Below are 120602 nucleotides of genomic sequence, written 5' to 3'. Positions count from 1 at the left end.
AATTTAGGTTCCAGCTGCAGTTATGAATTGATGGGAAGGAAGGATATATTGGTTTTTAGAATAGCCCCTTGCTGCCAAAGTAGCAAGCACTTCACTTTATCATGCTGATATCATATCTGACTGCTGTGGTTATCATGTGTGACATCTGGTGTAAATACTAGCATCATGTATATGGAATTCCAGTCCCTTGAAGTTGGTGGCAAATTTCCCATTAATTTTAATAGCGCCAAAATCTTACCCATGGATTTCATCACTGGGAATGAGCTCAGAATCTGAACATGCTCCAGTTCATCTTCGGGAATGAGTTCAGCGTTCGAACATACACACTGCAGCCAGGATGTGACATACTGTTTCTATAAAGCATATAATGGTCAATAGGGCACTTTTCAAATAAAAGGGAAATGACTGTGACATTTAAACAGTTTTTATTAAGCAATCTTGCTGTTGAGGGTTTCAAGACACTACTATTTTGTTGGGAGGATGGTTTCACATGGCATACAACATGAGTTGCATGTAAAGTCTGCTGTGGGGTTTGGACGGGTATGGTTAAAATGAATCAGTTTCTACAACTCACAGCACATAAGGCAGGAACAGGCCACAAAACTTAGATGAATTAGACCAAATCAAAAGATACAGTGGTTTTCATTGACAAATATAGGTCTACACCATTAGTTCCTGTCTGTTAGTTGCTTGAGTCTGTTCCTCAGGTACAGTATGGCTCAGCCAATGTCCTCTCCACCGCTCCACCTTGTTCACTGCTTAGTGTGCATGTCTTGATGGTGTTATGACTAATGGAGGGGCCTACATGCACCTATTCATATGCACATTCCAGCTTCCATGGCATAAGCGAAAAGCATTACCCTCCCCAGCTAATATCAATTGCTGCAAATGAAATGAAACCAATACCAATTACTGCAAATGAAAAGAAAAGAGACTATGAGCAGCTTCAGTTGCGAGGCGTTGGCAAGGTTGGCTCAGTGCAAACAACCTAGCAGAGCCAACGCAGCGCTCCTCACTGACCTTGCCACCTCCCCGTAAGCAGCAGTGACATGACCAACTTAAGTCCAGGTGAGTGCCAGCACCCCACTGTGCACCTGCTATTGCCAAAACACTGAGGGCACCGGGTTGAGGAAAGCTTATTTGCAACCTTACATTTTCAAGTTTTAAGTGCATAAGAGAAAACGGCTCATGAATTAGAAAAGTTTAAGGATGGCTATGAAAGCAGTTTTGGTCATATATAGATTAATAATGGCATCATTACTCCATTTGTTGTAGTTCAAAAATCATTACCATAGATCAATAGATTGTTTTCCCCACAGCAAATATTTGTACTCAATCCAGCACATGTGATGGGAGATCCTCCAAGTTTTCTCTGAGTTTCCTTTTATATTACTTGGCAGAACTTCTAATATTTATAGCTGACCATAGCGCAGTAGTGCAAATGTCTGCTTTTTCTTCATAACTGTAGTTACTTAGTTATGAGATAGTGTGAAGGTTGGACAAATAACCAAGAATCATTAACACTTGGCTCTGATGAAACTAGCAGTGGTGTAGTGTAGCACTTTTTTTTGACAATAAAAAGGGTCTTTCAAGGCAGTTCCCTTTTGTGTGCATATTTAGGTTGCTATCGTGTGTGTGTGTGTGTGTGTGTTGTGTGTGTGTGTGTGTGTGTGTATAATTGAACTCAATAGGACATATGTCTGAGCAGACATGCGTAGGGTTGTACTCAATCTCATTTATGTTGCAAGCTTTGTCTGAGGTTGCCTCCAGACTCACTATTTTGTGGGAAGGGCTCAAGTGCATACCAGAACTTTAGGTTTGCACAAAGTCAATTGGAGTGTTTTGTTGTCCTAGCACAACAAATCCACTTTTTAAAAAAAGTGTAGAATTTTTGCAGTTTAGAAAGTGACAGGGAAATGCATTTAAAAGTGTGGGATAAGCAAATGATTAATGGAAGACTTATAAACAACCCACAACCCAAGCAAGATGAATGCTAATTGTCTCCCAGCAAACAAATCAGAATGAATGCTCAGTAAAGACTGGACATAGTCTAACTATCGTGTAAGCAAATCCAGATAAATGCTGAATGAGCAGGTTGCCTGGACAAGTCCTTAAGAGTTCATTTCATTTAATCCTCACAGTACTCTTATTAAATACGTTAAGCTGATAAAGAATTACTGACCCAAAGTTACATGGTAAACTTCATGGTTAAACAAAAATCTGGACCCACTTCCTTGATCTACACCCAACAGTTTAGCCTCAATATCATGGTAGCTTTAATTTGTTAAAGGAGAATAAGGCAATAATCTTAATCCAGTTTCTACTGTTGAGCAGTCACATTTTTTCAGCCCTGATTTTCCAGCACAATATTTCATTTCTGGGGAAATCTGTCAATTAATATTTTATTTGTTAAAATGAAAGGCAATCATTAAAGGAGGGGGACTATTAATATGGAGAAATGAAATTCAAGTGTGATTCAGTACCCTATTTAAAGATGTATAGTTCAAATTAACCTGTAAATCAAATATATTGGAATCATTCTTAACATACTAATGTAACTGATCACCCATTAATTTACCTGTCCCCATTTTTTTAGTTGCTGTATTGTTAGTAACATCTCCATGAACATCAATCAATAAGTAAGCCTGTCACAATGAGTCATCACAGAAAAAACTGTAAGCAATTCCATAATTAATATATCTTAAGCATCCTTATACAGTGGGCATCACAAACAGCAGTAGGCAATATATTTCATCTGTGTATAATTCATCACTATTTAATAAGAGTAATCCCAAACAGCACTTCTTTTACATCAAAATATGCTGATAGCAACATTTGGCAATGAAAGTACAGTATGTGTTTTTGCCAAGGTCCCCCCTAAAACAATGGAATTTCTCTACTAAATAATGTTACCAAGAATTCAGATGTTATTATCAAGCGTGTTGTGACTGCGTAAATGTGCAGGACATGGTTAAGTGTCAAATCCCAGTAGGTATTGATGCGCCCTTAAGAAAATGCTCTTCAGGTCCCCCTCTCCAAGTATCTCCACCTCCTTCTCCTCACTGTTGCTGCTCTCCATTCATTTGTCCTGCTGTTTGGTGCCCAATATGCAGCTCCACCCAGAAGGTGAGGGAAAAGTGACTAGAGACTGCTGCTTCTCCTCCTCGCTTCTGCCACTGCTTACTCACTTGGAGGGGGAAAGGTAGCAAAAGTGACACTCATAAGGAGGTGGAGCAACATCAGGGGGCATTGACATTGTCAATGGGCCCACTGCTTGGCCTGTGGCAATAGTGGGGGACATTTGTGGGGGTGCAGGGGAAGTCACAATTTGCTCATATTTCATCTAGGAATTCAATTCCAATAAATAGTTTTATATGAACATTGAAAACTTTCAAAATGTGTATATTTTACTCATTATATTCAGATGCACGGCTTTTAACAACAGCAGATCTCTATGAAAGTTACATTGCATTTTCTAAGCAAGCTCTGAATTCTTAAATATTATTTCTAGCCATCATTTGCTTTCTGGGTGACAAAAACAACCACTGAACACCATTTGTCTTCTCAATTTCCTCCTTCTTCCAAGTTTTACAGTGGAAGCATTCTTGGAGGTCACAGTTAAAATGCACACAGAAATTCCTTGGGCTTGCAAAGAAAATATTTGATAAGCCTCGGGGTGCTGCTGTTTACAGAAGCTTCATCGACCACTATGGAAAGTTAAGAAGGACAAGAGTACCTCTGAGGGATTAACTTCTTTTATAACTTCTTCAATTTCACAATGTTTGCTATTGCTTCAAATATTGTTTCTAGGCTTCGGTTAATATTGAAATAGGGCTGGGGAATGTGAAATCTCTTTGCAGTTAGCATGCCATTTGAGCAATTTGACTAGAATTCCAATACCTTTGTTGAAAATGAATATGATGCCTGAGTATAAAATGAAATCCCAAGTCCCAAGTAGGGATGGATGAATCTGCCAATTCCTGTTTCTATCAGTTTTCTCACTTTTCCAATCTCACTTTTCTAGCAAAAGAGTAGAAATCGATGGCAGGGATGTAAGCAAGCTATTGAGCTTGGGGTTATTTTAAATCATTTGAATGCATGCATACAGAACAAAAGTTTCTCAGCATTTGAACATAGGAAAAAATAGATAGAAAGGGCTTAGATTTTTTTTTAAAAAAAATTGTTTGTACAACATTTCATTCTGTTTACTTGTTCTCTCTAACTGTTGTTTCATTCTGTGTAGTATGCAAACAACACCATCAACCATTTTTGATACGTATTTTAATTCTAGTGATTCTTACTATTTTCCTCCTGTTCCTACAATGCCCCCCCCCCCCCGGTATTCTAATGTTTATTATGGTTCTTGCGAAAAGTCTTTCATTACTCTTCTTTGGCTACAACACAGATTTTACAGGACATTTAATAGCTTGGGACAAAAGCAAATGTCTGCTTCGGTTAACAAGTGGGACAATTTGGAAACGATTCAGCTTCCTCCACAAAGCAGTCTTTAAAGTGGTTTATAAACATCCAGTGTCAGTCCAGCTTGTGTTACAAATTCATGCTTTGCATGAAATAATAAAATATTTTGGTCCCAGATTGTCATTCCACATTTCAAGTATGCATCATCTATCCACGGTTATGTGTATGGCTGCATTTAGCCCAGAGTTGCGCAAGCAACTTGTATTGACGTCCTTTTGACGTCCAGGATTCGAGAGAGAAAAAATCATTGTTTTTATAAAACTTCAATAATGTCAAACAAATTCTGAAGACTTGACTTGAATGCATCTGGTGCAAAGGACTGATAGTTATACAAAGAACTTGAATAAGAGAAATAGATGGATTTAAGAAACTGTGTAAGTCCATGAAGCACTTTTGCAATCTGCTTAAGGATTCACCAATGGAAAAAGACAGAGGGGGAAAGAGGTGGCCAAACTTTGTGGGACTTTATAGATAACCATAAGCCACTTAAGTGCTGCAAGAAAGGAAGTGGAATTCTGGTATGTACAGTGGTACCTCGGTTTACAAACACAATTGGTTCCGGAAATCTCTACTTAACCTGAAGCGTACTTAACCTGAAGCGAACTTTCCCATTGAAAGTAATGGAAAGTGGATTAATCCATTCCAGACAGGTCCGCGGAGTACTTAAACTGTAAATACTCAAACCGAGGTGTACTTAAACCGAGGTGTGACTGTATTAGAGCTACAGCATGTGTTACTCAGCTATGGGACTGCCACTAAATATAGTGGCTCGTTGATATTAAGTAATGAACAATTCCCTCCAGTATCCTTAATGGCTATAATCACCACTCATGGAGGACAGGGCTTCCCTTCGACTAGACAGAGCAGGCTTTTCCTTGAGGCAAAGTGAGGTGACACTGCCCAGCTGGACTGGCGAATGCTGGGGGGTTCAACAGCTGCCATACCCTGACTGCTCTTCCTAAGGTCCCCTGACCATTTCCCTCTGTTGGAAGGTGAGCTATGTAAGTCACATGGCATTACTGGCCATAAAACAACAGCAGCAGCAGCAGCAGCAGCAGCAGCAGCAACAACAACAACAACACCTCCATCTGGCTAGGTTTCCCCAGCCACTCTGGGTGGCTTACAGCATATCTAAAAACATAACAGAAACACCGAGCGTTTAAAACCTCCTGATACAGAGCTGCCTTCAAATGTCTTCTAAAAGTCGTGTAATTCTTTATCTCCTTGACATCTGAAGGGAGAGTATTCCAAAGGGAGGGCGCCACTACCGAAAATACCCTCTGCCTGGTTCCCTGTAACTTTGCTTCTCGTAGTGAGAGAACCAGCAGAAGACCCTCAGAGAAGGACCTCTGTGTCCTGGCTGAGCGATGGGGGGTGGAGACGCTCCTTCAGGTATACTGGGCCAAGGCCACAAATCAACTTGCTGCCTTAGGTGTGATAGAAGATGCTATCGCATCACCAGTGTTGAATAAAATTCAGCTGCTAGTTGTGCGAGTCAGCTTCTATTCGTGGAATAGGAATGGCCGTCCTCCTTTGCCTCAGGCTGCAAAATGTATTGGACAGGCCTGGGACAGAGCAAGGCAGCCTCCTCAGGCATCTGATTGTGGGTATCACAAGAAGAGAGCAAATTGCTAACTATTTGATTCATGATTATTGTATTTTTGTCTGCAAGGGAGAGGGAAGAGGTGCTTGGAGGATTTTCTGCCCCTGGGCACCATGAAATAAGGAAGGGGGGGAACAATGTTCTGCTACACCTGAGGCAGCAAAACTATTTTGGGTTAGCCCTGGTGATGGTAGGGATACATTTCTATTTCTTCTGCTATTGCTATTGAGTGCTCTTTTCTTTTCCATGACAAAAAATAATAAATAGATATGGGAAAGATTTATACCTATGGCTATTTGGGAATTAAGACGCTGTTATTATAAGGCACACCTCTTTCTCCTTTGGGTCATATATTATGTGTTGTAGGCCAATGGGTGTGTCATTCAGCCTCTCTCCGCACCCCTTCTTTTGAAGCAAAATGACTGGATTTCACTTTTCTTCTGCTTTTTAGAAGCTTGTAATGGGCGATTGAGAAAACAATAGAAAAAAACACAAATACCATCTGTTTCAAGCCTCCCTCGACTGCATTTTAATGAGTTTGGGGAGATGTTATTTCTGGGTCTTAAACATTCAGTCATGCTTCTTTTAAGAAATTGCTACTTAACAGGGCATTAAGTTATGCAATCTAGTTCAAATCCCCAAGCTTGAATGTTCAAGAACCATACATTGTATTTCTAAATATGGTAAGAGTCACTTAAAGATCGACGCTAGAAAACAATCCCATTTAATTAATTTTTTAAAATGGAGATTTTTCTACTGCCTCTCTAAGTAATGTCTGAAATACCTCTCAATGGCAGACATTATTATTAATAATATTTACTATTATTGTTAACAATAACACATTTCAAGATGAAATTAAGCCTTTTCTGTGTTGTAATATTAATTCAACTAATATATATTGATTTTTTTACACATGTGTCAAATGTACTCATTCACTATTTGCATATTTTAATGGGTTTTGTGTAATTTTGTTGTAATTAGATTTTTTTTTTATAAAAAAAAGAATGGTGATGGTTGATCACAACAGAGTTTGACGCAGAAACTAACTATGCTGGCAAATGTTCACAAACCCTCAAAAGAGTCTGATGGCCTCAGATCAGAGCCCCCAGCATCAGCAGAGAAGCACCGCTCCCATCAGCGCCAATTTTGTGCAAGATGGTGTCCCTTTTGTGTGAGATCTCACCCCAAATCGGCATGATCTTGCCCATAATGGGTGCCAATGGTGGTGGTGCTTCTCCACCAGCAGTGGATGTGGCAGGGCATGTAGCAGCAGTAGCAGCGGCGGCAGCAGCAGACAGGTGGTGGCAGGCGTGGTGACAGTGGCAGAGCAAGGCAGCACTTCCTGTGTTTCACATCAAGCGGCGAAATGGGATGCCCCAGCCCTGTCTCAAAATGTGCTCCTTAGCACAGCCACTGGCCAGCCTCCTGCAGCCCACCGCCAATGTGGGGTGGGGAGGCTGTGTACTTTTGTGGTCGTATGCTGCTTGTGGACTTTCTTTTGAGTTAAAAAACACACGCATACAGGCTACATATTAAACATAACAAGTAGACTCTCAGTCTTGGGATCACTGGTGCTGGAGTCTTTCATAGCATTGAGGAGGGCATGGGTAGCACATGCAATGTTCCTTTCCTTGCAGTGTTGTGGCTGCTTTGATGGTTACTTTATTCAAGTGTTCTCTTTAACTGTTTGAAAAGAAACCTCGATGCCAAAAAACGGTTTCTTCTCCTGCAAATGAAATAAGCAGAAACTCCCCTTTCAAAGAGGCCACAGGCATCTGCCTACAACCTTATTAAATCCTGCAACAGTACATATGTCTGAAAGGGTGTGTATATGTGTGTGTTTTATTAGTAAGCAGATTAATTTTTGACTATGCGACTCATCTTCTTTGGAGTTTGAAGCCTATAAACTTTGCTTCAAAAGCTTGCCATTCTGAAACGATCTCATTCATGAAATTGAACCTATTTGGCATTCATCATTACTCCTCCACATCGCACAGTGACCAAGAGAAGCCCTCAGCCAAAAACTTTGCAAGTGGCTGTGTCCATGTGGTCTGCACTACTGCAAAGGAATTTAAGAACAGTTAAGGAATTTGTCGTCTATTAATAAGAACGGGAAGCCAGCAATGGGTTAAATGGATTACTCGGCTGACAGGCTAACACTTCCCTTCATTTGGCCTTGGTGAGGTGAAATGGTGAGCTTCCATAAATCAGAGCATGAACAGTGATTTCCATAAAGGTCTCAACAAACGTGATGTAGCTGCTGTGAAAGATGCTAAAGCAGACTTTTGCTTTGGGGTAGATTTTGAACACCATGTCTTAAGTGTTTTTACTCAAGCTATAAGCCATATGTCTGCATGAGCTATTAACAATAAAGATGAGGCCAATAGCTCCTAAAGGTAAATGTTTAATTCATGGCACACACATGGATGTAGAACTCATGCTAATAGGAGGAGTGAAATATTAATAACTCTAGCAGACAGTTGCATTTGGCACAATTACATTTCCCCTTCTAAAGAAGACTCTGCCAGATTTTCCAGTGCACCAGTCCACATTCTCTTCCTGAAGCCAACATTTCCTCAAGAAGCATTGCAAATAGGCATGTTTTAAATTTAGATCTCACATAATTGCACCATTTTAGACTTGATAAGTGATATGTTTTGTTCAAGCCACTACTCCTCATCCCCTTTCCCAATCTAGTGCCAACCAGATGGTTTGGACAACAACTCCCATCATCCTCAGGGCAGTCTTCAGCAGATCGCGCGCCCTGGTGCTGAGGGGCGGAGATCGCTCCGCTGCCCGCCCCGCCCTCGCAGGGCGCAATTGGTTTCCGCGCGGCTTTGCTGCGCGGCGCCCTCCTTGCCAGGCCGGCGCCCAGCTTACCAGCCCCCCGCCGTGGTGCATTGGCCAGGCCGGCTGGGCCCCCAAACTACAAAAAAACACATTGATCCAAGGCACAGACCTTCTTAATTTTTACATAGGTAAAGGTAAAGGGACCCCTGACCATTAGGTCCAGTCGTGACTGACTCCAGGGTTGTGGCGCTCATCTTGCTTTACTGGCCGAGGGAGCCGGTGTACAGCTTCCAGGTCATGTGGCCAGCATGACAAAGCCGCTTCTGGCGAACCAGAGCAGCACACAGAAACGCCGTTTACCTTCCCGCCGGAGCGGTACCTATTTATCTACTTGCACTTTGACGTGCTTTCGAACTGCTAGGTTGGCAGGAGCTGGGACCAAGCAACGGGAGCTCGCTCACCCTGTCGCAGGGATTTGAACCGCCGACCTTCTGATCGGCAAGCCCTAGGCTCAGTGGTTTAACCCACAGCGCCACCTGCGTCCCTAATTTTTACATAAGTTGACCACAAAACCACCAAGAAGTCCCAGGATACATCTGTAAACAAAGAGCTGACTTATGTGTTGTTGGTGATTTTGAGGAGATCTCTTCAGGGTGGGGGCTGAGGATCCGAAAGCGTCCCCCATTCATGTTTTTGTGCTACTGGATTTCTGATTTTTATGGTTCAGTCAATGGAGACAGATGTAGTCTTGCTCTTGGTTTTTTAGGGGAGAGGGTAATCCTGGGGGAAAACTATGCAGTTTCAAAAAGATCCATTTACTGGAACCAACTTCTCTTTTTCTCTGGTATCGTACTTCTTTTTCTCACACATGGCCCCCTCTCCTTCTCTTTTTTTCTTCTCTTCCCCCCAACCTATCTTGGCTTTCCCTCCTATACAGTATATCCAGTCAATTCACTGTCTCTTTCTTTTTTCCAGTCCCATTGTTGCCTTTCAGTTATGTTTTTTTTTATTCTTAAAAGATTTTTTCATTAACACATGTTTCATAGTACAGAACAAACCTCTCCTCATCTTGTAGACGAGGCAAGGAAAGTCTAAAGTAAAAAAAAAAGGGAACCCAAACCATTAATCTGTCAGAACAACCCACCATGAAGTATCAAAATTAAGTCCACAATATTCATAGCAGCCAGAAAGTTTTGTATGCTGCTAGGAGAGGTCTTTGTATTTCATCTTTGTTTGCATAAACAGTAAAAGAGTGCCAATCTGCCACAAAAGAATCTTTATATTTCCTTCCTTAAGCCAGCCATAGATTATTTTTTAATTTTTTCACCAAACTGACTCACCAAACCATTTTATACCAATTAGGTAAAGTGGTGCTCTTTAGATCCTTCCAATATTGAGCAACAACTAGCTGGGCAACTGCAAGAAGATAGCCCATTGTTGTTTTGAAAAATGCTTAACAGGGGCAGCTCCAGAGATTTCAGTGCTTGCTGTCCAGTCATTTTAGCAATTTATCCAAAGACCAAAACTGCAACACATTTTTCACAAGCCCATTACATACACTGGAATGACCCTAGTTCCTAACATTTGCTCCACAATAGTCTCAAATTATATATCTTCATTTGAAACAATTTCATTGGTGTCATATGCCATTTTTGCTCATTTTCAAATGCTTGTCCCCTCATGTTACATTATCTCGATTTAAATGAGAACTTTAACAACATGGAATTTCAACAATTGTCTTAAATAAAAATATTCCGGCCTGACTTCCACATCCATTTCAGAGCCTTTGAAAAGACAATAGCAATGCCAAGAAGTAAATTATGAATACAATACACCACCCCCTCACCTTCACCTCCAGAGCTCATAAACAATAGCTGAAATGGCACGAGAACTCACAGGGCTTGCAGCTTAATATGCTCCTTTATGCCACCATGATAATAAAAATATTGTTCTGAGTTGGATGAAACCCTGAGCCCAGTGTGAGATCCTGCACCTGTAAGGGTAGAATGTATAAGAGGAAGCTGGCCAAACCACTTCCTTTGCCAGGCAATGCCTCTGATGATCTACCACAGGCCTCCCCAAACTTTGGCCCTCCAGATGTTTTGGACTACAATTCCCATCATCCCTGACCACTGGTCCTGTTAGCTAGGGATCATGGGAGTTGTAGGCCAAAACCTCTGGAGGGCCTCAGTTTGGGGATGCCTGAGCTACGTAGTTAGCTACCGCAATTTAACATATCCAACAAAGTTGCTCTATGCCATGGAAACAAATGGGTGGCTCTTTCCCTCACTCCCCTTACCAGGCTGGATGTCCTGTGATCCTAGATAGAAGAACAATAGTCAGAGTTGCTGGAGGATGGATGCTGTGAGTTGTAGAGACAAAAGTATGTCTTGCTCTGTGCTGGACTTTGGTGCTCCCCTGGAAACCTAATGGGGAAGCAATATCTAAGGGAGTGTTAATGCTGGGAGTCCGTACATCCTATGCTCAGGTTGTATATATGTGTAAATAAAACCATATATCTTCAAGATCCCACAGTCTCCACTGGTCTCCATTCCAAGGAAACCAAGCCCTGGAAAAGTATTGGCACCCTGGGAACACCATTTTCAATTATGGCTCTGACACCGTTAATACAGTGCCCAGGAAAGTATTATTTCCACACCATGAGAGCCATTGCTTTGCAGAAACTGATGGAAAACAGCTCTGAAGTGTGCCTTGTGTTTTCGTTTTTGAACAAGCTTTCTGCACCATGTTTTATTTTAAAAGTTTTCTGTTGGTGGAAGCAAGCAAGCTTCTGTAGCTTCAGACTGACTAGAGTTTTGTAGGGCATTGGTTCCAGCCAAAGAGCAATATAACTCGATTTTCCACAAACCATTTAAATCTGATTTTCATTGAACCAGTCAATCCACAGCTAGACCAAGAATCTGCCATGAGGTTGAAACAATATGATAAACAAAAAGTGGAACAAATGTTCACACTGTATAAGTAGTATACAAAAGTCATAATTAAATCTCTTGAGTTTAATGTTGCTGCACTTTTCAAAACAAACTTTTAAGAGAAAAAATCTGTTACTCGTAGATGACAGTACCTAAACTATTTTCTTTCTTGGGTTGATGGAATTTCCACAGGGGACTCTAAAATTGGTTTTTGAATTGCATATGTCTGTAAATAATCTGGAAGAACATCATTGATCAGAGAGTACTTTCAGCTTCAAAACAGCTTCCTTCAGTTTTATGTGGAGCATTAACAGTGTTCAAAAGTAATGTATCCCAGACAAAAAGTCACTTAATGTCACTTGTGAAAGCTGCTTAAAATCCCAAGCCATTGGCAACAAAGTATTGTTCAATTAAAACAGGATATTCTTATTTAATCTACTGCTTTCATTTCAGTTTGTTCTGAATTCAACAGCTGGGGAAAAGTCTAATTGAACTCAGCCTAAAGCTAGAATTCTTAACATGCTTATTTGGAACTGGAAGTAAATTCCATCAGCATTGGTGGAATTTATTTCTAAATGAATAGCTCTTAGCATATGGTATACTGTGTCTGCTTAACTGCAAGCAAGTACTCTTTGTTGATGTACGTAGTCAGTTGACTGATGGGCATTTCTCAGTAGCATAATGAGAGTGGTACCCATCACGTGCAAGGTATAGGTGAGATGCAAAATTGGCTGCTGCCGATGGAGTATAGACCTCACAAACCCTTTTGTGTATCTGTTTCTCCACTGTATTCTGTCTTTGTGCCATCTCATTGCCTTGGATTTGGCAATAGAGACTGCTGCCAACCAACTAAAACTGATCCACTCTTCTGTACCAAACATTTTGTGTCAGCTTGGAATGTCATTTGTGATTCAACACTTTGATTTTCTGGTGCAGTGGCTGATTGGAGTGAGCCGTAAATTTTTACATTATTCATTTTTAAAAATAAAATAAAGATATGCCATGAACTGTGTAAACTGAAAAACAAACAATCAATCTGTCACAAAATTCCTCTAAGGAACAATTACATATTTAATTGCTTGTTAATTCTCCATAACAAAGCAATTGAAGGATGGCAGGGGAAATATTTTTTAGAGCGACAACCTAAATGGAAATGCTAATTAATGCCAAAAGGTTTGGGGAAAGCTACTTTTATCTAACAAATGCCAGCCATTTTCAAAGCTGTAGAAGAAATTTGCTTCCAGCAAGTCAACGTATATTAAAGGATGAGTAACATATGTTTCCAAAATCACCAGAACTGAGGATAAAGCAAATAACATGATAGGAGGGGTGGTAAAAGAACACAACTCACTTGTCTTTTGGATGGGCTGCTTAATTTTGCATTTAATATGCCAAAGGGGCTGCTTAATTGTTTAGGCAAGTCTTCGGTTTCTTGTTAAGGATTTTAAGTTCAAAATCAGTAGCACAGCATGTGCTTTATATTGAGTTCATTTTAACAAAATTTGCTTCCAAATGTCCTGAGCTCCATCAATCCTGGCGCAAGGAAAATGTTTTAGGAATGGATACAGAAGGCTCATTTTAAAGTGCATGAAGCAATTTGGAGGAACATGACGTGGACTTCTCTGCTCCTTGCAGGAACTCTGAAATACTAATTTTCATATGCTTTTTTCTTTAATAGAACTGTTCCTGAGGAATCAGACCTGCCAAGAGATGTGGCAAATTGAGCAATGGAGTACGTGCCTAGGTTCTATGCTACACCTTAAACACCAACTCTTAGTATCCTAAAAAACAAACAAAAAAACTTCCTGGAATGTTTCCCATTTGCAAAAGGGAACCTGAAACAGCCAAGAAAAGGAAAGAATGGCAGCACAAGGACATTGGTGGCTTCAGGTAACCAGAAATGATCTCATATCTTCATGTTGTAGGAGAAGAAGATGAAGCAGCTATCCTCAAAGAGAGGTGATCTAAAAATGTTGAGGGAATGAGATGTGTGTGTGTGTGAGTGAGAGAGAGAGAGAGAGAGAGAGAGAGAGAGAGAGAGAGAGAGTGCACTGTCCTCAGCCAATGTGATCATAGCTTTTGTCCTTGGCATGCTACAATTTAGCCTTGCTCTCCAACAAGTGTATTCCCCTCTTCCCCTCTCCATTTCCTCCTCTTTGTCAGATGGCCAAGTGATCTAAAACTGTTTCCCTAACAGTTCAGTAAAATTGTGTGCATATGCATAACACACAGAGCAAATTGTTAAATTTTTCTTCTTCTTCTTGGGGGACAATACAACTCGACACACAAGGATTATTTTCACATTTACAGAGCTATTATGTAGAGAGTTATCAGGAACACTCCTGCAATATTAAATACTGTCAGGAATATTGGCTATAATGGATGACCTGAATATTATCGAGATTCCTTCTTCCTCCACTCAAAAAAAAGTAAATTGGAAAAGGATGCATTGTGTCTGCTGCTGCTCCTGGCCAAACCAAACATTGTTCATCAGGATAGATGCAGGGCTGCATATCAGGAGAGGCAATTAGAAAGCTCAAAGCAGTCGGTCAGCTTGGCAAGCATCCTTCTCATTACGCCAATTGCAAGCAGATCCCCAAAGGCTCCTTTGCAGTTGCTTTGCTCGGCAGTCCATGGGCAGCCAGTCCTGGTTCCAGTCCTGAGCTTTGGTCCTGGAACAGCTGTTATTGTGGGAGGCTCTCCAAGTGTCCCATTTACCACCCTTATAGTTGCTTACTGACCCCAATAAAACTGCTTGCTTTTTGCCTTGTGGTGCTGTCTTTGGGCAGGAACAATCACACTGGCAAGTGTTTCAGCCCCATGCATTTCTTCTGGGCGCAAACATGTAAACAGCGGACTGTGCCAGTGGCAAAAGAGGGTGCAGCAGTGAATGCAAATTTTACTTTTATTTGTTGTTTAATCGTTTAGTCGTGTCCGACTCTTCGTGACCCCATGGACCAGAGCACGCCAGGCACTCCTGTCTTCCACTGCCTCCTGCAGTTTGGTCAGACTCATTTTGGTAGCTCACAAAACGCATAAAGAATCTGTTCTATGTCTCATTATTGTAATGTATACCATTATTGTACTGTATGCCATAGTTATTCTTACACTTGGCTGGTATTTAATGTTTTGCAAATCCATTTGTGTGTATGTCACCCAGAGAGTAGGCAAGGCTATTTTTCTCATTTAAGTGGATAGCTTGTACTAATAACCTGGGAACAGGCCACATGGAACTTACTTCTTAGTGGACAGGTTTAGATCTCACTGTTTAATGTATCAGGTACCTTGATCCTATGAATCATTGTTGTTCTTGTCATCCACCTGTCTCAAGAGACAATGGAATATTCCTCCAGGGGTGAAGTCGAACCGCTGGAGAATCACAGTGCCTGCTGTGGCTGCAGAGACCAGTAACTCACAACTGCTGCCTCCCATGTTGTTTTTGCTGCATTAGCACAAAGTGGCCTCTCTGGGGCACAGGCCTAATCCTACGAATATTTGTTGTTGTATAGTCGTTTAGTCGTGTCCGACTCTTCGTGACCCCATGGACCAGAGCACGCCAGGCACTCCTGTCTTCCACTGCCTCCCGCAGTTTGGTCAAACTCATGTTCGTAGCTTCGAGAACACTGTCCAACCATCTCGTCCTCTGTTGTCCCCTTCTCCTAGTGCCCTCAGTCTTTCCCAGCATCAGGGTCTTTTCCAGGGAGTCTTCTCGCCTCATGAGGTGGCCAAAGTATTGGAGCCTCAGCTTCAGGATCTGTCCTTCCAGTGAGCACTCAGGGCTGATTTCCTTCAGAATGGATAGGTTTGATCTTCTTGCAGTCCATGGGACTCTCAAGAGTCTCCTCCAGCACCATAATTCAAAAGCATCAGTTCTTTGGTGATCAGCCTTCTTTATGGTCCAGCTCTCACTTCTATACATCACTACTGGGACTTTTATACTTTTACTTTTATACCATTGGTTAATTCCTAAATGCAGTCACAGCAAGATGCTTTCTGGGAGTTAAAGGACACATTTCAGCCAGACAGCAACACCCAGGAGGGGAAGACATTGGGTCATTGAAGGGTGTGGCTTGGGGAGAGTCCCAAAGGCTTGACATACGGCCTGGAAGTCCAAACTTAGCCACCATATGCACCCTAGATTATCTATCTACATGCATCCAAACATACCCTTTTTAAATACACCTGGATACCACAGTCTGTATACAGTGGTACCTTGGGTTAAGAACTTAATTCGTTCTGGAGGTCTGGTCTTAACCTGAAACTGTTCTTAACCTGAGGTACCACTTTAGCTACTGCGGCATCCCGCTGCTGCCGCAACGCCACCATTCTGTTCTCATCCTGAAGCAAAGTTCTTAACCCAAGGTACTATTTCTAGGTTAGGGGAGTCTGTAACCTGAAGCGTCTGTAACCCGCTGTATTTGGTTTGCTGAAAGCCTGAAAGGGTTTGCATTTTAAGGCCAGCTTGTATGCCCTTTTCCTTATCTTTTGACTTCAGAAGGAGTTACAAGGCTCTTCAAGCCCCCCAGTTGTACCAGGCGTAACTTTATCTGCAGTTGTCTCAAAATGACAGCAAAGAGAATGAAGTAATTGCACCCTTTGGTGTGCTTGAAAGGGTAGCCATGTCAAAGGAGGGCGTATGTAACAAAGCATAAGCCAAAAGAACAAATCTGGAGCAGCCTAGTAATTAAAATTATAAGATGTAAGCCCACAGTGTTAAATTTAAAATTTTAAATACTACAGGTTTGTCAGTTTCTCCTCACCTCCCTTCCCCCACTCTTTCTTTCTCTCTCTCTCTCTTTCTTTCTCTCTCTCTCTCTCTCTCTCTCTCTCTCTGCCTTCCCCCAAATGCATTGTTTTTCTTTCAGCTTTATAATCAGATTTAAACAAATACATCTCTCCGCTGGGAAAAGAACAATCTTTGGCCAGCTACAATCTGCACTTTGATAAACTGTGTATAAACGAACCCAGGAATAATACGAGCACTCTGGATTGAATTCCCATCTTAAATTAATCTGTTTAATAGAGTGAGTTCACTTTCAGGTCCCCCTGTCATTCAGAAAACTGCTAGTGGATACTATACAATATTAGCAAAATAACCAAATGTGATTTACAGCTTGGTGTTCAAACTGGGACAAGGTATAGTATTATTCTAAATGTAATGTTCCAACTGGGTGCACTTTGTCTTTAATGATGTATTTAGTTTTACTACGTAGAGGAGTATTTGGCAAAAAGGTTTTCTTTGGGTCTCCTCCTCCTCATATGTTTTCTGACACCACTGAAGCCTGGGATTATCTGTTATGCCTTCTGGAAAATGGAACCTTAGCAATTCAGCAACCAAAGAGCAAAAATGCAGCTCACCTTTACCAAGTCATCTTCTTGTTGTTGTAAAACTTGGTTTGATGTGAGCATTAAAAAACTCCTCTGTTTTAAGCAGAGGTTGGGTGGCCATCTGTCATGGATGCTTTACTAGACATTCCTGCATTGCAGGGGGTTGGACTAGATGATCCTCCGGGCCCCTTCTAACTCTACAGTTCTTTGATTCTATGAAATAAAATGTACATGCTCCAAGGCACCATTGAAGGGCCTTTGGTGCGGATCCTGTAAGGAAAGAGCTTGCAAAGTACTGACGATTTAATGCATCTGTTTAAATGACTGCTAGAGGGGAAACAATTGTCAATATGTTTCCTTCCCAAATTTGGGAATATGAAATATTCATCAAAATAGCTTAGATAAACATGTTCAAGATGCATTAGTAGATTACAATCCTGTGCATGAAGGCCTGGCCCCAGTTATTGGCCAGATGAGGCACTGGCCAAGACCCCCTGCTTTGCCACTATTCCCCATAAGGACTTGGCACTAACTTCCCTTGTATTCATTAATGGCCTGCTTTTCTATTTAAATAACAACAAAGGAGCCCATTTTTCTAAGGTATCCAGGTAATTAACAATAAATAAAATTGACAGGTCTTATTTTTTATTTTTTAAAGGTACTGCACACTTTCGGAAATAGACTGGAAAGTTGCTGAATTGCAACTTATTACCAAACTTAAAACCATGGAGAGACCTGGTCTGAATAGAGACATTGGATTCTTATCTCATTATACATGATAAAACTATTTTTAGCCATCTCACCCCTTGCTTTTTCCTGTAAGACCAATTGCAGTCGTTAACAGTCATCAACAGGTTTGCCACACCTATCAGCCAATCACCCATTCCCACCACCCTTCTGAGTAATACCCCCTCCCCTCTCACTATATATAAGGGTCTGGTGACTTCTGTTTCAGTGTATCTGAAGAAGTGTGCATGCACACGAGAGCTCATACCAATGACAAACTTAGTTGGTCTCTAAGGTGCTACTGGAAGGAATTTTTTTTATTTTGTTTTGAAATCATAGAAAACTTATTGGAATGCTTGTGCTAATATGTTAACTTTGGAGATTTCCATGCACAGGGCTATTTCAGGCAACAGCGACTATATGCAGATTCTATCATCACTGAAACTGAATGCACTAACTCTGTAGAGAAGAATCTGGAATACTGGATATTGTAGGAACAGAAGCTAAAAAGCTCAAGCATCTGTCTGGCAAACATGTCTATGTATCTTTTCTGTTGCCTTACACCTGCTGAAATGTGTCCACTGTGAGATGCCATATTGTCTACAAAGATGCAAAAGTTAAGGTAGGTTGGGGGGGGCTGATGTGAGAACTATACTGTACAGCCAATGTAGAGGAAAAGAGACAGTGGTTAGTGCCCTTTCTAACTTTTTCCAGAGAGACACAGATGTTTCTCTGTTGTCACAAACACAGCCAAGAGTCTTGTGCCTAAAAGACTACTAGATTTTATTTTGGCATAAACTTTGTGGACTTTAGGGTCACTTCCAGACTACAGTATTGTTATTTTATGGGCGGGGTTCAGTTGCACTCTGGTGAACTCATTAAAGTGGGTTTGTTGCAAGGAGTGAGGTTACAGGGAACCAGGCAGAGGGCCTTCTCGGTAGTGGTGCCTCCCTGTGGAACGCCCTCCCATCAGATGTCAAGGCAATAAGCACCTAACTTTTAAAAGACACCTGAAGGCAGCCCTGTTTAGGGAATTTTTTAAAGTTTAATGCTGTAGTGTGCTTTTAATATTCATTGGGAGCCGCCCAGAATGGCTGGGGAAACCCAGCCAGATGAGTGGGGTAGAAATAAATAAATAAATAAATAATAATAATAATAATAATAATAATTAATTTCACGGTTTTGTAGATGGAAAATCCAGATTCAAATTCTTCAAGACTTATTACAGGAAGCTTGCAGCGTGGTCCTGCACATGCAATTGTCTCTTGGCCCAAAACAATACTGTATAGACTAAGGTTTACTATGAGGCAAAACCATTGCTTTGAGTTCCTTGCAGGTCAATCCTTTGCTGCCTTTACAGCATTTAAGATCCAACTACAATTGATGGGATACAAATGCAAAAAAAAAAAAAATGTACCATACACGGTTGCAAATGTAACAACTGAGATATAAATGCAACAAATGTGGATAAAAATGTAACAACAAAAAAAACCCAAAATAAATGTGGGATAAAAAATGTAACAAAAAAACATAAATAAATGTGGGATACAAATGTAACAAAAACAAAAACAACTCTGGAAATCTCAGATAGTCGTCCCATGTTCAAAATCCCTGCTCAGATGTGAAGATGGCTTTGGGCTGTTCAATTTAGACCCTTCTTCTGTTGGCTTTATATACCAGCTTACATACATACGTTTATTTATTCTGCCATTACAGTTCAATCTGTGTACTTATACTGTATGCATCTAATGAAGTAGGCTGTGGCATTTGGAGGGGGGGGGGGAACAGTTTGCGTCTAAAAATATTTTATTGCTCTGGTGGCATCCAAGTTAGCATTTATGGCAAGAGTAACAGAGGAATCCCCTGTAGATTTAATCAGAAGTTAGTCCCACTGTTTTTTAAAGATAGTTTTACTCCCGTGTGTACAGTATTTTTATTTTCCTTTTTAAAAAATCACAACTGCCTTGTGAGGTAGGATAGGGTTGAGAAATTGTGATTTGTCCAACACAGCCAAGGGATGGTGAATCAGGCATCCTAACTCCTACAAAACACTGTTTATTCATGTTAGTAGCTGTGCTGCTCTCGTTCTGTGTGCTGCTCTGGTTCGCCAGAAGCGGCTTTGTCATGCTGGCCACATGAGCCGGCTCCCTCGGCAAGTAAAGCAAGATGAGCGCCGCAACCCCAGAGTCGGTCACGACTGGACCTAATGGTCAGGGGTCCCTTTACCTTTACCTAGCCTGTTAAGGGCTCCTCCAGAAAACATATCCAGTTGTCTCCCTCCAAAGTTTATCCTCACAACAACCCTGTGAGGCAGGCACTAGGCTGAGTGGGAACTGGAACCCTGGCCTCAAAGGCCCTAGGGCAACACTCTCTAACCATGATACCACCAGTGGCAGACCTACATTTTTGGAGCCCTGAAGCTTGAACTGTTTTGGGGGGCGCTTCGCAACCAGCAACGAGGTCTGGGTAACCACTACAGTATTATCTTCTTCAATGGAGTTGTTCAATGACAAATCACCACAATGTTTTCACAAAGATCAAGTCTGCTACAATATCCGATTTTGAACGAAATTGCTGTTCTGCACTGGATTATTTCACAGGTCAAAGTCACTAATGTGAGCAAAAAATTCCTATGCCATATAGTTTTTGAGTTATGGGAGGGGGGAATGAAACTTAGGGAAATCATCATAGAATGATTTAAGTCGCGCCACTCAACTTGGGTCTGCTAGACCCAAACTTTCAAAGCATTTTTAAAAGCACTGGAGCCCACGCTTTGCAGCAGGAAGGGCGGGCTCTCGTGCTGTCCCCCGGGCTCCCGAAAAGAGAAGCTGCTCGCTTTCTCCCTGCCCAAGATTCCCGGGATCCTTCGCTCGCCTCGCAGGAGTCGCGCGCTCTGCCTTCCCTTGCTCGCTCTCGGCAAAACTTTCAGCCAATCGGAGCGCCGCCTTTCTCGAGCCTCGGCAGAAGCCCCAGCCCAGCGGCGGAGACTTCGGGAGCGAGGAATCGGGGCGGGGGGGAAGAAGCAGGCCAGGCCCGGCCCGGCCCGGCGGGGGGGAGGGGAGGCAGGGGAGGGGAGAGCAAGGGAGGAGATCGAAGCAGCAAGGCTTCCCCGCCCGATCCCTTCTCTCTCTCCCCCCACCCCACCAACCAACCCGCTTCCCTTTGCAATGAAAGCCCCCCTGGATCCCTTTCCCCTGTTTAAGAGGCTACATTAGTAACTCCCCCCCCCCAATAGTACAAAATGCTGGGCATGTACGTGCCGGACAGGTTTGCCCTGAAGTCATCTAACATTCAAGACGGGATGGGGCTCTTTACGGCCCGGAGAGTAAAAAGGTGGGGTGATCCTTGCTGTTGCCCCATTAAGGTGAGGGATCGGCAGGACGGGTGGGGGAGAGGTCTTCCAGGCTTTTCCTGCAAGCTCTTCCTTTCTTCTTCAAACCTTCCCCCGCTGGATTCTCCCCAGAGAGCTTGCCACGTATTTCTCTCTCTCTCTCTCTCTCTCTCTCTCTCATCTCTCTCTCTCTCTCGCTCTCTCTCTCTCTCTCTCTCTCTCTCTCTCTCTCTCTCTCTCTCTCTTCTCTCTCTCTCTCTCTCTCTCTCTCTCTCTCTCTCTCTCTCTCTCTCTCTCCTTCTCTCTCTCTCTCTCTCTCTCTCTCTTCCACAGGCTTTAGACTTCAGCATTTGATCGCAACCCCCCTCTTCCTCTTGTGACACTCTTCTTTAATTCACATCCGTCTGACAACTTGTGGAAATTATTACATAAATGGCCTCAAAACTTTTGCTTTTTTAATCTATCTTTTGAGCAGCGCCTCCTGCGCCCATTGTTGTTCGATTGAGCTCTCCTTGGCGCAGTCTGAATCCCCCTCAGTTCGACAACAGCCGCATAAAAGAAGGAGCTGTGAGCTCAAATCCGATTCGCATCCAAAATAGATTTGCCTGGGGGCAGGGATTCAATTTGCATCTTGCAAATCCGTGACAGTCTTCGGTTCAAAGGAAGAGCCTGTGTACTGTATTTCAGTCCTTCACCTCAATGGCAAAGGGAACAACGAGAATAAATAAATAAAAGGTGCCTTTTCCAAGCCGCTCTCTTGAGCTAGTTTAGGTAGCCAAAGCTTGCCAAATTGTAGCAAACTGTTATTGTCCGTCTTTTCTGTAATTGCTCCTCTGTTTCCTGGTTTATGCTTTCTGGGCTGTAGCTCCGTATAGATCACCTGCCTTGCATGGACCCCGGTTCAGTTGCAGGCATGTCCAGGTAGAGTCAGAAAGCAGCTGCCAGTCAGTGTGGAGAATACTAAACAAGATTGACCAATGGACTTAGTATAAGGCAACTTCCCTGGTTCTTATAAACAAACCAAGCAGCTAATCAGTTTACATTAAATAATAGGATGGATGATTGACTTAGTGGATCATGTACCTGTGAGTACCATATTTGAGTTTATCAGGTAGCACGGCAGATAACATCATGTCCCCCCCCCGCATCCCCCCTATAATTAACAGCATGTACACTGAACAAAACTGACAGGCTACTTTCCTGAAGGTTGACAGCATTCCTATTGTCATGGCAAAGAATCACATGTGTGACCTTATGAGCCAATTCTCCACATATTTTTTTTTTTTGGGGGGGGGTAACCAATATGATCCAGGGGTTGGAGCAATTCCTCTATGAGGAAATGTTACAAAATCTGGGGCATTTTACGTTTTAGAAAAAAGGCAAGTAATTTGGGGGGTGGGGATGAGAGGTTTTTTTATCCTTCTCATAATACAAGAACCAGGGAATATCCAATAAAGTGGATGTGGATTTAAATCTATTTTTATTATTTTAACTTTTTGTATGTTTAAAAGTTTTGTAATTCCCCCTCCCACTTGATTTTCTTGTTTTATCCTTTTGTAAACTGCTTTGAGGTTGTTGCTGTTGTTATTTTACATTTGATTGGTATATAAATAAGTAAATAAAAATAAAATAAACCTGAAGAGTGGAAGATTCGAGACAGATAAAGGAAACACTTCTTCACACAATTAACTTCTGAAGGCATCGAATTTGATCCCTCGAGATGTACGTTAGTGATAGCCACCAACCTGGACTTTTAAAAATGGGGATTAGGCACATTCACTGATGTGGATAAGTCTATCAATGGCTACTAGTCATGATGGTGATACAGAACCTTTGGAATGAGTTTGCTACTGAATACCAGTTGTTGGGGATCATGAGTGGGAGAGAGCGCTGCTGTGCTCATGTCCTGCTTGCAGGCTACCCAACGGCACTTGTTTGGTCACTGTGAATAGAGAAATCTGGACTAGATTGACTTTTGGTCTGATCCAACTCTTATTCGGCTGTTAATTTGTATCATTAGGCAGTTAAAAATACAGTTGTTAAAATGACTTTGCATGATATTCAAGAAGTTTTACTCAGAGTAGACTTCTTTAAATTAATGGACCAAACAGTCATGTTCATGAATTTGAGTAAAACTTAGTTGGATACCACCCATTAGCCCTCTTCAGAGATTCAGGGTACCTGTCCCCCATATCTTGTTTTATTTTTTTTCAAATAGGGTATGGGAAGTTAACCTTTCTCGCCAGTTCTGATTTTCTGATTCAAAAAACATCTGGACATAGCATTTGTGCTGGAAGGCTTTTACCACTGGGGAATAAAGCAGCTTTTTGTGGGGTGCTAGGATTGATTTCCATTGGGGATGGGTGCTGGGGGAAGGGTATAAACCCTTAGATGAATCCTCTAAATCTGAGCCCCATGTAAATAATTTAAAGAAACGGTGGTGCAATCACACATTTCTGTAATAATATGTAGCTGACCCCAATAAAGTTGTGAAACTGAACATAGCGATACATTTTCCTAGAACAGAAGGAAGGGTTTGATGGCTTTGCTTTGCTTGTGTTTCCACTCCTTAGGGCGAAAAATTTGGACCCTTTGCAGGAGAGAAGCGAATGCCTCAGGAGCTGGATGAAGACACAGACTGCAGACTGATGTGGGAGGTGAGGACTGCAGGAATGGTTTGGCTCCTGGGGCTCTAGGGACTCAGTTGGTACATTGTTTTGCAAAAACAAAGAAGTCACACCCATATGATACATTTGAAGCACATGGTTCCCCCGCCCCAGGAACTGTAGGGACCCTTGACCATTAGGTCCAGTCGTGACTGACTCTGGGGTTGCAGCGCTTATCTCGCATTATTGGCCAAAGGAGCCGGCATACAGCTTCCAGGTTATGTGGCCAGCATGACTAAGCCGCTTCTGGCGAACGAGAGCAGCGCACGGAAACGCCGTTTACCTTCCCGCCGGAGTGGTACCTATTTATCTATTTGCACTTTGATGTGCTTTCAAACTGCTAGGTTGGCAGGAGCTGGGACCAAGCATTGGGAGCTCACCCCGTTGTGGGGATTCGAACCGCTGACCTTCTGATCAGAAAGCCCTAGGCACAGTGGTTTAACCCACAGCACCAAAAGAAAGAAGTCACACCCACATGATACATTTGAAGCACATGGTTCCCCTGCCCCAAGAATCCTGGGAACTGTATTATTATTATTATTATTATTATTATTATTATTATTATTATTATACCCTGCCCATCTGGCTGGGTTTCCCCAGCCATTGTGTGCGACTCCCAACAGAATATTAAAAACGTGACAAAACACCAGACATTAAAAACTTCCCTAAACAGGGCTGCCTTCAGATGTCTCCAAAAAGTCAGATAGTTGTTTATTTCCTTGACACCTGATAGAAGGGCGTTCCACAGGGTGGGCGCCACTACCAAGAAGGCCTTCTGCCTGGTTACCTGTAGCTTCACTTCTTGCAGTGAGGGAACCGCCAGAAGGCCCTCAGCGCTGGACCTCAGTGTCCAAGCAGAACGATGGAGTGGAGACGCTCCTTCAGGTATACTGGTCCGAGGCTGTTTAGGGCTTTAAAGGTCAGCACCAACACTTTGAATTGTGCTTGGAAATGGACTGGGAGCCAAATGTAGGTACAATGCCTAGCATGGGAATACAGTTCCCATGATTCTATGAGGGAAGTGATGTGCTTTAAATGTACTGTGCCACCGGAAGTCAGGTTCCGAGGCTGGGGAGTGTGCAGGACATCATGACATCACACCGCAATGTGATGCCATGACATCATGATGTGATGTGCACTGGATACCCATAACCTGGGACCCAAGTTGGCTCCCCTGTTCATTACGAAGATTCTTTTTGTCTAATTAAAGTGACCCAGAAGGACAATAATCTTCTAAATGCTGTAAATGGTTTCATATTAATTTGTTTGAGAGTGTGACAGTGTTTCAGTGACACATAGATGTTCTAACAGCAAACCATAAAATCAGGTTTTATATGGGTCTTTGACACTTTTTCTTAACTTTCCCCCTCTTTGACCTATTTTTGGAACCTTGCACAGATTCCTGCATACCACATTTTATGACTTCCTGAATGTTTGAACCCAAGCGGTTTACGTTTACAGACGCTGATCTGAATACAAGTGTTGTTGTGCATTATAAATCATGCTGTGAAGTGGCCTTGAGTTGCAAGCCTGTGGCTAGGGACACGTAAAGTAAAAAGCAGCTGTCCAGGATTACATAGATGGCCATTCAAGAAATTAGAAGGCAGCTTCAAGTTAGTGGCTGTTTCGCTGGAGCTCATATATTGACTATTATTAGTAGTAGCAGTATTAAGCACATTGCTGCACCCTCTAAACAGAGTTAAGATCACTCCAGTTTATGAGGAAATATTCTTTGTAGGTTACATAGAATCTGAAAGACCCCTAATGTAGTTCCCACCCATCATTTAGTGGGGTGGCTTTTTTGGGCAGGAGGGTGGATCAATTGTAAGAAACCTGCCCAAATTCGGACAGATTATTTTTACTTTTGTTATTTAAAAAATCCGGAAAGTATTGATCACCAGGCCCCCTTCCTGTAAGTACCCTCCATGAAGAACTGAGAAAGCCCTATGTTTTGTAATTGTTAGTGGGTGATAACCAGACCTGGAGGACAAGGACGATCCATTGGGGGTGGGGTATTGCGCCCCCAAATCACTGTGACTGGAGTGCAGCTGGAAAATAACTGACCAATTTAAATGCTAGACCTCTCAGTCAAATCAAAAGATCACCCCACCTCTCCACTCTCCTTTCCACCTCTTTCCAGTTGAATTCTGGGTGTTTTCCCTATCAACTTGGGGATCTTCCACACTTCTACTGGCCCTGCCACTTTCCCCTGGGAAATCCCACTGTTTACTGCTGAATCTGAGCAAGTATCAATCAGGTTTTCTCTGGATTAACAGTTGTTCCCGTTTAAATAATGAAATGAAATGAAATAATAATAATACCCCACCCATCTGTCTGGGTTTCTCCAGCCACTCTGGGTGGCTTACAGCATATTGTATATAAAAACATAGTAAAATATCAAGCTTTTGTTTTAAAGGATTTTCCAGGGGGAAACAACAGGCGAAAGACAAAACTGCTCTGGCACATGTCTAGAAAACAGGGGACAAGCAGAAAACAGCTCAGACCTGTGCTTTGGAGGCACCAGAAAAGCAGAAGTGTGGATGAGCCCTGTGTTTCATTTCTAAAAAGCCAGTCTGTGTGGGGTATCGGGATGGGGGGGGGTCATATATTTCACGCTATGGAAAAACTGAGGCAACTAAACTATTCAGAAGGTTGGGCGCTGCCTGATCTCCCTTGGCATCACCTGTTAATGGCACATTGTGGTAACGTGAAAGACTCCTCAAATCACTACGATTTGCCTCACAATTTGGGCTGCACACAGAGCTTATGCACACCCCTAGTATCTATGCTTAGCACTGTCAGGTATCAAAAGTACATACTCATTCATGTAAACAAATAAAATTCTGCTCATTGAAAAAGAGGATATCAGGTAGAAGGCTAGGCTGGGATTATTCTCCTTGACACTTTGGTAGGCAGGGAGATTTAGATGTGATGCAGCATTCCAGCATGTTTCCCCCCTCTTCATATTATGAAATGATACAGTGCCAGGAGGGCTTTATCAAGTGCTTTTTATAAACATGCAGTTCAGATCTTAGATCGAGCCCTTCAGAGCCTTTGTTGAGGCTAACTATAGCTCTTAGTAGACTTGGACCTTCAAAGCTCTGTTGATTTCATTAAGGCTTTGGGGATGTTCAGTGCATTTGGGATTACGGCCCATATCCTGTGGATGTGTGGTCTTATATGACAGATCTATTGCTTGATCTCAGATGAGACTAATATTCTTGGATGGCATCTTGAGGGAGCCCTGCTGGGAGGTTTGGTGTTTTGCTTTGTAAAAACAGTTCCTAAATGAAATATTTTGTGCTCATAGAGTGACAGTATTTGTAATCAAGTGACATCATTGCTCTGCCTGCAATGCTCTTGCAGCTGTCTGCTTTGGATGAAATTAGGCATCAATACACCCTCAGCTGATGGGCTTCTGAGCGTTGAAACAAATAACAGTATCCTCAATTCAGTTGCCAAATTAAGAACCATGGGATGAAGTAGTAGGGTATGCAAACATTTATTCTGTAAGCCACAGACCACTTGCTCTGAAGTTATCTCATTGAAGTAGCTTCGCTAAAGACCACATGACTAATGCAAACCAACACTGAGCTTGGCAGAACATTTATTGGGCTTTACCTCTCTGGATAAGCCCCCTAAAAGACCATTGAAAAATATTTGCCATCACCTACAATATTCTGCAGAGGACTGAAGGTCCCTCAATAATAAACAGCAATTAATCTCTATATATTCCTTTCTATTGATAGCATATGGATAAAGTATCCAAAGCGCTGGCCTGGTTCACACCTAACGCTAAACCATGTTTTATTAAACTATAGTTTGTTTCCTCATCTGAATCAACTTAACTGGGGTTTGTTTATTGCCAACAAACCAAAATTTGAAGCCGTGGTTTGTGGTTGGTTTGTGAACCTTGATTTGTTTTAACTATGGCCTGATGTTACAAACTATGGTTTGTTTGTGTCATGGTCCGGTCGGCGGGTGGTTGAAGCCCTGGCTGAGGACGTCAGGACCAGAGGCAAGATGGTGGTGTAGAAGCAGGAACAGATGCAGGGCTGAGGGTCCAGCAGCAGGCAGTCACAGGGTCAAGAAACAAGGCAGAGGTGAAGGTCTGGGAGTCAAGGAGCAAGGCAAGGGTTTAAGGGTCGAGGATCAAGGCATCGGTAAGGCAAGGGTCCAAGGAGCAAGAGGCCAGAGGCAACCAGGCAGGAATAGCGTTGCTGTGGCAAAGAGCTGAAGGGAACTGCTGAGCTTTTATCCCTCCCAGCTCCTGCCACCAGGTGCAGTGAGGTATCAAGTGGCCTCACCTGAGTGACCACTCCTTGCTTCTCCAGCACAAGCTGAGGCAGGCCCCAGTCCTGCAAAGCACTACAGGCCCCAGAGCCTGACTCCTGCCCATACTTCTGACAGTTTGGTCATCCCACTCCAGATGCACATCATGTTGCAAAGTAACAAGGCAAGAGCAGCTGGAAAGCAAACCAAACTTTATAAAACCAAACTATAGTTTGTTCAATTTACTGTGGAAAAGTCTTCATCTTTTAAATTTTCTGCCAGAACTGAAAGCAAATTGCAGGCATGGTTGCCCCTTTTGAGGGAATGACGTTGGCAAATTTCAAAAAGATAGATGCAACTTGCACTTGGAGGGTCTGCACTCCATTAAGCAGAGTCTCTTGAAATGAATGAGATTGCTCTAACCCAGCAACTTCAAGATCAATGCAACGCTAACATTTAGCTTCTAAGAGCATCCCATACCAGGTCTCATGTGTTCTGTTTCAAAATTAAATTAGAGTCTAGTCACGGAACATCCCCCCCCCTTGCTGTTTATATGGGAATGTAGTTTCTTGCCTTTCTTATTTAATAACAATCCACCAAATGGCCTCCAAAATCGCAAGCAATGTGTTTACTGAGTGCTGTAGCAGAAGCCATCTGTTTGTTATCATTGCTGTGCTGACATTTTCCCCTCACTGGCTGTAAAGTATTTGACTTCAGCTCACAGCCGTGCTTATGTAGTGCAACAGAATACATCCCGCTGCTTAATCCTTTTGGCCAAACGCAACATGATTTCATTTCAAACTTGAGAGAGTCATTTAGCAAGTTGCTTGAGCCACATATGCCAACATAAGCTTTCTACCATTTTTTTTTTTGCCATTCACCAATAGCCTTCCCCAGAGTGCTGGTTTTTTGTTTTGTTTGTTTTTTTACCAACTTGCACTAACTCGGGGTCTCCTAACAATCACAGTGAGTGCCCTTAACAAACTACAGTTTCCATTGTGGGGAAACCATGACTGTTTGAAGTGGTATAATGGTGCTTTACACGTAAAGTGTGGGTGTGACTTCTGTCTGTTGGGAATAAACAGACAAAATAGCAAAACTCCCTTTAGCTAAGAATAGAAATAATGTTCACATCAACTGCAAATGGCTAGAAATCATGACTGATTTTGGTGTTTTTTCCCATCACTGTATAAGTGATTAAAGGCTTCAATCCTGTACCCATTTACCTTGGAGTAAGCCCAATTGCACAAAACTCACATAGTTAGGTTTTCTAAATTCCACTGAGGTCAATATACTTTTAAACAATCTAACTGTGTACATGACTGCAGTCTTAGTATTGTCCAAAAGGAAAGCTCCAATTTTCCCGACTGCATTACTTGTCTGCTTCTTTTTATTGTACAGTTTTGTGTACGGCAGTGGTCCATTCAGGCTTTCAACCCTTTCATGTTGAAAACACAGCATAAACTTGTGCTATTGTGGAGATGTCAGGCTGTTTGAAACACGATAGCTTTAATTTCATCCATATTCATGCAAGAATTAACACTGGCCTTGCTTGTCTGTCCCAAACAAAGTCAAATACATATAAATATAACTTTTTGGAGCAGATTTTGTTTTTTCAGAGGCACATACAGATCCTGTTATCTTCAAAAACAACTTATATTCACATCTCTGTCTCTTTGGGGAACAAAATCTCTCCTTGGAAAAAGAGTAGTAAATTGGAGAGACTTTTATATTGTTTTGCAGAACCTCGGGAGCAGTTAAAGAAAATAAGAACAGCGTCAAAAATGCTCACTCTCATGTGGCTTCACTCTCATGTAAGCTTTGTCATAATAAGGCTACCTGTGTCTGTCAGTGAGGAAGAAGGATGTCCCTTCCCGAGGGTAACTAAGACAAAAAGCTCTTAGGGTGCAGTGGGTATCGTGTCAGACTAGGACCTGAGAGACTCAGGTTAAAATCCTCATCCAGCAATGAAGCCTACTGGATGACCCTGGGACTGTCACACTCTTAGTCTGACAAACCTCTCAGGATTGTTGTGAGAATAATGCTGTGGAAGAGGTAGATAACCATACATATTAGAAAACAAGACCATCAATAGTTTCTAGTCATGATGGCTTACATGAACCAATGGTTTTCAATGTACAGTGGTACCTCGACTTCCGAATGCCTCGACTTCCGAAGGTTTCGACTTACAAAGTTGGCAAACCTGGAAGTATTTTCGCCGTGCGTGCGTTCTGCGCAAAGAGCAAAATCATGCTTTGCGCATGCGCAAAATGGACGCTTCGACATCCGAAGGTTTTGACTTACGAATAGCGCCACTGAACGGATCGCCTTCGTAAGTCGAGGTACCACTGTATTACTTCCAGAAGCTGTGGGTAGCCAGGTGATGTAGAAAATGAAACCACATATTACCAGGATGTTAAACTACTGTACTACCGTGTTTCTCATATTATAAGACACGTCTTATATTTATTTTTTCCTCAAAAAAACAACTATGGCTTATTTTCAAGGGATGGATGTCTTATTTTTTTCCTCCTCCTCCTGCCGCGGCCAGCATTGCTGCTGCGCCTATCACTATGTCTTATTTTCAGGGTATGGCTTATATTCCTTGAATGCTTAAAAATCCTGCTATGGCTTATTTTATGGGTATGTCTTAAAATATGAGATACAGGGTATATAACCTTAAGATTCAACCTGTTGCTTTATAGGGATGGAGAATGTGACCTCCATTGCATTGCTAGCATGAGTAGACCAGACCACTCATGTTAGTAATTAAGTGCATAAGAATTTTGGGTGATGAATTGAATCTTACCCTTGAAATCTGGAACCAGTGTTTTTCCTAACAGTTTCTCATTCCTTTTGGAAGAGATCCACCTAACCTTTTGAAAAGTGTGGTTTCAATGGAATAATATTTTCTCCCCATAATTTTCCTGTTTCTGTGCAATGTGAGTATATAATGCTAAAGAAGTATACAGTATTATAATATCACTCAGGAACAATGGTCAGTTATAGTCCCTTTTGGCACAACGGTGAACAGTTTGCTAGTTTGGTCTTTTATTTTCCAGGTCAAAGGTCTTAGAGGCTCAAGTTAAAAGATGGAGAAGGAAAATATATATGATGTATTGAATAGACTGCTTTGGTTAATATTATTAAAGCACGGCCTTCCCTCTTCAGAGACCCTGGAAGAGGGTCCATTACTGTTTCGTAATATGAAAACATTTTCTTATAGGAATTGGGAAAATGCTGCAACCACATGCGACGAAGAGCAGTACAGATGTGGATTTTGAAAGGCAAATGAGGAAGAATGGTTGGAGTTGAAAGTGCTAAGGAGAGCACAGATGTGTTTACCTTTTCCCAACCTATAGCTGTATCTGGGCAGATTGCCAGGGGCTCTGTTGCAAACAGCTTTAGAATATCTTAAATAATTTTGTCCAGAACATTTCTTTGGGTAGCCCATTGCAATTATTATCTCCGGCACATCCATTATTTTTTAAAGGCCTTTTAATAACATTTTTAAAAATCTTCAAATATTGTTGATCATAACATCCTTCTGGACCATCTAGAGGGGCTGGGAGCTGGGGGCACTGTTATAAAGTGATTCTGCTCCTTCCTCCTGGGGCGTGTTCAGAAAGTGGTGGAGGGGGATGAGTGTTCAGACCCCTGGGCTCTCACTTGTGGGGTGCCTCAGCGTTCTGTCCTCTCCCCCATGCTTTCCAACATCTACATGCAGCCGCTGGGAGAGATCATCAGGGGGTTTGGGCTGGGTGTTCATCAATATGCGGATGATACCCAGCTCTACCTCTCTTTCAAATCAGAGGCGGTGAAGGTCCTGTGTGAGTGTCTGGAGGCGCTTGGAGGATGGATGGCGGCTAACAGATTGAGGTTGAATCCTGACAAGACAGAAATACTGGTTTTGGGGGACAGGAGGCGGGCAGCTGTGGAGGACTCCCTGGTCCTGAATGTGCCCCTGAAGGACCAGGTGTGCAGCCTGTGAGTCATTTTGGACTCGCAGCTGTCCATGGAGGTAAATTCTGTGTCCAGGGCAGCTGTTTACCAGCTCCATCTGGTACGCAGGCTGAGACCCTATCTGCCTGCGGACTGTCTCGCCAAAGTGGTGCATGCTCTAGTTATCTCTCACTTGTACTACTGCAATGTGCTGTATGTGGGGCTACTTTTGAAGGTGACCCGGAAACTACAACTAATCCAGAATGCGGCAGCTAGACTGGTAACTGGGAGCGGCTGCCAAGACCACATAACACTGGTCTTGAAAGACCTACATTGGCTCCCAGTACATTTCCAAGCACAATTCTAAGTGTTGGTGCTGACCTTTAAAGCCCTAAACGGCCCCAGTCCAGTATACCTGAAGAAGCATCTCCACCTCCATCGTTCTCCCCAGACACTGAGGTCCAGCGCCGAGGGCCTTCTGGCGGTTCCCTCGCTGTGAGAATCGAAGTTACAGGGAACCAGGCAGAGGGCCTTCTCAGTAGTGGCACCCACCCTGTGGAACGCCCTCCCATCAGATGTCAAAGAGAAAAACAACTACCAGACTTTTAGAAGACATCTGAAGGCAGCCCTGTTTAGGGAAGCTTTTAATGTTTGACAGACTATTGTATTTTAATATTTTGTTGGAAGCCGCCCAGAGTGGCTGGGGAAACCCAGCCAGATGGGCAGGGTATAAATAATAAATTGTTGTTGTTGTTGTTGTTGTTGTTGTTGTTGTTGTTGTTGTTGTTGTTGTTGTATTTTCTCTGCTGTTTGACAGTAGTTGGTTGGTTTTTAATCTTTTCAATGCAGTTGTAGCTCTTCTGTTGTGTAAAATGAGATGTGCCTGGCATTGTTTTACTCTTTTGTTCAGGTTTTGGTTTGGGTGTGAATTTGTATTATTCTTCTACTCCAGAGTTGCTCTTATTTAGCTTATTGCCACATAGTCTTTATTATGAGGTGAGAAATATAAATAAATAATCCAGCAGTGAGAGTCACTAGTTTATATATTTTTATTGGACTTGGCAGCTCAGCTAAAGTAGTCCTTTATTAAAGTAGACCAGAGATGGGGAACTAGAGGCCCTCTAGGTGCTGTGGGACTCCAGCTCCCATCAGTTGCAACCAGCATAATGCCAGCCCAGAGGAGTACATTCCATAATCTTGGTGCTACCAGTGAAAAAGCCCACCTCCACCTCACTAGAAACTGACAATAATCAGACTTGTGCCTGTGGGAGTTGTAGTCCGACACCAGGGGCTGGTCAGGTTTGCCTATGCCTGCTGTAGACCAAGATAAAATGCGAGCAGGCATGGGTTTGGAAGTGGGCTTTGGAAACTTATCTAGTTTTGCGCTTTAGACAAAACCAGAAGTGTTGGAAGCAAGCCCTATCCGTAGGTAACTTATAGCACAGGTTTTCACCTGTGTTTTTTCCTTGTTGTGTGGACTGTGTAGGTCTTCCATAGTTAACCTTTTGTCCTGTCTGAATTAGTGAAGGTTGTTGGTTATCTAGTGGGGCTATTTGACATATGATGCAGCTTATTGATGAATATGAGCCCTGAGAAAAAAAGACTGTCAATTTGAAGAGAGTTAACAAAAGAGAAGGGCCAGTTGGTGATGGAGGTACATGGGTCAAGGATGTGAGACATGGTCAATTCCTGGGAAAGTGACAGATTTGCTTCTTCTGCCAGACAGAGTAAGAAAAGCTAGGAGGGTGAACCCTGGTGATATTTTAATTGTTCCGCAAAGTTTTAGTTTTGCTTAATGGTTCTTGCCATTGCAGGTGCGTGGGAACAAAGGTGAGGTGCTTTATGTCCTGGATGCCAGCAGTCCAAGGCATTCCAACTGGCTGCGCTTTGTACATGAAGCTCCATCCCAGGAGCAGAAGAACCTGGCTGCTATCCAGGTAAATTTGGTAACTGCTTATTATCCTTAATCTCCGTAAAGGATTGCTCCTTTGTTTATTTATTCCCCTGTGCCAGCCTGGAAGCACTGTATGAAAAATTTCAAAATTCACAGGGCGATACCTTTGCACTTTCTTTATTGGCAGTCAACAGACCATTGAAACATTTTGTAGCACTTGACAATTACACTTGATAAAATTTATAAACATGCACATGAATACAGTTGGAAAAAACATAGAATTAAAATACTAGACAATATCGATAGATATATTTATTGGGAACAACTAAAACACCCCCAAAATAGTGAATGTGTTTTGTGTTCTCCAGAACTCTTCTCTAGGCAGGATTTTAAACAAAATCTGAGGAGTGGGATGAGAAGGAGAGAAAATGCTGGTCAGGGTGTTGGAGGCCAAAAGACTGTGGTTTGTATCCGTGTTAAAATTGAGTGCAAGAGGTGATAGACAGACTTACTTTGGTTAGTCTCTGCTGTATGCAAAACAGATGCTACGTTGCACCAAAGGACTGCTGAGATAAAGAAACAATAGTGGCAATTCCTCCACTTTTTGAAAGCGTGTAATTTCTCAGGCAGCTATTCGGAAGCTTTCTGCCAAAAACAAGTGAAAACTATAGGTAGCAATTAAGTCCATGTCCCAATAAAATCCATTCTTCCATGAATTTGTCCCCTTCACAATTACCCCAAATCAGTAGTTCGTCTTGACAATTAAGTCCAGTCACAAACGACTCTGGGATTGCGGTGTTCATCTCGCTTTAAAGGCCGAGGGAGCTGGTGTTTGTCTGCAGACAGTTTTTCCGGGTCATGTGGCCAGCATGACTAAGCCACTTCTGGCGAAACCAGAGCAGTGCACGGAAATGCCATTTATTTTCCCGCCAGAGGTATCTACTTGCACTTTGATGTGCTTTCGAACTGCTAGGTTAGCAGGAGCTGGGACCGAACAACGGGAGCTCACCCTGTCGCAGGGTGGCAAGCCCTAGGCTCAGTGGTTTAGACCACAGCGCCACCCGCATCCAACTAATATTCCCTCCCAAAACACTTTCTATTGGATTCAAACAGAAGAGATTTAAGGTCATACTTAACTCTTCCACTGATATCATTGATAATTTAGATAGCTTGAGTTAGAGCTAATACTGTTGTTCCACTTGTGCAACAGAACTACTCTGTCCTCTCTTCTTCAGAGCCACCCCACCCCGCCACCCAAATCTGCTCCAGAAGGTTGGGGAGAGGAGAGGAAGTAATGTGTGAATGGAATGCTGCTCATGCATTTGCTTTAGCTTTGACTTGAATCATAGAATCATAGACTCATAGACTCATAGAATCATAGAGTTGGAAGAGACCACAAGGGCCATCCAGTCCAACCCCCTGCCAAGCAGGAAACACCATCAAAGCATTCCTGACAGATGGCTGTCAAGCCTCTGCTTAAAGACCTCCAAAGAAGGAGACTCCACCACACTCCTTAGTAGCAAATTCCACTGTCAAACAGCTCTTACTGTCAGGAAGTGCTTCCTAATGTTTAGGTGGAATCTTCTTTCTTGTAGCTTGAATCCATTGCTTCGTGCCCGCTTCTCTGGAGCAGCAGAAAACAATCTTTCTTGATTCTGCCTTTAGATTGGAGTCTCTGAAATTAGAGTAAAAGCTAGGCAAGACTAATTTTACAAATATCCCCAAATCATGCCTTATACATATAAGCAGTGCTTTTCCCCCGGGGGTACGCAGGGGTACGCATACCCCTAAACATTTTGTGAATCTTTGTACTTTTGTCCATTTACTGTATTTATTCTCCCCGATTTCAGCTATATAAATTTTCTGGAGTCAAAATGAGAGTACCTCTAAACATTTTTTTTATAGAAAAAAAAGCACTGGATATAAGAAATAAAAAATAGTGGCTAATCATACATCCACATTCAAGCAGATTAGCTTTGGATGCTATGCCTGAGCTATGGAAATGCTAAAGAACTGTAAAAAAAACCTATTTAGAATCTGAAGTCAGTTGTGTGAGTATGCTTTGTTAAGCGGACAAGAATGCTAAGAGTTGTAGGGAGCGTCAACTATTCCCCTCCCCCCCAGATGCATGATATACTTTTTGACGCCTCCCCCAGTGGAAGGAAATGGTTAATCAGAGTTTTTGGAATGCTGCCAGATTGAATGAGGACTTGTAAGGCCATGTATGACATATAGCTATGAAGTCATTGGCCTTTTGTTGGAAGTTGTAATCAGTGTGACAGCAACAATAAACCTTCAGTCTTTTCTCCTGTCATTCAACTGATCAATGAACATATAAAATCCACAGTGCCTCTCAAAGCTAAATGTGTTTTCTGCTTGCTTTCCTGTACCTTAATCCCGTTTTGAGTAACCTGGTTGAATAAAAAGGACTGCATTTTCTCCTGTGTTTGCCAATTACATTTTTATACTTTCTTTTAACAATGGTGTCTGCTGGTGACTACTGTATGGCGAGGGCCCCTTAGCTGTTAATGTCAAAACTCTTTATAAACAGGATCACAGCCAACCCTTTCTATTCAAGCACTCTGTTCATTAGCCACCAGACATTCTGGTGGTCTGGACAAGCTCAGCAAACTGGAATAATGAAATGGCAAAGGTTAATGGGAAAAGAGGTATTTACTGTGATGCAGTAGAGTGGTTTAAAGTCATACTTAACAAATGTAATAATGGAAGATTAGTATTTGAGAATCAGTCAACACTGTAATAAATATGGCACAACTGGTCTACCTCTCAGCCTAAAAGGCAGACGGGAATTTGGGAAAGGAGGTAAGCCACAAAGAAATCTAAGACAAATTCATCTTATTATAAGAAGACAAGGAGAGTCCTGCTGGCTCAAACCAAAACCCTATCTGGTCCAGGATTCTGTTCTCGCATTGGCCAAACACATGACTATGGCAAGCCCATAAGTGGGACATGAGCATAATAGTCCTCTTCTGCTTATGATCCTGCTTGTGATTTTATATATTTACCTATTGCAATGTTTACTTATCATAAGGCAAGTTTGAGGTTTTCTGTTCATTTCTTGTGCTGCCCATAAGCAATTATATTAACAAAAAGTTAATGCCCAAATACATAGTGTTTTATTTTTATAAGAAAGCAGGGCCGCCTCCTTATTTTAGGAGACCCATGGCAGATAAAGGCACGCCCTTTATCATTGGTCATCCTATATCACCACCATCATTCAAATATACAGCATCACAGTATAAAGAAAGCCATCAAAGAAGAATAAAACAAACAAGCACAGGCTCCAAAAACAATAATAAAATAAGTTCAGCAAACTCCAAAAACGATAAAACCACCCATGCAAAATCTAAAAAGAAAAACAATTTCATCGGTTGTAAAATTTGAACCGCCACAAATCTTCAGTAGGCACCTAAACCTCATTGTGCCAGACATCTGTCTGATTTTGAGTGGCTAGTCCAAGAACTGGAGCTACGGAAGTAAAAGCCCTATTTATAGTACAGGCTAAGCATACCCATCTGCTGGACAGAGATACAGTAGGAAAGATGGTCCTATAGATACCCTGGTTCCAAGTTGTTTGTTGGCATGGCAGTCCTGGCAAGCAGTGGTGTTGTAATCAGTGTTGGACACTTTGCTCTGAGCCACCTTTTAAATTTCTAACAATGTAGGGTCATTGTGGGAAATTAAAATGGCAGCTCATGCTGAGATGCCCACAACAGCCAACCCAGGGTGATTATCAGCAGGAAGTAGTGGCTGCAGCAGATGTGAGAAACATCACACGTATGTGAGCACGATCCTTTAGCAGTAGTCTTAGAATCTTGGTACAGGGGAGAACGAAGGCTAACTGACACCCGAGGCGGGGAAAACCGCCGGCTGCGCACGCGTTGCGCCGCTATGTACAATGCATGCATGGCGCCGCTACGTAGGGTGCATGTGTGGCATCACTACGTACAATGCATGCTTGCAACTGCGCATGCATTGTAAATAGTGGTTTGCTGCCGGCGGCGCCCCAGCTCCGTAGGGGCGGTGATCCTCTGCTTGCGGCTGCAATGGTGGTGGAGGGATCCTCCGATTGCGGCTGTAGCAGCGATGGAGGGATCCCACTGCATGGGTGGCGCTGGTGCCAAACTGCTATGTACAGTGCATGTGTGGCGTTACTATGTCCAGCACATGCATGTGACACCGCACATGCATTGTACATAGTGGGTTTGCTGCCAGCGTTGCTTGAATGCTGCACGGACTGTGGCAGGATCCTCTGCTCACAGCTATAGCCACGAAGGGAGGATTCTCCACATGTGGCTGCGGCGTTGCGATGGCTGCTCGCGTCGCCACGTCCAGGGGGTGGCAGGGTGAGTGCCCCACAGGGTGCCTTCTTGTCACCCCTCCAGACATGGCACCCAGGGCGCACCGCCCCCGCCCCCCTTGTGACGCCACTGCCTTGGTAATCTTAGAAATAACACTCTCTCAAACTTTTATCAACTCATGTCCCCCTTCTGGATTTTTGCTGCCTTCTGCCCTTCCCTTCATGCCCTGCTTTTAACAGCAGAGGTATGGATTTCATACAAAGATTGTAACTGAAGCAGTGCTTGGTGTTATAAATGAAGCCATAGTCTTATGAGCCTTGGTTTGGTTTGAGTGTGGTTTGGTGTTACCATACACTCTACCCTGCTTCCTTAACCATGGTTTGTTTGAGCTCCCAACCACAAATGCTCAACAAACTGCAAAAGCTTTGACTCAAGAGCAGCTGGAAAACAAGTCCAGCTTTGGAGGAAATAGCCATGGTTTGTTTGATTGTCTATGCGACAACTTGTGGTTAACTAACGGTTTGTTAAAACAAATCATGACTTAGCCTTTGTGTATCCGGGCCTTTGTGTGTGCCTGGACATATGTTTCATTGAAACAAGAAAAAGTAAGAGCCAAATCTTTTTACATTAGAAGGGAGGGGGGGAATGTCCTATAACTTGATTTATTTTAAGTTTTTATTGTGGTAAATTAAAATTCCCTGGGACATGCAACAGTGCTATAAGAGGAAAAAGTAACTCTTTCATGAAGGCAAGATATTCTGATAGCTATCTGAACTCCGCTGCGAAATACACATCTTGAAGAAAATATGTAATTAATTTTCTTCTCCCCATTCCATCACTGATGTAAGAGCAAAAATTTGTCTGGTCCTTGAACACTGTTGCTTTTGACAAGTTTTTCAAATTAAATTGACTTTTCCATTTCATAAATAAGTCATTTTAATCCATTACAGACCTATCTAAGCTTTAGAAGTAAGATATCCCCTGTTGGCAGTTTCAATGAATCTTAGCATATTGCAAATTAAAAATCCTTATCTTGCTGTAGCCTCGCAAAGCTTGTCACAAAATATATGGCTATGTACACCGTGTAAGCAAGGCTCAATTAACTTTACTGGATGTTGATCAGATAAGAATTATGATTTACGACAGCACTTGGCAGCATTTGCTAGGTAAATGTGATTTTCCTTTGGTAGAACCCAAAGCACTTTGCTCATCTGATAACTGTTGCCTAAGTCTGCATTACCATAAAACCGTTGACTGAACCATATGAAAGCAGGCCCATGTAAATGAGAGGTGGGCAGAAGCAAGAGCCTTGCAAATTCCAACAAAGCTATAGATACAGAGCACAAGGCACACTGCAGCACTGGCTCCATGTTTTGAGAGGACCCAGGGCACATGGACCTCCTCTTATGTAGATATAGGTCACATTGGAAATACCTGGCCATGGTGTTGGAAGCAGCAGGAGTAGTCCATGGGGGGCTGGGAAGTGGCATTGTAAGCTCTCACAGTTCCATAGCGCAACTCCATGGCACCCTGGAAAATGTCAGTGGGTGGCTTGCAGACAGTGTCCTGACATCTCAAGGGACCTGCTAGCTGCCTAGGGTGCTGGTGCTGAGCTTGATATATTGCAAAACAAACATCTTTATGTCTTCAAAAGCATGTAAAATTAGTAGGTGGGCTTCCACAGGATACATGATTGCAGCCGTCTGGAAATCAGTTACCAACTGAAATTAGGCACACAACTAGTATTCTGATATTTAGGCAGCAGCTGAAGACATTTTTGTTTAAGAAGGCTTTTCCTAAAATGTGACTCAGACATTTTATGGACTATTAATTGTACAGTTGAATTGCAGAAATGGTTTTATTGCTGCTAGTTCATTGAGTCTACAGGGTTTTTTTTGTATTTTATCTTACTTTTCCTTCTATCATACACTGCTCTGGAACCTTTGATTGTGAATTGGTTTATAAGTTTGCAAATAGTAAATAAATACATAACAAGCTCAATTGTGTCTGACAGGAAAAGTCAGGCTTGTGGTATCTTAAAGACTAATATATTTACTATGGCACAAACTTTTTAAAAAGTGCAACAAGTCTGTGTTGTTCCTGCTGGACCTTTTGAGCAATACTGTACAGTGGTACCTCTGGATGCGAACGGGATCCATTCCAGAGCCCCGTTCGAATCCAGAGCAGTACTCAACCTGAAGCGCCGAATCTGCGCATGCTCGCCGCGCGATTCGGCGCTTCTGCACATGCACGTGACGTCATTTGGCGCATCTGCACATGCGTGAATCACCAAACCCGGAAGTAACCCGTTCTGGCACTTCCGGGTTCGGCGTGTTCGTAACCCGTGATGTACGCAACAGTCAGCGAACGTAACCAGAGGTATGACTGTATATTATTTTCAAAACAATGGAAGAGATTCAAGTAAATTGGCTGATCAGAATGAGCTGTAGTCATGCAGTGGGACCCCCCCCTTCCACCTGTATGCCCCCCAAATCTGCTGTAGGGAGCTGGGGAAACCCTCAGAATGGGTTTAGGGCTTCCACAGAGGAAGAAGAGGCGGGAAAGTCCTATTGCACAAGCAGACCTTGTTCAGCTCATGCATACCCTGCTCAACACTACTATGAATTCCACCTTGTATCTGACAAAAATTACTTGTTCTTGTATCCACTCAGAAACTTAACTTGTATTTCTTGATGCTTTTAAAAATTAATTTAGCGGTATGCTTTCCAAAAGGGACTGTCCAATCTCTTGCTTTCCCCAACAGGAAGGAGAAAATATTTTCTACTTAGCTGTTGAGGATATTGAAACAGATACAGAATTGCTGATTGGTTACCTTGACAGCGACATGGAAGAGGTAGAGGAAGAAGAGGAGGAAGTAATTACTAACCAGGAAGAAGATGACCGCATCATCAGCAACAATGGTAACAGCAGCCATAAGGAATTGCAACAAACTAGTGAGAAAGGTATGGATGGATTGAAGCTGAATGGAAATGATGCGCATCTGTTTAAAAGGACACAGTCATTTCTTAATTTAGGAAAACAAGGGGCACCTTTTCTGTATAGTTGAGGATTTTTGTAATTTCAGTTTTCGGAACAGTTTACAAATGGCAACCTTTGCAAGCTATCAAGATTACTTCAGACTTCACACCTTTCTGCTTCCATAACTACGAAACAGGATTCTATTCTTACACATTACTGGGAAAAAATCACACCTCTCTATGTGACTTTTTTATAAGATTATTTCAGTTTTAAAATATATATTTAAGGTTCTTTCTTAAGCGTCTTAGAAGGCGCTCACAGCAAAGGACTTATCCTTTGTTTAATGAAATAACATAAAACTCAAAAAAAATCATAAGTGATAGAATTTACATAAATGATATAATAAAACAGATCACTGTCCCTCTCCCCCAAGTTCTTTTAGGTTGTGTCACCACAAAAACTCTTCCGTGAAAGTTGATCTCATCTCAGTCACTTCAGCAACACAGCAACATTGCCTCATCTCAGTCACTTCAGCAACACAGCAGTCTTTTCAAAAGAGTTGCCACTTAGGAAACGGAAACTTACAGCCCTTTATAATATAAAGAGCACCAGTTCTCTTTCCAACTGTGTGCAGAATTATTATAGCAATGTATGCTAGAGGGTTACACCAAGGCAAAGTGATGCAGAAAAATAGGTTGCACAGAAATGAACAAACATAATTAGATTTCTTTGCTGTTTTCAGATGTCAGCTGAATTAATCATGTTTCTTTCTGCAGTAATATGAACTCACCACAGCTTTGAAAATATTGGTGACTCCTCCTTCACTAGAGCATTTTCTTAGAATATAATTTTCCAAACATGTTATACGCAGGAAATGATTTTTTGAATTTTTCTTCTTTGCCATGCAGATTCTTTTAGTTGCAAAGAGGACCATGCCTGCCCTAACTGTGAATCCAGTTTTGCCAGCCAGGAAATCCTCGCTGAACACCTTCAGACATTGCACCAAAAACCCAGTGAGGAAAAGGAATTCAAATGCAGGAATTGTGGGAAGAAATTCCCAGTTAAGCAAGCTCTGCAGAGGCAGTAAGTCTAGAACATCATAAAATACGATTCTATGTCACTCAGATCATTAACTTGAATTTCTTTTCTTTAGGGATGGGTGAATTGCAAAGTTGGCAAACATTTTTAGACTACTTTAAAATGTACATTTTTGAATGAAAACATCTTATACCTGGAATATGACAGAAGTTGTGTGCAGACAGATGCGCTGCAGCAGGGGTACTTCTCAGAGAAGCCAGGATTTGACTTCCTGCTGAATGTTCCCTCAGTGAGAAACCTGAGTTTGTCCTGTGTTGTCTATGAAACGGAAGTATTGGAGCAGGAGTTTTCTTCTGGGTAGGCTTTCATGTTAGTCTCCAAGCATTCCTTCAAAGTACCACAGCCCACGTTGGCTGTTTTCGCTGAACATTTTGGATAATGCAACAAGCTTGGGGAACATCATTATAGCTACGAATGTGTGGGTTCTGCATTGCAGGGGGTTAAACCAGATGACACACACAGCCCCTTCCAATTCTATGCTTCTATGAAGCTACAGTTAGAACTGGATATGGAACAACTGATTGGTTCAAAATTGGGAAAGGAGTACAACAAGGTTGTATATTGTCTCCCTGCTTATTTAACTTATATGCAGAATTCATCATGCGAAAGGCTGGACTAGATGAATCCCAAGCCGGAATTAAGATTGCCGGAAGAAATATCAACAACCTCAGATATGCAGATGACACAACCTTGATGGCAGAAAGCGAGGAGGAATTAAAGAACCTTTTAATGAGGGTGAAAGAGGAGAGCGCAAAATATGGTCTGAAGCTCAACATCAAAAAAACCAAGATCATGGCCACTGGTCCCATCACCTCCTGGCAAATAGAAGGGGAAGAAATGGAGGCAGTGAGAGATTTTACTTTCTTGGGCTCCTTGATCACTGCAGATGGTGACAGCAGTCACGAAATTAAAAGACGCCTGGTTCTTGGGAGAAAAGCAATGACAAACCTAGACAGCATCTTAAAAAGCAGAGACATCACCTTGCCGACAAAGGTCCGTATAGTTAAAGCTATGGTTTTCCCAGTAGTGATGTATGGAAGTGGGAGCTGGACCATAAAGAAGGCTGATCGCCGAAGAATTGATGCTTTTGAATTATGGTGCTGGAGGAGACTCTTGAGAGTCCCATGGACTGCTAGAAGATCAAACCTATCCATTCTTAAGGAAATCAGCCCTGAGTGCTCCCTGGAAGGACAGATCCTGAAGCTGAGGCTCCAATACTTTGGCCACCTCATGAGAAGAGAAGAATCCTTGGAAAAGACCCTGATTTTGGGAAAGATTGAGGGCACTAGGAGAAGGGGACGACAGAGGACAAGATGGTTGGACAGTGTTCTCGAAGCTACGAACATGAGTTTGACCAAACTGCGGGAGGCAGTGCAAGACAGGAGTGCCTGGCGTGCTCTGGTCCATGGGGTCACGAAGAGTCGGACACGACTAAACGACTAAACAACAACAACATGAAAACATAAGAGAACAATTAAAATTGAATTAATAGCAAATAAAATTGCATAACAAGAAGATCAAACTTGAAGCCTATTTGTAACAAATTAAAATGAGAAAAGATACTGTGTTTTAAAGGTATACATAAAGCAGCTATAGGAAAACAATTTGTGAGAGGTTATTAAGTCTGGCGTCCATATATATATATATATATATATATATAGAGAGAGAGAGAGAGAGAGAGAGAGAGAGAGAGAGAGAGAGAGAGAGAGAGAGATACATTTTGTTTCTCTTCAGGGGATTCAGCATGTGAAAATATTCCATATTTTAATTGTGTATTTTGTTTTTGAAAAAGCAACCCTGGAATGTGTTTGAAGTGCAGAGGAAAATTTCTTAAGTAAATATTGTACATTGGAGCTGCAGCAGACCACTGGAAATTATACAAGGAAATTATACACAGCTCCTCTTTCCAGCAGAAATGGAACATTTTCTCCCCCATTGATTTGCATTCTGAGGCACAATCTTTGTAAAAGGCAACCGTTTAAATAAAACGGGCATGATTTCCCATGAAAGCAGGAATTTTAGAAGTTTTCTATATACTGGTGTGTATTATAAACAATGTACATGTAAGTAGTTCACTGGAATGCAGTGGATCTCTAGAGATCCATTGTGAATCAGTTGTGTTAATGTTTGTGGAAGAGAAAAAGAACAAAGGGTTTTCAGAGGTTTACACTGTAGCTGTTAATCCCAACATGTTTCAGAAATAGTTTTCCTTCTTCAGGGGCAATTTTTTTTGTCAGATTACCACAGAAAAATACTATTGCATTCTGCAGCCTTAAAAATATGGAAACCACCCAAAAAAGAACAACAATAAGAAAATATTGTTTTGGCTGGGCTGATGGGAGTTGTAGTCCAAAATAGATTTTGCAGATCTAGCCCTATAACTTGAATGTTGATTTGTGTTGTGGTCATGGTCCCCTCTTCAAGACACCTAGTAAATTAAAAACAACAAAAAGTATATAATTTAACTATAAACTTTGAAAATTCAGATTACTAAATTTAAAGACCATACATTATTGTATTAAGATGGCTAAACCACAAATTAAGTGGCTCATCATAATATTCACAATTTCCTTCAATAATGCCTATATGCTTTCCCCTTGGACAAATATCCCAGGATTTGTGGAAAGCCAGTCAACCCCTGAAATCTAATTGACCTTGGAATGTTTGACTTCTGTTTTATTTTGGAAAACAAACAAACATAGCATAAATGTGGATGGCATCAAACACCCACACAATTTAAGCAAATGCATGTATTTTCTTTTGTCTTTCCTGATAGTGTTCTCCAGTGCACAGAGAATGTCAACCCGGGAGATCGTTCAAGAAGTTTTCAGTGTTCTGTTTGCAACACATCCTTCAGCTCAGAATTGAGGTTCCATGTCAGAATTACTGGACTGCTCTCATCCTGCTGCTGACCTCCCTTTTGCATGCTTGCTTGCTTTTCAAGTTTCTTAGTTGTTTTCTGAACCCTAACTGTGCAAGACGAGAAATGCTTTCATGCCTACCTGCAGTAGGTTATGCATGAAGTGACCCCAGAAGTCTTCTGCGCAGCATGTGTTAAGCGCACTCAAAATGCCTGCTGAGAGGCTGATTCTTTTTGGAGAGGGGGGAAGTATCTTATTTCTTGATGTATTATTTTTTCCCTACTCTCCAACTCTCCAACATCAGCTACGAGCAACACAAAGAAGCATGCCGAGGTGATGCCAGGTTCGTATGCAAGGCTGACAGCTGCGGGAAGAGGTTCAAGAGCAAGGATGCTCTGAAAAAACACAAGGAAAATGTGCACACTGGTAAGCATAAAATGTTGAAATCACCAGTGTTTAGGGAATCACTTCCCAGTGTTCACATTTCCTGAGCTGAATCTGGATTCAAGAAAATGCCGGCCTATCTGTGGCTATTAACTGAGAAAACCAAAGTGTTCAGAGGAAGAGAATGAGAGCTCCATGTTCAGAAGCAGGGCACTTGAGTACCAGTTTGTGGAAAGAAACACAAGCACATGTTTTATCACTATCACCTGGGCTGGTGTCAGCCCAGAGTACCCTTCTCAGAGGCAGTATGCTGGGATTTACAATTGGGGAGTGCGCTGTTGCATTCAGATCCTGCTTGTGGGCTTTCTGTGGGCATCTGATTGGCCACTGTGAGAACAGGATGTTGGCCAAAGATGGACCTTTGACCTGATCTAACAGGGCTCTTCTCATGTTCTTGGGTAGCTGCATCATAGCAGGACAACCAGAACTGATGTCCGTGCCAGTTTGGTTCTTCCTGCTATTCCCCTGGCTGTGTGCTGGGCTTACCTGAGTGGCAGTGACTGGGAGGGGGGATTTTAACATGATGAGCGGTTTTCACAGATCCAGCCACTGCTGCCAGGTGAGCCTGTAGCCTGTGAGACACTGACTGGCCAGTTTCACAGATGACCATTCACCTCCCCCCCCCAAAATCCCCTCTGACAATCATTGTGGGCTTCCTAAGAACAACTGGGTAGTTATTGTTGAAGACAAAGTGCTGGACTAGGTGAAACTGGATATCCTTATGTGCTTCCGTTTTGAAACTGTTGGACAGACATGGTTCAGAGCATTACAAGGTTACACTTTTGCATGCTACGTGGAGTGCACAGGGGAGGGCTAATGATCCTTCACTACATCTGTGTCTCTATGCTTTAAATCAAACTATGACTTCCAAGGGGCAGCCTCCCTAATCTATAGTGTAATATCGGACCATAATATGGGAAATTATGAAAGTTAAGGCAGGCAGAGTTAAGAGAAAAGATAAGAGGCTCACAGGTGGGAGACTGTCTGGCAAAGTCACCCTTTAAGCACAGTATCTGCATGCCTCCCTCAAAATCATCTTCCACTGGTATTGGACACCAATAAGACTAGCTAAAATAAACCACAGGCTGTCTTTCCTTCTGTACTGGAAAGGGTGTTGGAAGCCTGGGGATTACATGCATGTATGGTGGAAGTGCATTATTGTTCAAAAATTCTAGATCAAAGTTTTCACTGTTGTTTCTATTATTATTTCTAAACAACCCTTGCAGACTAATCGAGCCTTAGCACTCCTCATACTGGACCTTAGCTCAAGTTGTGCTAAGGGTAATAAAAAATTAATTGGTTTTCTTCTTACTGTGGATTTTTGAGGGAGTTTTTAAAAAGTTTCACGAGGATACTTGCACATTTGACTTTTCCAGCTTTGTAAAGATGCATAATTTTGGCCACCGTTTTGCTTTTAAGACATAGAACAGACATGTAATGTTGGCAGTTGCTCACAGATTAGCCTGGAGCATAATTGGGATGAGTGGAAACGTTTCTTGGTACGTATTAGTTAATTATGTTAAAGGGCAGAGGAAAACATGTATTACAGATTCAAATCAGAAGAGGTTTTGCTGTGCTTTCAATTTATTTATGACAGGAAAATCTAAGAGATACGTGTAAACTTTCTGAAACTAATGGAATTGGAAACCTTGTTTCCTGCTCATGCCTGAACCTCCAAAAAAACCCCACTAGCTAGCCCTTACTTGTAGAACTTGGCAGGGAGAAAATACAACAGTGAGACAAATGGTAGTTTAGCACCAGAACCTGGGACAATAGCACTATTGGAGCTGGGTGCAAGACTGAGGCCCCATCTGCTCTACATGTTTAAAGGGGTATCATACCATTTAAAACACTCATGACTTAGGATTCCCAAAGAATCCTAAGAACAGCAGTTTGTCAAGGGTGCTGAGAGTTGTTAAGAGACACCTATCTCCCTGACAGAGCTACAGTTCTTAGAGTGGCTTAATAGTTAGGCCCTCATCCCAGGGAACTCTGGTAATTGCAGAGGGCCTTCTCGGTAGTGGCGCCTGCCCTGTGGAACGCTCTCCCATAAGATGTTATGGAAATAAACAACTATCTGACTTTTAGAAGACATCTGAACACAGCCCTGTTTAGGGAAGTTTTTAATGTTTGAAGTTTTGTTCTGTTTTTAATGTTTAATGTTCCGTTGAAAGCCACCCAGCCAGATGGGTGGGGTAGAAATTTATTATTATTATTATTATTATTATTATTATTATTATTATTATTATTATTTATTAATTGTTGTTGTTGTTGACATTATAGCTTTCGGAAGGAAATAGGGGTCTCCTAACAACTGGGGACCCAGGTGGTGCTGTGGTTAAACCACTGAGCCTAGGGCTTGCTGATCAGAAGGTCGGCGGTTCGAATCCCTGTGACGGGGTGAGCTCCCGTTGCTTGGTCCCAGCTCCTGCCAACCTAGCAGTTCGAAAGCACGTCAAAATGCAAGTAGATAAATAGGAACCGCTACAGCGGGAAGGTAAACGGCGTTTCCATGTGCTGCTCTGGTTTGCCAGAAGCGACTTTGTCATGCTGGCCACATGACCTGGAAGCTGTACTCCGGCTCCCTCGGCCAATAATGTGAGATGAGCGCGCAACCCCAGAGTCGGTCACGACTGGACCTAATGGTCAGGGGTCCCCTTTACCTAACAACTGGGAAGCCATGACTGTTTCAAGTGGTATGATACTTATTTAAATGGTGTGAATGTAGCAAAATAATAATAATTATGATATGGTTGCCTACTATAAATGAAGCGGATAATCCGGAGTGTTGCTTCAGTGCTGGTCTGAAACTTGTTGAAGGCTGAAATAGCCCTGCAGGACACATCTCTTCCAGGGTGTAACTTTGATTAAAGAGGTCACCCTCTATTTCTTGACTGGACTTAGGTCAAGCTGGTATGTCTTCTGCCCCCTCTGGTGGCAAAGGTACAATGCCGAGAGCTGAGGGAGTTTCTGGGGGGAAGTTGGCAAGGGAACATTTTCCATTTCTTTCCACTCTTAATTTGTATACTGCCTTTCCACATTACTATACACAAGGCAGTTTGCAAGAAACTGCCGAAATAGACAGCAAAGATCACACATATGATCCAATCCAAAAAAATTCATAATAAAAACATAACTTTAAAATAAACATTATTGGGAGCAGGGGTAGAGAAAGCACAGCACATTTTTATTCATCTTCTGTATCACTGTCTGAAGTCTGAAACGATCTTCAGTTTATTGGCCCTCATCCAGTCTATTCCTGACTCTGGACACTGTTTCAACTCTTCCACAGCATTGCCTGAATTCACTGAGACTCATTTAAGCCTATGGGACAAAAATCATTGTAAACTATGGACTGTGGCTGCCTTCGCCAACCTGGTTCCCTTCAGATGTTTGGGAGTTGTAGCCTAAAACATTTGGAGGGCACAAGCTAGGTGAAAGCTAAACTATGGATTTATTCCTCATAATTGCTTATTGTAAACACAGCAGATAATCAGTAATTAATAACTAAACTGTTGTTGCATTCTGAACTGGAGGCTAATAAATAGATATGTTCTTATTGATTATATTAGGTGATATAATATAATTGGATCGCTTTATTTATTTATTTATTTAGCAGCCAAAACTTTCTTGGAGCTACATTCCACAGGGGAAAAAAACTTCTGTAGGGCACCCACAGAGCTGTCCTGTAACATAATACATTTGAGGTGGGGTAAAAGTGTAAAATTCTTGTGTCCATCAAATGGCCTGTGAAAAATGGCACAGGCAGTGAAAACATTTGGCCTCTTCCTTTGTACTTCTTTATTAAAGCTGTTGGTGGTATTTTTTGTTTCTGGCTTAGGAAACTCTAGGAAGAGGCTGATGTGTTCAGTGTGCAATAAGAGGTGTTCTTCAGCAACAAATCTTCAAGAGCATCGAAAGGTCAGTAAAATGAAGGCTGACCCCCAGCAGGTTGTGACTCTGCCGAGGTAGAAGGCCATAGAGGAGGGTCGCTAGAGAGCTGCTGAAATTCAGACTATCATTTTTCTCATGTTCACAAAGACAGTAGTCTGCTTAGATCCTGAGCTTTTTTATTTTCACAACCACACAGTAAATGAAAAGAAAATGATCTTGTATTTCTCTTCTTTTCTTTCGTTTGCTGTGCTCAGTACTTTAGCTTTCTGTTACGTTTTTCACTTTCCAGTCAAATTCCATGTAGAACACTGAATATATTCTGAACCCATTAAACTTAAAACACCCTAAAAGAATAATTGGATAACTGGCAAATCCACATAAGGAATTAATTTCTTTTAACAGAAGCCCACTGCATATTGTTTGTACTGCTAAAGGCTATTAATGCTAAGCGTCAAAGCAGCAAGTAGCATGCAACAAAAATAATCAGGATCTAAAAGAAAAGAAAAGAAAAGGTTACTGCTCTAACCTTCACAAATTATGGAAACGAAGCAAACAGGTATCTCTGCAAATAGGTATCTGTTTACCTGGCATGCAAAATGCACTTTGCTTCCGCTTGTGACGGATTGAGGGGACACAATAGCCCTGATCCCACAAATCTTGTTCAAAATACCTCTGGCATTTTGAGATTTTTCTAGGTATCCACCACACATTTGGAAGCCACTCAGGTACTCTTAATTCTTAGAAACAGATTTTTAAAATGAAAAGTGACGTTCCCAACTTTTCTGTCTAATACCAAATTCTGCACTTATACTGTATAAATATTTTCTATTCAAAAAGTGCATCTAAACTATTTTTAGTTGACCTAAACTAAATCACATTTTGGGGGCATCCTTTGGATGTGTAGAAGAACTTGCAGTTGTTTCTCATGAGGACACTGAAGACACAAAGACACTTGCTTCAAATTCATAGGGCAATTTAATTGCATTAATAAGCACCCTTTAATGGCGTTAATAAACCTGCCTGAATTTCACTTCAGTTTGCTTGGGTGTTTGTCAGGTTTCTACTGCTGCCTGGCTTTATTCTTTGCCAGTATTATTAATTGCCAGACTTTATATCTTGTTTTGCAGCAACACCAAGGCATAGCACCTATTCTAAGAATCCAAGCAGCAGCATAAATAACAAATCTCTCTGCAACTCAGCAATGTTGCCCCCATGCTTACTCCAAGCCACTGTATGCTAGTACCGTATAAAGGTTTTTTTTGGGGGGGGAGACAGGGGAGATTTTGGGTATATTTTATTAACGTAAAAATAGCTTTAGTGAGAGTTTTATATGGCAAATAAGGCACAGCTGGTAAGACAGATTCTATTATTTAGGCTGCATTTATTACAGTATGATACTGTACTGGAAAGGGAGATGAAAATCTTCTGTAGATTTTCTTTTTAAAACCCTTAAAAATATATTGTTTGCATTAATCTTCTTCTGACCTTTCAGCTGAAGACAGTCTTCAGAAAGGAATGTTTGAGGATTTTTTACTTTGTTTCTAGCTGAGTATCACATCGGGGGTAGGAGCTCATTGCTCGTAAAACCTGGTTTAAGATCTGGTCTTATAAGAAGAAAGGTGGTTGTGTTTCACTCTTTATTTTACAAATATCCCAGAAAGCTGTACAAAAAGCCATAGACTGGAAAATCATTCCTTTGAGCTGTACAATTAAGTTCTACTTAAATCTATGACATTGAGATTATGTGGTGAACCAGCTGCATCGATGACCACATAGGGTTCCACCATTGTAAGCATTTGCTGCTGGGAGAACCATGCCAAATACAGACTGTATGTCTGAACAAGTTCACCTAAATGCAGGTCTGCATCAGCATACAGAAATGTGTGCTACCACTGTATTAATGGGTTCCTGTGACTTGAAAACCAAATGCCAACTGAAAACATCCCTTAAATTTCACACCTATGATGATTCTTTTGTTTCCAGTGCAGACTCTAGCTTACCTGTATACTAATTTACCTGTCCTTCAAAATTTTAATATTATTTCTAAGCAGTTTGTTTAATAGCTACCTTCATAGGCAAAAAACCTGATCCAAATCCAGGAACAGTTTTGGGAGGGTAGTGATACAGAATGAGAAATCTCTTTCACAGACATATATTTGTGAGGTTAATTCCCGCATAAAGCCTAGAACTAGCCAGCTATTTCGAATTGTCTTAAAAGTTTGAAAGGTCAGATCACATTGCTTGGATTAGTGAATCTCTTCAGGGGCTTATAGTATTAGCTGAGTTCTAAGGAAAAACAATCAGGCAGATTTATGGACTGTAAGTCAAAGTCTGTCAGGAATTACCCAGTCTGAGGGGTATCCCTAAACATTGCTATGCAAGTATTTCAGAGAGTGTTACCGTACTTGTTCTTGTAATTATACTTTCCTCTTGATATTCTTCCAACTGTTTTTTGGTTGATTTTCATGTTGCTGCTGCACTCATAAGGTTTTTTTGGTTTGGGGTTTTTTGAAGGGCAAAGGACACCTATCTATTCACCAAACCAGTAGATTAAATGACAAACCAGGTGTGATGGCAGCAGCTTTTAATGTGTCTGTCTCCTTTGCCTAACAAGGGAGAATATTACCTCAACAATAAAAAAGCAAATAGGAAAAAGGTCCTGAACCCTGGGCACCTTTTGCAGTTCCCTGGTTAAATTTGTACGCCATCATTCCTCCCCAAAGAGCCCAGGTCAGCAAACAGCAAAATATTTAAACATAATTAATGTTTTGTCTTCTATTTTCCTCTTTGAGGAGATTAGAAACTTCCACATCCACTTTAGATAACCCTCAGTTTCCTATTATGTCCAGTTCCTAACTCTGGCTAACATAGTTAAGAATAACCACAGTTTGGGTTCGGGTTTTACAACAAGTGGTGGTTCATCTAAAATGGAAGCAAAAATATCTGAATTTATCACTGTAGCTGCACCCAGAGGGGGAGGGGGCAATGCAAGTCTGGATTTTGCTGTAGCTCATTCTCATAATGTACAGGCCTACATTTTTGAGAAATTAAAAAGAATCCTCTGTCGAGGCATGATGCTGTACCCAGATTATGACACCATGCAAAATTTATGGTGCTGTAACTGTCCTTCTGACCCCAGTCCTAGTGCAGAGGTGGGAATTCGGAGCAGACTCTTGATTATATTAAACATTGGGCATTTGATGAGTTTCAAGTTCCACAAAGGTCTATCTGGAACAAATTATTAAATGTAAGGAAGCTTTTCATAGAAATGTGAAAACCACATAAAAATTATGTCTGCAGCAACATTTGGAACAACAGGCTTCTTGGAAAGCAGAGAAGAAAAGCAAATGTAGAGAAAGAGGTCAAATATATCATCTAGTTTTGAATTTAGTCATACTTTACTACCCTCATTGAAATTACTGGAACTAAGGTGCTAAAATCTATACTGTGGTTATCGCCTAGTTGGTTATCATGCAAAGTTAATCTATGTCAAGTTCACCTTTGGAAAGTTTGGCAAATTAATTTTTGTCCTTTTTAATAAGACAAATGAAGATTTCTAAAACTGTCACTTTTAAAAAATGAAGAAATATGTTCATTAGGCTCAAGCAATTCGGACAATTAGTGTTTTTTGTCCCCAGACATCTTTGTCCAGAAGCTTGGTACTCAAAGAACAGTAATACAGTATAGAGTTATATTTACAATTTTAAAATCATTGCTACTTTGGAAAATATGATAGTAGCCAAGAGAATGATTTCCAGTGCAATTCTTACGCAAGTTTACTAAGAAATGACTGCCACTGTATTCAACAGGGCTTACTCTCTGGTAAGTATGACTGGTGTTTATGAGTACATTAGACTATAATTATATTATTCTTAGAAGTCAGTGCACATTATTGAAATGTTCTCTGTATTTTCAGGCTTTATGCTGGAAGGAAAAAGGTTATGTATAAAAATTGCCTATTCTGAGAGAATTATTTTGGGGGGTGAACACATATTTTACAGTAGTCCTAGAAATGTTGATTTTTAATTTTTTAAAGAGTGGGTTATGGATTGTGGACTGTGAGGTAATTTTTGTTTGCTGGAATGAACTTTTTAATTTTGGAAATGCGGTTGTTAAGCAAAGGGGTTAAGGAAGGAAGTACATCCATGAGTATTAGCATAGCTCCGAGCTAAAGGAATAATTACAGTCTATTTGAGGTGTTCTTTTATTAGCTTAAGATGTGTGATCTTGTGTGAGACACATACTTAATTATCATTAAATACTCATATTGCAGGTTCATGAGATCTTTGAGTGTCAGGAATGTGACAAGAAATTTATTTCAGCTAACCAGCTAAAACGCCATATGATTACTCACTCAGGTAAAAACCTTTTCTTCTTTTTTCTTTTAATTAAATCAAGCTTCGCATAACACCTTGAATTGCTATTGTATAGATTTTTGTTGCTGTATTGGGCTTTGCATTAACAAACAGATAAGACCTAATAATGAGGCTCTTTGGTAGTTGGCTCCATAACCTACCGTAGTTTTGTCAATTTAAGACAGTGGCGGGAAGTCTGTGGCCCTCCAGATGTTGTTGGATTCCACTGCCCTTCAGGTCAGGAATAATGCGATTTGTAGGTTCAATTTATTCACCCCTGATTTAAGATGGCTGTTCACATGAATAAGACATATCCTGCAGCTCCGAACACTTCCTTGTTACTCTTGCTTCCATTGTAAGTGTGTTTGGAGATTTGGCAGCCTAAAAATGATTTAGCTCATAGGGCTGCTTTAATTGGTTTGAGAATTTCAGCCAACGCATATAATCCGAATATTTTACAATTAATAGGTTGAGCGTTTCCTTTTAGGAAAACCCCAAGTTTATTATATAGGCTCCTGCTTTCACATATCTTTTTTCTTCTTCTTGGACACACTTGCATCATGATATTTGCCTTGAAACTTGATCGAATAGTTATTTTTTAAAAAATCTAGTAGACTCATTGTTTGGTAGAAAATAATGGCTTGAAGAAATGACTTTTCCCCTGGACGTTTCCTTGGGTTGAAATAAATGGGAAGGTATTTAAATTATCTATTGGATTCTAGGTATCAACAAGATGCTTCCATTGTTTCTAAAGCAGACCATATAAACCTTTAGGCAATAGCCTGAGCAGGGACTCCTTATCAATACTTCATCCTGCCTGGATCTTGATGGAACTGGCAGAGGAGAAGCCATGTAGAATTTGCAAGAAACACTGTTTTGTCTGATTGGACTCTGCCACTTATTTCTGTTCATTAAGCTCTGGCATTTCCACATCTTTCATTCAATAATTGGAAAAAGGTGCAATCAAAACCTGAATTTCTGTTCCCTTCCTAAATGCTTTAATACAGGGTTTCAACATTGCTAAAATGGTTGATGTTTAGCTGCTATCTCCATTTCATTGCATGCTTGAAGTGCATTTGTTCAAATAAGCCAACAAAAAGGACTGTATCTCAGGGGCATTTAGCTGAGTTTTGAGATTCTGGATTAGGATATTATACATTGTAGTGCTAGGCTTCATCTAGCAACTGAAACACAAAAAGCGTATACACACCAACTCTGGTTGTTTTAAAACAAATCTGCTATGTATATTGTTAATTAAGTTTTAAAACATTTAAACTGTCATGCCCTCTTTCACATTTGTAGTCTGGCAACAGGCTTTGCCTCTTTGAAGTCATTCTCTTTTGATTTAAGCTAATTAATCAGAGTTTAGTTTTAGCCATGATTGTTGCAAAGAACGTGCCAATTTCTCGAGATGCGCCATGGCTCATCTTTTACGAAGCGACTTAACTGTGTAACATAAAGGGCATTAGATGTCTTTCTAATTGGTTTAATCTTAATTGGGTTGACTTCATTGCAGAAATCTCTCCAACGAGATGGCTGTCTCTGCCTTTCATCTTCTACCCCTATATAAACAGGAGATTAAATGTCCCCCCCACTCATTTTCTGCAGAAAAACGCCCCTACACCTGCGAGGTTTGCAATAAGTCCTTCAAACGACTTGATCAAGTGACTGCACACAAAATAATACACAGTGAAGATAAACCCTATAAATGCAAGCTTTGTGGAAAGGGATTTGCTCACAGAAATGTTTACAAGAATCACAAGAAGGTAAAAACAAAAACAAAAACAAAAAACCACTCTGCTGTTGTTGTTTACAGCTCTGCCAGGCTTAGATTTGCAGCTGTTGCTCATTTTAGTGATGGATCAGTGCGCTTTGGCATGCTTAGAAACATGAGCTTCAAATCTTGCAAAATATATTAGCTAGTGTTCCTTTGCAATAGCCTAGATATCTAGATAATAAACGGGTCCTTTGTGATAGTTTCTTTCTTTTTAATCAGTCCAAACTAGTTCAACGGATTGCATACTTGTTTTGATTTTGTTCATTTAGGGATTATTATTTTAAAAAGAGTAACTTCTTAACTATATCTATCTATCGTGATGTTGCAGTCATTTTTTTTATCTTTGTGGCAGACAATATCAGGAGAGCCATTAAAGTTTGCGCTGACGACATTTCAGTTAGACATGATTTCAGCAACAGACGAAAACTCGGCCCCCAAAGTATAGAGGGACCTCACATTCAGGCTCCACTAAACGACTCCTGGCTGTGTGATTTAAGCTCCAATCTGCCTGCCCTAATTTTGATAATGCCTGTCATTACGTTTGACCCTGGGTTACATTTTCAATAGCACGGCTGCACCCTTGACTGCTGCTGCTGCTTCAGAATTGCAAGACTGTAAAAAATTATCTGGCTGGTTTCCTGCTTAGTCTTTGAAACCCCATTGCTCCTTCCCTCCACCCGCCCCTTGCGCCAACACTTTGATGAAATAGATATACCAATACTTACATATTTTTCACAGTTTGGCTCATGTTATATGCCATCTGGGAATCTGGCACCGGATCTTTGCACCATCTTTTGTGTTTTCAGCCATAAATCATATGAAAGTAATAATAATAACCAGAATGCTTCTAACAGGGTGAAACAACGATGACTGTTCTTTCTAAGGCAGACAGGATGCATGAGCCTGTTGAAAGACAGAAGAGCTTGCATATCAGGATCAATAGCTTACATATGTAATGACCTTTTAAAAAAATACAACTTACAAACTAGCTACATTGAGAGCAAAGTGAATGAAAGCTATTCTGAGAAGTCAACTTTAAATTAAAGAGAGAAGGAGAGAGAAAGGAGGCGAAAAACATTTCCCATCCCCCCCAGAAATCTCTGCGTCCTGAAGCATTATTTATTCAATAAATATTGAAAACCTAGTGTGGACCTTGCCCCTGAAATTGCTTCGAGAGTCATGGAAATATGTCCACATCAGTGTATTTTTATGTATGAGGTGTGAAGATTGAATGATGGCATTTCCATTTTGGAAAGCTCAAGCAGCAGAGCTGGGATGGGCCCCATCCTCCGTCTCTGAACCCCTGGGTTTCAAGCTCATTAACAATATTGGACCAAGTAGATCAGGGATGGACTTGCTTCAGTTTGCATCGTATGCTTTTCTTTCTATCTTCCTTGAACACTCCTGGCCCAACAGTGTGCTTTTACAAAGCTGGGTATTACTGATCTTCGTTGAGTGATCAAGAATAGGCATGTTTGCTTAAGAAGTGCCTAGCTTGATTCAAAGCAAGATAAATCAACTCCTACATTCGCAAGCAGGGGTGTCAACGTGGATAAGATATTGAGGGGGCCAAGGTAAGCCCCATCGTGCATAATTGATCACATGATGTGGTGCATGCACACCACCCCTCAGATATTTTATTGGGGGGGGGGCAAAAGCCCCCTCGGCTCCTAGGAGTTGGCTTCTATGTTTGCAAGTACTGCTGCAAACAGCAGACACAAGATGGCCCCCGGCACATTGGCTTGTGGTTCACCAAGGGATTGGGACCCCCTTTCTGCCCATTCCTATGACAGACCATCGGTCTGAATGAGTAGAAACAAGTCTGAGAATATTAAGTGCTGAAAAAGATAAAAACCTGAATGCTGCATCAATAAGAATAATTGACTCAATTTGCATGTATTATACAGATTCAGCCAGGCATCCCCAAACTTGGCCTTCCAGCTGTTTTGGGACTACAATTCCCATCATCCCTGACCACTGGTCCTGTTAGCTAGGGATGATGGGAGTTGTAGTCCCAAAACAGCTGGAGGGCCGAGTTTGAGGATGCCTGGATTATGCAAATGCGTATATTCTGCATAGTTAATTCTGCATCTGTAGGTTAGGGTAGAAGGTGGAAAGCTAAGTTGCCTCCAACAACTGGAAATTCTGCCTCTGAGCTATAGACAGGCTCAGAGAGATTTCAGCCCTATTTATACAATTTTAAGGGGTGAAGCTTTAAAAGAGCAAGCAGTGCTCCCTCAAAACCCTTCAATTGTTCCACATCATTAAAACAGCAAGTAAAAATTGGCATAAACTACACTAAATGAGCTACAGTGCCTGTTACAGAAGCTCATGAATCTCAGTTTTCTTTTTTCTCTTTTAAACCCTTATGGTTTCAAAGATAAGACTGGGAAACATGATAGCAATTTGGGCTGGAAGCTCAGAAACCAGATGGCAAGTGAAAAGGAACTGTAATTCATTCATTTTCTCTTAAGTTTACTAAAGTTCTTAGTTTTAAGCTCAGAACTGAAACATTACAAGTTTTCAAATTTTTAGCATTTGAAGATAATAATTCTGTAGTAAGAAGCTATACACGGTGGTGCCTGAGACACAGCATCTGATATGAAAATACCTGCTAATTACCATATATTGGCTATGGCTATGTACAATTAAATACATCAGTGAGCTGTAGCAGTTAGGGTTCATGAGCTGTTTGTGACTGTGGTCCAAAACAGACTGACTTCATACACTTTTCTTGCAGTCTGGCTCCACCACCAAAAGTGAGCTGAGTTGTGGAAAAAAGTTTCTGAAGCAACATATTGCAACTAGGTTAGCTGGGAAGCAGACAACTTTATCTCATCTCACCTATGTACAACTTCTGTTGCAAAAAGTAGACCCCCATCACAGAGTGTAGTATTTCAGTCTATATGTGGAGGCTCCCATGTTCAAACCTTCCTTCATAACAATAACAAATCACAAAGTACTGTGATAGAGAAGTAGCATGTCAAGGGCTGGGCAACAACACTCCCCTCTCATGTCTAGCTTTCTCTATGCAGGTTTTGTTTGGGGATATTTTTTTTTATATGGAAGAGCATTCTGTCATGCCCACCTGCCATTTGAAATGGTACTGTCAAGGTGAAGGTTTGACACTACCTCAGGGAAATCTGAGGTACCCACTTGTAATCTGTATATGTATGCATTTTGTGCTACTCTGAGTAGTGCTTCATTTGTGAAAGGGCTTCATCAGGGGCTGGGGTTCAAGTCTGGTTCTGAGTCATATAAACAGGTTTATCTGGAAATCTTCTCTTTAATCTATGGATTTACCTGGAGAAATTGTTCCCATTTGTTTTATTTATCTGATTTAGGAAATGTATACCTTTAGCAAAATCTTTACAGAGTGGCTTACAAGGTGTCATAAAATGTTACAAAACAGAAATGGGAATACAGTAAAGACATTATAAAAATCTGTTGAACCTGTTCAAACATATGCTGCTTGTTCCTGTGCTTCTCCCAGAAAACAGGTTATATTATAGCAGCCTTCTCCAGCCTTTCGATGTTTTAGACCACTACTCCCAATGATGGGGATTGCAGTCCATTCACATTTGGAGGGCACCTCCTTTGGGGGGGGGGATAAATGGGAGGGAAATGCGGGAAGCAAAAGTGTAGTTTAGTGGCCAAAATGTTTTGGACCTTGTCAGTGAGTTCTACAAATAAAAATATTTGTATAGTTAACAGAACTGTGCATTAGAGATAAGACCTAGTCGGATAAATCTCGTGTTTCTGTGTGGTTTTAAGAAGGGGAAAGCCATAGTTTAGTGGCAGAGCATACACAGTTCAGCTCCTGTGCTCAGGTTAATGATTTTTAGCTGAATTGGGGAAAGAGCTCCTTTGGTGACTTCTGCAGAATACTGGGCTAGATGAACCATATCAAAGGCCTGCTTAGTAGCAGACATCTCCTGATCCCCAAGCCTGATTTGATCCAGTAGTTACCAAAAATTCCAAAACACATCTAACAAATCATATCAAAGCAGCAACTTTGGTGCTTTATTATCCGTCTGCAACAGGCATGGCTTGGTCAGAAGAGCAAAATCCAACTCCTCTAACAAAAAACATGTTTTTCAAATTTGATACCGTCAAATATAAATCCATGATAATCTTGCGGTCTTTGCACTGAATTGGTATTAGAATCATTTCTCTTAAGAATATTTAATGAAAAACAGGACATAGGGATTGTGCCCTCTGGGAGGGTTTTATTATATGCTTTGGGCAAAGGTTGCCTTGACGCCTATGGATATATTTTTTTATGGATACATCATCTGGTGGTGTGCTGGAGTATCAGAACAAACTTGGCTGACTCGAAGTGTGTGTTTGACTATTTTCCAAGTTTACCCCGTGCTGCAACTGATGTGGTTTAACATAGTCTTTTCACAACAAGGACTTGATTTCATTTTGAGCTGGCCCAGCCATCCATGTGTAGCATATAAAACACTTGCACTGCAATGATGCTTATCACCTCAGATTATAAAATGACTAACAATAGCATCTTGGTTGTACACACTTTCATTATTTCACTTTGTATAGTGCAGGGCTTGTCTACAATGAAGTTTACTGTGTGTCTGCAGCTGTTAACATTCCTATTTAATTTGCACAATCTACATGACGCTGCCTTCCAACAACACCAACCCTGATGCTTTCCCCCTGTAAATGTGGGTTTAGCCATATAGGGATAATCTAATGAATTGGGGGGAATTTGCCCTCAAACCGCTTCACTCGGGGTCACAGACTATTTGTTGCAGTGCTTTGGGGTAGGTGAATCGATCACCACTTTCTGCTCTTCCCCTTTGCATGGCCACTACTTCCCTAGTGCTTTCATTTCCTTTTACGTACATTCTAGCATGTTCCTCAACAAAGCGTAGCCTTAGACATTTCTTAATTTTGCTCCTTCGATTTGCACAAAACCATAAAATTACGCAAACCAGCCACATTAAAAATGGTTTCTCAAACATTTATATTTGGCTGACTATGTGCTTTTGTTCACATCCTGGGATCAGGGCTCATCCAAATCCCAGGTAAGTCCCATAAAAGGAGGATTCTGGGGTGTGACTTACTCCACTTGAAACTTAGTTTAGCTTGATCATGTGACCTATTCACCCAATAAAATTTACTTGAGCAGAAAGGTTGGTGTAAGTCAAGGGTGGTGCAAGCTGACACAGTTGGCAGTAGTCCCACTCCTGAACCAAGTTTGGAAAAAAATTGCCCTGGCTTCCTATCGTTTGGATTGCTTTATAAGTGACTAGGTCAGCCACACACTCTCAGCCTAATCCTACCCCACAGGGTTTTTGCAACAATAACAGGCGGGGAGGCACTGATTTGTGGCGTAGGATAACAAGCTAGTTTTGTACAATAAATGTTCCCAGCTTTGCTTTCCTGATCCATTGCCCCACCACCCTGGCAGATGCCTTTTATGTTTAACTAGTAACTGTGGAGACATTAGCAAACCCTGAGTAAAGGGGCCATGGGGATGCAAGGCGGGCAGAGAGGAAAGCACAGTGTCCCTACAGCTTTGCCATAAAAAAGAAGTGCTTTATTGAACACTCCACATGCATAAGACAGAGTGTCTAATAAAAACATATGCATTCTTGTCAACTACTCCCAATCAAAACAACTTAAAAACCCTGCTGCATGCAGAGAGGTCAGTTATCCGAGACACCCCTAATGAGACTGGGTGCCTCTACCTGATGCGGGAGAGGAGAATCTCTTTAAGAAATTGGATCTAAAGGCTACCTGTATATACCCTTTAAGGTTTTCTAATATATCAGGCCACAGCTTCACATTACAGATAGGCTGTAGAAGATGTTTGAGACCTTCACAATGGTTTCATGGATCATGTTTCCTCACATATAACAAACATACTACTCATTTGTAATATTTGGTTAGTGCTTGGGCATCATAAATTCTTTTTATTTCTTTGAGAGCTGCTTTATATCACTGTGCATGTTGAATTGGTTTAGTACAGAATATGACTAGACTACTTCAGGAATAGTTTGCATATTTGATTCCCTAAGAGTTGTGGAAGCGCGGTTGGGCTGTATAAGAGACCCCTGATGAATTCCCATCCTCTGATACGGTGTCTTCAAAAGAGCTTGAAATAGGGCAAAAAGAGCTTGAAATAGGTCATAGTCTGGAGATCTCCTCTTGATCCGCCCAAGAGCTGGCAGGGTCAATATTGTCATTAACAGCAATCAAGAAGGAGGTACAAAGTCAGAATCATTTGCATTTGTAAAACTGGGTGCATTTTTTTTACATCCCTTGTTATTGCATATTTATAATGTTGGAAGTAATTGAAAGGGAGCAAAAAAAAGAAAGAAGAAGAATAGAAATTACACGAAATCTGAAGGAAAATAAACAGTACTGCAGTACTGAGCCTCTAATTCTTTTGATGTTCCTAACTCTGCATAGCTCCCAAAAGAGTGGCCAAATGAATGCAGTTCAACCATCTTTACATTTACAGTATTACAATGTACTCTGTCTACTGGTCTACTGTGAGGAACTGTTCAGTCTTCTAGTGTTGTAGAACAAGCTGCTTCACTTATAACCTAGAAGAGATGTGTCTTCAAACAGCAGTCAATCAGTACTGCAAATTGGCTTTGGAAATTCTACATGATTTCACTCATGTGGGCTTCTGTTAGGAAGAGAAATTAGTCAAAACTCTCGATCAATATAGTTCCTTCAAATGTGAGCACAGTTAACAAAGTTTCACATGTAGTTAACTGAGAGCCAATTGAAACATTATAGCTCCCGTGTGAAGGCTGAAGTGTTTATCCTCATGCTTTGTATGCTAGGCATAACATCTAAAAGCCTCTTACACTATGTAGCTATTGGCTCAAATTTGCACAAGGTCAAATTTGTACAAGGGCCAGCAATTGCTTGGGATGTGCATTGCTGCTGGTGGTGTGAAAGCACTGGGCACATTTTGGTAAATGGAAGGAATGACAAGCTTTTAAATGCTACTCACAATGCTTTTGGGAGTTTGTAACATTTAAAATTGGCCTGATAATTCTTGTAAGGGAGTGACAGTGGTTTTGGTGTTCAGAATAGTGGTTTAGAAAAGCCAACAGAGGGCTGTTAAGTGGCAAAGCAAGAGAAACTCTGCAGCTATTCTGAATGAAACTTAAGGGCTTGTTTACATGATCTAGGAATAGGGTGACCAGATGCAAATGAAGACAAGATTCCTGCACCTTTTAATAGTGGCATAGGAGAGGGAATTTCAGCAGGTCTAGAGTGCAAACTACACATGCTGAAATTCATTTTTCTAAAGGTGTAGGAGTCCTGCCCTCTTTTGCATCTGGATACCATATAAAGAAAGCAGAGTTGATACAGCTGAATTAACCATTCTTCATGCAGGAAATAAATCCCAGAGTGATTCAAGGCCTACAGTTTCCCCACTTTATTTTTTGCACAAGAGACAAGGCAAGTCCAAATACTTCTGGGGGTACTTTCTATGCTCTCAGTTTGATTTAGCTTCTGATCAGATTAAAAGAAATCAGAAGTAAATTCTCTTTAAGATGTTCAAAAAGCCAGATAGCTGATCACCTAAGCAAGCCCCAAGTGTGTTTTTAAATGGGGGCGGGGGATTTTTCACTCATGCATGGTGCCAGATTAACAGCCCTAGAGACTGAAGCCTTCTATTTATCCACAGAACAGGTACAGCACAGTCAGCAGCCATGCAAGCTTCCCCACAGCAAAGTATCAACCAAATGTCTCAACCCTGTTCTGGAGGAACCACCTGTTGAGGTGAGAAGGTAGTTCAGTCTCTTTATGTCCAGACTTGATTTGGCTTTTCTGTAGCAACTGCTGTTAAAGAGCCACACCAATAGCCCTAACAAAGATGTGGACTTTGGAGAATAGCATCCAGCCTTTTGTGGAGGCCACATCCATTTTAAAAAAAGTGTTGTTAACTGATAACACAATATTTTGTTCTATGCAATGGAGGAGCAACTTTGAAAGTATGGCTCAATGTTTTTCTGGATGAAGAGTTTTCACATCCCCTGCCATAGATTATCAGAAAACGTCAACAGGGGAGCATGGTCATTTTAGTTTCTTCTGCCTCCTGATTATTGTGAAGAGGCTGAGAAAGCAAATCCTATGCTTCTCAGCAGGAAAGTATGCTGCTGTACATGCAGAAGGCATGCTGTTTCTGGTTTGCTTGAGCTGTCTCAGGAAAACCTAAAGCAACTCAAGTCCCCCTTTGCCACTAAGCATTTTCCAGAATTGTTTGTGGAGGGTGCGGGGTGAATGCAAAGTGAAGAACCATGTTGTGGTTTTTAACTTGTTTTATTTTTAAAATTTATATCCTGACCTTCCTCCCAAAGGAGCTCAGGGTGGGAAAATGGTGTGGGCAGTAGTTCCCAGATGCACTTGAGCAGAAAGTCCCACTCTGCCTTTCCTTTCTGTCCTTCTGCAGCTAGTCTAGAATGCATATCTGTAATGGGGAAAAGGCAACAGTTACTTTGCAGCAAAACCTATGGGCAGATGGTGCATTATATGTGAAAGAAGCTCTATTCTCTGTTTCTATGCCTTGTTCTACTCTCTATTCTCTGTTTCTATGCCTTGGCAATCTATTATCGATCACAATTCCTATGATCTGCCAGGGGCTTCTCTTTAAAGGTGTTCTTAGTGCATTAAGGGAGAACAGCAAGGCACATAATGTTTCTAGTGGCTGTTCTCTAGCTATGAAATATCCCCCTCCTTAAAGTTTGTCAAAGCCCAGAAGCAATTTTAAACTTCATTTATTTAAGAGATACTTATTGGGATAGTTTAGCTTCATGTTTTAATCTGTATTTTTTTTTTTTGTACAGTGGTACCTCTGGTTACGAACTTAATTCGTTCCGGAGGTCTGTTCTTAACCTAAAACCATTCTTAACCTGAGGTACCACTTTAGCTAATGGGGCCTCCCGCTGACGCCGTGCCGCTGACACGCAATTTCTGTTCTCATTCTGGGCCAAAGTTCTTAACCCAAGGTACTGCTTCTGGGTTAGCTGAGTCTGTAACCCGAAGTGTTTGTAACCCAAGGTACCACTGTAGTCAAATACAATCCAGATTACAGTGGTGTGCTCTATGTGTGCCTTGCTCTGCAGAGCCTGGAGAATCTTCATGGGGTGCAAAACTACCTTTGATTCATTTGCACTTGTTTCCAGTTGGTTTCTGCACACAATGCAAAGTCCTGGTCCTAACCTACAAAGACTTAAATGGTTTGGGAGCAGGGTATTTGCAGGGCTGTCTTGTCCCATGTAATGCTGTCTGTCGACTGTGCTCAGTACTGGAGGCCCTGTGTCTCACCAGTTTCAGAAGCATAAAAGACCAAGCAGCGCCTTTTTTTTGTTGCAGCATCTGCATTGTGGGCCTCCTCTCCCTAGAGAGGACATTCAGTTGGCTTCCTCTCTCCTATGCTTTAGGTGACTTCCTAGGACTAAAAAAAAAAAATCAAGCTTTTAATGTGGCTTAGAGCTTTGTCTTCCTGTTTCAGTGCTGAATTGTTTTATATTTCTCTTGGTTTTATTGTATGGAACTGATTCTATTAATTTTGAACTGCTGTTTTTTGTGAGCTTTTCTGAGTTTATTTTATAAATAAAAGCTATATATATATATATATATATATATATATATATATATATATATAATAAAATAGATGTATCCAGATACAAAAGTGTAAACTTAATAACAGCAACAAACCCAGGACACAACTCATGCTTGTTCAATTCACTGGTGGCCTTTTCATTGGGTTGTATCCAATGGTTCCCTTCCAGTTACGGAAGAGCTTTTGCATCCATGAACAGAAAGCAAGGGAGGCAATTTTCACCACTTATCTCTTTATTCTGGAGCTCCCAGTTCCCTTAAATTCTGTTCTGGAGGGTTGGGGGCTCTCTAGCCAGTGTAAGAAGAATTGCAGGGTGCAGCAGGGGAAGAGGAAATCGGTGAAGAAAATTGTCTATCCCCATTCCATTATTAGGCCTTTACTTTCAGGAATTGAAAGACCCCTTCCAATAGATACAACCCATTAATTTTTTATGTAGCTGAATTTTTCTGAAGGAACTCTTTGATACTGCAAAACTACTTCATTTTTCGAAGAATTTCAGAACCGCAGGTGGTGTTTTGGCTTCATATTTTTTATAATAAATTATGTCTGAAAAAGCTTGTTGGTTGGGTAAATCTGTAAGTGAGGCAAACATGAGGGAAAGCAGCTGTGTTCTAGTAGGGCAAGAGGTTCTTGCTTGAGCCGTATGTTAACCTTGGTCAACTTCAGAAATCCTTGGGAGAATATCAGTGAAAGTGACTACAAAACTTTGGTGGAATGCAGTCCTTACAGGTTCTGTTACTGGTCTAAGTCACGAGCAATGCCTTTGAATAATTTTGCATTTTACATTTAATGGAATTTTACATCTCTCCCACCCTGCCCTATGTGCGGATACATAGAATTTGTGTTGCGTATTCATTTTTACCTTAAGCAAAATACTGCATTTGAATATAAATTTGTGCAGTAGTCATGCACTCTGAACTATAATGAAACAATTCTCACTGTGCTCCTAGTTAACAGAAATCTACTGATTTTCGGTTAAAGTAAGTACAGTTCTAGATCTACCCAAGAGCATTAAACAACAACAAACCTCTTTCATGTATCTGGAAATGAGAGAAAATTAAAAACACAGAAATATCTTAACAACCCGATTATTCCAGTGTATTATACATTTTCCAGGAGGAAATCCAAGAAGACGTCTGATGGGGGTGGGGGTGTCCTTTCAGGCTTTATGTTTTATTTATGATTTGAAGCTTATTTCAGCCATGAAGCACTTCAAATGTGGCAACAACAAAATCTACTCACCAAAATTTTGATACTACTGATCTCAGTTTCAAAAAAATAAACAAGGTTGAACTGAGAGACAGGATTTGAGTTCTAACTTCATTTTTTAAGCTTCAGAAAATAGAGCTAAGCAGCTGGCAGAAAAGTAGGCTGCAATTAAGCGAGGAGATGTCATTCTTTCATGTTCGGCATCTGAACCACCAAAAAAAATCTTGAGTGCGTTTTTTATTTCTATGGCCACGTTTATATGTACATTTCTCAACCAAACATAAGCTTCTCCATCACAGGAGCATGTGGTTTTAAACCTTTGTTGCTTTTTTGGTGGACCGAGGCAATATCTCTTCTGAACTCAGCCAGCAAGGTTAGCCGCAATTATTGTAATGACTTCTAATTGATCTCTCCAAGCCTTTCCCCTTTAAATGCGTTGTCTTTCATCTACAGACCCATTCTGAGGAGAGACCATTTCAATGTGAGGAATGCAAAGCACTGTTCCGAACGCCATTCTCTCTGCAGAGACACCTTCTAATACATAACAGTAAGTGCCAATATAGAAGATCAAGAAGTCCCCACATATCATTGCTGTCTTGTAATCTGTGAGAGTAAATGCACTGTTAGTTTAGAAGACTGTCTGGTGTAGGGTCTTTTCACTAAATGCACACACACAGAGAGAGGGGGAGGGAGATTTAGATAGCGGATTTTAAAACTCTAACCATGACTAGCAAAGTGGCATGTAGTTTATCAACAAACTAGTGATGCATTCTATCTTTGGCAGGGAACGGAGTCTTTGTCTATTTGATTCAATAGAAAAATTACCTTTAATATACCATTAGACTGAGAGCTACAGGAAGAGAAATGTGTTTATTATTTAACAAACACCCCTGGGTGTTGAGTCCTTCTGTTAATGTGGGCAATATGAACGAGTTCTTCAGAAGATGTAATCCTGATTCAATGCTCAAAATTGACGTGCCTGTTTTCTCAGCTCTTCCATCTACTCCTTACCCAGGAATAGGCAAATTTATACAGCGCACTTTGTCTCACTTGTATAAAACCCCAGTGGTGAGTATCCTGCCCCTCCTGACCTTACTGCTTAGTACCATTCACCAGTAAATCCTGCCCATTTTGTAATGAGCGTTCCTTTTTTCAAGGTATGTCATTGGCAGGCAATGGTTGGTAAACTCCTAATGACCATAATTCATGTGGTGAACACCTAGTCTAGGACATTCACCCTAGGAATGTGGATCTCTACAGAGAGTTTTATGTATATTCCAATTCAGTCCTTTGTGCTGCCTGTGATTAGCATAGGGAAGGTCCATAGGTCAGATGGTTCGATCCCTGGAGTCTCCAGGTTGGACAGGAAAAGCTCCTGTCTGAAACCCTGGAGAGCTGCTGCCAGTCAGAGTGGAAAATACTGAGCTAGATAGACCATCTTGGGATAAGGCAGTTTCCTGTGTTCCTATTTTAGCACACATGAAGGGGAATATAATTGTATTCATGGATATTTGAGGGTGATATAGAAGGTGACGTCATTGGGGAAGAATTAAAGTCCTTATGCAGAAATGTACCTCATGATTCAAATTTCATCTGTGTCCTGAACTTGGTTGCCTTAGTCATAAGTTAGCTCCTCAAGAATGGTAGCCTCAGATGATCTGCCTTAAAGAATTGCGGGAAGGATTACAACTTGATACATAAAGCATTGTGAACACTTTAAAAGCATTATATAAATGCTAAGTATTATTATTGTAACATGATACATTTTTATGTGATGTTGCTCTCTACATCCCTGTGTTACATGACAAGCTTTAGCCAATAATAATAATAATAATAATAATAATAATAATAATAATAATAATAAATAATTCATACCCTGCCCATCTGGCTGGGTTTCCCCAGCCACTCTGGGAGGCTTACAGCATAAATAAAAACAGCTAGAGTACTGCAGTATCCCATGTGAATTTGGGGGTCTGTTCAACAAACAAAAACATTTCAGTACCATTCCCCACTGCTACAACTAAGAAGCAATTCAAACAAAACTAAAAGTTGTGGCTGTGAAAGTCAAAGAATTCCCTATAGTCTTCAAAATCTGTTTCTCCACCTTGAAATCCATTAGGCATTTTTTAAAATCTCCTTGATGCCTGATCATCCTGATCGTTGTTCCTCTGGTGCCCAAGCATGCGAGTTGAGATTTGGTTGTGTATCTTTTGTATGACTCATAGAAGACCTGAGATTCTTAGATAATCCTTTGAGACTCAAAGGTGGCATGTACAGAAACGAAGAAAATGTGCCATGTTTGTACAGCATAATTGTGCTTGTAACAAGTTTCTGAAGGTATTGAATGATTCTCTTGTTAACTAGGCCCCTCACTCCTATAGAGTAAGCGAAATCCTGTAAAATGCCAAACACTACCCCTGGTCCAATATTGTGCTGAAGCAGTTAATTATTCATTCACTTCAAAATTTCATAGTCTCCGTTTCTCTATAAAATTTTTTTAGATGTCTAATACCCAACTGTCAATAAAACAAAACCAACACAATACTATGCAATACAATAAACTGATCTGTAGAAAGTACAACTTGAAAAAAGAGACAATGCACATATTTTTGTAAATGAAGAAATCTTTAATAACAATATATTTTTAAAACTACTATGCAATACAATAAAATTAGTACTGTATATCTGCTTGCATTTTATGTTTTGTTGTATTCACAAGAGTATGGGGCTGTCTGCAGCTTGCATTACTTTTTGTGAGTTTACATTTTTCAGAGGTTTCAGAATGGTCAATCAGGCCCAAATATATAAATAGCGATGACCAACACTTCCTATCTACATTTTTAGCTTTTTCTGTTTTAGCTGTATGCCGCCTTAACTTTTTCATTGCTGAGAAATGTGCAAATTCGTCTTCACTTGAGTAATTTATAGAATAGGAAAATACATCCAAGATATACCTGGAATGCACTGAGTGTAGATTTCTAAAGTGGATGCCTGAGAAATGTGCTTTCTTGGACATCTCTCAAGAAATTGTAGCAGGAGGATTATACCGTCGTAACTTGGTCCTCGAATGAAATCTGCTTAGGAAGTCCGTTTGACTTCTGAAAACATTCAAAAACCAAGGTGCAGCTTCTGATTGGCTGCAGTAGCTTCCTGCACTCAATCGGAAGCCACATCGGACGTTCGGCTTCCAAAAAGAAGTTCATAAACCGAAACATTCACTTCTGGGTTTGTGGCGCTCGGGAGCCAAAACGTTCGAGTTACAAGGCGTTCAAAAACCAAGCTATGACTGTATGAAGTTAGGACTTAGTATGATAGTGGAAGTTAAGCTAAGTCTACTACCGGTACTAACAAAGCTTTATTCCTTTTTTCCCTCTACAAGGTGAAAGAACCTTTAAGTGTGATCACTGTGATGCAACATTCAAAAGGAAGGACACATTGAATGTTCACATACAAGTAGTTCATGATGGCCATAAGAAATACAAATGTGATTTGTGTGACAAAGCCTTTGTGACACCGTCTGTGCTTAAGAGTCATAAAAAAGTAAGTATAACACGTAGTTTGTAACAACTGAGGTCATTGTAATAGGTTAAATTCGTTCAGTGTGTACTATGCTTACCTTTGAATTTACAGATAATGGAATTTATTTTAAGGTAAATACTTTCAACTGTGGATTGTCCATACCAACAGAGTAATAAATACTTATGAAAAGTGCTAGCATATGCAAATACTAGAATTAAGGTAGTTGTAAACACAGTTTTGAAAAGCAAGCAATGAAGACCTTCAAGCTTATTTGTGTGGTCCAATCTTATTTAAGAATCAGTGGAGCTGTTTTAAGACTCCCCAACAATCTTTGTTCCTTTGAATGCGACTTACTACAATTTCTTCCTCATATCTCACTCTCATTCCTTATTCTGATAACAATAGGATTGTTCATTTCCTTCAGAGAAAAATATATGCAAGAACTTGTGTTATTTTAATTGATTGGTTCGGGAAACATTGCAAATGTGGATGCAAAGAGTATGTTAGTAGTTTTCTATGTGGAATCTGTCAGCATTATCATCAACCAGTGTATAATATTTCTAAACCAACTTCTCTTAATTCACAAGAATTTAGCATTTATTTCCCTAGTGTCATGGAGTGAAAGTTATATTGGTCTAGTACATTCTGAAATTGTATGCCATTTACAGAACCATAAAGGCATCTATCATGTGCACTGTGTAAGTTAAGGTGTCTCACTGTGGGGTAGTGTAAAACTTTATAACATGCTGCAGCAAATATATACAGTATCTGAGACTAAGTTCCATTGAACTCAATGGGGCTTACATATGAGTAGACATTTTCTAGTCAAAATGAGAATTGAAGCCTTTTCCATATAGGAGTACAGGTGAAGTTCAAAAATTGTCAACGGTAATTTAATAAGCTTATCCCATGATATCCTGTTTGAAATCTTTATAAATCCTAGTGGTGTATATTTTCAAAACAAATTCCTAAAGAATGGTTGCATGCAACTTGGCAGAGTTGCTGGAATCCTTTGGAAGGCTTGGGCATGATGTAACATTGACTTCAAAAGTAGTTTGCCATGAAGTTTGGTGGAGGGCTTGCTGTGGAGGAAATGCAAGTCCAAATTCCCTTTGGGGAACATGCATTAGAGATGCCACTATGAATTCATTCATTCATTCATTCATTCATTCGAGATGCACTCATAAGCAAGATGACACAGCACTAAGAGCAGTTTAGTTTCTCATTAATTAACGCGACCCATAGTGGTTCCAAGGGTCAAGAAGGTGCTTTCTGCACATGCTGAAGGGATGAAGGGAACGCTGTGGATGTAGCCTATCTTGATTTCAGCAAGGCCTTTGACAAGGTGCCCCATGATATTCTTGTAAAGAAGCTGGTAAAATGCGGGCTAGACAATGCTACCATTCAGTGGATTTGTAACTGGCTTACTGACTGAACCCAAAGGGTGCTCATCAATGGCTCCTCCTCATCCTGGAGAGTAGTGACTAGTGGGGTGCCACAGGGTTCTGTCTTGGGCCCAGTCTTATTCAACATCTTTATCAATGACTTGGATGATGGGCTTGAGGGCATCCTGAGCAAGTTTGCAGACGACACCAAATTGGGAGCGGTGGCTAATACCCCAGAGGACAGGATCACACTTCAAAATGACCTTAACAGATTAGACAACTGGGCCAAAGCAAACAAGATGAATTTTAACAAGGAGAAATGTAAGGTACTACACTTGGGCAAAAAAAATGAAAGGCACAAATACAGGATGGGTGACACCTGGCTTGAGAGCAGTACATGTGAAAAGGATCTAGGAGTCTTGGTAGACCACAGACTTGACATGAGTCAGCAGTGTGATGCAGCAGCTAAAAAAGCCAATGCAATTCTGGGCTGCATCAATAGGAGTATAGCATCTAGATCTAGGGAAGTAATAGTACCACTGTATTCTGCTCTGGTCAGACCTCACCTGGAGTACTGTGTCCAGTTCTGGGCACCACAGTTCAAGAAGGATACTGAGAAGCTGGAACGTGTCCAGAAGAGGGCAACCAAAATGGTCAAAGGCCTGGAAACGATGCCTTATGAGGAACGGCTTAGGGAGCTGGGTATGTTTAGCCTGGAGAAGAGAAGGTTAAGGGGTGATATGATAGCCATGTTCAAATATATGAAAGGATGTCATATGGAGGAGGGAGAAAGATTGTTTTCTGCTGCTCCAGAGAAGCGGACACGGAGCAATGGATTCAAACTTCAAGAAAGAAGATTCCACCTAAACATTAGGAAGAACTTCCTGACAGTAAGAGCTGTTCGGCAGTGGAATTTGCTACCAAGGAGTGTGGTGGAGTCTCCTTCTTTGGAGGTCTTTAAGCAGAGGCTTGACAGCCATATGTCAAGAATGCTTTGATGGTGTTTCCTGCTTGGCAGGGGGTTGGACTGGATGGCCCTTGTGGTCTCTTCCAACTCTATGATTCTAAGTGAGAGGCAGGTGGGGCTCATTGACCTGGGAAGGTAGCCCATCCAGGAGAAGGAAAACTCTGATCCTAAACCTCTGCTGCCTTGAGCGATATCTTGTGGAGGGAGGGAGCTAAAGAGTAAACCCTATACAAATCCAGAGTGGAGTTGGACAGCAGTTGGAGAGTGCCTTGCTTTCCTCCATCCAGCAACTCCTGTAGCCAAGCTGGTGCCAAATGCATTGCTCTGCTTTCCTTTGGACCACACCAGCAAGGCTGAGAGGGGTGTCTTGTCATCTGGGCAAGCACCCAGGTGGATATCATTTCAATGCTGCTAATGCAGTGGTTTGACATCACAAATAGCGCAAATCACTTGACTTATGCAATGTAAATTTATTATTTTGAGTAAAAGTCTTACTTGAAAGCTAGTATGTCTTGATGTCCCAGTAGGAACCATCTGACTAAAGGACTTTCGCTTTGGAAAATACATTTATTATGCAATTATTTAAAAGCTCTGAAAAACACTGCAGTGTCAAGATTGAAAACTTCAGCATTACGTTAAAATTGAGCATGTGGTTAACTGTGTCTCTGAATCAGGGCCCCAGAAGGGTATGAAAGGCTGGAATAAATCATTCTTTCAACATTTCTTCTTCTTCCATTGCCTTCGTATACCTGCTGACAGCTATTGAAAAAGCCCAATGACTCAAAGTACATAGCTTCTTGGGGGAAATGCTCAACTCTTCCCTTCTTTGTTAAGTCATTTCACGTTGCATGCCCTCTTAGGGCCAAGGCTGTGGTCTTGAGTTTGAAGTATTGACGGGTTTGTATTTGCCTTCACTTTGATTTCATTATTGTTTTGTGCTGTTGCATTTGATAAGATGAGCTAAGTCAACACTGTCTCCCCCTCACTCTGTAAATCCCGACTTTCGATAAACAGAGTAAATATTGACATTGTTTATCCACTAGTCATGCAGGAGCTAGTGGCAGGATTTATTAGGATTAAAAGAAGTATCTAGAAGGTCATTATCATCTGCCGCCTTACCTAACTGGCAGGTAAACTTATGGTTTTGATTAAACTTTTAACAGTTACATGTTTTGTAATGGAAAAAAGTTAACTATATTGATTTTAAAAATAAAATAAAATCCTGAACTAGTACACATAAGCCTAAACCTCCATTCAGAGGATATTTCTTCTTACAGTTGTATCCATGGAGAGATCAGGAATATATGTTGAGTTTTTGCCCTATAATTCATATTCATTGGTCCTTACTGTGAAAAGAGCTGGAAGTGACTGAACTGGAAGATTCTGCATTCAAACAAACACAGTCTGCCTGAACTTTTCAAGACAGTACCCATTTGAGTGGCCAGAAGCAGCCAGTGTCTGCATTGTGGTGTCCTTGGCTTTGATTTCTATATATTAGAGCTTCAAACTCTATCCAAATAAAAAGGTGCCAAATCTAGTTTGTGGGGCAGGAGTGTTCCATAATCTGAGTGCAGTCGCTGAGAAGGCCTTTGCTCTTGTCCCAGGCAGCTGAGTTTCCACCCTAGGTGGCGATGTCCTTCTGATCTATAGAGGTGGACAGGGTAGTAAGGGAAGAGGCCATTCATAAGGTACACTGGACCTACAGGTGAAACTTGGAAAATTAGAATATCGCCGAAAAGTGCATTTATTTCAATAATGCAACTTAAAAGGTGAAACCAATATATGAGATAGATGCATGACATGCAAAGCAAAATATATCAAGCCTTTATTTGTTGTAATTGTAATTATTTGTCATTAGGCGGCTCAATAATAAATGGAATGTAATTAATGAAATGTAATAGTGATGGAATGTAATTAATGAAATGTAATAGTGATGAAGTTGTATTATTGTAACTTTGTTTTATTACTATGAAATTTCCAGAAGAAAGCTTTTGTAAAAATTAAAAGAAAAGTAAAAAATAATAAGTTGCATTACTGAAATAAATGCACTTTTCGACGATATTCTAATTTTCCGAGTTTCACCTGTAAGCTGTTTAGAGTTTTAAAGGGAATCACTAACACTTTGAATGAAATTGGTAGCCAGTGTAGCCTTTGCAGCTACCTTATGATGGCTCCTACCGAGAGTGTGGTGTTGCTGTCCCCTCACAGTTGTCACCCAGCAGTGGTCGCCTCTTTTACTTCTCACCACTTTATTTCACTGGCAGAGGCTGTTGGAGTCGTAAATATATACCTGTAACTGAGTTGGTAGAACATGAGACTCTTAATCTCAGGGTCGTGGGTTCAAGCCTCCCATTGGGCGAAAAGATTCCTGCATTGCTGCAGAGGGTTGGATTAGATGACCCTCACAGTCCCTTCCAACTATATTCTATGATTCTATGGTGTCATCTGGGCAAGCTATATTTTGGGGACATCAAAAAACCTTAAGTTTCCTACTTAAATCAATCAAATGTCCTTGCCTGAATTCTTCCCATTGTATTTTACTGTGGCTAGGTCCAGCATTCCATCTCATATTCACGAAAATTCCAAAATGTTCTTTTAAACAAGATTGCTGGATTAAGTCCCTTTGGAATGAACATAAACTACAGTCAAAGTTGTGTAAAAAAAAAGTACTTTCTCATTACTATCTAGTTGCAATGAATCTTTCAAGTAGTTGTCTTTCTCACAATAGTTTTTATAATGCTCAAAATCTTCTTTTCCGACTATAGTAAAAGGGTTTTGTGGGCCAAAGTCTCTTTAACAATTTTATTGAACAATAGCATTAGTAGAACTGGACACAAACAGAAGTTTTAAGTGAACTTAAGGTTATCATTAAGAAATCAAGCCAGTGTTTGCTATAAAAACTGTAGTGCAAATATGGAAGTAACAAGGACCCTTTTCTTCTGCCGCAAGCAGTTTCAAGAACCAATAAAGATTAATTGAATTTTTATGAGCCAAACCATTTGAGAAATAAAAAACAAATTTGGCCTATAGTTAAGTTAGATAACCTGGTTTGTTTTGCAATGAGTAGAGTAGCAGTATTCATTCAGGCATTTTGTTGTATTATCCTAAAGAGTAATTGTAATCTTAAAGTGTAACCATTATTAAACTCTTAAAACCTGAGTTTGATATTATAGTGTGATATGTAATGGAAGCTAAAGAAATTAGACTCTTGGAGCAATAAGAATAATAAACATTATGTTTTCTTTCGCAGCTAAGTTAACTCTTCTCTTTTCCCTCCTTCCCCCTTCTTCCCGGTAGACTCACACGGGCGAAAAGGAGAAAATCTGTCCATACTGTGGACAGAAGTTTGCAAGCAATGGAACACTGAGAGTACATATTCGAAGTCATACAGGTACGACATTTCTTTGTAAGAAACGAATAGCATTTCCTAGGCACTTGAATTGCACCATTTCATAGTGTAGACTTGCCTATTTGTATTAAACGAAAGTTGCCATAACTCCCCTGTAAAAATCACTGGTGCCGAAATTTGGAATTAGTTGCTTAAAAAATGAAATCCAATAGGATAATCATTATAGAGAACCCTAACTTCTACTCACCATACTTTAATATTTTCACAATACAGTTTGCAGTGCAGGTGCTCCTGGAATTTTACTTTAACCCTTTAGTTACTCTTTGCCAAAGGAACCAATCAGTTTAAACGTTGACATTTGAAACCATGCAAACACCAACCATGCTTTAAGAAACATCTATGTAGTTTATTCCCTTGTTCAACATATCTTTTTCACTCTTGTTTGAGTGCTCCTTTCTGATTTAGCTAGTTGACTTTTGGCCACTGTTTCTCTTGAATGTCAGGCAAAAGCTTTTTTTCCTGAGTAAAAGTTCTTCGCAAGGAACAGCTACATGGGCCCTTCTGTTTTAGACCTGCATTATGCATGTTGCTGCTGCTGCCTGTTCTTCTGCTTGTGTTGCAGCCTGCAGTGGCTGTATGTCACTCAGCTGTAGTAAGCAAGGAACATGTTGTGATGCATGACATTGTGACACATGTGGTTGGAAAACAGCACCATATTACACATACTGATGCATGTTGATGTTGCACTAACATTCAGAGATACTTTAAAATCTCAAAATTCTGGAGAACTTATGTCCTAGTCTGTGCTGCTGCTGCTGTTGTTGTTGTTAGTATTAGTATTAGTATTATTATGCGGCTCCGAACAGAACTAATGATAATAATAATATAATAATAAATGTGATAAAACACCAGACTTTAAAAACTTCCCTGTACAGGGCTGCCTTCAGATGTCTTCTAAAAGTCAGATAGTTGTTTATTTCCTTGACATCTGATGGGAGGGCATTCCACAGGGTGGGTGCCACTACCGAGAAGGCCCTCTGCCTGGTTGAATTTGTAACTCTTCAAGAAAATGATGAATTACTGAGTGGACATCCAATGCAGCTAAAAGTTGGAAGATTTGTGACATACAAAATAATGTATTTGTTTAATAACCGTTATATGCTGCTTGATTCTTACAATACTTCTAAGAGAAATATTAAAATGATCAATAAAAATAGTTCCTCAAGGTGGTTATTATTATTATTATTATTATTATTATTATTATTATTATTATTTACTTGCCCTTCCTCCTAAGGTCCCGGGGTGGGTTACAAAAATTAAAATACAACATTAAAATACAATATTGTAAAAAACCTTACAGTCACAAAAAATAACAAGAGGGATAAAAAGTTTTATCTGTCCACTTTCTCCATATTGTGCCCATTTTATATAGGCCTCCTCTTATTCGTCTTTTCTTGAAACTAAAATTCCCCAATAGTTGTAGCTTTTTCTCATAAGGGTGTTGCTGCATACCCTTGAACATTTTCGTTGTCCTTTTCTGATCTTTCTCCAACTCCACAATATCCCTTTTGGAGGTGAGGAGACCAAATGTATTCCAAATGTGGATGCACTATAGATTTGTATGATGGCATTTTGATATTTGCAGTTTGCCTTTCAGCTCCCTTCCTTATGATCCCTAACATGAAATTCACCTTTTTCACTGCTGCCACACACAGCTCACAGCTCCAGTTCCCTACTTGTAGATTTTGCTGGCAATCCCTCAGTGCCATCATGTTCTTACAACTGGCTGTATGTGTCTCTGTCACCTAATATGAAGTAGTTCTACTTATCTATAGATCTGACAGAACATAGAAGACACAAATTTCGAAAACAAAGTGGATGCCCTAGAGAATTCTGTTTACCACAGACTACGTATTCGAGTAATTGGCAAGCTGCTGAGTGTTTTTGTGATGTTTGGTTTCCAACTTAAAAGGGTGAGGATTGGTGTTTGACATGCAAAGCGCTTGTTAACAAATAGTCTTCTTATGACATTCTGTTCGGTTTTGCATAAACAAATTTGGCTTGCAGGAAGATGACAGAACATGTGCACTTAATCACTTGGCTTCCTAATATGTTTGATAAGTCTTAATCACTTCCATCTCTCACGGCCACCTGTTAAGATTAAAGCTGTTTACTTGTTTGGTCCTGTTTGTAATTCTGACTATAACCAGGGCTGAATACTGATTATTCCAATGAAAATTTAGATTGTGTAGCTGAAACAGAATCTACTTCTTGGAAAGGGCTGAACTTGTAGTTCCTAACTGGAGGGTAAGGACTCCACAGATGGTCACAGAATCCTTGTTTGCTGGTCACTGTGATGCAGGCGAATAATGCTGGGACAAAAGTTTTGTAAGAGGATATTATCTGGCCCTCTGTATGTAGCTGCACATTAACACATTTGCAGTATAGGAAGCTAGTAACATTGTACTAAATGGTGGATCCATCAGGGCAGTAGCATCTTCATATTTCTTAATACCTAATTTAGACCTTAAAATGTCATGATTGATGTAGGATTAAGTTTCATATCTCCAGAATAAAGTGCAATGAATTATGTGTTGACTATCCCGAGACTTGAGCATTGCAGCAAACATGTGGGTGTTGTGCTTTAATCTTGTCCTCCTGTTGTAGCCTTTTCTACCTGTGCACAGTGAGGGATGGGGCAGAGCAGGGTTTCTCAACTGCCAAGCATTGCTGCCAGTTATTGAGAGGGGGGAGGGTTCAATTGTGCGAAGCTCAAAGTGGGCGCAGCAGTGGAGCCAATCTGATGTTCCTCTTGATGATGCTTGGTGGTAGGAAGCCGGCTAGCAATGCTTTGCTGTCTGCACCATCCTGTCAACAGCTGGGTGTCTGCCTGTGCAACATTTACAGTATAATCCTTGAAAGCTGTCACCTTAAAGAAATTTAAGAAAATTTGATCTTGGAGGACAAGAGACAAACAAATTCTGCCCATCCATATTGGGGGGACAAACACTAGATTTGAGTGTGATTGGGAAACATCCATAACATAGCCCCAAGAATTCATGGTCATTTGCCAGTATGTACTGGTCTAGTAAATCTTGTTACTAATGGCAACCATGTTCTTCTCAGAGATTAGCCTGGTAGTATCACTCTTTGCAAGGCAGGAAAACTAAGCATGTTCACATTTTCCTCAACCTCTGTTATTTGATGGATGGTAGTCAACAAGTATGTCTGTTTCTCCTATCCTCCTCCACCATTTCACTTGGAAATCTAATTTGTCTACAGTTTTGCTTCTCTGGAAGGCTCTTCCTTGCTTGATGTGCAGCAATGTGATCTGTTTATACATTTAGGTGTTTTTTTTTTTTTACTAAACTTTCAGGTTTGAAAGTAAATCTGTGATTGACCACTGTGCAAAAAGAATGCTGGACCAAGAGGGCCTTTGGTCTAATCAACATACTTCTTCCTACACTCTTAGTCTTTGCTAAAGGGGTGAGCCTTGTGCAAGGACATAAAATCTAGTAGAAGCTTTTAGGAAATATATTTGATTTATATTCAGAATAAAGGCAGACGATTGCATGTTTGCATGCTTATCACAGAATCCGCACACATAAAATTGAAACATTAGGGGAGAAGGTTCGGTTAGGATCCTTTACTCTGGCACCATAATTTTCCGTGGGCAGAGCATTTTTTACATTAGGGAATTCACATGGAATATGTCTCTCATTACACCATGACTTTTGCAAACATATCCTGATGAGATCCATATGCAGCTGAGGCTGCAATCCTATGCTTGTTTACCAGAGAGTAAGCTCCACTGAACATACTTGAACTTTATTCTCAGTAAACATATGTAGGATTAGGTTGTGGTTTTGTAAAAGGGGCTAACATCCATTTTGTCCCCAGGCAACCACACAGGTTTGCTCATTATAAAGTGGTTTGGCCCAGTATTAATTTGCAGAGTATTAGAAGGCTGTGACCCTAAAGCAGACATACACAATGTGTGACCCCTTAAGCCAAACGGATTCCTCCATCCACATATGTCGACCCAACTGCAGCTCAGTTAAATGTATTTATTCCTTTGCAAAAATGAGGGCTGTCAACCCCGCAGCAGGACAGAGGTAGCATACTATATTGTGTTCCACTTCATGGGTCCCAACTAAAGCAGGCCTGGCTTAAAGGAACACATCAGTAAACTAATTGCCATTGAAATGTTTGCAGAATATTACATTCTGTATCACCTCTCGTTGTTACCGCGAACAGAAGATTGGCTTCCTAGATATTGTAACTTTTTCTTGGGATTCACGTCAAGGGTAAAACTCCAATGAACCGGCCTAAATGTTTCAGCATGTGACAAATGGCCTGAATATTTCAGCAGTGGAGCTAGAGAACCAGGCAGAGGGCCTACTTGGTAATGGTGCCCTCCCTTCAGGTGTCAAGGAAATAAACAACTATCTTACTTTTTGAAGACATCTGAAGGCAGCCCTGTTTAGGGAAGTTTTCAATGTTTGATGTTTTATTATGTTTCAATATATGCTGTGAGCCACCCAGAGTGGGTGGGAAAACCCAGCCAGATGGGCAGAGTATAAATATTATTATTATTATCATCATTATTATTATTATTATTAGCATAATAACCATGAGCAGTGATGCACTGAGATATAAAAGCATAGATATAAGGGAGGACAGAGTCATGGAGGGTTTTGAAGATGCTTCAACTGGATTCAGCAGTAGAAATGAAGTAGCATTGATGTATTAGGAGGACCTTAATTCATATATTTCCAAACAGTCCTTATGCTTAACATGTGCTTTAGTAAGGAAAGTGAAATTTAATATTTTATTATTTCTAACATAGGTCTTGTTTACAAGAGGGGGATCTTATAAGAAGTTGCTCCCCAACACACTTTAATCTCAGAGTTGTTTGCACAATTCAGGGTCTATCCCAGAGGCAAGTTAATTGAGTTCAAAGTGAAGAAAGCAACCCAAAAAAGAATCCTTGACTCACCTTGCTGATAAGTAATTGTGTAAACAATAACACAGTTGTTATCCTGGTTAGGCAGAGAATGTTTCTCATAGAGAAACAAAGTGAATTGTGAATGACCCAAGATCATCTGCAAGGGGTTATGACCGAAGAAGTCTCAAATTCCTTGTTTTTCTGATGAACAAACTTGAGATTGGACTCTTCAAAACTCAGTTAGCTACCTTAGATATGTACTCTGCATCTTGGCTAATTAATCTCCTTATATACTGATATGTTGCACTGATGATTATTATTATTTCTAAATTCAATTTACATACCAGTCTCCACAAAAAAAATCCCAGATAAAACCCAATACTGTAAAAACAAAGGAAAACTTCAAACATAGGAAAACATCAAATCAGCAACAATGGTTAAATTCCACTGATACGATCAGCATACTGGGGCGGTAGTGGAGAAAGCAATTAAGTAGAAGCACTGCAAATAACCATGCTAATTCACTAGCCTCACCCAAAGACTTGTGTCAGCAGATGTATCATAAGCTGACATTGGTATGTGAGTGTGGCATCCTTATCTCCATAGTGAACAAGTTCCATAGTGAACAAGTCACCACCAAGAAGGCCCTATCTTACAAGAAATGTTTGCAGAAGGAACCATGAGATGGGCTTCCCCTGTGGCCTGCAGGACAGATAAGGGGAGATGTTCTCCATCAAGTATTTGGGTCCTAAATTGTTCAGGACTTTATACGTTGGAGTGAATGCATTCAATGCAGCCCAGTAGTAAGTAGTCAGCCAGTGAAGTTCGCATAGCATTGGTGTGTTACCAGTATTTCTTGCCTTATCACTCATAATACATGTGGCTGCAGTCTGCAGCAGGTACTATTTCCTGACTCTCCTGAATGGTATAATAAGGAACGGAAAGAGTTTTGGAAAGCTGACACCGGTCAAAATAGGCAATAGTGTGGTCAATTTCCTTCCAGTCCTGAATCCTTATTGACTTGATCAAAATTTTAAAGGAGTAAATTTATCCTACTGAAATAAAAAAGTCTTTAATATTTCTGACACTGACTGCAGGAGAAGAGATGCAACATTGCTATTGAGGACTCAGATTGTCTCAGTGCCTAGGATTGCCTATTTCCTTCACTGGCTGGTTCGCCAGCTTTGGCCTCTTTTGAGCAGAGATGACTTGGCAACTCTAGTAACTCACAGACTAGATTACTGCAATGCACTCCACGTGGAAACTGCCCTTGAACAAGATTCAGAAACTATTCTGAAGTGCAGAAATCACATTAGTAGCTGGAGTTCCAGCAGAGTCAGCCCTCTTGATAGTTCCATCACCTTCAGAAGTTTGGGGACTGGTGGTCCAGGATAAGTTGTTGTCTCTGGCAGCCCCTAAGGAGTGGATTTGCCTCTCCCCATCATTGTGCAGTTTTTGTAGTATGCTTAAGGCGGACTTCTTTACTGTGGTCTTTGACTCTACAGTGGTGCCTCGCTAGACGAATTTAATTTGTCCCATGGGTCTTTTCTTATAACGAAAAATTTGTCTAGCGAATCCCATAGGAATGCATTGAATTTTTTTTTTTTTTGCCCATAGGAAAGCATTAATTGAATTTCAATGCATTCCTATGGGAAACCGCGATTCGCTAGACGAATTTTTCATAAAATGAATTCGTCTAGCAAGGCAACCTCCACTCGAAAAATCCTTTCGTTAAGCGGAAATTTCGTTAAGCAGGGCATTCGTTAAGCGAGGCACCACTGTAATTTGTTTTAAACTGATTTTAATATTGTATTTTAAAATTGTAACCTGCCCTAGAACTTCACTGTGATGGGCAGGCAAGAAATCTAATAAATAATGATTCCAATAGTAAATATTCTCATTTCTTCTTATTTTTTCTGGGTTCCCTAAAGTCACAGTATCCTTCATCTTGGACACTGCCACATAGTAAATTTCCTTGATCTTACTGCAGCCTCGCTTTATAACAAACACTTGGGTGATTTTTCTTTCCTTTTAAAAGAAAGAATCTGTTGTCTATAAAAAATACTTTCATTCTAATAAGCCACAAAGTTAAAGAGTTCTGCATTCCTAGCACTTTGGGGTTGTACATCATTGTCTATTTTATCTCCCCGCGACAGTTAAATCTTCAAAAGTACCTGTAAAGTCTCAGGCAGCTGTCAGCCTCCTGTTGGTTTGCTACTAGTGGATGAGAGAGTCACATTCTTTCAAAGGATGCTTGGCTAGATTGCTAGTGACTTCTTTAGATCAAATGAATTACAACACCCAATAGGTTGAATATTGTGAGGAGCTGGAAACAGAACCAGCACTGGGTTCACAGGGGTCACAGATTTTAATCTTCCTTCCTTCCTTTGTGTTTTTTTTTAAGAGGGGGTGGTCAGAAATACTGATTCCATCCCATTAAAAACCCAGGGGACCTCAAATCCAACAAAGAAAACATGCTAAATTCATTTGAAATCAATGGGGTCAGATATAACTTAAATTGTTTTTTTATTGTACCCCAAAATATAAATTGGAGTCCTAAGGGGGAAGGTATTACTAAAGAAAGTGTGACTTATTTCCAAAGAAATATAGTTAAGTGGCTTTGTCAAGTTTACTTATTTCCTGAAGACATCCCAAGTATGTAGTGCTGTTTCTATTACAGTAACCATACATAGATGGAACCAGGATTGTATTACAGTTGAATTCATTACGTTTGTTTGTTTGTTGCCATAACTCAATATTTCAGTGTTATACTACCATCTGATGTTTCTTTTTAAGACATCTATCTAACTGCCAGTACTTCGCAAATTCATGAAAGCTCTCCCCTCCCAAACCCAGTTTTCTGAGCCAGAATATATTTCAAGCTCAATATGGAACTGGAGCTGATTTGGATAATTTATATCTATTTGGTTTGCAAAATTTGAGCATTATTTGCATGTTCTGGTTTTGTTTCTTCACTGAACATTTTATAAACAAAAGGTTTACATAACGAAATAGGCAAAAATCCCTTTTCCTAACCTCATTTATTTCAATCACTTGGCTATCTGTCAACAAAGTGCATCTCTCATATCCTATGTGAGCTTAGAAAAACATCACCCCTATTTTTGATGTTTCTTGGTCTGTTTGGATAGCTGGGTTGTACTATATTATAAATTTATTGAAAGCACAGGCCATTGAGTCATGCATGTGCAGCGCTAACATACTGGTACAGATTTGTCTACTTGCCAGTGAGAACTCGGCTATTGTCTTCAATGAAAAGCTTTGTGTAGTGTTGGGTTGTTGTTTTTCTCCTGACAAGAAATAAAATAAAATAAGCATCTATCCTATGCAATCAGACAAAGTAAAATTTTCAGTGATTGCAACAAGAGCTCTATTGCTGCAGCTGACTTTTCTAAATTAGCTAAAAGTGTAAACGAATACTTTTGTACAGCATTCTCTAAGTATCTAACAAACTTTTGCTGTTCTCCGTTACCTTAACCTTTTGTCCATTCATACTTGTTATTGCCTGCTGTCGTCACCTCACACTATCTCTGATTAGAAAAGCTCTCTTACAGCTTCCTTTCTGGACTGCTCTATTGATCACCTGGCAGGGGGTGTTGAATGTGTGATCCAGATGGCCCCGTCTCCTTCACCTCCCATGACCTCCTGCCCAGGAGAATTACCTTGATTTTGTAGATAGGCTGTGGTCGTGGTTTGGTACTGTAGTGCTGGATTGCTGATGCTTCTCTTCCTCCTGTTATCTGATTTAGGATATACTCTGATTTAAAACATTCAGAATTCAGGATTGATATTCTGGATTTCTCTTTTTATCAGCAACGATGTAGTGTGGGAGTGATGAAGTCTGGTGAAACCCAATCTGTTTCAGTTCTATAAAGAAAATCTGTTTTATCAGACTCACCACCAGTTTTACAAGCGGAAGACTAGTGTTCATGTGCTTCCTTCTCACCTCTCTTTCGCTGGCGCAGCCATGAAGATCTAGAAGCCTTTGTTTCCATTTTCGAGTGCCATCTGAACCCGGCAAACTGTGCTGAATCTTCCTTATTCTGTAGTTTGTTGAAACAAGCCAACTTCAAACCATAGTTTTAAGACAGTTAAGCTTAGGCACCATTGGGAGGCTGGACATGATGCTAAACTGTGGTTGATCTAAAGTGGGATTGGATGCTTCTGAACACTTTGTGGCAGCCCTGGAGGATGGGCAGGGAACACATGAGTCCAAAGCTTGCTGCAGTTTGTGGTCATAATGCTAAGCCATGGCTAACTTTATCATTGCATGCAAAACATCTTCATGTTGAAAACAACCAATTCTTATGTAACTGCATAAAACTGAGTTACAGACACAATCTCCATTTCGGATTATACCACAAGGTTTGAATTTTCACAGTCTGTTCAGGTGTTGCATAATTCCTTCCCACTCCCAATATATAAACAGGCACATGCAGGATCACGAAGGGCTCATTCACATATAATGCTTTGAGAAATATACAGAAGTGGAAAAGCCGTGGCTGACTAGATGCAGCTTGTGGGCAATGCAAAGCCTACTTCTGTTAATTTTGGCTTATTACTTATTTCACAACATATTTTGGTTTGTGAAAAATAAAAACACATCAATTGATTGATCCTGTATGTATGGATTAGCCAACATGGTGCCCTCCTGGTTTTGTTGAATTACAGCTTGAATCAGCCCTGGCCATTGGTCAGTGTGATGTGGGTCTGATAGGATTGCCCTGTTAGATATTTATTCCCATGATGAAATTTTTTTTTTAATGGTTAAATGGATTTTAAGATAATCTGATGGGTGCTCATGATACATTTTTATAAACCAATGTAAGTGTAAATTTTAATATGTTAGTACTGAGATTTAATTAAAAACCCAGTTTTTAAAAAATCCAACAACAGACAATTGTTGGAATGGAATGGAATGTTAAAAATCTGGTTTTTTTAAAAAATAAATGAATTGTTTATGCACCTTGAAAGTCATATTTTAAATGGGCCTAAGAATGTAATTTCAAAGTGCTTTGAAAGCACTGAAATTAATGGTACTTACTTATACATAGAGATTGAAAAATGAGGGAATATTTTAAGCTCTTTGTAAAGCTCCTTTGTCAAACCATAACAAAGTAAGCTGCAGAAATATTCAACAACTGTGAAATAATGTTAACTTTTGCTTATGAAAACTGAAAATAACTGGAACCAACATTTTTTTAAAAAAAAATCTCCAGCTCTCATTGTCAGCATTGTGCATTCCTATGGCTGCAGTTGTTGTATCCTGTGCTACCACAACAGATTCTTATTCTGAAGCATCTCTGTGTACTTCATAAATTGGATAACTGAGCAATCACATTGTTTGCCTGTTTTTAAAACTTAAATACTGCTCACCAGGGAGCTGGGGTGGAGGGTTTAAGTCTTCTCTCCCCAGCTTCTGTCTCTGTAAAATTTGTTTCCTGATGCAGTAAAATAAAATAAAATATATCATTGGTGTAAAATGGGACACTAATGCTAATTGCTGCTTGGGAGGATGAATTTCATTTCACCGCAGCTGTGGCAGGAATTCAAATTGTGACCAAGCTGAGCAACATGTAGCAGTGTCCAGAAAAACACACACAGAGACTTGCAGTTGATATATACACACAAACACCACTTCCATCAGTCTTAGCAGCATTTCACTAATCCACTAATTAATCCTGAGGTCTATGATTTAGCTGTAAGAGCTAAAACTGTCTGTTGTATGGGATCCTGAGCTAAGCAACAAAAGAATGAGGACACATCTATATGATGGATGATCCAATGCAGGTCAAAGCAGGAATAACATTTTGTTATCGGATGCCAGTGTCGCCCTCTACCAGCATCTACTGACAGTTTCTTGAATCCTAACTTTCGCATTCATTGAATGGGGAATTCTCACCTTCATCTTTCCCCTGCAGCCCCTCAGAATTTTGGGGTTGGGAGACCCTTTGTAATTATGTAGGATATTGTGTAAGGGGACTGCAGTGGAGTGGGTTGTTGGTTGAGATGGTTCCTCCTCATGTGAGTCGAGATCCAAGCCATATTCTTCAAGAGCTACAAATGCTAAGGTTACAAAGGACATTGAGAACAGCGTTCTTATCAGCCCTAAAGCCACCCCATTAAAGCAAAGCTCTTCTCTGTAAACAAAGAATGAAAGGGGGGGGCGGGAATCTCAGCACTGCCCTGTCAGCAGTCATCTGCTTATGAATCTTTCCAAACTTTCCCCTTGAAATGCAAAAAGCCTCAGAACATTAAAATGTCAACTGGATTAATTAAATGTTTGAGTCCCAACAGCTCCTGCAGTGTCCAAAGGATGACAGCATGGATTAGTGACATCAAGGGTCACAAGAGATAGTGTCACGTTTCAAACAGATGTGAAATGGGAAAATTGGAGCGCTTGGGACAGCTTTCGGGCTTTGTTAAAAAATATTTGCTCAAATCCTTTTATTCAGAGTTAATGAGCTAAGGCAGGGTGATGGGATAGTGGGAAAAGAGAGAGGCAATCGTATTTTACAAGTACACTACTCTTCCCATACCCTTGGTTCTTCGGGTGACTTTATTCCCAGCAGTGTTAAAGCATACATAGCTAATCTAAAGTAAAGGTAAAGGGACCCCTGACCATTAGGTCCAGTCGTGACCGACTCTGGGGTTGCGCGCAACACTCCGGATTATCCGCTTCATTTATAGTAGGCAACCATATCATAATTATTATTATTTTGCTACATTCACACCATTTAAATAAGTATCATACCACTTGAAACAGTCATGGCTTCCCAGTTGTTAGGTAAAGGGGACCCCTGACCATTAGGTCCAGTCGTGACCGACTCTGGGGTTGCGCGCTCATCTCGCATTATTGGCCGAGGGAGCCGGAGTACAGCTTCCAGGTCATGTGGCCAGCATGACAAAGCCGCTTCTGGCAAACCAGAGCAGCACACGGAAACGCCGTTTACCTTCCCGCTGTAGCGGTTCCTATTTATCTACTTGCACTTTGATGTGCTTTCGAACTGCTAGGTTGGCAGGAGCTGGGACCAAGCAACGGGAGCTCACCCCGTCACAGGGATTCGAACCGCCGACCTTCTGATCAGCAAGCCCTAGGCTCTGTGGTTTAACCCAAAGTGCCACCTGGGTCCACATAGCTAATCTACTAAGACCCATAAAGTGGTATCACACTGCTTCAAATGTATGGTGTGGATGTAAAGTTTTCATGATGTGGCTCCACATCATAAGATGGCTGAGGCCTGGTTCAAGGATTCTGGAAATCAGACTAACAGTTTAGTAACGCTGCCAAAGTATGAGGGGAACTAATGGAGCATGGTCATTCTAGACAAGAATACCATGGTCAGAGGGACTGACATCCATCCAAACATTCCAGTGAATAGAGAGGATTCAACATTGCTCTGTCATATGCCAAACATGGATTATACAGCAGGGCAGCCAAGGCAGTTTTATTTCTGAAACCCAGTGGCTGCCAAAATCAGTTAAATGTGTGGCACTGAAAATCTAGGGGATGAATTGTGGTGTAATCAGGGTAAACTCCCTTTGATGAACTTTTTAAAGAACAGTCGTATCACAGCATTATACAACTTCCTTTTGCTTTTGAAAATGTGGGATGAAAGTTCTGTAATATTATCAGCCATGCATGAAAGTGAAATGGTATATTGTATGTTTTGCATTTCGTTGTTTGTTTTGCATGATAGCCCTGATTTTTGCGAGGAGGGGGAATACAGTAGGCTATGACCCACTGAAGGCATCTAACTAGAAGTTAGGAAGCAGGAGTCACAGCAGGAGCAATCCAGCTGATCTGCTTTTAGTTAAATAAGATACATGAATAGAATGGGTTGAGGTAATTAAATTGGATGGTGACACCCAGATGGCTCTAATGATGAACAGCTGTGAGGTCAGGAAAACATACTGTACTTTTGAATACAATTAATGACTATCCATAAAAAATGGCCATGAAGTGACCGTTATAGAAGTCCCCCCCCCAGTCAGCACTGTTGTCACCAGGAGTATGGGGGGGGGGTGGATTGTCATATTCATATCTTGTTAAGACAACATCATGCAGCTGTACTTTGAAGTTGCCCTGCTTGATGCAGAACTTAGTGTTCTTTTGTTCTTAAGTGCGCAGTCACATTAAAGCATAGATGCCCCAGCCTTTCTGGCCTCCTTCACACACAGAGACAGTGTCATGGGAATAGTTTCAGTGTGGCACAGTTGCTCATTGCAGGGCTCTCTCTGTGTGTGTGTCTATTATAACCATGTGGACTGTGCCAATTGTGTGGATCTTTCCCATGCAATCAGTAGCCTACTGGGAACGAGGCCCTCATTTGTATGAAGTGAACATTAACATTTGACCACAGAAATATGCCTTTGACAGACATACATGCTGTGCTTCTTTGATCTTCTAAGACAGTACGTTCTTTTTCCTGGGCCACATTTTTTTTAGACCCAGGTCATGGTTTGAAGGGACACAGTGCAGCACCGTTTCTGATGCGAAGCATGTCTGGATCTGGTCATTGCCTGGATAGGAGAACATTGGTAAACCCTGCCTTGAGGAATATCATCTGAAAATCCTGTTTGTGCTGTTTTGAACTCAGTGGCAAGAAAGGGTGATATAAGTAATTGTAATAATTCTTTTAAAAATCTGATGTTTACCTTATTTTCAGGTGAGCGTCCGTACCAGTGTCCTTACTGTGACAAAGCTTTCAGCAAGAATGATGGGTTAAAAATGCACATTCGTACCCACACAAGAGTAAGTATGGCTCTATTACCTTGTGATAGTTGTTTGTTTGACAACCTAAAGTGGATCATGGAAATAAAAATATATCGTGTAGTAGGAAATCTTTTCCCCAGTAAAAAAAAGGCAAATTTCAAAAGGAAACATTGCAGCAAGATACATATTCATAAAACTTTTCAACTTGAATGTCAGGATCCTTATCAGATTCTGTGGAATTGCAAAGCCGTTTTTCTATCTGCGTTGTATGATTACATATTTCATGGTAAAGGGTGGTGTGGCAAACTTTTTGTTGCATAACAAACCTTCGTATTTAATCCAAATACCCTTGTTTCTAAAACAGAAAACAGAGCATTTCCACAGTCATTTAACTCAAGCCATGTGTGGCATGATGGTTTAAATAAGTTTGAGACATCATGACTGATGGTCAGATAAGAAGATGAAATGTCACGTACCTCATTGCCTGTGACAAACAACACTATTGGAAATCCTTGTAGCCATGTTATGTGTGATTTGCAAATACAGAAAGCAGAGACAAAAAGTCTGTTTGAACCCTTCAAGTTTAGTCCCGTCATGTTGTTTACACACTCTGTTTCTAAAATCTGAAAGTCTTCAGGGAGCCAGTGTGGTGTAGTGGTTAAGAGCGGTAGACTCTTAATCTGGGGGACCGGGTTTGCATCTCTGCTCCTCCACATGCAGCTGCTGGGTGACCTTGGGCTAGTTACACTTCTTTGAAGTCTCTCAGCCTCACTCACCTCACAGAGTGTTTGTTGTGGGGGAGGAAGGGAAAGGAGAATGTTAGCTGCTTTGAGACTCCTTTGGGTAGTGATAAAGCGGGATACCAAATCCAAACTCTTCTTTCTTGTTTATAATCCGCTGAGATTTTATGTAATTTCTTGCCACCTTATGGATCTTTCATTGCAAAAAAAAAGAGGAGCTTGCAAAGAGTTTTCAGTGATGCAAATAAACCACCTCCACTTCACACCAAGCAAGAACACAACCTAGAGCCTGCTCGTTGAGTGTCTGAGTGAATAGATGACTGTTTGACATGTTTATCATAAAATAGTTGATCCTGGCTTTGTATAAGATGCTAAGCCAAACCTTGCTTTAGTTGCTGTGATACACTGTACTTAAATGACTGGAGAAGAGCAAAGGGAGGGCAAGCTTCTCTCCGGGGCTACCATATCTATGCAGTCCCAGTAAGCCATAGTTCGTTGTATCATGAGAGCTATGAAGGACAGGATTCTGTGCATCTTTTTTCTTTCGTTTTAAAGCCCAAGAGATATATGCACATGGATCTTATGTTTTCCATGGTTGCTTTTCATACATGGACACACTAAAGAATTGTAAATTATTTTGAAATGTTCACTATATCAGCATACCACACTGCTCCTTGGTTTTAGTTGGTGGTCGTATTCACACCAAATGTGTAAAACACACTCACACCCCTTTAAAAGTAATGGCTTCCCATGAAGTATCCTGGGAGCTGTAGTTTATTAAGGTGGATGGGAATTGTAGCTCTGTGAGGGATCTGCTGATAACTCTGAGCATCCTTAACAAATTACATCTCTTCCCCCCCCCCAAGTTTACTTGGTTACTATGGTATACTTTTTACTGCCATGACTGTTGAAGTGGTTTAAGAGTGCTTTAAACGTATCGTATAGATCCGACTAGTCTCTCTCTCTCACGCATCTCCCCAGCTAATAAGCAGCATTGTGGGGGATTCATCAGCATCATAGCAGAAAAATTCCCAGCTGCTTTTAATTCTTTTTAAAACGGATAGTCTTTCTAATGACACACCTAGCATCATGTCTAGTTTGGCCCCGAGTCAGACTATTGGTCTATCTAGCACAGGCAGAGCACTAAGCCTTCATAGCCGTGATCTTTTAAACTGAGATTTGGGAGTCTGAGCTTTGTTGTTGTTGTTTAGTCGTCTAGTCATGTCCGACTCTTCGTGACCCCATCTGAGCTTAGAGTCTGAGTTTAGAGCCTTCTAGATACAATGCACGTGCTCTGCCAGTGATCTAAGTTCTAGGTTTCCTGACAATGTTGCAATAATTTCCATCTCCAATGACTACACAATCTGACAGCATCTGATGTTTTGACTGATTGCTCTTTAGTTATGGTTGTTATCTTTAATGTTTAATGATATCCTTTAAAACTTTAAGCAAAAGCACATGAAGTCTATAGAACTGGGGTGTTCACCCCCCCCCTTCTAAACCTGGAAATTTAAACAAGATTATGGATTATTACTAATTGAACATCCGTTTTATTGCTCCAAGGAAAAGTTTTAAATCTGCCTTTTATTTTAATACTTAGACACATGCTTTCCAGATTAAAATTCTCGGCATTTAAAGAAAAGAAGCAAAGTAGTGCTCCTGAAATCCTCATTTTTATTTTCAAAGGGAGCTAGTCTGAAAATAAACTTTTCTTCATTTGTAATCATAGGCTTATTAATACATTTTAACTTATTTTTTTCTTCATATAGCTAATAAATTATTAACATGCAAACAGAAATTAAAAATGCTTAGGGTGCAAGTAAGGCCCATTGAATTCTGTGAGACCTGTTTCTGAGTAGATATGCCTACGATTGTGCTGTTAAAGTTTAAAATATAATCTTATAATATTCAATCATGACAGCCATCTGCAATCTGCATTCTGAACTGGTACAGAACAGATAGAGGTTTACCACTTCATTTGTGGAAACTTTGCCTTAGTTTTCCGCATGCAGGAAGATTTTCATGTGGGGATACTTACGAACAAGCTTATGCATTCTGAGGTGCTGGTATGATCTCTTGATTTTTTTTTTTTTAAATAATTTTTATTCAATTTCCAATTTATCCGATTAAAATAATAAAAAAAAACATTCTTTTATACACAACATTATAAATTTTCATCTAACATTTTGCTCTGCCGAGCTACGACTTCCCCCCCTCCCTTCATGCGAGTTTCTTGTTTACTACATTTTTGCAGTTCCTTTTTGACTGTTTGGTCAATTCATAGGATTTATTTCAATCCTGCAAGTGTTTTTAAAGATCTACAGTTTTTCTCCATATAATCCACATATTTACTCCAGTCTTTTTGAAACCTTGTCTCCCCCTGGTCGCGGATCTTGCAAGTCATCCTTGCGAGTTCAGCATAGTCCATCATTTTAATCTGCCACTCCTCAATCGTTGGAATTTCTTGTAATTTCCATTTTTGGGCTAACAAAGTCCTAGCCGCGGTTGTCGCATACATAAACAATACTTGATCTTCTTTTCTAATCTCTCCTCCCATTATTCCTAGTAAAAATGCTTCAGGTTTTTTTGGGAAAGTATATCTAAACATCTTTTTCAACTCATTATATAACATCTCCCAAAATCTTTTTACCTTATCGCATGTCCACCACATATGATAAAATTCACCATCTCTCTCTTTACATTTCCAGCAAGTTTTGTCACTCATTCTATACATTTTGGCTAGTTTAACTGGTGTTAAATACCATCTATACATCATCTTATACACATTTTCTTTCAAAGCAGTACATGCTGTAAATCTCAACGTTTGAGTCCATAATTTCAACCACGCGTCATAATCAATATTGTGCCCAAAATCTTTTGCCCACTTGATCATCGCTTCTTTTGTCAACTCATCCTTCGTATACCATTCTAATAACAAATTGTACATTTTTGACAGAAGCTTTGTTTTGCCTTCTAGCACTTCTATTTGGAATTTGGACCTTTTGTCCTCAAAACCTATTTTCCTGTCTTCCCTAAGAACATCATTTATTTGATGGTATTGTATCCATCCTGTTAAAACTCCTTTAATTTCTTCATAGGGTTTAAGTCTCCATCCTTTATCAGTTCTTATCAAAATTTCCTCATAAGTGGCCCACCTCCCCTCCATATTTACTTTCTTCACTGTTAATACCTCTGCTGGTGAAACCCACCATGGTTTTTTGGTCTCTAACAGCATTTTATTTCTTTCCCACACCTCGTACAGAGATCTTCTTATCACATGATTGGTAAACCCAGTATGAGACTTCTTTTTGTCATAACATAAATATGCATGCCACCCAAATCTATTGTTAAAACCTTCCAAATCTAGCAGGTCAGTATTCTTCAACGTTATCCACTCTTTAATCCAACATATACAAGACGCTTCATAATAAAGTCTTAAGTCTGGCAGGGAGAAACCACCTCTTTCTTTTCTGTCTACCAAGATTTTATGTTTTATTCTAGGTTTTTTCCCCTGCCAGAGAAATCTTGACAAAATCTTTTGCCATTCTTGAAATTGTCTTGTACCCTTCACCACAGGTATAGTTTGAAATAAGAATAACATTTTAGGTAGGATATTCATCTTAATTGCTGCTATTCTTCCTAAGAATGACATGTTCATATTAGTCCACCTTTCCAGGTCTTTCTTTATTTCTCTCCATACTGGTTCATAATTATCACTATATAAGTTAATGTTCTTTGCTGTCATCCATATTCCAAGGTATTTTACTTTTTTTGCCACATCAAACCCATATTTTAGGTGTAACTCTTGCTTTTCCTCTTTCGTCATATTCATTGCCATCACCTTTGTTTTCTGTCTATTTAATTTAAATCCTGCTAATTGTCCAAATTTCTCAATTTCTTCTATAGCCGCTGCAACACTTTCCTTAGGATTTTCTAGAGTTAAGACCAAATCATCCGCGAAGGCTTTCACTTTAAATTGCTTTGCACCTACTTTAATTCCTCTAATAGTTGAAAGATCTCTTAATCTATTCAATAGTACTTCCAGGACCATGATGAATAATAAAGGGGATAAGGGACACCCCTGTCTAGTTCCTTTTGTAATGTCAAAATATTCCGTTAATGTGTTATTAATTATCAATCTTGCTTTTTGTTCTGAATATATTGCCTCAATCCCATTCAAAAAAGAATCTTTGCCAACCATTGATTCCAGATTTTTCTTCATAAACTGCCAAGATATATTGTCAAATGCTTTCTCCGCATCCACAAACATTAATACTGCTGGCTTATCTATCTTGGTTTCCAGATATTCTATTACATCTATTATATGTCTGACGTTGTCCTTTAACTGTCTACCAGGAAGAAAACCAGCTTGGTCCTTATATATCATTTCATTCAAAACTTCTTTCAATCTCTTGGACATAATATCTGCAAACAGCTTATAATCGTTGTTCAATAAAGAAATTGGTCTATAATTTCTGACTTCTAAGCCATCCGCTCCTGGTTTTGGAATCAATGTAATATACGCTTCCTTCCATGTATTTGGGATCTTTCCTCCTGCAAGAATATCATTCATCACTTCTTCTAAAATCGGTATCAGCTGTTCATTTAAAACTTTATAATATTTTGCTGATAATCCATCTGGTCCTGGGGCTTTTCCTACTTTCATTCTCATTATTGCCTGGTGTACTTCTTGCCTTGTTATCCTATTATTGAGTTTCTTTCTTTCCTCTTCTGGGATTTGTTTCAATCCATGTTTGCTTAAATAATCACTGATCTTCTTCTCCTCTTCTTTCTTTTTACAATACAACTCTTTATAAAACTTTTGAAAGGCTTTCTTTATTTCCTTTGGCTCCTCAGTCACTTTTCCTTCCATATTTATCTTCACTATCGTATTTTGATTTTGACGTTTCCTTAATTGCCATGCCAATAATTTTCCTGTTTTGTTCGCTAATTCAAAATTTTTTTGTCTCATCTGCTTTATTTTCCATTCTATCTCCTGACTGATCAACATGGAGAATTGTGTCTGTAGCATCTTTATGTTATATTTGATTTGTTGATTCTCTGGTTTATCTATCAGGTTTTTCTCATTTTCCATGAGACACTTCAGGATTTCCTCCTTCTTCTTTTCTTTCTTTCGTTTCAGGAAACTATTTTGCTGTATTAGAAAGCCTCTCATTACTGCTTTACTTGCATCCCATACCATATCAAGCCCAGTGTCTTTATGTAAATTCCAATGAAAATAATCTTTCAGGATATTCTTAGCTTTTACTACCACCTCTTTATCTTCGAAAAGCTCCTCATTCATTCTCCACCTAAAGGAATTCTGATCTTTGCTTTTCATTTCCATGAATATTGAATTGTGATCTGATAGTGTTCGTGGTATTATCTCTATTTTACTCACCCTGGGTACTAGTTCTTTGGAGATCCATATATGATCTATTCTTCCAGAACTTTGATTTGGTTCTGAGAAGAATGTAAACTGTTTAAGCGTAGGATGCTTTAACCTCCAAATATCCACTAGGCCCAGGTTTTCTACCAATTCAAAGAAGGATTTTGGTAACTTGCCTTCATTCTTCCTTTTCTTTGTCCTGTCCAATTCTGGTACTGTCACTCCGTTGAAATCACCCATAAGCACTATCTTTTGGTCCATATACTCTACTAACCTTTCTTCCAAATTCTTGTAAAATTCCGCTTTGTTCTCATTCGGTGCATAAATTCCCACCACCAACATTTTTTCTCCATGGGTCGATATTTGGACCGCTATCACTCTTCCTTCTTCATCTTTAAACATCAAATTTGGTTCCAATTTGTCTTTTATATACAAAACCACTCCTCTCTTTTTATTTTCTACTGAATTAATAAATTCTTTACCCAACCTTTTATTTCTAAGAATATAATTATGTTTTTTCGCCACATGTGTTTCCTGAAGACAGATTATATCCAAATTTTTCTTCTTCAAAATATGATCAATTTTATTTCTTTTCGCTTTATTATTCAATCCATGTACATTCCAAGTATGTATCTTCAATGATGCCATTTTACTTCCTAATATCAGGAAGATAAGATTTTATCTAGTCTTGGTCGGGTTCTTTACTTAAATCTTTATCTTCTTCCTCTTCTTCACTCTCTGACTCTTTATCCTCTTCCTCTTTTTCCTGTTCTTCTTCTTCTGATTTCTCTTCCTCTCCTTCTTTTTTCTTTCTTCTCCTTCTTTGTGGTTTTGGTTCTTCTTCCTCTTCTGCGGTCGCTTCAGCTAGGATAACCAGGTCTGGGCTCAGCTCTCCCAAGAATTTTTCGTACTTTCTCAAGAATTTCCCAATGTCATGCATACTTGTCAGCACATGTCTTTTCTCTTTATAAAAAAACATTATTCCTTCGGGGTATTCCCATCTATGCTGGATTCCATTTTTCCTAAGCAGGGCCACCATTGCTTTATAATTGTCACGTTTTTTCAAAAATCTTCCAGGAATTTCTTTAAACACGATTATAGGCTTGCCTCCGATGATTAGCTTGTTGGTGAAGCTCAAACTTAAAATCTCATTTTTCATCTCCATTGTATTGAGAACCACCACGCAGTCACCAGGTGCTTTCCTTGCCTTGGCCTTTGCTGATTTTACCTTAATTCTGAATACATTCACAATTGTCTGGCTCACTTCTTCATCCGTCTTTCCCATCCATTTCGCCAATTCGGCAATTATCCTTGACTTAATATCTTCTCCTGATTCTTCAGGGATACCCCTTAATTTCAAATTCAATTGCCTTTGTTTCATTTCAATTAATGCCAAATTATCAAGCATTTGTTCATGTGCCCGGTCCATTTTCTTCATACTATCTTTCACTTTGTCAGTCTCTTTTTTAACCTCCTTTACCTCTTTTTGGGTCTTCTTGATTGTTTCTTCCATTGTTTTGGATCTCACCGACAGATCTTTTATTTGGGTTGATAATTCTCCCACCGCTCCTTCAATCTTCTTATCAATCTCTCCCAATTTCTTATCCATTCGTTGTTCACTATGTTTAAATTCATCTTTAATTTTTTGCCATAGAGCTTCTAAATCTTTGACTTCTTCTTGCTTCGAACCTCTTCTATCTTTTGGTGTGCTTGCTGCCTTCCTTTCTTCTTTACCAGCCATTCTTCTACAAAAAAACAGGAAAGAGGGGAAATTCCCCTCTTCACCACTAGGGGGACCAGTATTAATAAATTCCTACAATTTACCTGCAATAATCCAACCACCCCCAGATGGCGCTGTAATAAATTCCAATACCTAGAATCAACAGTTATTCCGTCTGCCACTGGGTGGATTACTCTGAAACCTCAAGTCTTTCCAGTACTTTTCCACTCCCAGAGACAGAGAACCAGCAGTTTCTAGTTACAATAAATCAAACCCTTCTAGCAAGTTCCTTCTTTATCCCTCCAGCAGTCAAAGCACCCTTGGAACCTGAAACAAAGAAGCCAAGTCTCGCAACTCTTCAGCCACTTATAGGCTTAATCCACAATTCGCTCCAATAAAACCCAAAAAAAAAAGAAAGAGAAAAAAAAAGCCAAATACTTCAGCCACTTGTAGGCTTAATCCAAATAAGGGAGAATCCCAGATCCGCAGTCCCCCAGCAATAAACCCCTCTTCAGCCACTTGCTGGCTTAATCCAAAGTCGACCCCCCCCTTTCCAGCCTCTCAGTTGGTGGGAAACGTTTTTACTTTGTTCTTAATTATAGCAAAGAAAACAAAAGGGGCAGCCTCCGTCTTTCTCCCCTTCGGTGCTGCAGCGATACAGGCAAAGCACTCAGGCAACTCAAAGCTCCTCTGCATTCAGGGCTAGAGCGCAGAAAATATAAAGTTCCCAGATCACTTGCAGTTCCACCCCCAGGAAAGGGACAAGGTAACAATATAAAAGCTCTAAGCAATTCTTTTCCACCCTAAAGAAATTGCCTTGTTACAATGTAATCAAGGACTTCTGAAAAACTCACTCCGCAGGCAAATAGTTTCACTTTCCGTCGCTCAGCTCCTACGATCACTTCTCTGCGCCATTTTTCCCCGCTGTTGGGACGGACTCCCTTTTTGCGCCCCACAGCTTCATCAATCCGATTGTTAACTTCAATCCAGAATTTATTTCAGCTTTCTTTATTCCTCAGATTAATTATAATTTAAGGAAGCTTGCTGCTTACCATCGGAAGCCAGAGACTGCACTTAACGGAGTCAGTGGTCTCTCCCCCTTCGCGCCCGCAGCTCAATCCTTCTCCCGGCTCCCACGCAGTAAAAACCGGGTGAAGGAGAGCACGCAGGGCGCTGCTGGGTGCCACGACACTCAGGGTAACCCCCCCTGAGGTTTTTGAGGTCCGCGTAGCCTTCGCGTGACCTCTAAAGGCTCCGTTAAGTTCGGGATTCCCCGGAGGGCTATCCCGCGCTTCCTTCGATGACCGCAGCTCACCGGAAGTCGCCGGTATGATCTCTTGAGAGGGTGGTACTGCATGCCTGTATGAACATTTTAGCCAACTTGGAGTAAGCCCAAAGAAGCAACTTTTATTTCTGCAAACCTTTCCTCTTCTAAAGAAAATGTTCCACTAAACAAAAGCAAGGACTGTAAATAATAACAACCCTCCAAGTTTCTATTTCAAGTAACTGATACTTCAGGCACCAAGAGAACATTAACAATGTGGAAAAAGATGTCGCCTGGCAAGTTCTCCACACTAGTAAATCTATACAAAACATAAAGATAAAAACTATAGCAACAATTTGGGAAGAGAATTAATGCCATTAGCAAGGACAATGGGGACACCAAAGACATTAAAAGAAAGATGAAAAGATCTCAAAGCACAGAAAAAGAAAGGGAGGGGTGGCTTAACTGTCAACAAACAGAAGGTCATCTGGAAGATAATAAAAAATGGATTTCACAGGCACTGAATGGCTGCTAGGACTGTAAATTCCAACTGTTTATGGAGCATCTATCAGATTATAGAAGCAACTACTTCCACTCGCCAAAGTAAAGGAATGCCATGTGTTTGCGTTTATTGATGACAGGAATATAAAAATGGGTTGTGGGTATGGATCATTGTCGCTGTCGCTAAGTAGCTTAGTAAATATAAAATATGTCAATCATAAATCAAAGCATATGTAATAAAGGAAACTCTATAACCTGTCTCTTTTATGTGAACCAACACATTGAAAACACATCTCTTGGCCATATATTAAAACTTTAGGTTGAAGAAATTATCTTGCCACCAGTCTTTCTTTCTTCGCTCCTTCCTTGAGCCATACTCCATCCCTATCTAACCACATAATGTACATTCACTGAAAGATGTGTGAACCAGCCCTACATAGGAATGGGTAAAGAAATGACATGCTAGGTTATGGGAGACTTAGGGGGCAGCCTTATTTCATAAATTGCAGCTGTGGGTTGGGCTGAGGTTACATTAGAAAGATATCTGGATTAAAGCCAGGTAGATTTTTGGTCCTCTTGGCTTGCCGGATGAGTTGAGTGGCACTAGGAAAAAATCTCATTGCACTGTGATAGGTTCCTTTTTCTTTGTGTGTCGCTCTGTCTGTTTGCCCTGCTAGCAGTGAAGTTGCCGGATACTGCAGTTGAAGCAGTGTCTCTGACAGAAATAGGTTTAAGTACATTAAACTCAGAAAAAAAGACAATGAAAATGCTTGCTCCTGTTGGCCTCAGCCCAGATAATTGTTTTCTTGGAATGGAGTGTTTTCTTCTCAGAGTTTTTCCCCCCTTTTCATAAGGGTTTCCTCCTTCAAATGTCCTCTTCTTATGAGTCACTTTCAGAGCTGGAGTGAGCCATTCACCCAGAGTGGACGAGACAGCATCTTCAAATCGCAGTGCAGGCAAACGATAAACAAAACATTTGTGAGGCATGATCAGTAATCCCATGGCTGTGATTGTTCTGTATACTTATCTGCATTTCTTTGCATCTCAGATATGGAACTGCTTACTACACTTTATTTTGAGCTTTTTACTGAGCAGCACATGCAGATAATAAAATGGATTTTCAGAGGGCTTACACCAAATGTGGTTTGCATTAACTACAATACAAAACAAATTAAGGCTATGTTGGTGATGCCTGTTTTTCATATGCCTGAGACATATACTTCTGTAAAAATTACAGGGGCCTGTCTGTGGAGTATTTACTCAATCTGTAGTCAGGGAGGGGGGGAAATCTTATTGACGCAAAAGCCTGAAGACAGGACCCGCAAGATTCTTTTCTAAATATCTTGTTTGCTAGGAAATAGACCTATTCTGATGTATTTTTTATATAAAAAAATGCTGGTTACCCAAAGTAAAATAAATATTAAAAAGCCACAAAAGTGGATAAACATTTCACTGAAAGGAAAAACTTACACAAAAGAGCTCCATCATTAGGAGTATGTTGAGACTACATTGAGGAGTTCTTATTCAGAGTAGTAATTTCATCATGCATTTGGTGAGTTTAAAACTAACACTGAAGTATTGTAGAAATATTAATATTATTAATATAGGTGATGTGTGGGGATGGGAGGGGTTCTTGACAGGAATATCTGTCCAGCATTGTCAGTTAAACTGAAGAACGCGCCCACAGCCTCTCAAACTTTCAGTGTATAGACTTCCCACAATTTCTTTCCATATCGTATGCACAGATAACTACCTTTAATTCTGTGATTCTGGAAAACCCTAGCACTTGTGGTCATTGGTATTATGGTTGACAGACTTAAAATGGCTTCAATCAAAATGTTTCTTTTGAAAATAGGTTGTAAATCAAGTTTTCTGAGACATTGTGTTTTTTAGTTATTCATATTAAAAGTTATGGAAAAACAGACACACCCACTTCCCTGAAAAACATGGTTATGAAAGACAGAGAAATTGTTAAAGTGGAAGACAGCTCATATTGCTGCTGAATTATTTTGAGGGGGTATTCAGTAAATTTTCGTTACAAAAATGTAGATAGCCCCAAAATGGAAGGAGTGAGAGATAAGGGCTGCAATCATATACCTACTTATCCTAGAGTAAGCTCCATTGAACTCAATTCATAGTGAGTGTAGCGTTGTACTGTACCTGCTGGGTTTTATTGAAATGGTATGAAGTGGACATAATTTAAGATTTAGGCAAGGAGGAAAGTTGAAGATGGAGATATGGAACTTAACAGGTTTCTTTGAAGTTGTTACAATAGCTAAATAACTGGATGGAATTGTTTTTAGGTGTGATTTTGCATTTGTAATTTTGTCTCAATCATGATGACGAATGATAATTGTAGGAACAGTTACACTGGATTGTATAGATTTCATACTTTGATAACCAAATGATATATTGAGAGAGGGCATTTCCTCTAGAGCTTTGCCACCAGCTATAAAGGCTCATTTTGCCGGTGTCTGCACTGAACTTTGTCTCGTGAAACTAATACGAAGCCCTCGCCATCCAGTATGGAATGCTGTCCTGTTAATAGCCTGCTCTCTTCACCGAGTCACTTTAATTCCTTCTCTTGCTCACTGTGTTACAGGAAAAGCCTTACCAGTGCTCCGAGTGCAACAAAGCCTTCAGTCAGAAACGAGGCCTAGATGAGCACATGAGAACCCACACAGGGGAGAAGCCTTTCCAGTGTGACGTGAGTTGGGTTTCCTTTTGATCTATTTGCATTTAATCCAAAGATAAACCCCAAAAGGTGCAATCATACCCACGCCAACAGCAGCTGTCAGTGGGGTGGCACAGGTAGGGAGGCATTTCTCACCTGGCTTTCCAAGGCCAAATGCCACTGCCAGCTTCAGATCGGGGAAGGGGCAAGGTGCGGGAGCTGAGGGCAGCTCAGATGTAGCGGAGCCAGTTCCATGCACCTGCAACCCCACCTGCCTTATGTTGTTCTCCTCATATCTCTCTCCTCAATAATTGGTAGCAGCGCTCAGTGTTGGGAAGCCAGGTGAGCAACACTTCTCTGCCTGTACTTCCCACTGACTGCTGCTGCACACTTACCTGTGAGTAAGTCCAACTGAATGGGACATACTTCTGAGTAAATGTATGTCCAAGAAACATTTGCATACAAGGTTTCTCAATCTTTGATTAATTAAAGATTGAGTAATTAGTGAAATTTCACTCAGACAATTTTATTATTGTTGCTTTTTTGCTTTTTGTTGCTTGCTTTGCTAAGGACATCCTAGTATGTTTACTGATTGTATGGTGTACATAGAATCATGGAGTTGGAAGGGACTAAAAGGATCATTTAGGCACCCTGGAATATTTTGCCCATTGTGGAGCGTCAACCCACAGCCCTCATTCTCTACCGACTGAGCTATCCACATCATTTAAGAATTGTTTTTGCACAATAGCAATTCCTCTGTTTTGTTTAGAGTGTCTGTTCTTTTGACAGTTTAAACTTGGTGGTTAACTGGTCTGGGATTATAATTGTTGTGACGTGGGGTTCGTGATTTCAGCTCTCTTGACATAATATGCTGGAGACAGTTCTCTAGTAACACTTCTTTATTAAAGCAAACAAGACTAAGCTCTGAGGAGAGGAAAGCTACATTTATAAGGACGGGGGACTAGCTAGAAAGGGATACATTTTGGAGGGAACAATATCAGGCAATCACAGTGCTGCCTTTTGGAGGAAACCAATAAGACAGAGGATCCAAATAAAGCAGCTTAAATGAACCAATAGTAGCTGTACCTTCTGGAACCAAAAGGCAGTTACTTTACCCTAATGCAAATACAGACAATAGTAATACAGATATAATATCCTTTGAATCAATACACAACAATAATTTATTTTATTGCAGTTACTGCAAATACATATTAACAGCATAACCCTATGGTTATCCATTAACAAGAAACTGCATTGAGTTCTGTGGGACTTACTCCTAGGCAAATGTATGCAAAATAAGTAACATTGTGCTGTATAGAGCTTACACCCAAGTAAAGACCAAAATAAATGCTATATGAGATGCATAAATACGCACGGCTTTTTAAACATTTAAATACCAACCTAGGACCCCTGGATGGTTAAGTCCCGTCAAAGGCGATTATGGGGTTGCGGTGCTTTCAGGTCGAGGGAGCCGGCATTTGTCCACAGACAGCTTTCTGTGTCATATAGCCACCATGACTTAAACTGCTTCTGGTGCAATGGAACACTGTGATGGAAACCAGAGTGCACGGAAACACAGTTTACCTTCCCGCCACAGCGGTACCAACCTTGAGGTCTCCTATCAGAAACTGGCATGCAGTAATGGTAGCTAACCCTTTCATCCCACACTAAGGTTCTCAGGCCCGGCTCTAGGGGTAGTCCCGGTGGTGTGGGGCACCAGGGTGCCGGGCCGGCAGGAGGGCGCTGCACACTGCGCCCGCCCACTAGGGCGGGGGCGCCGGAGCGATCTCCGTGCCACGACGCCAGGGCGCCCGACCGGTTTGAGACGGCCCTGAAGGTTCTGTTGAAAATTGCCACCCCTGAAGCTGGTATTCCCACTGCCATTGGAAGCTGCCATTGGTGTATGATCTCCCTCTCGTTTGACACTGCTCTTTAATTATATTTAAAAAAACATGAATATGTGAAATATAGTCATGCATTTCTCATAATGTCCAGTTTGGTCCTTTAAGTAAGTAGGACTGCAAGCCTTAGTTTCCAAACTGCTTGCAATGTCTGTGTCATTTTCCCCATAGCAATTTTCCCTAATGTTAGTGTCCATAATTACATGTGTAGACTCCATGCACACATCAAGAATGTATATTTAGGGAAATGTTTCTGAGACCACATCTTTTTTTGTTTGACCCTGTTTTCCTTCTGGTTAGGGAAGTGATGTCAGCTAGAGGAAATTAAGAACCAAGTTCATGGCTCTTAAAATACCTAGTAAAAATGCTTGGTTTCGTTAGAAAAGTTAGCATCAAAAAGTTAGGATAGTGGCTTTAAATTTTTGGCCATTCCTTTTTTCCCCTTTGAGTAATTGTCTAAAGGGATGAGGAATTGTTAAAGCACCATTCTCTGGAGTTTAATTCTACTAGGTTCTTAATCTCATGGTGATGATCTAGCACCACAAAAGATGGTACTGTACTTTTAAAAGATGTCTAAACACACAGGGAGGAGCAGTACCTGTACCAGTATGAGAAGAAGACATTCCTTTTTTCTCTGTAATAAATTCCACTTGTGTTAATATGAGTTTTATCTAGAATTTTGGCTAGAAAGCATATCTGCCCGCATGCCAGTTTTATTCAAGATCCTGCCTAGATCATGATCACATGCTTTCTTGACAAGGATTTCATGTTCAGATGAGCAAGGAGAACTTAGAACTGGGACAGACTGCATACTCTCAAAGCATTTCGTAGGCATACTTTTGTGTACTGCTGACATCTCCACTTTCACATTGTGGCTGAAATCCTATGCACAACTGGCTGGGAGTAAATCTCATTGAACACAAAGGGACTTACTTCTGAGTGAATATGCATAGTATTGCACTGTAAGGATCATGGCCAGTGCATCATTTACCCAACTACTATTACACATTACTGCTGAAGTCTCTTCTCCATCTGCTGTATAGTGCAATCATTTATCTTTGAACTTTTATGCTTTGAAGCAAAACATACCCTGTCCTCAATATGGACCTCACAAACTGAAGTATTTGTGTACTTGCATGCTCACCAGGGACAGCATATATCTGCAGGGCCGGCTCTACATAGACCCCCGGTGGCGCAGTGCACCAGGGCGGGGGGCTGGCAAGCTGGGTGCCGGCCTGGCAAGGAGGGCGCCGTGCGCCGAAGCCACGCGGAAACCAATTGTGCCCTGCGAGGGCGGGGCGGGCGGCGGAGTGATCTCCGCCCCTCAGCACCAGGGCGCGCGATCTGCTCAAGACGGCCCTGTATATCTGCTCAATCCACAGAATCATACGAGTTGGGAAAGGCCTCAAAGTCATCTAGTTCAACCCTTTGAAGATGCATGAAATCTGCTCTTAAGGCATTTCTGATAGTTGGCCATCAGCCTCTGCCACTAAAGGAGAGTCCCCCAGCTTCCTAGGCAGTCTGATCCAGCTCATACCGTTAAATAGCTTGTAACTTCAAAAAGTGCTTCCTAACTTTAGTTGAAATCCCCTTTCTTGTCATTTGGACCAGTGCTCTTCAACTCTGAGTCCCCACTGTTGCTGGACTACAACTCGCATCATCCTTGACCATTGGCTAAGTTGGTTGGGGATGATGTGAACTGTAGACTAGCAACCTCTGGGAACCCAAGGTTGAACAATGCTGATTTGGACCTACCACTTTGGATCACATGCCAACACACTGACCACTGGCTTTTGGCCAAGACACTGGACGACCTCACAGACAAGCAGCTCAAGCAAATTTGCTCCATCTGCTAAGTGTCAACCAAATATTTGAAGATGGCTATCAGGTGACCTCTTAATTGTCTCTTCTCCATGCAAGGCATACCTACCTCCTTCAACTTTTCCTCATAGTCTCCAGGTCCCTCACCATCTTTGTTGCCATTCTCTGGACATGTTCTCATTCCACATTCAGAGATTTAACTTTTAGAGGCCCAGTGAGATTATTATTTACTTTTTTTTCTATTTCCACTGATTTGTAAGAGAATCTGAAAGGTTCACTGAACTCTAGCAACTAGCATAATTCTGTGAGAAACAGACACCATGGGTAACATGAGGCGTTTCTGTTGTTAATATTAATTCAGCAATTAGCATTGAGAAATGCCTTTAGTGACAAAGATTTAAATGAGCTCAAGTTTCGCTTATTGCAGTAAAACACTTTTATGTGCCTCAGGAGAATTCTGCAGTAACAAAGCACCAAGACTCCTGTGCATTAAGAAAAAGATCCTTTTAAAATGTAAATATTCCTTTCCTTCTATAATGAGAATTAAATGTAGGGGCAATTCTTTCCCACTCTAGTTTTTTCCATTCTCATCCAAATGCAGTGTGTGGAGACTGTGTGTGCATTGTTTTTTGTTTTGTTTTCCCCCCTTTTCATACTAGCTTCTATAATGTCTACCCAGATTAAAATATTGGTTGCATTCAGAATAATGCAAAACCATGATTTGCAAAGCCAAACCAGGCGTTGGCAATATGTTTGAACCAAAGCTGATTTGCAAACCACAGCCTGAATTCATCATGGACAAACTACTGCTAGGGCCATTGCTAAGCCTAAAAATATTGTTGCAGCATGCAGATGGTACTGAATTTTTGAATAGATCATAACTGAAACAGAGGAACACCAAAGTTTACTCAAACACATTCAAATTAATGAACCTTAGGTAGCCATATTTGTTAATTTCAGTGGGTCTGCTCTGAGTATGACTGATTTTGAATACAACCCTAGGTCTGGAAGCTCAATTCATGGTCTGGATTCTGAACTATGGTCTGCAAAGATCATGATTTGGCATGATGGCTGACTTGAGCCATTGCAACATTTTTGCCCTGTTCACTTACCTACAAAAAAAAGCCATTGAACTCAGCAGGACTTAGTTCTGTGCAGGCCTGTATAAGATTGCACTAAGTAGCAAGAAAAGTGTCCTGTGTGTGTGCAATCCTAATGTTAGCTAGAAATATTGTATGTTAAACTGTAGTAAGCTTTATGAACTGGTTGAACATTTGTGTGCTTGAACAGAATAAATATATGAATTGCAGGTTTTTATTAGAGTATTTGCAAAGCAGATCATTAAAAAAAATCACCAACTAAATGCATAATGAAAGTTGGCAGGGGCATGGATGAAGATCTCATTGAAATTTCAGTACAGTAGTTGTTCCATATTTTGTTTGGTTAGCAAGAAGTTTTCAAAAGCCTGAACAGTACCACTGTTGTATTTAACAGTCTGTAACAATTGACACCAGATGGATAGTATTTCATGAATTTTCACTCAGAGTAGACCAATTGAAATTAACAGACCTAACTTAGTCATGTTCATTAATTTCAGTGAGACTACTCTGAGTAAAACTTTGTTCAATACTGCTCAGTTTTTTTTATTTAAAAAACTAGTATAGAAATAGGTTTGTTCAAATAAAGGATGTGTGTATGACTGAGCAAATACCAGCTTTTTGCTTGAAAATATTTGATTCTTAAAGGACTCAACATGCATAGACTTCATTTAGAGTGCTTTAAGAATCAAAATGTGTGCCAAAGAATGTGCAAAGAATTACCCTTTGGTAATATAACAGACCTTGCACTGCCCACAGGGATGCCACTGAAAAAGGCATCCCCATGATGAATTTTCTGCTTGCACCAGCTGCTGTAGCATACAACATACCTTAGAGGCAGGATAATCTATTACTGCCACACATGGAACATTTCCACATCTTGGCATAGCTGCCAAGAATGCCCTATGGGCCATGTAGATATGATAGCAGCAATCTATGAGGTAAGCTATTCTAGGTATTACTCAGTGTTAGGTGTTACAGTAGAATTCATCCAGGGTTGCTGTTTTCGGTGACATCACCACATTGTGTATGTGTGCTCCATCTCTCCACTGAGGGGGCTCTGTATCCTTCTTCCACCACACTTTTAAACATGCTTCTTGGACAGAAGACCCCACAGGGCATTAAAAAAATACTTTCTGCTCCTCTTCCCCTTCCAGTTTCCATGCTACAGGGAGACAGGGCTGGCCCACCCATGAGGCAAGGTGAAGCAACAACTTCAGGCAGCGAGATCCATAGGGGCAGCAGATCCAGCCTCCAAGGAATGCCTTGCCTGCTGCTGCTGTGGTAGCAGCAACAGCTAGGACATGCTCCTTGGATACTGGATCTGCCGGCTCTGCACCCCTCAACCCCAATGCCACCTCTACAGTGGCCTCTTGGGGAGTAGGACCCTGCTGGTCTCCCCCCCCCACCCTTGTGTCTAAAGTAGATCTTTATCCCACCCCCTTGTTCCTGATGTAGATCTACACTTAACCCTTCTTCCCTGGTGGACATGGGGAACTGTTTGCTTCAGGCGACAAAATGTCTTGGGCCAGCCCTAGGCAGAGCCACTGCACTAGCTTCCTGGCAGGTGGGTTGCTTACTTAGAGAGAAGAGATGGCAGGGAGATCGAACTTTGATTTTGCTGTTGCATTTACACTGCTGCCTTGCCCTCTCCTTCCTGAGAAGCAATAGCAGCCTATCTACCAGGAATGTAGTATGTCAGCTCTGCTCCACCCATTGAGCCACTTCTAAGTATGACATATTTCAAAACAGGGGGAAGCTGACACACCTGGCAGAAGGCTAGAACCCTTTCCCTTCACAAAAGATTTTTGCATAGGGAGGATGATCATTCAAACATATGATCCTCAACTTGCTGTCTGAACTGGTACAGCACAAGGAAAGGCTGTGCCATGTGATATTTCTGAACGTGCAATTCAACTCTAAGTGTACATTTCTCATACTGAGATGCTTCCTTGTTCTATCCAGCTTTTAGCATACATATACTTAAACTTCCCGTTTAAATTCTCACACTAAACATTTAAACCCATTTAACATTAAATTAGGGACGCGGGTGGCGCTGTGGTCTAAATCACAGAGCCTAGGGCTTGCCAATCAGAAGGTCGGCAGTTCGAATCCCTGCGACAGGGTGAGCTCCCGTTGTTTGGTCCCAGCTCCTGCCCACCTAGCAATTCAAAAGCACATCAAAGTGCAAGTAGATAAATAGGTTAGCCCCGATCCCAGGAAAATCGGAGGAGTATTATATCAAGTTCCTATTGGAAGACCGGTCAAATGCTAGAACACTAGCAGTGGCGAAGTTTCTATCGGTGGTTGCAAGAATCAATGATCCCAACTATAGGTTTGAACAAAATGTTTTTGAAACCTGAAGGCAGGATGTCCTTATTGGGAATCGCTTTGTAACGAATTGTTGGGTCTATGGACCGTAATAAAGATTGTTTGTTTGTAAATAGGTACCGCTCCGGCGGGAAGGTAAACTGTGTTTTAGTGTGCTGCTCTGGTTCGCCAGAAGCAGCTTAGTCATGCTGGCCACATGACCTGGAAGCTGTACGCTGGCTCCCTCGGCCAGTAAAGCGAGATGAGCGCCGCAACCCCAGAGTCATCTGCGACTGGACTTAATGGTCATGGGTCCCTTTACCTTTAACATTAAATTAGCTACATTAAATTCTTTCTCAGCATGTTTCAAAAGCCTTTTTTCAGCTTTTGATGCTAGATTCTAGAATCTAGAACAGCATCTCAGCTAATAAAAAACTGCTTTCAAACTTCAATTTTTCAGAATGTCACAGAAAAGTTGTATTTTGCATGACTCACCTTTCTTATTTGAGGCAACCCATCTTATAATTTTCTCCATGCATTGCAGCTATCACTTTGCAAACTCTTTGTACGGTTTCTTTGTTTTGTTTTAACCTTGGCAGTGCACACTTCTTTATTTATTTGCAGGCTTTTGAAATGTTACAGTTATAGCATATCAAGAAGAATTTAATGCTCAGCGAGGGATAGGTATTAAGTGTGCATCTGTAAGCAGTTTATTCTTCTCATTTTGCAAAGATAATGTGCCATTGTTAAACTGTCATCACTTGTATGATTGAGACTCATTAAGAACTACTTACTGGTAGCAGAATTTGACACAGCACATCTGCTGAAGATGATATTCCTAGAATTTATTTCCAGGAAGATGAACGATGTGTCTATGATGCTGCATAAACATATACATTCATGCAAATGTGGTCATCGGTAGTACTTACTGGGTTAAATGTGTTTATTTGCAGCATCTACATCTGTTAGAGGTTTCATGATTTTGGTAAAAGAGGCATTTTATACTTGCCATTTAAGTGTGCAAAAGTCACAGTCAGTATTTAATCAGTGTGGTCCAGTGGTCCACATGATTCCATTTGACCATGTTATAACAACACAGGGAAGGCAGAGATTGCAGGCCCTTCAACATGTCCCAGGTGAGAATGGGGACATGGCATTTCCCATGTACTCCATAGTAAGGATCACTGACTGAGCCTATTATCACACATTGCTGAAGGCCCTAGTCACCCAGCTGTATTTGTTTACTCTGAAATTGCCTGTCCTTCACTGATTTAGAAGCCAAGACAGTGCCTGCTCTTTTGTTTCACTTGTGTTTTGTTTTAATTATATCTTTATCAGCAGTTCAAAATACAGTACAGCTGGTGCAGTCTGTAAAACGGTCGGCTGCGCGCTGCATGCTGCCTTAGCGTTCATGCACATCTATTTACATGTCCTTGCATTAATGGCAAGCTGCATCCACACAAACATCCCACACACACACTTAAGAGAATTACGTTATATCACACTACCAACATTTGTACAAGACGCCACTGAAAGGCAAAAATAGGATCCTATCTATCTATCTATCTATCTATCTATCTATCTATCTATCTATCTATATGGAACTGATTTTGCTAAAGGCTATGGGACCGTAAAGACTACTGCATGCTATAAATCAGGGTTGGGAACATCTGTCCCTCCAGATGTTGTTGGCTTCTAACTGCCATTAGCTGGTAAGGTGAAGGATCACAGATGATGGGAGCTGTAGTCCAGCAACACCTGGAGAGCCACAAGTTCCACACCCATGCCGTGTCCTGCATTGTAGGCAACTGTAGGGTGACCATTGGGTCCCAAATCCATGATTCTATGATGATCGCCCTCATTTCCATAGAGATGATTCACAGTGCACTGGATCCTCCATCTCCTTGCCATCATTAAAACTAGTTTGTTCCAAGCAGAGCTACCAAATTTGTAGTTGAAAGTATGAATTTACCTGAAAGTCTTAAGTCTTGTTGTTTCTGCTGCAAAAGACTAATATGGCTACTGCCATTTGCATGCATGGCAGAAGGAGCCATTACAGTATGAAGCTGCAATAGTGCCTTGCCTTCTCCGGCCCTTTGCAGTAGTGTGTTAAGCATTAGGAGATAGAGGATTTGTCTCGTTGCTTGTTCTTCCCCAGCCCTTGACACCTATTACAAAGAGAAAGCCCTAGCCATTTTGAAAATTCCAGTCTGGTCACAGGGAATACTTGGGTCTGTGGTTGTTTAATTTAATGGTGCACTGTAGAGGTTGCACACAACTGCTTTTCCTAGAAGTGGGTAGTGATCATCTGATTGCATTGCACTTATCCTTAGGTCTTCTGATACAGTAACTGGGAATGCAGTAAGCCTCTATATTCAAACTCCTAATCTACTAAAATAGGCCCATTTGGAGCAGAACTGACCATTGGACAGCGCCTGTCATTGAACATAGTGAGGAAAGAATAAGAGTTTCTGAGACAAATACCTTTTAGGGCAAATACTCTTTTCTTCCAGTGTTTAAATGGCACTCCTTAAAATTATACCTGTAAATGATGTGATCCAGCATTCCTACCGTATTCCTTGACAGAAATATGCTGGTACTGTTTCCAAAGGGTTCGTGGAAAGCAGTTCATTAATCATTGGTCTTACAGAGAAAGACTCAGCAGTCAGGATGTGTTGTATGTTTTCTCATTCAGTATGTCATTGTATTATTTTTGCTTGCACAATGAATAATACTAGATATCCTTGGGAAGATAGAACATTGCTTAACTCCCTAGTAGGGGAGAAACTGTTCAAACATCAGCCTCACCTCGGTTTTACTTCTCATGCAGTTCATAAGCACAAGTAGTTATATTATTGTTAAATTAAACCCTTAGACCAGAAAATTACTTTGGGAGGGAGCAGGAAGTACAGATATTGCTACCAACTGTCCAGAAAAATAACATCCTAGCCTTGTCGTTTCTCTTTATCAGAGGTTTGAGATACAGAAATCAGCAGCATGGAGGTAAATATGACCATCTGCTTATGCTGAAGATCAAATACTTTTCAAAGGATAACTTCAGGGCCACTTCAAATGTTGTCAAGCCTAGTGGAAGTGACTTCCACTTCCTGTTCTTCATACTTCTCTTAGTGAACACAGATGAGCAACTTACCAGGTTCTTAAGTGTTTCAGTAGAGACAGTAGAGACAACTATGGCTGGCTTGGTCTTATTCTGTGGTTGCTATTGGTCCACCCCTGGTTACTGGCTTGTGGAGTGATGATTTCTCCTCCATGCAATTGCTGTACTAGTTTTCTCACTAGTTTTTCTCACTGCTGGTTTTTTTGTCTGGGGAACATTTCCCCCTCTCTTTGGAGTTTGCTTCTCTTAGGGAAAAACACCTGGCTTCTTAAAAGGAATATTCTGTAAGCATGTGAAAGCTACCTTTACCGCAAACTACAGCTAGGATCCCATTTTGATTCAGGTAGGAGAGAGTCAAGTGAACCAGGGACAAATGGGATGGTCAGCACCAGATCAGGCTAACAATGGCAAGATAGTCAGGCTCATATACGAGACTGGGCAAGTGAGAGAATCTTGTTGCAATAAGGTTTTATATTCGGTGACATGTCTCCATTGACTTATGAAGTCAGCCGTCCATCTTCAGGCTAACAGTACATAGTTCTACGGCTTAGTGGGCAACCTTGACATCAAGGCCTAGTCAGGCTGGTTGACTGAGTGACCTAAGGTAACAGGATAACTGGTAGAAGCCCAGGTTTGAGAACAACACCTTCCCAATGCCTTATACTTACTGTTATCATTTTACAAATGGGGAGTTGAGGATGAGAGGTAGTCACTTGCTTAACGTTAGAGAGGATGAGCAGCAAAATAGTGAAGGAATGGTTACCTTCTTTATATCCAAACTGTCTGATCTCAGAAATCCACACAGCCTTGCTGTGTTCTCCAGGAAAAAAAGGAGGCAGCAATCTAGAGATATAGCTAAAGCCTTCTTATATGATTAGATAAAAGATTAATAACGTTACCAGCATTTCCCTGGTTCAGAAATGGTGAATAATGTTACCCTATTGCTTAATCTGGGTTGTATATAATGTAGGGTGCCCAAATGTCTACCTTTGAAATATTCTTCTGAATCAACAACAATCCACTGGTTTCCTTTTTGTCTTTTTATCATTGTTTTAGGTTTGTGACTTGTCATTCAGCCTGAAGAAAATGCTGATCCGGCACAAACTGACTCACAATCCCAATCGCCCCATGGCAGAATGCCAGCTATGCCACAAAAAGTTTACAAGAAACGACTACCTCAAAGTACACATGGAAAATGTCCATGGAGAAACTGACAGCTAATCTTGGCTTGCACGAAAGAGTGTCTAGTGTTTCCTTTGCAGGAGTATAAACTCCAGACTTCTCACCTGATTAGTGAACACAGGACACACACACAAAACTCTAATGTGTTCACATAATCACTTTTTTCATGGTGTCTTGTATTTCTGTTCAGACAAAAAAAAAAGGTACCCTAAATTACATGAGGCTAGAATCAACATAAGTTTACATACTGCGGGTGGATTTTATAAGAACATTTTAGAAGGGCAAATTGTCACCCAAATCCATCGCCATTCTGTTATAGGTAAGAGTTCTTTCTGAATGCGCTATCATGTGGTGAAGTAGATAGTTAAATAAAACTGCAATCCAAAGCACACTTGCTGGGTGTAAATTCCAGCCTGCTTACTTCTGAGTAGACATGCTTAGCTTTGCACTGCACAGGGTGTAAATGTTTTGTTGCCAGAATATGGGGAAACAGTTGGTTTCGCTAAGGAAACAATCAGTGAGTTGCTGCCCTCTGAAATAATAGTATAAACTCACTGTATCTCACTCCTCAGACATTCTCACAGTCTAGTTTGAAATTTTACATATTGAGGATGGTACTTTGAATTACCTTAATCCGCCTTATGATGTATACTACACATGAGTAGGTTCCATAGAAAGCCTTGGTAACTCAGCAAATGTCACCCTAGGACAATAAAGTAAGTAACTTGTACTGGTAATTGAGAGATTGCTAAGTCTGTGCAGCACTTTATTATGCTTTAGTAATATTATAATAGTGGCTAGATTTTTCTTAACCCGGTAAATTGACTTCAATTCTGTTAACTAGCATGGCTCTTGCAAGCAAAGTTTATTCTGGTTTATAAACGTTTTGATTAAATTCAGAACTGATATTGAAATTCTAGAATATTTTTCAAGTGCCACTGTGCTATGGAGAATGAGATATGGGGACATGCTGTCTCAACTGCTACAGCATGGTTTATGACTTTGGGTTGCTATTGTGGAAAGCAAATCAAAAGCAAGCAATGTGAGTAATTCTTGTTGAAATGCTATGTTAGCACTAATGCAATATTTGTAAATGCCAATGCCAGAGGAAACAAAATCTCAGAATGGTATTCAACATCTGATTAAGTCAAGGAACATGTAATTAAATTGCTAGGAAGAATTTTTACCCCATGGAATTCTGCACAGTTTAGAATTAGGCTTGTGCAATGAATCTGTCATTCATATTCATTTTTTTATATTCTTATTATAAAGACCAAGAGTGGGGTATGAATAATTTGCTAACTACATTACTTTTTCAGCAAGTAGTTTGTCATAATTATTAATGGAAAGCCTGTAAATTCTCTTACTTGGATAAGCCAGTTAATGTTCAAAGAAGCAAATAATGCACCAAGGTGTCATCTTTGTAGGGAACAAAAGTTTTTTAAAAAATAAATATGGTTCTAGGTTGATATCCTTTCGACAGTTTTGTCTACAGCATCCTCTTTGGAGTTAGCTGCTTGTGCACCAACAAATAGGCTACTTGTACAAAAGGTTTTTGAGCTGTCACAGACACAATCAGGAGGTATTTTTGTGTCCCTTCTGTAAGTGATATAGACTACTGTAAGGTAGGTCAAACATATTTTACAAGTTGCTGCTTCTGTGTAGATGTAATTTGAGCTTCATTGTTCTGTCAAGTCTAGTTTGAGATCTTCATAAGCGAACTTTCAGCTGTCAATTGCACTGACAGGCACACATGGGATTTCTAGTTTAAAAGGCTTATAGTAACTGACTTTATTGAATCATGTCATTTGTATTTAGCAGTTATCACTCACTCAAGCATATGGCTGTGTCAAGAATAGTCCAATCAGTTTTGCTAGTGCAAAGCCATGGAGCTCCATGAAGCCTGAAGTATCAGTTCTGCGGCTGTACAATGAACACAACCAAATGGACTATTCAGAAAGAAAGCCAGAGAAAGGAAGAGATTGTATATATTGTATACTGCATAAGTCACTCTTATAGTAAAACATGTGTGTGTTTTGTAAATGTGGAAATAAAAATCACAAGAAACAAACACACACACAATCCAGATGTTCCACAAAGAGTATGCATCACTAATTAAAAGTGTAATTGACAAATGCTTTTAAAAAAGTTTTTTTAAGAATATAAGAAAGATGCTATGCTCATTTAGTTCAGCATCATGTTCTCTTAATGGTCAACCATATGCTGGTGGGAAGACCACAAGCAGGACATGAAGACCATAGCAATCTTCTGCTCAGAGGCATGCAGCCTCTTGATACTGGAGGTAATACAACTCATAGACTCTGAAAGAAAAAGAGCACAAAGTCCTTCAGTGGGGTTTTCTTTCACTAAACCAATGATAGCCAATGTGATGCGCTCTAGATATTGTGGACTATAACTCCTATCATCCATGACCATTGGCCATGTTGGCTGGGGCTGGTAGATGGACACCACTACCCCTGCACTGATTATTCCAAGGCTGGCCACTCCTCCATAGAGGTAGCATTCGGGAGGAACCTTTCTAATATCCTAGAGATGGCCAGTTCCAAAGGGAAATTCTGGTTTACCATAAATTAACAACCCTGCAAGTACTCATAGGACAACTTACACACTTTGGCTTAGGTGGCAGCCAGGCCCCTCTCATTAAGTGCTAACCTATTATCATTGAATTTGTGGCAGAGCCTGGCTTGATGTTCCTTTATTGTCCTCTCTATTTCATTAAATGATGCTGGAGGTTGAAGGTATGCTCCCAGATGTGGTTTAATGAGGCAGGGATGCCTATGGCATAGTCAAAGTTTTCCCCGCTTTCTGCCATGAGAAGGTCACCTTCATGAATGAGAATTTATTGCAAATCAAAATGCCCCCTTTTTACTTGGTCTTTTAATTTCAAATGGAGGAGAAGCAAACAAGGGCACTTTTCTCCCCTCCTCCCCCACCTTCTTACAACTCAGTAGTTAATGCAGTATTGAGTGTTAAGTGACACTGTTTCTTGTTAGTTCTGCTCATGTGACATTCATCTTTCAGGCAATTGAGGTGATGGTTAACCCTTGCTTATGTCTCGGGTTACAAAAAAGTGAGCTCAGAGACTTTGCATGACATGAACTCTTATCATCACCCTTCGGTGACAAAAGGAACACAGGAAGGGAACAGCCACCTAGAATGACAGAGATAGAGAGAAGCCCAGATACTTCCAGTTCCCACTGCAGATTCTATCTGAAGTAGGTGAGACTACATTCCTGAGCCTCATGATCTGGCTCTGGCACGAGATTAGCTATCCTGAGAGCAGCAAGGCACCAACAGTATGGGGGAGAGGAAGGAGGCAAAGTGAAAACCTGGATGCATTTAATGTTTGGGGAAATGGCTAACATGAAGAGACAACTGAGTGAACTGCTTTGATGCATATTTCCTTTCAAAGAGATTTATAGTGTGTGAAGTTCTGAGGCCACACCAGAGACTGCAGCTGAAAGAAGCCAGGCAAAAGACTAGGTTTGCCTGAACTGAAATGAAGCATTTTTGAAAGGGGGCATATCTATGGAACATATAGGACACTTACTGTTTCTTTTGTCCCTTTGAGAACCAGTTCTCCAAAATGCTTTAAGTAGCTCTGTGGATGTAACTGTTATCGAGGAAGAAGTACATCACCGGCCGTGATCATGTTTACAGTCACTGTGTGTCTGCAACGTTTCGTGCAAACAAGGCAGCTGAAAAATGTGCCCGAAAGCAGCATCTGTCAGTGAGGGCAGACTTGCTGATGAGAATCCTTCCTTCATAGAAGTGCATCCATGGGAGACTCTGTACTTTTGTACTCCAAATCTTTCATAATTTTAAACACAACTACAGCTTCTTTACAAACTTAACACTGAAACAATCTCTTGGGCTACACGCAGGGCTCGTCATGTAACAATTTTGTAGCAGCAATGGGATAACTTCCCGTTTTAATTGATTCCTTTACAAGAGCATTGGTCCAGCACAGTTAATGGGATAATTGGTAACATGATATTTTATGCATTCGTTCATTCATTTCTTTTTAAAAATATCCTGCCAGTAAGAATTGCTTTCAGGGCTGCCAACAACACATGATAAAGCAATTAGTAACATAAAATCAAAAGCAGTAAATAGTAGGATTAAAAACAGCAAGATTTGAAACAGATAAGCTAAAAACCACAAGATAAAAACTCACCCCAGCCATTATTTAGGAAGGTGCCTTATAGAAGTCAGACTATTGGCCCATCTATTGCAGGTTTTATCTGCACTGGCTGGGAGAATTGCAGCAGGATTTCAAACTGGGTTCTTTTCCTAGCCCTACATGAAGATGCCAGGGAATGAACCCGAGTTCTTCTGTGTGCAAAGGATGGGTTCTGCCACTGAGTTAGGGCCTGGGAAAATAAAACTGTTCCCCTGATGCTGAAGAGACTTGAGTAGGTGCCAGCAAGCAAGCATCACAAGTGTCAAATGGGTGTTGGAAAGAGCAGCACTGTGTGAGAGAAGGCCTTGCTTCATAAGGCAAACCAATGAATACTTAAGTGCAGAGGCTTCACACTTTTATTCAAAGAAAACTATATTTTATTATGTGTTGAAGCACTGCTACAGCTTCGACTGTTGTCTTTCTTACGTGCTGCCCGCAAGTACTCGAGTGGTACAAAAGGGAAAGTGTTCATTCAGGAAAGAACTGAATAAAATTAAGAAACGAGTCCACTGTGGAAGGAACATACTAAATAAACAGTGCTCAGTTTGTTCATGTGACATTGACATACAGTGGAACCTCGGTTTATGAACACCTCGGTTTACGAATTTTCGGTTTATGAATGCCGCGGACCCGTCTGGAATGGATTAATTCACTTTCCATTACTTTCAATGGGAAAGTTCGCTTCAGTTTATGAACGCTTCAGTTTAAGTACTTTGCGGACTGTCTGGAACAGATTAATCCACTTTCCATTACTTTCAATGGGAACGTTCGCTTCAGTTTATAAACGCTTCAGTTTATGAACAGACTTCCGGAACCAATTGTGTTCATAAACCGAGGTACCACTGTATCTATAGGTGATATTCCAAGTTAGTCATACAGGAGCCCCAATGAAATTGACGGACAGGTAATTTAAGTCCATTGATTTCACAGGGTTTGCTCTGAGTCTGACGAACATTGGATACCACGCTATAGTTATAAACTGGGAGAAAGGAGGCTATATATTCCCTTTGGACACTGAACAGTGGAAATATGGCTGAGATATTTGCAAAAATCCAAAGATCAAAAATCAGTAGGCAGAGACTGTGGACTTTTCTCAAAGAAGGTTCTTGAATAATGGGATTGTTTTTCTTCTCTGAGGAAAGAGGCTGTGTGTTTTCAAATCCACAATCTCATTTCCAGCTTAAACAGCTGTTCAAACACAACTGGAGGAAAATTTGAAGCAGGTTCTGTAGCAGCATTTTGTCAGGATTAACAGGTTTCTGTGGACCTTGATCACTTTTAACTCTCTCAGTTCTATTTTTTCAATAAACTGAACAGACAAATATTACAGCCTGAAATATATCTGTTTGGGAACAGAATAATTTAAAAGTTAAAGTAGCCATAAGTGGAGTGATACATTCTGGTGTCAGGGTTGGGAGTTTTTACCTTTGTTTCCTGTGTCACATGCATGCTACAACTTGTAAATATAACATATGAGAATAAAGAAGCCTCAATCCATTAGTGATCATAATATCAATATACACATGTAGCAGGGATTTTGTGGAAGGGGTCATCTTTCAGGTCCAGTAATCATCTTGTTCTGGCAGTCCTTCTGTATCTTAACATAGGAACTTGCCATATTCCAAGTCAAACCATTGCCCCATTTAGCTCAGTATTAGCCACCTCCTCCATGGTTTCAGCAAGATTTCCAGGGATTGAACCTGGAACCTTTCTTTGGGTTCAGAACCATGCATAGTCCAACGTGTGTTACCCTTTTAATATCTCTGAATGCATGGTCAGGTGGTTCTTCAACCACTTGTACTGAACCTAGACTCCCCCACCCAATCAATCCAATCCAAATAACATTATTGAACTAGCCATTGGCCATGACAAATCTGAATCAAAAATAAATACAAAGGGTTTAGTGCCACAAATAATGATCTCTATTTAGATCTCTATTTAGATCAGTTTGACCAAACTGCGGGAGGCAGTGCAAGACAGGAGTGCCTGGCGTGCTATGGTCCATGGGGTCATGAAGAGTCGGACATGACTAAACGACTAAACAACAACAACAATTTAGATCTCTGCGTCTCCCTTGCAGTTCACTGCTATATTGTCCAGGGTTTTCTTTCTGATCTTCTGAACATAGAATCTATGTTCTATATTGAAGTTCAGGAGTTTCTCCCACAATCTGCTGTGGTTAATGGAGTCAAAGGCAGCAGATAAATCTATGAAGGCAGCAAACAACTTACACTTTTAAATTCTAGTATACTTTCTGATTATATGATTTCATCTAAAGCTTTGGTCGATGGTGCTAAATCCTCTAAACCAGACATGTCCAACAGGTAGATTGTGATCTACTGGTAGATCACTGGACGTCTGTGGTAGATCACTGGCTACCCCCTCCCTGAAAAAGCTCAACAACTTTGACCTGAACCTCCCAAAAGGGGGTAGATCACTGCCAGTTTTTAACTTTGTGAGTAGATCACAGTCTCTTGGGAGTTGGCCCCCCCTGCTCTAAACAATCTCCATGCATAATGTTATGTGTATGTAGCCAGTCAGTTAAATTTATTTGTAAATGCTGAGTGTATAACTTTGAAGGGATATCTAACAGGCTGGTGAGGAACTAATTAAGATCTGTCTCCTTTCTTGAAAATTGGAACAATGATGTTTGTCTTTCAGCCCAGAGGAATTTGGGCTGTTGTTATTTATATGTAAATAGCCTGGCTAAAATAGGTACCGTAACCATCATTCCGAGTGAGTCTTGAAGAGCTCTGGATGCAACATGTCTTCTCCTGGGGCTTTGTTTGCTTTTAAGCCTTCAATGGGAGGTTTATTTCATTTGGGGACACCTCTCCTCCAATCACTGCAGGTCAGAGGAGATAGCTCTGCTTCCTAGTTCATCTTCTGCGAGTTTGTGAGAACCGACCAAAACCCACCTCCCCTGAGCCCCAAGGAGACACTTCTGCCACCAGACTTTGATGGCTGATCTAGAAGACTCATAAACAAAAGGGCTGCACACCCCAGCTGAAAACTCACATTAACTTGAAGGAGCCAACAGGAGCAGAAGAAGGCCCCAGACCTTTAAATGCACAGGAGAGAGCTCTCAGGGTAGGAACTCCATTTGAATAACTGCCTATCCACGGAACTCAGCCAGCTGACCCTGAGCTTTGTTGAGACAATTTGGATGTTTGGTCTTTGCAGGAGCACCATCTGTGGTGCTGAACCCACATCTTGATCTCTGCAAGGTGCTGGTTTTTGTCCTGCCTGGTCGAGTGGCT

General features: G+C 40.7%; 1 protein-coding gene across 3 annotated transcripts; it reads left to right on the top strand.

The window, feature by feature from the left end:
* The first annotated feature begins 20870 nt into the window (after positions 1-20870).
* Positions 20871-114607, top strand: PRDM5 (PR/SET domain 5). 3 transcript variants are annotated; one of them, XM_060278571.1, is made up of 16 exons: positions 20871-21191; positions 23762-23847; positions 33885-34007; positions 41051-41207; positions 42174-42348; positions 45140-45232; positions 45529-45650; positions 49510-49589; positions 53836-53920; positions 55526-55683; positions 66973-67066; positions 69899-70059; positions 75688-75781; positions 89375-89460; positions 101638-101742; positions 113013-114607. In XM_060278571.1, exons 1-16 carry the CDS (start codon positions 21101-21103, stop codon positions 113175-113177), a joined length of 1875 nt encoding a protein of 624 aa, XP_060134554.1. In that variant the 5' UTR covers positions 20871-21100; the 3' UTR covers positions 113178-114607. The 3 variants fall into 3 exon arrangements, with proteins under 3 accessions (XP_060134554.1, XP_060134553.1, XP_060134555.1); XM_060278570.1 differs by having other exon boundaries at positions 20872-21191; positions 41051-41249; XM_060278572.1 differs by lacking the exon at positions 55526-55683 and adding an exon at positions 63373-63467 and having other exon boundaries at positions 20873-21191; positions 41051-41249.
* Positions 114608-120602: the final 5995 nt, after the last annotated feature.

Source organism: Zootoca vivipara, chromosome 9, assembly GCF_963506605.1.
Source record: "Zootoca vivipara chromosome 9, rZooViv1.1, whole genome shotgun sequence".
Taxonomy (NCBI): Eukaryota; Metazoa; Chordata; class Lepidosauria; order Squamata; family Lacertidae; genus Zootoca; species Zootoca vivipara.
Note: the sequence above shows the minus strand (reverse complement) of the source record. Positions and strands in the feature narration are given on the sequence as shown.

Excerpts from the sequence above, each read along its gene's own strand:
- PRDM5 (XM_060278570.1), top strand. The coding sequence starts at position 21,101 with ATGCTGGGCATGTACGTGCCGGACAGGTTTGCCCTGAAGTCATCTAAC. Across the intron at positions 45,233-45,528 it reads TCCTTCAGCTCAGAATTGAG|CTACGAGCAACACAAAGAAG; the intron begins GTTCCATGTCAG and ends CTCCAACATCAG. Across the intron at positions 49,590-53,835 it reads ATCTTCAAGAGCATCGAAAG|GTTCATGAGATCTTTGAGTG; the intron begins GTCAGTAAAATG and ends CTCATATTGCAG.